We start from the raw sequence: 141,864 nt of genomic DNA on the forward strand, positions 1-141,864 counted from the left end.
ATTCCAAATTGGTTCCATCATATACTTTATTACACTTCATCCCAAAGTACCCTTCAAGTCCCCAAGAGAGACAAAAGGCAAAGCAAAAATACACAAACTCACTTGGAACCAGATAAAGCAAAGGAAAACCGAAACCAAGTGCCATTTGACACCCAACATCTGACGATGTCTATAGCTGACCAGGAGATGGATGAGGGAACTCTCATGCACTACTAGGGTATAACCTGGTCCAAACTTTTTGTAAAGCAGTTTGGCAATATCTAGTCAAATTGAAGATGTGCATATACCCTGTGACTCAGCAATTCCACTCCCAAGTTTGTATCTACAAAAGCTCTCCCACACATGCACAAGAAAATGTTTATAAGAACATTCATGCGATAAAAAAAAAAGAACATTCATGCTGTTTAAAATAGCAAAAAGTTAGAAAAAAAGACTGAAATGTGTAATAACAGGAAAATGGATAAATTGTGATATGTTCATAAACATGGTATGTCATAAAGCAGTGGAAATGAATAGACCAACACATGGCAGCGTGAATGAACCTTATTAATATGTCAGGTGAAAAAGAGCAAATTGCAGAGGAATACAAGCACTTCAATACCACTTACATAAGGCCCAACTTCTGCAGAATACCATCATATATTACTTAAGAGTAAATGCATATGCCATACAGGAATACAGAAGTGTAAGACTGTAAAAAATAACAAATTCTGATTAGTGGTTACTTCGGTGGTGGGTCATGGGGGAGAGAGATGCAATTAGGGAGGAGTATAGAAGGGGCTTCAATTATACTGGTAATATTTTACTTCTTACGCTGAGTGCTGGGGGCTTGTGTGTGTATGTGATAAAAATTCTTCAAGAGTGAATTCTTCAAGTATGAATTATTTCATACTAATTTTGTATAAATTTATATGCAGAGTACTTATAGGCAGAGTACAACATGAGCAATGCTGGGCTGGATGAAGCACAAGCTGAAATCAAGATTGCCAGGAGAAATATCAGTAACTTCAGATATGCAGATGACACCACCGTTATGGCAGAAAGCAAAGAACTAAAGAGTCTCTTGATGAAAGTGAAAGAGGAGAGTGAAAAAGTTGGCTTAAAACTCAACATTCAGAAAACTAAGATCATGGCATCTGGTCCCATCACTTCATGGCAAATAGATGGGGCAACAGTGGAAACAGTGACAGACTTTATTTTTGGGAGCTCCAAAATCACTGCAGATGGTGACTGCAGCCATGAAATTGAAAGACCCTTGCTCCTTGGAAGAAAAGTTATGGCCAACCTAGACAGCATATTAAAAAGCATAGACATTACTTTGTCAGCAAAGGTCCATCTAGTCAAAGCTTTGGTTTTTCCAATAGTCATGTATGGATGTGAGAGTTGGACTATAAAGAAAGCTGAGTGCCAAAGAATTGATGCTTTTGAACTGTGGTGTTGGAGAAGACTCTTGAGAGGCCCTTGGACTTCAAGGAGATCCACTCAGTCAATCCTAAAGGAAATCAGTCCTGAATAGTCATTGGAAGGACTGATACTGAAGCTGAAACTCCAATACTTTGGCCACGTGATGTGAAGAACTGACTCACTAGAAAAGACCCTGATGCTGGGAAGGATTGAAGGCGGGAGGAGAAGGGGACAACAGAGGATGAGATGGTTGGATAGCATCACCGACTCGATGGACACGAATCTGAGTAAGCTCCGGGAGTTGGTGATGGACAGGGAAGACTGGCGTGCTGCAGTCCATGGGGTCACAAAGAGTTGGACACGACTGAGCAACTGAACTGAACTGATCTGAATTTTGTATAAAAGATGAGACAATATAATTAGCAGCGACTTAAATTCTGCTTTTCCTGAGCCCCAGTTCAGGAAAACAAGGCCCATCTTCTCCTTCAGACTAGATTGTTTTGATGGGCTGGAAAAAACTTTGTTATTTCTATGTTGTTTTATAACAACTGAGAGGTGAGTATGGACTCCTGCATATTTTCACCTCGGAGACTGGGAGCCTGGTATGTACCCAAGGTTTGCCCCCAATTCTATGACATCAACTCTCCCTCTGAGAAAGAGTATGTAAAATAAAAAGTTAAAATCCCCCCATCAGCCCTTTATCTAATCTCATTTCCCAGAGGTACTCTCTACTGATAATCCCCTTGCAGGCATTTTTTTCTATGCATATACTAATACATAGGTACATACATAAAGTTTCTTTTAATATAATAATGGAATTATATATGGATTACATGGACAGAAGTAAAATTTTTAAACTAAAAATAAACAGAATTTTATTGGGTTGGCCAAAAAGTTTGTTTGGGTTTTTCTGTAATATCTTACAGAAAAATTTGAATGAACTTTTTGGTCAACCCAATACTATATGTGGGAGACGTGGGTTCCATCCTTGGGTTGGGAAGATCTCCTAGAGGAGGGCATGGCAACCCACTCCAGTATTCTTGCCTGGAGAATCCCCATGGACAGAGGAGCCTGGTGGGCTACAGTCCGTGGGGTCGCAGAGTCAGACATGACTGAGCGACTGAGTACAGCACAGCAATACTGTATGTATTATTCCACACTTTCCTTTTTCATTTATCAGCATCTCATGTCAACACATCAGCTCATAATCATTTGCCACCTTCTTCTACCACAGTTTGCTCCTGAAACTTCTATTTTTAATTCAACAAGAGATACATGATCACATTCAAGATGCAAAATTTTCAAACAATACAGATAGAATGATAAAATCCTTCACAAAATAGAGAAAACCTTTTACAAAATTGCCATCCCTAACACACACACCACACACACACACTCTCTTAATCTCAGGCCCCTCCCTGGAGATAAACCACTGCTGTATTTGATGTATATCCTTCCAGATTCATTCACTCCCACAAAGAAATAGGTTGTTTAGTTGCTGTGTATGTGGTTGACATGTAAGTGGTTCTAAACTGTACATAATGTTCCATAACTTACTCTTGATGATTTCTACATATTATAACTATCTCATTCTGTCATCCACTAGCTGATATTTATTATTTATTATGCTATTATTTGCACTGTTCTAGGTATAGAAGCAAATAAGATGGACAGCCTCTATCCTCATGGAGTTTACATTTTGATGGGACATTCAGACAATAAACATGTAAATGAGTAGGTGATATAATTTCAGGTAGTGCTAAGTAATATGATGAAAATAGAGTGGGCATTGGTAGTAAGTTCCCTACATATGAACCTTCAAGTTGCAAATGTTCAAAGATTCGAACATGCATGCCAGTCCCTGTATGCCAACTGTTGTATTGTACTACTGTACTTTTCAAGGAACTGTACTGGAAGATTAAAAATGTTTTCTTTTTTTTGTTTGTTTTATTTGTCTGAAAAGTATTATAAACTTATTACAGTACGGTACTATATAGCTAATTGTGTTAGTGGGTACCCAGGCTAACTTTGTTGGACTTACATGAACTCACTCTCGAAACAGAATTCATTTGTGTATAGGGGACTTACTGTATTTGCTTCCTAGAGTAAGAAATACACTTTACACTGCTGCTTAATATCCATCATAGAAACCTACATGCACAAAATCAATACACACACACATGTACAGTTGAATAAATATTTCATGAAATAATATTTACCCTGATTAAGGGTGATGCACTGAAAATTTTTATACTGTTCTATTACATTCAAAGGAAAAACCCTGCTAATCATAACCTGCCTAATTGTCTTCATTGCCCACTAATCAGAGAAGGCAAGGGCACCCCACTCCAGTACTCTTGCCTGGAAAATCCCATGGACGGAGGAGCCTGGCAGGCTGCGGTCCATGGGGTCTCAAAGAGTCGGACACGACTGAGTGACTTCACTTTCACATTTCACTTTCATGCATTGGAGAAGGAAATGGCAACCCACTCCAGTGTTCTTGCCTGGAAAATCCCAGGGATGGAGGAGCCTCGTGGGCTGCCATCTATGGGGTCGTGAAGAGTCGAACATGACTGAAGCGACTTAGCAGCAGCAGGAGCAGCAGCAACCCGCTGCTAATAGTCGCTAATAGTTTGCGACTTCATTTTGAAAAATATTACTGCAAGGAACCAGTTCTCTACCGAGAAGTAGATTATTTATAATTCTCCCCTGTTTCAAACAATGCTGTATGAAGCAGCTTTATCTTCATTTTGTGGCTATTTCTGAGAACAAGATCCCTGACTGTATAATTACTATTTATTTAAAATTCCGATAAAATGCAGTCAATATATCGGAAAACTGAATTCTAATCCTGGCTCTGTCATCACCATGATGTATACACTTTGGGTAATTCCTTACATCTCTCTGGGCCTCAGTTTCCCCACCAGAAACATGCTGATCTCAACATCCTAAAATCTGCTCTAAGTGGATGCCCCACCCCCTGACTCAGCGAGGGCAGGACTTCTCTCTGGCCCTTCTCCCCCCTTTCCGCTGACTGTTCCTCGGAAGCGGCCCAGGGAAAAGGGAAAAGGCAGGTCTGGGCTGGAGGGTGTGATGCCGGGCGGGGCGGAGGGAGGGGAAGAGGGAGGCCGGCCCCCTAGTAGGAAATGAGACAGGGTAAGAATAACACTTTAAAAGCCTGCTGCCCTCTTTCTCCTCCCAAGCCCTGGCCACCTTCCAGCCACCTCCGTCCAGCCTCCTCCCCTCCCAGACAGTCCTCATTTCTTTTTCCCCTAGGCAGCAGCCGGCCAGAGCCCCCAGTCTGCCAGAGCCAAGAGCCCAGGTGGGGCTGAGAACCTCAGCTACAGAATGTGGACAACACTGCTGCCCTTGCTGCCACTACTTCTCCTGCCCGGAGGGGCCCTCTGCAGCCAGGAAGCCTCAGATGGTGAGTCGAGGGCACATGTCCTGTCCTGGGATGGTTCCAGCGACTCTCAGCCTGTCTGGGTGCCCGGGCAAGACCAGAGGAAAGTTTATCCCCCAGGTTCCGGGCCTGCAGCCAGCTGGATCTCTCCAGAGGGCAGGCGATCCTGGGGACTGGTTTGTGTCCCAAAGCCAAGGTGAGGAAGTTACAGTTCAGCCCCTGGGAAGGGGGAGATGGGGGGGCTAGGGGGAAACAAGACTGGACAAATGGGAAAGGGGCTGGTAGAAAGGGTGAGAGAATTAGCCATGGGGAGAGGGGAGAGATGGGTGGGTGAAGTCTGGAGAAGGAGAGGTGTGAGGGTGATGGTGGATGGAGGTGAGTTTAGGGAAGACGGGAAAAGAGATGAGACGGGAGATGGAAGGAATGAGAGACACTGGGAGAAGTGATGGGAGTTTTGGGGAGAGACTAGATCTGAGAACTGTGAGGCAGAAGAGGAGACTAGAGACGATGGTGAGGGGAAATTCAGGGGAGAGACAAGCTGTAGTCAGTGGGAAAACTCAACGGGGATCAGGCTGCCGCAGTGGCTCCATTTAAGCAGAGAAGGGAGTCTCTGCCCTGCATTATATTGCACAAGGGCCTCCTCTCTCCTGTCCTGCAGTCCCGGTAGCTTCAGTCTCCCCCACTCCCTGCCCCAGAGAGAGAGCAAATAACCAGTATTCAATGAATGCTCACTACACTTAATACGTGTATTGACTTATTTAACCTCAACAAAATCTTTACAAGGTGGGTAATGCTATTATCTCCATTTTACAAAGGAGACTGGTCACCAAGCAGGTAAGAACCTTGTCTGGGGGTGACCCACACAGATATACTTATTCACATCTATAGATACAGAGCACAACTTCTCAGATGCAGACGTGGACAGAGACACACCCCCCCACACAGATTTACAATCCTGGACTCATTCCCTCCTCAAACATTCTCTGGGCACCAATTCCATGCCAGGCCCTTGGCAGGTGTAGGAGGCAGAGATAACCAGACATGATTCCAGCGCCAAGAGGGATGGAAGTCTGTGTGTTTGAAGACAGTTAAGCAGAATCTGGGATCGCTGGAATTGACCCATTGTGTATGAGAGGGTAAAGAGGAGAAGCAATAGGAAAACTTCTCCAAGAAGAGGGCAATAGAGCTGGGCCTTAAAGCATAAATAAAAGTTCGCCAAGAGGCAGAGCAACCCTGCCATGCTATTCACATGTCAGCCGAAAGGCAGCATGATGGACTCCAAGTACTGATGTACCATCTAAGCATAGGGAAGAGACCAAAAGAGCTGAGTGGGGGGGCCGGGGGAGGGAACCAGCCTTTGGGAAGCTTTGAATGTCAGGCTAAAGACTTTGGATTGATTCTATAGACATATAGCTTATGCGAAGACAGTGTAGTTGAGTGGCTAAGAGTGCTGGATTCAGACAGCCTGCATGCTAACCTTAACTCTCCTATGCCACTTGTCTGTTTTTCCATATGATGGGGTTAATGATAGTAGCTACTACATCAACTTAATGGGAGGAAGGCACAAATTAGATAATAGTGCATGTAAAGTATAGTGCCCAGGTCACTTAATAGCTATTATTGTTGTTGCTGTTGATAGAGGAGTGTGTCCCTGGAAGATTTTAAGCAGAAGGATGTAATCTTATTTCTGGGCCAGGTGGAGGTCAGATAAAAGGGGTGAGACTAAAAGATGAGTGGAGGGGACCAGGAAATCACTACTCCAGTCCAGATGAGAACGTCTAAGGCCTGAAGTAGGGCAGCGGCAGAAGAGGCAGAGAACAGGAGATGAAATTGGGTCTTCAAGTGAAAATGTGTTAGTTCCTCAGTCGTGTCCGATTCTTTGCGACCCCATGGACTATAGCCTGCCAGGCTCCTCTGTCCATGGGAATTCCCAGGCAAGAATACTGGAGTGAGTTGCCATTTCCTTCTCCAGGGGATCTTCCGGACCCAGGGATTGAGCCCAGGTCTCCCTCACTGCAGGTGTCTGAGCCACCAGGATTTAATAACCAACTGGAAATGACGGGGCGGAGCGGGGGGCGGTGGAGGGGAGGAAGGGGTGAGAGCTTGAAAGGAGGTCAGAGTGGCTCTTCCACTCGTCTGGATTATCCCGGGGCAAGTGGCTTCTGCACGTCTAGCCTCAGTTTCCTCATCTGTAAAACAAAGATAATAACCTCTTGCCCTCCTGACAGGGTTACTGACAGCGTCAAATGGGTAGAAGGGTGGGAGGGCAATTTATGTTTATAAAGGACCAAGGAGGTGGGCGGCTGACCTCTGGGTGGGGGGGTTATTATCTCGAGTTACACGCTGACCCTCCCACGCCGGCCGGGACCCGACGCTCTTACTCCCGCCCCCAGGCCCGTTGGACCTCCACATGACCCAGGTCTCCTACTTCCGCAACCCCTCTCAAGTGTGGCACCGGGGCAACGCGACGCTGGGGGGGGTCCTGACGCACGTGCTGGAAGGCCCAGGCCACAACGTCTCGATCCAACAGCTGCAGCCCTTGCAGGAGCCCGACAGCTGGGCACTCACGAAGAGTTACCTGAATCGCTACCTGGAAGAGTTCGTGGGCCTGGTGCAGGTGGTGCACCAGGAGCGGGGCGTGACCTGTGAGTGACGCACACGGGGGCGGGGCTGGCGGGGGCGGGCCCTTGAGGTGGGAGGCGTGGCCCGTGGGCGGGCCATAACGAGGGGGCGGGCTTATGGAAGAACGAGGCGGGGCCGAGTTCTGGGATGGGTGTGCCCGCCCGGCGTTGCCTTTGCTGATTGCTGGGTGGGTGCTTGAGGCTGGAGAAAAGTCGGCATCCTAGCTGACATACTGTACTGTCCGTCAGGCCCTTTTCCTGCTGGGCAAGACTTCGGGGTAATCCCTTTTGGGAGTCCCTGTCCCTGGTCCACCTTGCACCCTGAACTCCCGTTTCCCCCTCACACCTGACACCTTTTCCACACTGTCCCCTGATCCTGAATCCCCTACCTACAGTTCCTCTGATCATTCGCTGCTTCCTGGGCTGCGAGTTGCCTCCTGAGGGCTCGGAAGCCCGTGTCTTCTTCGAAGTGGCTGTGAATGGGAGCTCCTTTGTAAATTTCCAGCCAAAGACAGCCTCATGGGTGGCGGAACCTCATGCACTGTCCAGAGTGGTCACTTACACGGTTGAGCAGCTCAACAAGTACAATCGTACTCGGTACGAACTGCGGGAATTTCTACAGGACACCTGTGTGCAATACATACAGAAACACATGACCGTGAACAACTTGAAAGGTATGATGGGCTCAGGGAGGGACCTATGTGTTGGGTGGGTTCCAGGCAAATGGGTGGAACTGAAAGATGGATATCTTGAGCAACAGGAGGCCGAGGGCTGGCGATTTGGGACTGAGTACACACATATGTGAATTGGTAAACTAGCCCCTCCCCTACTTCCTTTGGGGAAGAAACCCTTTGGGGTTTGACTCAAACCAGGGACTCACTTGTTTGGGGGTATGTTCTTCAAGCTAACTCTTCCCACGTTCAGCAGGAAGCCAAACAGGCCGTTCCTACACTTCACTGGTCCTGGGCGTCCTGGTGGGCTGTTTCATCGTCACTGGAGTGGCTGTAGGCATCTTCCTGTGCACAGGTGGACGGCGGCGGTGTTGATTATCTCCAGCCCTCGCTGGAAAAAGGCTAGACTGATTCAGCTCACTGCAGAACTGTGCAGACTCTCCATCTGGGACATTATATTCCAGAAGATTTAGAGTGGCAGCTTATTCTTCTCTGAGATCTGCCCACGAAGAGTTTGGGGGAAGGAAGGGGAGGAGCCTAGGTAGACAGGGTACTAGGCTTGCCAAGAACCAAAGAATTCCCATATTTTGCTGAATTGGTCTGGGAAGTGAATGCTTATTTGTATTTGTGGAAAACAGATAATGGAGTTGGGGCAACGGAGGTGGTCTATGACCCATCTTTCAAAGAAAGATTCTGAGGCATTCAGAACACTCAACCAAGTAAAAGAAGTCATCCACAACCCAAATAACCAATATTCTGTGCTTTCAGGTATGTTAGATTTGGGGAGAGACACTGGTGCAATAGAGGTAGTGGTAACCAGAGAAATGATGGAAGTGTGACATTCAAGTAATATGGGAGCAAGGAGTTATTAAGTAATCGATAATAATAACTAATAAAATTCCTTACTTATGTATACAGCATTATTATTTCCTCTACTTTGCAAAACTTTGGGGAAAGTAGCTTATACCCCCTCCTCCCGCTTTTTTTTTTAAGAAAATATTTATTTGGCTGTGCCAGGTCTTAGTTACAATATGTGGGATCTTCAGTTGCAGCACGTGGGATCTAGTTCCCTAACCAGGGAAGTCTTTAACCTATACCCTTGCTTCTGCTTCCTCATCTCCCACTCACTATCCAACCCACTGCAATCTGACTTGTCTATAAACTACTCTTAAATCATCAATGACCTCTACATGTGAAACCTTAGTCTTCCGTGATATTTGCAACAATTCACTTTGTGGACTAGGAATTTCTTTTTACCCTAACTTCTGAGATAGCATACTTCTCACTTTTAAAAACTGTTCTGGCCACTCAGTCAGTCCTTTTGCATGTGTCAGCTTCCTCAATTCACCTTTGAAATGTTGACTTCCTTAAAATTCCTTTTTTGGCTCCTTTTGTCCCTCCTTAAACTGTACCATTTCCGGTGACCTATTAACTTCCATGACTTCAAAAAGAAAAAGGAAAAAAACTTCCATGACTTCAAATACTGTCTACATATGGTGGTTTTCGTGGGGAGACATCATGGTGTCTTTGAGAGCATGTATTTTGTCATAAGATAGACTCAAGTTTTGCCTCCTTGAGCCAGGCACTTAACTTCCTCACTTCATAAACAAAAGGTATAATAAAATATACAAAAAGGGTATAATAAAAACAATACCTACCTCATAGAGGCATTATGAGTATTAAATTATATGTGTGTGTATGTGTGTGTGTGTGTGTGTGTGTGTGTGTGTGTGTGTATATAAGATAAATGGACTTTCTGGTAGCTCAGCAGTAAAGAAACTGCCTGAAGTGCAGAAGTGGGTTCCATCCCTGGGTCAGGAAGATCCCCTGAAGGAGGAAATGACAACCCACTCCAGTTTTCTTGCTTGGGAAATCCTATAGACAGAGGAGCCTGGCGGGTTACAGTCAATGGGGGTCACAAGAGTCAGACACAACTTAGTAACTAAACCACCACCACACCACCATATAAGACAATATATGTATACTTAATAAAGTTGGCACTTGCTGCTGAGCTCCTCATCCGCCCCCATTTGCCTTGATTTTTGAAATCATCTCTACCTTAATATTTTGCAGACATTTCAGAGTCAACATGTTCAAAATGAAATTCCTTACCTTTCTCTCCAAACCTGTTCTCTCCCATCTGTGGTTTACTCCAGGTTAAACAGCATTACCGTCAAATGGTATCAATGTAGAGACCTCAGTGTTAACCTTTGTCTACCCCCTCTTCATCCCCCCCTACAAAATACAGTATCTGTAGAATCCTCTCCCTCCTTTCCACTCTATTGCTTTGTTCACGATGTCATAATTCGTCTTTTTCTCTAGTAGGCACAACAGGTGTGCCACCCAGTTCTGCCTTCAAGGAAAGATGTACTGTTAGCTATGGAGAGTATAATCAGCAGATCCCCTCTAAAGGCTTCCGTTCCTTTAGCGTCTGTCTCACTGCAGGGCACAGTCCTGCACAAGGCCATGCTCATCCTGGGACGGTTCTCACCCAGTGACTGAGCAAAGCCAGGGTACAAAGTATAAAGATTCAGCCATTCTGACCCACTGTATTTCTTTTTAAATTTTATTTGTTTGTTTATGGCTGTGCTGGGTCTTTGTTGCTGTGCTCGGGTTCTCTCTAGTTGTGGCAGGTGGGGGCTACCCTTCATTGCAGTGTATAGGTTTCTCATTGTGATGGCTTCTCTTGTTGTGGAGCACAGGCTCTAGGCACACAGGCTTCAGTAGTTGCAGCACTCAGGCTCAGTAGTTGTGATTCACAGGCTCCAGAGTGCCGGCTCAGTGGTTATGACACACGGGCTTACTTGCTCCAGGGCATGCAGAATCTTCTCCGACCAGAGATCAAACCCGTTTCCTGCTTGGCAGGCAGGTTCTTAGCCAGTGGACCACCAGGGAAGTCACTGAAATACAGTGAAACACCACTGTATTTCTAATGAGCTGTATGCACTCCAGAGCTCCCCACCAGGTTGGCTGGGTCTTTGTCAGACCCACATTATAGTTTGATTTCTTCTCTTTTCAATCCTATTTCCTGACCCTAGTTAATGTCTTGCACCTCAAATCCCGTCTTGGCATCTGCTTCCCAAAGTTCCAATCTGTGACTGACTCTCTCTGTGTCTGTTTCCAAACTGAGAAAATTTCTCAGTCTTCTGACTAGACCATGATGATAGACTCTTCCTCATTTTTGTAAAGATCTAGTTAAGGATACCGCAGCTGGAGTCACTGCTTTCATCACCACTGCATGATGCCATCTTAGAGAAATTCTACCCTGTGTCTTACACTACTTGTTCAAGATTCAAAGTCCTGGTGGAAGCATTCAAATGGCCATGCCTGGATCAAGTCACCTTTGCCATAGTTACAAGAGGGTGATGGGAGGGAAATTTTAAGTATCTTTGGTTTCTCTTGTGGGAGGTGGGACCTTATCTCTCATTAAGATCTTCACAGAGGACAGGCTTTCAGATGTTGGAAAACCAAAACAAAACCCTAAATGTTCCTATATCTCTTATTGTATTTACTCATTTATTTATCAGTGCATTCACTCATTCAGTAAATGTTTATCAGCAACTTCCACATACAAGGGTTTATGCTATGTACTTTGGAAGATACTAAATGATTAAGACATGATCCTTCTTGAGGAGCTCATTGTTTACTTGGCAAGATAAAACATACACAAATAAAAATAATACAAGACAAGGGACTTCCATGGTGGTCCAGTGGTTAAGAATCTGCCTTGCAATGCAGGGGACTTGGGTTCAAACCCTGGTTGGGGAACTAATATCCCACCTGCCATGGGGCAAGTAGGCCCATGAACTGCAACTAGTGAGCCCACATGCTCTAGACCCCATGCGCCTCGACTAGAGAAAGCCCAAGCACCACAGCAAAGACCCAGTGCAAAAAAGAAAAAAAAAATGTTGTGATATCCTAATATCTGGAAGAAACATATAAAGATGCTATGGTGTGATTTACATAGTACTTTATAGTTTGTAAGTTCTTTAACTTTCATTTATGCTTTAATACTCCATAAGATCTCTTAAGAAAGGCAGTCTCCTCATTTTAAATTAGGAAACAGGCTTAGTTAGAAGAGTATAAAAAGTAAAGTAAGTAAACATAAACTAAGTAAGTGGCAGAGTCAGAATGCAAACCCATGACTTCATGTTCTAGAATTTATGCTTTTTCAACACTTTCCAAAATAGTGCACCAGAGGAATGTGTGGAGGGAAGGGATGGGTTTTATGGAGGGTAAGATCTGACTGTGCTTAAAATATAGAACAGCTTAAATAATGGCTTAGAGTTAGGGAAAAAAACAAAACAGAGTAGATGTTAGGAAGGATAACCAGCTCAGTGGGACTAGAGAATAGAAGAGTGGAAAATGAGACTCGAGAGTAGGCTGGGGCTTTGTTGTACTGAACCCCAAAGCCTGGTGAAAGAGCATTCTCTAGGTGGTAAAAAAAAAAACCTGGAAAATTATCACATGTTGTTGGTTAGAAAACCGCTGAAGTTTTCTTTCCCCTTTCAGCTGCATTGTATTTATTTATTTATTTTGGACACACCCTGCAGCATGTGGTATCTTAGTTCCCTGACCAGAGATAGAACCCCTGTCCCCTTGCAGTGGGAGCATGGAGTCTTAACCACTGGACCACCAGAGAAGTCCTTGGCTGCAGATAGACTGAGACCCATCGACCCTAAGCTTAAGGACCTGGCATGGACACTGTCCAGATCAAGACTACACCAACCCTTCTCCCAAGTTAGGAGGCAAAGGGGAAAGGAGAATGTGGGAAGAAACCAGTCTGGAAAAGAGTGAAATCTTGGAGTGTGAGCCAGATGTACTAATGCTCTGAGATGTTACATCATCCCTTTCATCAATGCTGGAGCTGCTATAGTTCAGACTTTCACCAACTCTGTTAGAATTAGATCTAACTCTCTTTTAGTCCCCTCAAAAGGTTGCCATCAGAATGCTTTTTATAACATGCCAGTCCTCAGTTCAGAATTCTTTAGTTCTTCTGTTGTGTATAGGATAAAATTTAAATTCCTTAGTTTGGAATTCAGGACTCTCCATGAACCAGCACCAACCTATCTTTTCTATCTTTTCTCTAGCTTCATCTGCAACCCCTCTGTCTGAGTCTGTTCAGACTGGGTGGCTTAAACAAAAAAACATTTATTTCTCACAGTTCTCAAAGCTAGGAAGTTCAAGATTGAGCTGCTGGCATATTCAGTGTCTGCTGAGGGCTTACTTCTTGGTCCACAGGTGCCCATCTTAGTATTCTCATAAGGTAGAATTGGGGAGGGAGCTCTCTGGAGTCTCTTTTCTAAGGGTACTTATCCCATTCATGAATGTTCTACCCTTATGACCTAATCACCTCCCAAATGCCCCACCTCCACATATCACCGCAATGAGGATCAGGTTTCTGAATTTGGGAGGGAGGAGACACAAACATTCAGTCTATAGTACCCTCCCCCTCTCTCAACCTACCTTCTATCCCCCTTCAAGCCACCCTTGTTTTCCCCACCACTTTTCTGGTCATGCCATTTCATGCCATGTTCTTTTCTCTCCCTGGCAAATTCCTATCCAACAATAATAGTTGCAGGCTTCAGTACTCCATTTTTAATAATTCCAGAAAATCAATAATGACACAGAAGACTTGAACAACCATATAAACCAACTAGACCTAATACACATCTATAGGATTCTCCATCCTACAACAGCAGAATATATATTCTTCTCAAGTATACGTGGACCATTTTCAAGGACAGATCATGTGATAGGCCATGAAACAAGCCTCAATAATTTAAAAAGAAAATCATTAAAAGTATGTTCTTTGGGATTAAGTGGGATTAAATTAGAAATCAACAATAAAAAGAAAATTTGGAAAATTAACAGATTTGTATGTAAACAACACATTCCTAAATTTTAAAATGGGTCAAAAAATTTGTGAGGTAAACTAGAAAATAGTTTGAGGTGAGTGAAACATCTCAAAACTTATGAGATGTAACTAGATTAGTTAGAGATGGGGGAAATGTATAGGTTTAAGTGCCTGTATTAAAAAAGAAGGAATAGCTCAAATCAGTAACCTAACCTTCCATCTAAGAAGCTAGAAAAAGAGGAACAACCTAAACCTAAATCAAGTAGAAGAATGGAATTAATAAGATTTAGAGCAGATAAGTGAAATAGAGACTAAAAAATAAAACAGAAGTTGATCTTTGAAAAAATAAACAAATTTGACAAAACTTTAGCTAGACTTATCAAGAAAAAAGAGATCAAATTGCAAATATTATCACAGAAATTAAAATGATTATAAGGAATAGTACAAACAACTGTATGTCAACAAATTAGATAACATTGATGAAACTGACAAATTCCTAAAAAATATAAACGACTGACCCAGACTAAGAAGAAATCAAAAATGTAAATAGACCTTATAACAAGCAAAGATGTTGAATTAGTAATTTTTAAACTTCCCACCAAAAAATGCCAGCCCAGGCCCAGATTACTTCATTGGTGAATTCTACCACATTTAAAGAACTAACATTAATCCTTGATAAACTCTTTCAAAAAATAGGAGACGGAACACTTTCCAGGTCATCCTATCTATGAAGCCAGTGTTAGTTTGAAATCAACATCAGATAGAGAACTACAAGACAACTACAGCTATCTAATTAATATAGACACAAAAATTCTTAACAAAGTACTAACAAATTGAATCCAACAAAATATAAAAAGGATGACATACCATGATCAAGTAAGACTTATCCCAGGGGATAAATATATGGCTCAATTTATGAAAGTCAGTCTGTGTAATACACCATATCAATAAAGTAAAAGACAAAATCAACCAGTCATCTCAGGAGATGAAGAAAGAGCATTTGATAAAATCCAATACCTTGTATTCAAAAAACACTTAACAAATTAGAAACAGAAGGGAACTTGTTCAACCTTATAAACATTATCTACAGACAAGCCCATGGCTAACATCACACTTAACTTTTTCCCTAAAATCAGAAACAACAAGAATTTCTGCTCTACCTTAAAGAAAATACTGTATCAATACTTGAGGTTCTACAGTTAAGAGTAAAATCAGGCAAGATAAAATGCACCTAGATTGGAAAGGAAGAAATAAAAGTATATCTATTCAGAAATGACATGATTTTATATGTGGAAAATCTTGAAGAATCTACTAAAAACAACCATTAGAGCTAATAAACAAGTTTGGCAACATTGCAGAATACAAGATCAATATATAAAAACAAATTGTAATTCTATGCACTAGCAATAAACCATCTAATAATTAATTTAAGAAGAAAAATCCCTTTATAATAGCCTGAAAAGGAATAAAATACTTATTTTATTCTTATTTTATGCTCTTATGTAAAGAGCATAAGATCTTTACAACAAAAAGTAAAAATCTTTATTGAAAAAAATTAAAGAAGTTCTAAATAAATGAAAAACAGCCTGTATTCCTTGATCAGAGACTTAATATATTAAGGCAGTAATAGTCTACAAACTAATCTACAGATTCAATGCATTCTCTATTAAAATCTCAGCTGCCTTTTTTTTTTTTTTGTAGAAATTGGTAAAATTCACATGGAAGTGCAAGAGACCCAAAATAGCTCACAAAAGTATATTGAAAAAAAAGTTGAGGGCTCACACTTCTTGATTTAAAAACTTATTACAAAGCTACAGTGATCAACACAGTGTTTTACTGGCATAACAACAGACATATAGATCAACGGAAAAGGACTGAGACTCCAGAAATAAACCCTTATATCATGGTCGATTGATTTTCTACAATTTGCTAAAGTAATAAATGGAGAAAGAATAATTTTTTCAACAAACGGTGCTGGGATGGCTGGATATCCACATGCTAAAGAATGAAGTCAGAATTCCAACCTTACACTAAGACACAAATTAACTCAAAATGGATCAAAGTGCTAAATATAAGTCATGAAACTCTTAGAAGAAAACATAAGTGTAAATATTGGCCTAAGATTGGGTGGTGATTTCTTAGGTATAATACAAAACGTACAAGCAACAAAGGAAGAAAACAGATAAATTGCACTTCATCAAAATAAAATACTTTGGTGTTTCACAACACAGTATCAATAAAATGAAAACATATCCCACAGGATAGAAGAACATATTTGTAAATTGTATATCTAATAAGGATCTAATATTGAGAATATATAAAGAGCTCTTACAACACAGCAATAAAAAGATAATCCAACATAAAAATAGGCAAAAAATTTGAATAGGCATTTCTTAAAGAATATATGCCAGTGGTCAAAAGCACATGAAAAGATGTTCAACATCATTAGTCATTAAGGAAATGCAAATTGAGGCTATACTGAGATCCCATTTCACACCATCAAGAATGGCTAAAATTTAATGACAGACAATAAATCAGTATTGGTGAGGATGTGGAGAAAGTTGAGCCCTCAGACATTGCTGTTGGAAATATAAAATGGTACACATACTTTGGAAAACATTTGACAGTTCCCAAAGAGTTAAACGTACTTTTCAATTGACTCAGCAATTCCAGTCCTGGTATGTACTCAAGAGAATTGAAAATATGTCTACACGAATGCTTCTACATAAATGTTCATAGCAGTATTGTTCACAACAGCCAAAGGGTGGAAACAATCCAAATATCTATCAATTGATGAATGGATAAACAAAATGTGGTGTGTTTCTACAACAGAATATTGCATAGCCATAAACGTGAATGTACTGATACATGCTACAACATGGATAAGCCTTGAAAGCATTATGATAAATGAAAGAAGAAGCCAGTTACAAAGAAACACATCTTGCATGATTCCATTTACCTGAAATGTCCAGAATAGGAAATCCATAGATATAGAAAATATATTGGTGGTGCTTAGTGTTGGGAGGAGGAGGTGTTGAGAGAAAATGACTGCTAAAGGATACAGGGTTACTTTCTAGGGTAATGAAAATATTCTAAACTTAGACTGTGATGATAGTTGCACAAGATAGAGAAAACACTGAATTGCATTCTTTAAATGGATGAATTTTATGGTATGTGAGTTATATCTCAATGCAGGTGTACCTTGTTTTATTGTGTTTTGCTTTATTGCACCTCACAGATGTTGCAGGGTTGTAGGTCTGTGTTCCTTTTTTTTTTTTTTTTGGTATTCTTTTTTTTTTTAATTGGAGTATAATTGCTGTAGAGCAACATGAATCAGCCATAAGGATATATATATCCCTTCCCTCTTGAGCATCTCTCCCATCCCCCACCCCACCCCTCTAGGTCATCACAGAGCACCAGACTGGGAGTTGTTTTATACAGCAACTTCCCACTAGCTATTTTACATATTGCAGGTTTTTACAAACCGAAGGTTTGTGGCAACCCTGCCTTGAGTAAGTCTACCAGAGGCATTTTTCCAACAGCATTTGCTTACCTTCTCTCTTTATGTCACATTTTTGTTAATTCTCACAATATTTCAACTTTTTCATCATTATTACCTCTGTTGTGGTGATCTGTGATCACTGATCTTTGATGTTACTGTTGTAAACTGTTTGGGGGCTCCATGAACTCTGCTTACATAAGATGGCAAACTTATTAAACGTGTGTGTGTTCTGACTGCTCCGCCAACTCCAAGTTCCTCTGTCTCACTCCCTTTCCTTGGGCCTCTCTGTTCCCTGAGACACAACAGTATTGAAATTAGGCCAGTAATAATCCTACAATGGCTTCTAAGTGTTACATGAAAGGAAAAGTTGTACATCTCTCACATTAAATCAAAAGTTAGACATTATTAAGGTTAGTGAGAAAGGCATATTGAAAGCCAAAATAGGCTGAAAGCTAGACCTCTTGTACCAAAAAGTTAACTAAGTTGTGATTACAAAGGAAAAGTTCTTAAAGGAAATTAAAAATGCTACTTCAGTAGCTCATGAATGATAAGAAAGTGAAACAGCCTTATTGCTGATATGGAGAAAGGTTGGTCTGGAGAGAGGATCAAACCAGCCACAACATTCCCTTATGTCAAAGTTTCATCTAGAATAAGGCCCTAACTCGCTTCCCTGGTGGTTCAGCTGGTAAAGAATCTGCCTGCAATAGGGAGACCTGGGTTTGACCCCTGGGTTGGAAAGATCCCCTGGAGAAGGGAAAGACTACCCACTCAAGTACTCTGGCCTGGAGAATTCCATGGGGTCAATGGGGTCGCAAAGAGTCCGACACACTTGAGCAAATTTCACTTTCACTTTCACTCTTCAATTCTATGAAGCCTAAGAGAGGTGAGGAAGCTACAGAAGAAAAGTTTGAAGCTAGCAAATGTTAGTTCATGAGGTTGAGGAGAGAAGCCATCCCCGCAACATAAAAGTGCAAGGTAAAGCAAAAACACTGATGTAGTTGTTCAGTAGCTCTTTGTGACTCCATGGACCACAGCATGCCAGGCTTCCCTGTCCTTCACCATCTACCGGAGCTCTGTCATCCCCTTCTCCTTCTGCCTTCAATCTTTCCCAGCATCAGGGTCTTTTCTGAGTCAGCTCTCCACTTCAGATGACCAAAGTAGTAGAGCTTCAGCTTCAGCATCAGTCCTTCCAATGAATATTCAGGTAATTTTTACAGCAAATTACCCAGAAGATCTAGTGAAGATAAGTAATGAAGGCAGTCACACTAAACAAGTGGGTTTCCCTGGTGGCACTAGAGGTAAAGAATCTGCCTGTCAATGCAGAAGACACAAGAGACACTAGTTCGATCCCTGGGTCAGGAAGATCCCCTGGAGTAGGAAATGGCAACCCACTCCAATATTCCTGCCTGGAGAATTCCATAGACATAGACAAAGCAGCACACACTAAACAACAGATTTTCCATGTAAATGAAACACCCTTTTATTGGAAGATGCCATCTAGGATTTTCATAGCTAGAGAAGAGAAGTCAACACCTGGCTTTAAAGATTCAAAAGGCAGGCTGACTCTTTTGTTAGGGGTTAATGCACCTGGTAACTTTAAGTTGAAGCCAATGGTCATTTACTATCCTGAAAATCCTAGGGCCCTTAAGACTATGCTAAATCTACTTTGCCTATGCTCTATAAAGGGAACAACAAAGCTTGGATGACAGCACATCTGTTTACAACAGAGCTTACTGAATATTTTAAGCTCACTGTTGAGACCCATTTCTCTGGAATAAAGGTTAAAAAAAGATTCTTTTTATAATATTACTGCTCATTATTGCAACTTGTCACCCAAGAGCTCTGATGAAGATAGACAATGAGGTTAATGTTATTTTCATGCCTGCTGACATAACATCCATTCTGTAGTCCATGGATCAAGGAGTCATTTCAACTTCACTTTCTTTATTTAAGAAATACTTTCTGTAAGCCTATAGCTGCCATAGTAGTGATTTCTCTGATGGATCTGGGCTAAGTCAATTAATAAACTTCTAGAAAGGAGTCACCAATCTAGATGCCATTAAAGACATTTAAGACAAGGCTGGATTTTTCTGGCAGTCCAGTGGTTAAGAATCTGCACTTCCAGTGCAGGGGGTGGGGTTCAATCCCTGGTCTGGAAACTAAGATTCCACATGCCATGTGGCACATTTGAAAAAAATACATGTATATTAAGGGGTTAAATAGCAACATTAACAGAAATTTGGAAGAAGTTGATTCCAACCCTCATGGGTGACTGAAAAGTTCAAGACTTCAGCAGAGAAAGCAACTGCAGATGGTGTGGAAATAGCAAGAGAACTAGAAGTAGAAATGCAGCCTGAATATGGGACTGAGTTTCTGCAGTAAAGATAGCATGGTACTGGCACAAAAACAGAAGTATAGGCCTCTTTCTATCTGTAAGTCTTTTGGAGAAATGTCTGTTTAGGTCTTCAGCCCATTTTTTAAAAATATATTTATTTATTTATTTGACTGTTCCAGGTCTTAGTTGTGGGATCTTTAGTTGTGGCATGTGGGATGTAGTTTCCTGATCATGGATTGAACCTGAGCCCCCTGCATTGGGAGCTCAAAGTCTTAGCCACTGGACCACCAGGGAAGTCCCTTCAGCCTGTTTTTTGACTTAGTTGCTTGTTATTTTTGGCATTAAGCTGCATAAGCTATTTGTATATTTTGGAGATTAATCCCTTGTCAGTTGCTATGTTTGCAAATACATTCTCCTATTCTGAGAGTTGTCTTTTCATCTAGTTTATGGTTTATTTTGCTATACAAAAGCTTTGAAGTTTAATTAGATCCCATTTATTTATTTTTGTTTTTGCTTTCATTGCTCTAGGAGGTGGGTCAAAAAAGATCTTGCTGCAATTTATGTCAGAGTGTTCTGCCTATGTTTTCCTCTGGAAGTTTTTATAGTGTCCAGCCTTACATTTAAGTCTTTAACCCATTTTCGGTTTTTCTTATGATGTTAGGGAGTATTCTAATTTCATTCTTTACATATAGTTGTCCCGTTTTCCCAGAACTGCTTGATGAAGGGACTGTCTTTTCTCCATTATATATTCTTGTCTGCTTTGTCGTAGATTAAGTGATCATAGGTGTGTGGATTTATCTCTGAGCTTTCTGTCCTGTTCCATTGAACTATATTTTTGTTTTTGTGCCAGTATCATACCGTCTTGATTACTGTAGCTTTTTAGTATTGTCTGAAGTAAGGGAGTCTGATTCCTCCAGCTCGGTTTTTCTTTCTCAAGAGTGCTTTGGCTATTCAGGGTCTTTTGTGTTTCCATACAAATTTTAAGTTTTTTTGTTCTAAATTTCTGAAAAATGTCATTGGCAATTTGATAGGGATGGCATTGAATTTCCAGGTTGCTTTGGGTAGTATAGCCATTTTCACAATATTGATTCTTCCAATCCACCAACATAGTATACATCTCTTAATCTGCGTCATCTTTGATTTCTTTCATCAGTATCTTACAGTTTAATTTCTTTTTCTGGTTTTTTATTGCAAGTGTATCAAAATGAAATTAGTAGAAGGAAATAAATCATAAAATCAGAGCAGAAATAAATGAAACAGAAACAAAGTAGCAAAGATCAGTGAAACTAAAAACTGGTTCTATGAGAAGATAAACAAAATAGACAAACTTTTAGCCAGATTCATCAAGAAAAAAAGAGAGAGGACTCAAATCAATAAAATTAGAAATAAAATTACAACTGACACCACAGAAATACAAAGGGTCATAAGAGGCTACTACAAGCAACTACATGTCAATAAAATGGATAAGCTGGAAGAAATTGACAAATTCTTAGAAAGGTATAAGCTTCTAGGACTGAATCACAAAGAAATGGAAAATATGGACAGACCAATCACAAGTAATGAAATTGAGACTGTGATTAAAAATCTTCCAACAAACAAAAGTCCAGGACCAAATGGCTTCACAGGCAAATTCTATCAAACATTTAGAGAAGAACTAACACCCATCCTTCTCAAAATCTTCCAAAAAACTACAGAAGAAAACTCCCAAGCTCATTTTACAAGGTCACCATCACCATGATACCAAAACCAGACAATGATATCACAAAAAAAGAGAAAATTATACACCAGTATCATTGATGAACATAGAAGCAAAAATCCTCAACAAAATAATAGCAACCAGAATCTAACAATACATTAAAAAGATCATACACCATGATCAAGTGGGATTTATCCCAAGGATGCAAGGATTCTTCAGTATATGCAAATCAATCAATATGATACACCATGTTAACAAATTGAAGAATAAAAACCATACAGTCATCTCAATAGATGCAGAAAAAGCTTTTGACAAAATTCAACACCACTTATGACAAAAAGTCTCCAGAAAGTGGGCATAGGGGGATCCTACCTCAACATAATAAAGGCCATATATTGAAAATACACAGAAAATATAATTTTCAATGGTGAAAAACTGAAAGTATTTCCTCTAAGATCAGAAACAAGACAAGAATGTCCACTCTTGCCACAATTATTCAACACAGTTTTGGAAGTCCTGGTCACAGCAATCAGAGACAATAAAGAAATAAAAGGAATCCAAACTGGAAAAGAAGTAAAGCAATCACTATTTGCAAGTGGCATGATACTATACATAGAAAATCCTAAAGATGCCACCAGAAAGGGCAGTGCTAATCAGTGAATTTGGTAAAGTTCCAAGATACAAAATTAATGCACTGAAATCTCTTGCATTTCTACACCATATACTCTCATCAGGTCATATACTCTTGACCTGATGGAAAAACTGAAGCTGGGACAGACTAAGCAGCCTGTCCAAGGTTCCACAGTTATCTGGTATGAAAACTGACGCTAGAACTTAGGACTTCTGACTTTTGATCCTGAGTTAATGCTCCTTTGCCATGCTGTGAGAGGTGGCAGGAGTCATAATTGTAGAGGTAATGGGATTACTTGCAGGCTTTTTATGAAATTTCTTGTTCACATCCTGAAGAAGGAGCGGTAAAGCATCAGAAAAACAGTGGGATGAGAAACTCTGACCTTCTAGGGAGATGATATGATTCTCATTTCTAGAAAGTTCTACACAGTAAACAGTTAATAGAAGGTTCGTTGCCTATGCTTATACATGTGAATATTTGTTCATAGCTATGTGACCTTAGCTAAGTCACACTCTGCTAAAAGGGAACTTAAATTTCTGAGTTACTTTCCAGCTCTGATAACTAGAATTTTAAGTTCCTAAGTCCAGACAGCTGGCATGTGGGAACTGTAAGAGTTCTAGAGGTCCCATTCTTCTTCCTGGAACAACCACAGAATGTTTGGCTTAGGCCTACCCATCAGTAGCCAGCCTATTGAAGGCCCAATTTGAGTTTACACAATAAGTAAACAAATCTGGAATAAACTTAAATAAGTAACACCCTCGTATATTCTCAAAGCCTCCTCTGGGTAGCTTGGCTTACAGTTTTCTCCCTCCTTTTAATTTAGTTCAATATATATGGTTTTATGGATAAATGGAACAGAATAGAGAACCCAGAAATAAAGCTACTCACCTATGGTCAACAACCTTTGACAAAGGAGGCAAGTCTATCCAATGGGGAAAAGACAATTTCTTCAGTAAGTGGTGTTGGAAAAGCTGGACTGCCGCATGTAAATAATTGAGGTTAGAATACTTCCTCATGCCATACACAAAAATAAACTCGAAATGGTTTAAAGACTTAAATATAAGAAAAGACACCATAAAACTTCTGTAAGAGGACATAGGCAAAACATTCTCTGCCATAAATTGTAGCAATGTTTTCTTAGGTCAGTCTCCCAAGGCAATAGAAATAAAAGTAAAAATAAACACATGGGGCCTAATCAAGCCAGCAGGCAGGTCTGGTTCAGTTTCCTTTGGGATCAGTGCTCCTTTCCCTTGAGTCTTGGTACACGCAAGATTTTATTTGAGCCCTCCAAGACTGGAGTCTCTTTCCCCCAGTCCTGTGGAAGTCCTGTAATCAAATCCTGCTGGCCTTCAAAGTCAGATTCCCTGGGGATTCCCAGTCCCTTTGCTGGATCCCCAGGATGGAAAGGCTGACATGGGGCTCAGAACCTTCTCAACAGTGGAAGAATGTCTTTGATATTATTGTTCTCCTGTTTGTGGGTAGCTCACCTGGAGGGCATGGGATTTTATTTTATTATGATTGTGCTCCTCCTACCATCCCATTGCAGCTTCTTCTTTGTCTTTGGACATGGGATATCTTTTTCTGGCGGGTTCCAGTGTCCTCCTATCAATGGTTGTTCAGCAGCTAGTTGCAATTTTGGTGCTCTCCCAGGAGGAGATGAGCACACGTCCTTCTATGCCACCATCTTGAACCAAGTAGAGATATGCAAACTTCCAGAAAAATAATTCAGAATAATGCTAGTAAAGATGATCCAGGATCTTGGGAAAAGAATGGAGAAGATGCAAGAAATATTTACCAAAGACCTAAAAGAACTAAGGAACAAAGAGAGATGAACAATGCACTAGAAGGAATCAATAGCAGGATAACTGAGGCATAAAAACAGATTTGGGCTTCCCTTGTGGATCAGCTGGTAAAGACTCCGCCTGCAATGTGGGAGACCTGGGTTTGATCTCTGGGTTGGGAAGATCCCCTGGAGAAGGGAATAGCTACCCACTCCAGTATTCTGGCCTGGAGAATTCCATGGACTTGTACAGTCCATTGGGTCACAAAGAGTCAGACATGACTAAGCAACTTTCACTTTCACTTCCAAGAACAGATAAGTAACCTGGAAGGTAGAATGGTGGAAATCAGTGCCACAGAACAAAACAAAGAAAAAAGAATGAAATAAGAAAATGAAGAAAGCCTAAGAGGCCTCTGAGACAACAGTCCAATACATGATTGATAAATGAATAATGAGTGGATTTTGGATGGATATGATAGCATAAAGGCAAACAGGGTGAAGTAGCACCATATGTTTGGAAAATAATAAATTGTCTGATCTGGCTGCTCTAAATATAGTCTGTGTAAATGTCTTGGGACATAAAATGGGTCATTTGAGTACCAGATTAAGAGCTCCATGCTGGGGACATTCCGTGGTGGCCCATTGGTTTAAAATCTGTGCTTTCACTGCAGGGGACTTGGGTTCGATCCCTTGTCAAACGCTAGGCAGCAAAGCCAATTTAAAAAAGAAAGAAGGAAAGAATGCCATGCTAAGAAGTTATACTTAATTCTACAGGCAGTAGTTAATTAGTTCCTCCTTGAGGGAATTCAAACACGCTTGTTCATCCTTGTAGCCTTAGTAATTAGAACAGTGCCAGGAATTTAGAAGAAAGACAACAAATGGCTAGATGAATGAATAAATTGACATATTTTGAGAAATGAAGTTATGTCATCCAGTCTTCTCCTTAGTTAATAGTAATAATAATCCCTTTTGTGTACAGTTTTATCATTACAGAAACATTTTTATTCTATTATCTCTTTAAAATTTTTGTTGATCTGCCAACCAAGTTTATTAGGAAAGAAGGGCAGGTATTATCCTCATTTCCTGTTGGATGTTATTATTCTCATTTCCTGGCAGATGTTATTATTCTCACTTGCAGTGTGCAGAATCCAAAACTCTACTTCCTCTAATATCCCCTCATATAGCTGAAGGACTGGTATATGTGGACCTACATGTGATAGCCCTCTTCTGAGCAGCCTCAGCCTCGCTCCACACTCACCAGACTCAAGATTTTTGTATATTCCCTCCTCAAATAGATTCAATTCTACAGTGCAAGGATATTTTACTGATTACTTAATGGAGAGCCTGGTAAAAATGATCATCATGCCATCAGCAGACACTTAATCAAATTCTCCTGTAGATATTTCTGTCCTTTCCCCCAAGATTCCACTCCCGAGCCATCAACTCATCTCCCTTCCTTCTCTTTCCTCTCAGAAGCCCTTTCCAACAAAATAAACCAGCAACAATTCTGTGTGTGTATGTACTTCCCAGGTGGTGCTAGTGGTAAAGAACCCGCCTGCCAGCGCAAGAGACATAAGAGACGTGGGTTCTATTCCTGGGTTGGGAAGATCCCCTGGAGGAGGGCATGGCAACCCACTCCATTATTCTTGCCTGGAGAATCCCATGGACAGAGGAGCCTGGTGGGCTACAGTACATGGGTTTGCAAAGAGTCAGGCACAACTGAACAACTTAGCAAGGTTTCCTGTCTATGAAACAGAAATCATGTCACTTTTTTCCTTTCATTTTTTTAATTTCCTCAGGCATACCATTGGTCTCTCTCTCTCTCTCTCTTTCTTTCTTTCTTTTTTTTTTTGCTGCACCTTGAAGCATGTGGATTCTTAGTTCCCCAATCAGGAATTGAACCAGGGCTCTTAGCAGTGAGACCTTGCAGTCCTAACCACTGGACTTCCAGGAATTCCCTCCCTTGATATCTCATTCCATCCAGTAACAGGTGAAGAGGGAAGGATATTTGATCCGTGGAGCTCCAGAGAACAGATTTGAGAACTTCCCTGGTAGCTCAGATGGTAAAGAATCTGCCTGCAATGCAGGAGACTGAGTTTTGATCCCTGGATCGGGATGCTCCCCTGGAAAGGGAAATGACAATTCACTGCAGTATTCTTGCCTGGAGAATTCCATGGACAGAGGAGCCTGGCAGGCTATAGTCCATAGGGTTGCCAAGAGTTGAACATGACTGAGCAACTAACATGGAGAACAGATTAATGAATAAGAGGAAGCCATAGAGAAATAAATGTTACTTCAGTATAACTTTCTAGCAGAGCACTCCAATGACAGAACTGGCAGCCTCACAAAGTAGGGAGCGCGCTGTCACTAAAAGTATTCAAATGGGTGAGGTCTAAATTCTGATCTCCAAAACCACATGTGATAGTCCTGCATAGCTTCAAAGACAGTGATCCTATTCCCCCAAATTTTCTCTAAGTTAAACATCTCTGGTTCCCTCAAGGGTTTCTTACGTGATGTGGCTTTTTAGTATACTGGTATTATTTTTCTGAACTTACCACAACTTGTCAATTTATATGAATTTATTCCAAAAAGACATTGTGTGCCTACTATGTTTTAGACCCTATTTGAGGAGCTGGGATTGTAACAGAGAACAAAACCAAATCCCTGTCCTGTAGAACGTACTGTCGACTGCTAGGTAGAAAAGTAAAAGAACATAGATGCAGAGAACAAATATATGGATGCTAAGTGGGGAAAGGGGGCTGGTAGGAGGATTGGGAGATTGGGGTTGACATATATACACTACTGATATTGTATACAAAATAGGTAACTAATGAGAACATATTGTGTAGCTCAGGGAACTCTACTTAACGCACTGTGTTGACCTAAACGAGAGGAAGTCCTAAAGGGATGGGATTTACATACGCGTGTGGCTAATTCACTTCGCTGTGCAGTAGAAAGTAACACAACATTGTAAAGCAACTTTACTCCAAGAAAAATTAATTTATAAACGAAACAGGAAAGGTGGTGAGGGATGTAATAAAGGGATAAGGAGCGCCAGGGGTGATGAGTTGCTGTTTTGTATAGCACAGTCAGGACAGACCTCTCAAATCTGACTGTTGAGCCGAGATCTGAAGGAAGGAAGAGACAGAATGAACCATCACAAGGCTGTGGGAGCAACAATCTCATCTGAGTAGACAGAGCAACTGCCAAAGTCCTGAGGGCTAAGTTTCATTTATTTGAGCAATAAGGAAGTGTGTTTATCTGGGGAGCGGGGGATATTGCCAAGGAGAAAACAAGAAGCAGGATCATGAAGGGCTTTGAGGCCAATTATAACTACTTTGATTTTTTTTTTTAATGCTGAGTGAGATGGGAAGCCATTGGAGGCTTTTGAGAAGAGGAGTGATGTGATCTGACTTTGTTTGAAGAGCATCCCTGTGAATACCATGGGGAAGATAGAGCTCAAGGAGCAGAGACACACTCAGGGAGCCCCATGGACACATACACCCTTGTTACGAAGCTGCACTAATAATATGGGTGAAAAATGATGGTCGTGGTGAAACCTGGTGGTGGACCAGGGTGTGAAGAGAAGAAGTGAAAGTACTTGGATGTTGGACATACTATGAAGATAGAGGTGACAGAATTTACTGACAGATCAGATGTGACATGAGAGAAATAGAGGAATAAAAAAGTGACTCTAAGAAATGCAAACTAAAGCCACAATATGGGGCTTCCCTGGTGGTCCAGTGGTTAAGAATGCACCTGCCAGTGCAGGGGATACCAGTTCAGTCCCCGGTCCTGAAAGATCTCACAGGCAGCAGGGAAACTAACCCAAGAGCCCATGTTCCGCAACAAGAGATGCCCCTGCAAGGAGAAGCCTGCGCACCACAGCCAGAGAAAGCCCACGTGCAGCAACAAAGACCCAGCGCAGCCAAAAATAATTAATTAACTTAATTATTTCTTTATAAAAAATATCACAGAGGAGAAAACAGTTTGGGGAACTGTGGGACAATATTTAAGAAAGTTGAATTCACAGACAAAGAAAATGCCAGATCTAGATGGTTTCACTGGCAAATTCTACCAAACACTTGAGGAAGGGTTTAGTAGACAAAGTGGTAGAGTTCTACACAAACCGTCCCAGAAAATAGAAAAGGGGAGACACTGTGCAACTCATTTTATGAGGCCGGCATTATCCTGACACCAAAGTGAAAAAAACAAACAGAAAAAGACATTACAGGGAAACTACAGACCAACATTCCACATGAACATAGACCACAAGCTCTCAACAGACTGTTAGCAAATCATATCCAGAAACATATAAAAAGGATAATAATTCACTAAGAATCGGAGTTTACTCAAGGTAAATCAATGTTGATATACCATCCAAAAATAAATTAATGTAATTCACCATGGTGGCTTAGTTGCTAAGTTGTGTCCAACTCTTGCGACCCCATGGACTATAGCCAGGCTCCTCTGTCCATGGGATTCTCCTGGCAAGAATACTGGAGTGGGTTGTCATTTCCTTCTCCAGAGGATCTTCCTGACCCAGGGATCGAACCCAGGTCTCCTGCACTGCAGGCGGATTCTTTACCCACTATGGGACAGTCACTACCCACTAGTGACGGACTAAAAAGAAAAAAACACATATTAATCTCAACTGATGGAAAATGCATTAACAGAATTCAGCATCTGGGGGCGGGGGGGGATCGGGATGGGGAACACATGTAAATCCATGGCTGATCCATGTCAATGTATGGCAAAAACCACTACAATATTGTTATGTAGTAGCCTCCAACTAATAAAAATAAATGGGAAAAAAAAAGAAGAAGAAGAAAAAAAGAATTCAACATCTATTTATGATAAATTCTCATAACAAACTAGGAATAGAAGGAAACTTCCCTAACCTAAAAGAAGGACGTTCACCAAAAGGGCATCATCCTTAAAGACTGAATGACTTTTCCCTAAGACTGAGAACACAAAAGGATATTCACTCTTGCCTATTCAATATTATCCAGAAAATTCTAACTAATGCAACAAGGCAAGGAAGAAAAAGACATATGGATTGGAAAGGAAGAAATGAAACTGTCTCTATTAATAACCAACATAATTGTCTATATGGAAAATTCTATTAAATCTACAAAAAAAGTTGCTAAAACTAATTAATGAGTTTGGCAAAGTCACAGGATACGAAGTCATAATGTAAAAATCAATTATATGTTGGACTTCCCTGGTGGTCCAGTGGCTAAGACTCCGAGCTCCCAATGCATGGGCCCTAGGTTCGATCCCTGGTCAGGGAACTAGATCCCACATGCTACAGCTAAGAGTTTGTATGCCAAAACTGAACATCCTGCATTCCACAACTATTAATAAGACATAGCGCAGCCTAAACAAATAAAATTTTTAAAAATCAATTGTATGTCTATATACTGGCAATTGGAAAACTAATTTATTTTATTTCTTAAAATATTTATTTGGCTGCACCAGGTCTTAGTTGTGGCACTCCAGATCTTCAATCTTCGCTGGGGCATGTAAGATCTTCTTAGTTGTGATGTGTGGGATCTAGCTCCCTGACCAGGGATTGAACCCAGGCCCCCTGCACTGGGAGTGTGGAGCCTTAGCCACTGGACCAACAGGAAAGTCACAATAGATTTAAGTAAATAATAATTTTCATTTGCACCAAAATAGTGAAAGTCTTAAGGATAAATACAACAAAATTAATGATGGATCTTTATGCTGAAAAACACATCAGTGAAGGAAATCAAAGCAATATAACATGTTCATTGATTGGAAGCCTCAATTTTGTTAAGACGTCAATAGTTCCCCAATTGACATATGGACTCAACACAATCCCAATCAAAATCCCAGCAGGAGTTTTTATAAATATCAATAAGCTGATTTTAAAATTTATATGGAAAAGCAAATAAGCTAGAAAGCTAAAACAATTTTGGGAAAGTAGAACAATGGCAGAGAAATACCACTACATTGATAAACATGGCACAGTCTGGAAAAAGGATAGATGCATAGATCAATAGAACAGAACAGGGAGTCCAGAAATAGACTGACACAAATACGGTCAATTGATTTTTTTTTACAAAAGTGTGATGGGAAAGATTATCTTTTCAACAAATGATGCTAGAGTAACTGGACATTCCTATGTAAACATGTAAACCTGACCTGTATCTTACACATTCCATTTTTTAAATTTAGTTGCAATGAATCTTGGACCTAAATGAAAACCTGTGAGACTTTTAGAAGAAAGCAAGGGAGAAAAACCTTTGTCACCTTAGGTTAGACAATTCTTAAATGCAACGTTAAAACAAAATTCATAAAAGGAAAACTTGATAAATTGGACTACAGAGCTAGACACACCATCAGTGTGATCAGGGCTTAAGGGTAGGAGATGGTTTGGACTACAAAGGGTTAATACATGGACCCTTTTTTTAAAAAGATATTTTTATGTTATGTATTTGTTAACTGGATGCATCACAAGCTGGAATCAAGATTGCTGGGAGAAATCTCAACGACCTCAGATATTTCAGAAATCTCAACAATCTTCAATGAAGGACAGGGAAGCCTGGTGTGCTGCCTGGTGTGATCCATGGGATCACAAAGAGTTGGACATAACTGAGCGACTGAACAACAAATGTGGAATTCAGGTCTTAGTTCCCCAATCAGGGATCCAACCCGTGCCCCACTACAGTGGAAGCTTGGCGTCTTAACCACTAGACCACTAGGGTAGTCCCAATACATGGACATTTTTAGGGAATGATGAACCATTCTGTATTTTTACTGTAGTGGTTGGTTACATGACGGTGCATTTGTCAAAACTCACACAACTATACATCAAAAAGTCAACTGTACTGATAATTACAATTAAGTTGTGTATATGGATACATATACATTTATTATAAGAATGGATGGATGGATATCTTTACAATTTTTTTAAGTTTTTCTCCTCATGTTGCTATCAAGGCATATCTAGCAGATTCTGTATTTGTATAATTATTTTTCTTGAGACTAAGATTTGCTGTTCAGTTGCGCAGTTGTGTCCAACTCTGCGACCCCATGGACTGCAGAACGCCAGGCTTCCTTGTTCTTCACCACCTCCTGGAGCTTGCTCACTCATGTTCATTGAGTCAATGATGTTATCCAACCACCTTATACTCTGTAGGACTGCCTTAATCCTTGTTAACTTTCCATTTATTCTTATTCCACAGAACCTAAAGCTTCATCATTTGGAATTTATTCTTTTTTTAAAAAAATTTTGTCCGAGAAGCATGTGGGATCTTAACTCCTTGACCAGGGATCAAACCTATGCCCTGCACTGGAAACATGGAATCTTAACCACTGGACTGCCAGGGAAGTCCTTGGAATGTATTCTTTTTGAGTTGTTCTTTAATTGCTCAGTTGTGTCCAACTCTTTGCAACCACATGGACTGCAGCACTCCAGGCTTCCCTGTCCTCCACTACCTCCTGGAGTTTGTGTGAATTCATGTCCATTGAGTCGATGATGCCATCCTACCATCTCATCCTCTGTCACCCGCTTCTCCTCCTGCCCTCAATCTTTCCCAGCATCGGGGTCTTTTCGAGTAACTCAGATCTTCACATCAGGTGGCCAAAGTATTGGAGCTTCAGCTTCACCATCCATCCCTCCAATGAGTATTCAAAGTTGATTTCTTTTGGGATTGACTGGTTTGATCTCCTTGCTGTCTGAGGGACTCTCAAGAGTCTTCTCCAGCACCACAGTTCGAAAGCATCAATTCTTTGGTGCTCAGCCTTCTTTATGGCCCAACTCTCTCATCCATACATGACTCCTGGAAAAATCATAGTTTTGACTATACGGACCTTTGTCAGCAAAGTGATGTCTCTGCTTTTTGATGTCTAGGTTTGTCATAGTTTTTCTTCCAAGAAGCAAGTGTCTTTGTCAAATTCCTAAAAAATTTGTTAGTTAATTACTTTCTCTTTTTAAAAAAAGAAAGTCCAACTCCTATTACTGGGAGCAATAAAATAACACACTACCTGCCTTACCGTGTTAGCCAGGGCCCCTTATTGGGTTAACTGGCTGTCGTTGTGGATGGCGATGAGCAGGCCTCTGAGGGGCTGGGACACAGGACAGACGTGCTTTGATGAGAGGAAAGGGAAAGAATGGGCTGCAACAGCGCAGTGAGTGATAGGGCACAAGAGGGCAGAGGTGGAAGGGGCGCAGGCAGGATCAGAGAACAGAGATAGGAGCCTGCCAAGAGCGCACTGTGTTAACTTCACAGCTTTGCCTCCGGTTGGCTCTGGACTCAGGCCAGCCTCTTCCTTGAACTTTCATTCCATCTCTTCTGACTGTCCAGTCTCCGCTCTGTTCCAGAGTGTAACCAGATCCTCTTCCTCTGTCTCCGTTTATTCAACAAATATTTATCATAACCGACTCCAATAACACTCTCTTTTGTTTACACTAAAGCCCTTTTGTATCTACTTATCTCTTTTGACCTGCGGGAAGAAGAATTAGCCTTAATTTCCGAGGAAGAAAATAGAGTCTCTGAAAAGTTAAATCATTTCCTCAAAGTCACCCTTTTCAACACTGAGGACAGAGATGCATTCCATTAGCTGTACCCTGCTGCCCTCTACTGGGCACATAGCATTAGGCACTAAATTGCCAAGATAGGCATAGTTGCTACAATCTGTGTTCATATTTGTTAAATTAACAATATTAAATTTGGGCTTCCCCTGTGGCTCAGATGGTAAAGAATTCACCTGCAGTGCAGTAGAGCTGGGTTCTATCCCTGGGTTGGGAAGATCCCCTGGAGAAGGGAAAGGCTACCCACTCCAGTATTCTGGCCTGGAGAATTCCATGGACACAGGGTCGCAAAGAGTCAGACACGACTGAGAAAATTTCACTTTCATTTTGGAGAAGGGAAAGGCTACCCACTCCAGTATTCTGGCCTAGAGAATTCCACAGACTGTATAGTCCTTGGGGTCGCAAATTGTCGGACACTACTTGGTGACTTTCACTTTCACTTTCTTTCTTTCAATGAATATTTATTGAGATCCTACCATGTGTCAGAAAAAAGGCAGGCATGGTCCGCGTGCTTTCGGAGATCATGACGTAAGAGGGGAGAGACTTCCACAAATAATTATGTAGTTACAATTTGAATAAGTATTATAAAGTACAAGGTGCTATATGAGGGTATAGAATGGAGGTATGTAGCCTAGTCTGGAGGCTTAGGGGAATCTTGCATGAAGTGTAATCCATAGGAATAGAATGCTTATTGGCTATGGAGGAGGTTAAAGAGGTATCAAGGATGCCTCCCAGGCCTCTGATATGAACTAGGCAGATGGAATACTATGATTCAGTTGAGGAAGCTTAACAGAAGATGATATTCTTAATAGGACAAACATGAGTTTGGCTTTCAGGTTTTTTTAGTATGAATTCTGTGGGACCTTCAGGTATAGATGTGTAATAAGCAACAGGATTTAGGAATTTGGGAACAAGGTCTTAGGCTAGAATAAGAAATCTGGGAGTTGTTGGGATGCAGATGGTATTGAAAATTGTGGTTAATGGATGAAATCTCTTAGTAAGAAAAGAGCAAAAAGAGGAGGGGAAGTGGGTCTAGGGGCTGGATTATGGGTCTGGAGAATATCACTCAGTGCCCACTGGAGTTCCCTTAAAGTATTGCTTTCAAGGAAAAGCAACAGAGAAAGACTTGTTAACATGAATTGCTAGGAATAAAAATAACCAAAGGCAGCAAAAAACAGAAACAAAACAGAAAGAGAAGAGGGATTAAGAATTAAGATTTAATTTAATTAAGAATTAAGATTTAATCTAATTAAGATTAAAAGAGAAGTGCAAAACTGCTGAATTTAAAAGGTCAGTTGGAAGAGATGGTACTAGAAAAAGAAACTTAAAGTGAAGGGTAGAGATAGAAAGGTAAATTAGAGTATGACAGTGCAAAAGCCCCAGAAAGAATGCATTTTAAGGGGGAGGCTACCAACTTCACTGGAAATTATGAGGAAATCAAGTGAAAATTAAATAAATACATTTTTTAAAAGGGAAATCATGTAAGGACTTCCCTGGTGGTCTAGTGGTTAAGAATCCATCTGCCAATGCAGGGGACACAGGTTCAATCCCTGGTCCAGGAAGATTTCACGTGCCATGGGGCAGCTAAGTTTGTGTGCCACAACTACTGAGCCTGTGCTCTAGAGCCCAAAAGCCACAACTACTGAAGCTCAGACACCATAGAATTAGGGCTCTGCAACAAGAGAAGCCACCGCAATGAGAAGCCTGTGCAACTAGAGAGGAGTCCCCACTTGCTGCAACTAGAAAAAGCCTGCAGGCAGCAACAAAGACCCAGTGCAGCCAAAAATAAATACATTGATTAATTATTTTTTTTTAAATAAATCAAGTAAAAATTATTTACCTGACCCTCCTGCTAAAATTGAGGTTCAGTTGCAGAGGCCCAGAGGTTGAGAAGACCAGGCCAGGACCTCCTAGGGAACCCTCCAGAGGCTACCATAGTGTGTTGTTTTGAACCGGTGGTCTTCATATTATTTTTTTTCCACTTACCACTCAAAATAATTTTGATAAATGATGTGACCCATAATGAAAAGATATTTCCCTGAAAACTGTCAACAAAATGAAGACAGCCTACTGACTGGTAGAAGATAGTTGCAAACGATATATCTGGGGTTAATAACCAAAATGTACCAAGAAGTCATACAACTCAACATCAAAAAAACAAACAACCCAAGTGAAAAATGAACAGAGGACCTGAACAGATATTTTTCTGAAGAAGACATGTGGATGATCAACAGACACATGAAAAGATGCTCAACATCACTAATTATTGGGAATTGCAAATCAAAACCACAATGAGATATTACCTCCCACCTATCAGAATGGCTATCATCATCAACAAGACAACAAATAAACATTGATGAGAAAGTGGAGAAAAGGAAATCTTCATGAACTATTGGTGGGAATGCAAATTGGTCCAGCCACTACAGAAAACAAGATGGAGTTTCTTTTAAAAATTAAAGCTAAAACTACCATGTGACCTGGCAATTTCATTTCTAGGTATTTTTCTGGGAAAAAAAACCCCATAAATTAAAAAAGATATACATCCCAATGTTCATAGCAGCATTATTTACAATAGCCAAGATACGGAAGCAACCTAAATACCCAATGAACGTTTGATGAAGATGTGGTGTATATGTACAATGGAATATTACTCAGCCATCAAAAGAATGAAATCTTGCCATTTGCAACAACATGGATAGATAAACCTGCAGGGTATTATTCTAAGTGAGACGTCAGACAGAGAAAGACAAATGCCATATGATTCATTTATATATGGAATCTAAAAAACAAAACAAATGAACAAACATAACAAAACAGAAACAGACTCAGAGATACAGAGAACTAACAGGTGGTTGCTAGAGGGGAGGGAATATGGAGATGAGTGAAATGGGTGAGGAAGATTAAGTACAAACTTCCAGTTACAAAATAAATGAGTCACAGAGATGAAATGCACAGCATAAGGAACATAGTAACACTGTTATAACTTTGTATGGTGACAGATAGTACTAGACTTATTGTGGTGAAGACTTTGTAAGATAGAAATGCCAAATTGCCATATTGTGTACTGAAACTAATACAATGTTGTAGGTCATTACATTAATACTTAAAAAGAAAAGATCTTTCCCAGAAACTGATACTCAGGGAAATGCTGCCCCTTTGTCACTTTCAGGATTTTTTGTTGCCCTAGGCAATAAATGTATTTTTAATTGCTCCAGGCAATAGATATACTATAGTAAGATTCAGATTGGCCCAGGATACGCCTTTCTTATGAAGGCTAGCAGAACTACAGTTATGAAGCAAAAGCCAGCTTGAAGCCTCTAGCCCAGAACTTTCTCTGGTAGAATATATACAGAAGTGGAGGATCTGGAAATTAATTCCCTTAAAAATAATGAGTACTTGGGAACCCTATAGGAAGTCCCTATAGCATAGGGGTATCGCATACCTCCATTTGAAAGCCAGTGTTGCAAAGGATTAGAGGCCATCTGAAACTACTGCCTGGTTCCTGGAACTGACTGATGGGGTCAGTTGGACCTGATGAAATCAAACCCCTATTTTTAAATGCCTGAAGGGTATAAAAGGAGATGCAGAGATAGGGGTGGGTGACTTGGGGGGTCCTCTAAAGGCTTTCAGTTTCAAGCCTCTTCTTCCCCTTCAGGGGACTATCTGAAACTATCATGGCTCTTAGAATCAAAAGCCAGTCATCAGGGCCTGCTGACCTCAGTGAAATTAGAATCTAATCTGATTTAGCAACATAAAGGCAAAGTATAACCGTGAAACCATGTGACTGATAATTTAACACCCCCCCCCCCAACTTATCCACTCCTATTCATTCATTCCTCACCTCCCATGTCCAGGCAATGTATGAAGTTCTAGGGTTACGCAAACAAGCATAAGCCAAACCTTTGAGAAGCTTAGAGGGAGAGATTTTTAAACAAATAATCATAATACACTGTGTTAAAGAGTGAATAAAACAGGGACTTCCCTGGCTGTCCAGTAGTTAAGACTCAGCGCTTCCAATTCAGGGGGCACAGGTTCAATCACTGGCCTGGGAGCTAAGATCCCACCTGCGGCCAAAAAGGGGAAAAAAAAAAAAAAAAACGTTAATAAAACAATCTGGAAGGTTTGGAGCAGCAGTGAAGAAAAAGTGTCTTGGGTGAGAGAGTTCAAGGGAGAATTTCCCCCGTAATTTGAGTTACTTCTTGACAGGCATGACAGGCATCAGACAGTGGTAGAAGGATGGTAGAGGCAGAGGAAACTGCATGCCATTTTGGCAGCCAGTGTCTAAGCTGTCACTCCTGAAGCAAAGCCAGCTTCCTGGATGTGAAACCTCTGTGGTCACACAAGTCCTCGCACTTAAAAAGGCCCCCACTCTTGTTTTAATACTCTGCTGTCGTCATCTTGGAATTCATAATGTTTTTTAAACAAAGGGCCCTGAAATTTCATCTTGCCCTGGGCCTGCACATTATGTAGCAGGTCCTGCAAGATAAAGGCAGGGAAACCTGGCAGGACACTGTAGTCCAAACAGGCGATAATGAGAGGGAATAAATTAATCTTGTCATAACAGTCATACGGAAGCACACTGTTCCTTTCAACACCTACCCAGTGCTCCTCTGTTTAGATGTAGCAGTTTCCCCAACTGGAAAATATTTAGGTTGATTTTGATGTCTTGTGATTACAAAGAATGCTGCGATGAGTAATTTTATACATTTGTCTGAGTACATATGCAAGGATTATCCATCCAGGATAAATTCTCCAAATGAGAATTGATGAGTCAAAGGCACACTCTCATTTTCAAGGTTGAAAAGCATCACTAATTTGTGCTCCAAAGAGAACCTACCAATTTATATTCTTTCTCAAAGTACTTTCACCATGCCCTCTTTAACACTCTGTAATAGCCAGCTTTTTGGTATTTGCAGTCTCACAGGTGAGAAAGCAACAGCTCATTGTTCCAATTTGCCTTTCTCTAGTTACAAATGAAGTTGGACTTTAAAAAGAAGAGCAGAAGTCCATGTTTCTGTTTACACGAAGCCCATTTATCCTTTGCCATTTCTAAACTGGGTAATGGATCCTTTTCTTATTGGTTTCTAAAGAGCTGTCTTATGTTAAGAATATTAATAATAAATATTTTACCTTTAGTTTATTGTTTTTTTTCTTTTTATTTCCGATATATTTTTGGCCATGCAAATCAAGGCCTGAAATTTTGAAACTGACCACCTAAGTAAACTGCTTTTGCTTCTACCATATCATAATATATTTATTTTTTATTATTATTATTTTGGCTGTGCCACTGATGGCATGTCAGTTCTTGGCTCCCGCCCAGGGATCAAATCCTTGCCATCTGCCTTGGAAGGGTGGAGTCTTAACCACTGGATCTCCAGGGAAGTCCCCATATCATAATATAAATGGCCTCCTTTCAGATAATGTCCTTTAGAAACTAATACACTTAGTTTTTCAAAAGTTCAACTTAAATTTACTTATTTATCTAGATAGAAGTTAGATAGAACAGTGAGCAGGTTTGAACATTCCTAGCTTTTTTCCTTTTTTTTTAACTTTAAGTGCTCCTAACTGTGTTTGTCTGTAACTAAGTTTGCTTTTCTGCCCCCTACCTCTGCAGGAGCTACATTCCTTTGGAAGAAAGTGTTAGTGTTAGTTGCTCAGTCATATCCAACTCTTTGCAAACCCATGGACTGTAGCCTGCCAGCCTCCTCCGTCCATGGAATTCTCCAGGTGAGAATACTGGAGTGGCTTACCATGCCTTTCTCCAGGGAATCTTCCTGCTGCAGGGATCGAACCCAGGTCTCCTGTACTGCAGGCAGATTCTTTACCATCTGAGCCACCGGGGAAGCCCATTTATTTATCTACTTATTTATATTTGATGTGGACCATTTTTAAAGTCTTTATTGAATTTGTAATGATATTGATTCTGTTTTATGTTTTGACTTTTTGGCCTTGAGGCATGTGGGGTTGTAGCTCCCCAACCAGGGACTGAACCCACACCCTATGCATTGGAAGGTGAAGTCTTAACCACTGGACTGCTAGGGAAGTCACTATGTGTATATATTTTTAATAGATAATATATCTACATGGTTAAAGAGTCATAGAAGTATACAGTGAAAATCTTCCTCTCGCCATGTCCTCAAGCCACATATTTCCTCTCTAGGAAGGCAATGACTATTATCTGTGCCCTGGGTGTTTTTTCATATTTTATTGTAAACAAGGGATTGAACATACACACACACATATATCCACACACACTCTTTTTTTCCCATTATACCCAGTATTCTGCACTTTCCTTCATTTAACATCTTATATTGGAAATAATTTCCTAACATTTTATAAAGTACTTCCTCATTTTCTTAAATGACTGAGTGTGTTTTATTGAATGCACATCACTTTGAGGATGTTCCTAAGGAAAAAATCTAAGTGGAAAATAACCTGGAGTCATTTGAGGCTGGATTCTGAGACAGAGGTAAGAGATTGAACCAGGACCTCTCTACATCTTGAGCAATCAGATCCTTTCCTTCCTCCATGCCTTCATCCCCACTTTGTGCCAATTAAAACTTCACATACTCTTGTCATTGCTTATAACTTTTAAACACATGTGTGGTAATGTTCAGTGTATATTGCACATGAAACAATTAGTTTTAAACATATTACTTGGTTAGGCTCATCTCAAATGCTATTTCTGTTGGAAGCCTTGTTGAGCTCTGATTTTCCCCAGCCAGGGTGACCTCACCCCCTCTGAAATCTTAGAGGACGTTGTAACTTTTTGTGGTCTTTTGACACAGCTTGTGCTCAAGGGCTTCCCAGGTGACACTAGTGGTAAAGAACCCGCCTGCCAATGCAGGAGATGTAAGAGACCTGTGTTCCCTCCCTGGGTCGGGAAGATCCCTTGGAGGAGGGCATGGCAACCCACTCCAGTATTCTTGCCTGGAGAATCCCATGGACAATGGAGGCTGACTGGCTACAATCCATGGGGCTGCAAAGAGTTGGACAGGACTGAGCGACTTTGCACACACACATGCATGCTCAAGTCTTAACTCTGTAACCTGTAGACAGTCTCATTCACCATAACACCTTTCGGAATAGTTGCTTAGTAATGTTTATAGAATTTTTGAGGTGATTAATGAATGTACAAAGGAACAAGGCATTAAAGACACAAGCTTTAGTGTCAGACACTTGGGTTTTAGTCTTGCTTTTGCCATTTTCCAGGTGTATTATCAGGTAGATTGCTTCTCCTCTCATCTTTCCTTTGAATCTGCCTCACAGGCTAATTGTGAAGACTAAGTGACATAATGAAGATAAATTGCTTTGCACATAATAAGCCCTCATTAAATGTCAGCTGTTGAACTAGGAATTCAGAGGGAGGAGAGAAATGAGGACTTCCTGAGATGGATCATGCCCTCCAACCTCCCAGCTATACTTCCTTTCAGATTCAAAATCAGAACATCACTCTCCTCTATCCCTGTATTTTCTTTCTGTCTTTATCTTTTGTGTAAATTTGCCTCATCTCAGGCCCAGGGCCCTCCAGTACCAAGAGCAGCCCAGTGCTGCAGACTGTGGGGACCACTCCATAGTTTTCTTCTTTAGAAGAAGCAGGCATCGCTATACTGTAGTTGAGCTAACAAGTTCCTTTCTTCCTACTCAATGTTAAAGGGGAAAAATATTCAGTGACACTTGTTAAAGCACTGTAGGGAAGACTTTATTCTTGGAGGGGGACAATTGCAATAGATATAGGGTCCACTGCAATGGAATTTTGCCCTGGGGGAGAGATATTAGGCTCAACTATGAATGCAGAATGGGCAGGTGGGAATTTGTAGGCAAAGAGCAGGGAATGGAAAATTACTAGAAGATGCTGAGAAGAAACAGCAGGGGTAAGGGGATTCTGGTTAAACCAACTTAACAGGATTCCTGCTGAAGATTAGCCAGGGTGATTAGATATCACCTGAGGGATGGTGGAGGATGAGGGACCTGATGAGATATTGAGGATGATCAGATATTGAGGGGAGGGGAGGCTTCTGGTTAAACTGACTTAGCTGGGTTCCTGCTAAAATTAGACATTTATGGGACTTCCCTGGTGGGCCCAGTAGTTAAAACTCCAAAGCTTCCAAAGCAAGGGGCAAGGGTTCAATCCCTGGTAGGGGAACTAAGATCCCACATGGCACATGGCATGGCCAAAAAATAAAAATTAATGAAATAGGGATTTCCCTCGCTGTCAAGTGGTTAAGACTGTGCTTCCAATGCTGGGGGATGCAATTTCAATCCCTGGTTGGGGAACTAAGATCCCACATGCTGTAATGCAGCCAAAAGATTAAAGAAAAAATTTTTTCTAATGAAATAACAATATTAATAATAAAACAAGTTTTTTTTTTTAAAAAAAGAACTATTTTAAAAATAAAATTAGATGTTTATGAGGACATGTGCACAGATGGTCCAGGAAAGGATTTAGGAGCCTGACTCAAGTTTGGCCAAGCAAAGTATCTTTATCACCAAATGGAAGGCATTCTGATATCTACAATGATAAGCCAAGGTGATTTAGAGAAAAAAGAAAAAGTTCTATGGGAGGGAACACATAGAGCAGAGTGTCTTAAAACTTTAGGAACATTAGTGCGGTTCTCCACATTTTTACCTTTGTTCCAACAGCCTTATAATCCATCTCCCTCTTATATCACCCACTTATATCAAAGACTAGTATGAGGAGAGCATCCAGCACAATGCTGGACAAAAGCAAGTAGCCAATAAGTACAAGTTCCCCTCTACTCTCTGCCACTCTGGCACCAAGCTTACACTCCTACAAATCCTCTTCTTCCCCCTATCTGTGGATGAAGTGTCCTGGCTCATAGCCAGCTCTCCACTTGTATACTTGTATGTTGAAGGATGTGGCTTCAGCAATGCTCCCCCTCTCCTGCAGCATCAAATTTTCTCTGTCTTCTGGAGCATTCTCGGCCAGCATCTAAACATTATTTCTCCCATACTGAAAACAAACAAAAACAATTGACCCTCTTTTGACTTACTTCCTTCTCCAGCTGCCACATGTTCTCCTTCCCTTTGTAGCAAAGCTTGAAAAAGGTATATATACACACTCAACATTTTCGATTCCTCTTCTATTCTCTTGAACTTACTCCAAATCAGATTTTCATCCCTTACATGCCCCAAAATTGCTCTTCTCAAGATCACTGACTCCTCCACATCAGTTAATACAATGACCATTTTTTATTGCATATTGTTTTTCATATTCTGTTCCATTATGGCTAATTACAGGATATAGGACATAGTTCCTCATGCTATACAGTAGGTTGTTGTTTATCCATTCTGTATATAAGAGTTTGCATCTGCTAATCCCCAACTCCCAATCATCCCTCCCCTACATCCCTCCCCGCTGATAATCACAAATCTGTTCTCTCTGTCTATGAGTCTGTTTCTGCTTTGTAAAGAAGTTCATTTGTGTCCTACTTTAGATTTCACATATAAGTGATGTCATATGGTATTTGTCTTTCTCTTTTAGACTTATTTCACTTAGTATGATAATCTCTAGGTCCATCCATGTTGCTGCCAAAACCATTATTCATTCTTTTTATGGCTGAGTAGTATTCCATTCTATGTATGTACCACATCTTCTTTATCCATTCACCTACTAATGGACATTTACTTTACTTCTATGTCCAATGACTATTTCTTAAACTGCATATGATTAGATCTCTAAGCAACATGTAACACAATTGTTTATTCTCTCTTTCTTAAAATATTTTCTTCCAGAATTTCTCACTCTCCTGGGTTTCTTCTTTTTCTTCTTCCTTGTCAGTGTCTTTTGTCGATTCCCCTTCACTTTGCTGTGTTCAGTTGCTAAGTTGTGTCCAACTCTTTGTAACTCCATGGACTGCAGCTCGCCAGGCTCCCCTGTCCTTCGCTATCTCCTGGAGTTTACTCAAATTCATGTTCATTGAGTCAGTAATGCTATCTAACCATCTCATCCTCTGCCACCTCCTTCTCCTTTTGCTTTCATATTTCCCAACATCAGGAAGGACTGATGTTGAAGCTGAAACTCCAGTACTTTGGCCACCTGATGCAAAGAGCTGACTCATTTGAAAAGACCCTGATGCTGGGAAAGATTGAGGTCAGGAGGAGAAGGGGACGACAGAGGATGAGATGATTGGATGGCATCACCGACTCAATGGACATGAGTTTGGGTAGGCTCCGGGAGTTGGTGATGGACAGGGAGGCCTAGCGTGCTGCAGTTCATGGAGTCACAAGGAGTCAGAAACAACTGAGCAACTGAACTGAACTGAACTGAAGCGTCTTTTTCAATGAGCTGGCTCCTTGTAGCAGGTGGCCAAAGTATCGGAGCTTCAGCTTTAGCATCCGTCCTTTCAATGAATATTCAGGGTTGATTTCCTTTAGGATTGACTGGTTTGCTCTCCTTGCAGTCCAAGGCACTCTCACAAGTCTTCTTCAGCACCGCAGTTTGAAAGCATCACTTCTTCAGTGCTCAGCCTTCTTTATGGTCCAGCTCTCACATCTGTACATGACTACTGGAAAACATAACAGCTTTGACTAGATGGACCTTTGTTGGCAAAGTAGTATCTCTGCTTTTTAACATGCTGTCTAGGTTTGTCATATCTTTCCTTCCAAGGAGCAAGCGTCTTTTAATTTCGTGGCTGCAGTCACCGTCCGCAGTGATTTGGGGACTGAAGCGCTAGAACACTTTTCTCTCTCACCATCATTCATCTCGTGAGTAATTTCATCTGGTCCCTCAGTTTTTAAATATTATCTTTATTCTGAGAACCTCCAAATTCTTTTCCCCCTCTAGACCTCTCTCCTGAAGTCAGACCCACACTTGAAACAGCCGACCTGCCTGTCACATCCATTCAGGAGTTAACAGACACCTCCCACTTAACATGTCCAAAACCAAGCTCTTGATATTTATCTTCCAACCCATCCCTCTTGCAGCCTTATTTGTGTCAGATAATGGCAGCCCCATTCTCCTAGTTACTCCATAACCTAGTTACTCAAACTCAAAATGGTTGGCTCTTAACTTTTTTTTTTTTGCTCTTAACTTTTTATCATACCTCATATCCAATCTTCTGTACATTTGGTCAACTTTACAAAATTTCTTGAGAATCCAACTACATCCAACAACCCCACTTGGACTCTGGTTCAAACCACCATCCTCTTGTACTTGATGGATTACTGTGATAATCTCGTTTCCGGCCTTTCTGCTTATAACCTTCCACTTGTTCTCAGTAGTAACCAAAGTGCTTCTTTGGTTCTTACCTTCTTTAAAGATAAGTTAGAAGATGTTTCTTCAATTCTCAAAAGTTTTTATTGTTTTTTTTTTTTTTTCTTTCTCAGGGAGAGCACCTCTTCCCTCCCTAACCCTCACTTTCTAAAACCCTCACCCTTCTTCCACTCCAATCACACTGGTCTCCAAGATATTCCTCAAACCTTGGAGGCGTGCTCTTGACCCAGAATTTTTTCACTTACTATTTCCTCTCCTGAGTTCATTTCTCTCAGATGATGGCATGGTCCGCTGTCTTTCTGTTCCTTCAGGTTTTTACTGAAAACGCACCTTCTTACTGAGGTTTTCCCTGGCTATCCTATCCAAAATTACACACACACACACCTTTCAGCTTTCATATCCTGGTATCCTGCTTTTCTCAATAGCTATTACCAACATATAGTACTATATATATATTGATTATTTGGTTTGTGTTCTGTTACACCCGATATAACATAAGTTCCATGAAAACAGGGAATTTGATTTGATTTGCTGACTGCCCTATTCCAGCACCTAGAATTGTTGCTGTCTTAGCCACTAAGTTGTGTCCAACTCTTTTGTGGGTGACCCCATGGACTGTAGCCCACCAGGCTCCTCTGTCTATGGGATTTCCCAGGCAAGAATATTGGAGTGGGTTGTCATTTCCTTCTCCAGGGGATCTCCCTGACCCAGAATTTGAAGCCAGTTCTCCTGCACTGCAGGCAGATTCTTTACTGATAAGCCACCAGGGAAGCCCAGCACCTAGTCTAGTGCCAGGCGTATAGTAGGTGTTGAATAAATACCTGTTGAACTATTTGTTGAAATATTATCATGTCATTCTTTTATTGAAAACCCTTCAGTGATGACCTACTACCTAGAACAAGGTTCTCAAACATTTTGGTCTCAAGATTGCCTTTAGGGAGGCGGACTATACAGCCATGGCCAAGATTAAGGCTCGAGACCTTCGCGCAAGAAGAAGGAGGAGCTGCTGAAACAGCTGGAGGACCTGAAGGTGGAACTGTCCCAGCTGCGCGTGGCTAAAGTGACAGGCGGCGCGGATTCCAAACTCTCCAAGATCCGAGTGGTTCGTAAATCCATCGCCCGTGTACTGACCGTCATTAACCAGACTCAGAAAGAGAACCTCAGGAAATTCTATAAGCGCAAGAAGTACAAGCCCCTGGATCTGCGGCCCAAGAAAACACGTGCCATGCGCCGCCGGCTCAACAAGCATGAAGAGAACCTGAAGATCAAGAAGCAGCAGCGGAAGGAGCCGCTGTACCCCGTCCGGAAGTATGCAGTCAAGGCCTGAGCTTCCAGCAGTCAATAAAACACACAGACCACTGGAAAAAAAAAAAGATTGCCTTTATATTCTTCAAAATTATTGACGACTCCAAAGAGCTTTCTACATGTAGATTACATCTATTGACAATTACCACACTAGAAATCAAAGCTTTTAAAAAATATTTACAGGGAATTCCCTGGTGGTCCAGTGGTTAAGAATTTGCCTGCCAATGCAGGGGACATGGGTTCGACCCCTGGCCTGGGAAGATCCCTTATTCCATGGAGCAACCAAGCCCGTGTACCACAACTGCTAAGCCCACATGCTGCAACTACTGAAGCCCGTATACCTAGAGCCGGTGTACCTAGAGTCCGTGTATCTAGAGCCCGTGTACCACAACAAACAGTAGCCCCGGCTCCCCCAGCAACAGAGCAACAAAGACCCAATGCAACAAACTATAAATAATAAATGAATAAAATTAAAAAAAAAACAGAAATATTTACACAGTAATTCATTTAAAATAATATTATCATCTTACAGTGTTGAAAACCTGTTAAATCTGACTTAATAGAAGATAGTTGCCTTCTCATGCCTACGTGTGCAGTCTGTTGTGACATGTCAGGAGGCCTCTGGACAACCACACAGTCCACTCATAAGAAAATGAGAGCTAAAAAAAAAAAAAAAAAGAAAGAAAATGAGAGCTAAAAAGAAAAATAACATCTTACTATTATTAAGAAAATAATTCTGATCTTCCAGACCCACCCAAGGGTCAGGACCACATTTTGAAAATTACTGGTTTAGAATGTGAAGTCCCAAATCCTTAGCACACGGACTTTCCTGGTGGTCCAGTGCAGTGAGCTTCCACTGCAGGGGGCATGGGTTCAATCTCTGGTCAGGGAACTAAGATCCCACATGCTGCAGGGTGCAGTCAAAATAAATAAATAAATAAAGTTGCATTTATAATTTTTTTTTATCCTTAGCATGGCGTTCATGTATCTCTACACTTTTGTGTATACAGTTCACTTCCCACTCTACCCAGCACATCCCTGCTGGTCATTCAAGGCCCATCTCACTGCCCGTCATCTCTAGACATTTGTTCTTTCCTCTCTACTCCCCAAATATATTTCTTCTCCCTCTTATATAGCACATACTATTTTATCTTCTTGGTGTCTGTTATTTATGTATCTATCCCAAACTTACTATGTTTCTATAGGAAGCAATTATAACTTAATTTCCTTTATGTCCCCCACCCCAGCTAGCACCCAAATGATATCTCAGAAATATTTGTTGAACAAAAAATTAAGAGAGGAGGTAAAGGAGAGGGTTCCAGTTTCCTTATAGGGGCTCTAGCACTGATTAAAATAATGCCTCTTGATAAGGTTATCAACACCTAACTTTTTCCTAACATCTGCTCAATTAACTGTTTAGTTTACAAAGTGAATCCCAAGCATTTATGTGATCCTCCACATGAGTGGAGAGGGCAGGATCATTAGTTTTGCTTTATAAATGCGGAAACGAAGGCTCAAAGAGATGAAATGACTTGCCCAAAGATGCACAACAAATTAGTGACAGCCAATATTGAATCCAGGTTTCTGACTCTAAGTCCAGTGCTTTTTCCATGAAGAGGGGAAAAGAGAAGTCAGCACTCTAGTGATCGCATCTTAGAGTGTTACTCTGAAGCCTGCTAAACCTCCTCGTGGGCTGGCTTCACAAAGCTCTCTAGACCTTTCCTACTAGGGACCTACCTTAGGGTTACATTTTATAAGCATCCAGCCTCTTCCTTGTTTATCACCAATTACCTACTGCCACTCATGTCCACCACCCTTGGTAGCTGGCTCATGGACCACTTGAGCCCTACATTCTCATTTGCATTTCAATGAGCATTTGGCCTTACGAATGAAGAGATGAATAAGACAGATCTTGTCCTTAGCCTCTCAGTCCAGTCTGTTTCCTTTCACTCCTTGAATGTGCTTTTTACTCCTTCTGAAATGTACCTACTCCCAAATCTTCTAACTTTGAGCGGTCTTTCCTCAGTGTTTCCATAAGAGTTTGTTCTCATCTCTGTTGTAATTTGTCACATAACCAAGATGACTTGCTTATGTCTATCTCCCTCCTATGCTATGAGCTGTTTAAGCAAATGGTGTGGATGCAGTCTTCCAACTCTGTGATCTCCCTGACACTGCCAACACCTCTCTCTTGCTTTGAAATCCTTCTTTCCCTTCCTTGGTGGCTCAGATGGTAAAGAACTCACCTGCATTGCAGGAGACCTGGGTTTGATCGCTGGATCGGGAAGATCCCCTGGAGAAGGGAATGGCAACCCACTCCAGTATTCTTGCCTGGAGAATTCCATGGATAGAGGAGGCTAGCAGGCTACAGTCCATGGGGTTGCAAAGAGTTGGACATGACTGAGCAACTAACACATATGTATTTCACAACCCTGATTCCTCAGTCTTTTCTCTTTTCTACTCCTATCCTTCAGATTCAGCTATCATACTAACCTGGATGTTTCCAAAATATCTATTCTCCGCCCTCCTCTGAACTCATTGCTGTACCCATCTCAGGGGTCAGCTCAACCGCAGCAAGCCTAAAACCAAACTCCTTGTTGATTCCCTCAAGCCTGTTCCTCCTTATGACAAGTCTGCAAAGATATCATCACCCATCTTTCTGGGTTTGCCATTACTCCAAACTTCTGTCCTTCTCTCCTTTGTTCAGTATCTCTTAAGTTTCTTTTTTTATGGCCCCATTCTAAAAGAAAAAAAAAAAAAAGAGTTATGCAATCAGATTGCTTTGGCTCTGCCACTTATGAAACATGGTTAAAGATACAAAACATTAAAGGGCTTAACCCAGTACTTGATACGTGGTTCAGTTCACTTCAGTTCAGTCGCTCAGTCATGTCCGACTCTTTGCGACCCCATGAATCGCAGCACGCCAGGCCTCCCTGTCCATCACCAACTCCCGGAGTTTACTCAAACTCGAATACATGGTAGGCATTCAATAAGTGCTAATTCTGTCTGTTACCATCATTTCCTTGTATCTAGACAGTTCCAGTAATCTCCCAATTAATCTCTCTGCCTCCTCTGGTCATTATTTTGTACACTGGGATGGGAACTAATATGCAACACCTACTAGGTGCCAAGCACTTCATCCTTACGGCAACGTTATGCAGCAATATCAGCATCATTTTATAAAAATGGAACAGAGTCAAGATCTGAATATAGATCTGACTCCAAAGCCTGACACCTCCAAATTACAGGTAACCATAAAACACCATTTTCCACACACCATCCTGCTCAAAAAGCCTTCAATCACCACCACTCCCATTGCCCTTCAGAATATAATCCATTTCCCTAGGATTTACAGTCTTGGACTATTTCCCTACTTCCCAGCACTTTCCTATGGGAAAACCCTGTGCTTCAGGGAAACAGATCTACTGGTCCAACCACATCTTGTACACCCTCACCTTCCTGCCCAATATCCTGCCTTCTCCATTCCCCTTCCCTCGTCTAAATCTGGCCTTTCCTTCAAGGCTTAGCCAGAGTCGCCCCACCTGACCCCAATAATGCCTGTCCTGACTTCACCACCCCCCCATATAGTCCCCTTTGATCTCTGGAGCAGCCGCATGTATGCTTTTTGACATTTTGTTTGCCGCCCAGTTATGTTTTCTCACCAAACTATAAATCTCTACACTTCAGGGAATCAGCCTCTTTTTCTTTTTCTTCTAATCCCAAGTAGCCCAGAGCCCTACATATATATAGAAAGTGTTCGATAAATACGGGTGGTTTTGGATGAAAGATGTCTGGTTGGTGTCTCTCGCTCTGGGAGTGAGAGAATGAGCTTCACCTTACTGTCACCTAATGTCTCCAGGTCTACCCCTGAAAGGCTCCTCGGGTTTATTCTTTAGTCCCTCACCCTCCCTACCCTCCCTTCTCCACTGCCTCCCTCTCATCCCTCTTCTCCAGGGCTATTGCTTCAGCTCATCCCCTCCAACCTCACCACCACCCCAGGGCGCGCCTCACTCCCCTCTGCCAGACCCAGACCCCCGCCTCCAGTGTCACCCCCGCCTCACCTCAGACCCTCTCCCCCAAAACTATGCCTTTGGCTTCGGACCCCCAATCCCAGATATCCTCCCTCAGAGCCGTGGCGCGGTTGTGTTTCCAGGATTATTTATTTAGCTTCTTCCCCCTCCCACAGGGCTGCCCCTCGGGCCCCCTCCTCCAGTTCCATCTCTTTGGACCCTGCCTCCGGAGCTGTTCTTTTGGCCTCTGCGACCCGCACCCAGAGCCATTCCTCGGCTCGCGTCCCGAGGCTGGTCCGGAGCCGGCGGCCCCGCGGGTCCCGCCCGGGTGCTGCCCCCGCGCCCCTGGCCGCCCCCCGCCGGGGCGGGGCGCGCGGAGGCGGGGGCGCGCTGGCGGCCGAGGCGGCGGCGGCGGCGGAGACAGGCGGGCCGGGCGCGTGTCCGCGGCGCGGTGACTCGGCGGCTCCGCAGCGGCTGCAGCGGGAGGACCCGGCCGGAGCCGCCGCCGCCGCCGCCATCGCAGCCGGGCGGCCGGGCCCCGCCGCCGGGATGCCGAAGAGCCGGGGCAGCCGCGCCGCGCCGGGGCCGCCGCCGCCGCTGGGCCTGGCCCCGCGCTGCAGCCGCTGGCGGGCCCCGGGGCGGCTGCTGCTGCTGCTGCCCGCGCTCTGCTGCCTCCCGGGCGCCGCGCGGGCGGCGGCGGCGGCGGCGGCGGGGGCCGGGGACCGGGCGGCGCGGGCGGCCGAGGCGGAGGCGCCCTTCGCCGGGCAGGTGGGGCTGGCGCGCCGGGCCGGGCTGCGGGCTCGGGGCTTCCGGGCAGGGCGGGGGGCGGCTCCGGGGCCGGGGTCGCGGAGGTGGCGCGCCGGGGGTCGGCGCCTGGGGTCCGGGCTAGCGACCCAGGGCGGGGGCCGGGGAGGGCCGCGCAGGCCCGCGGGGCCCGGAGCCTCTTCAGCACCGCGGACAGGGGCAGCGGGCGGGGGCGGAGCGGGAAGGGTCTGGATTGTTGTGGCGGCGGTGGGGTGTGTGGCCTGCATGACTATGTGTGAGGGAAACCGTACAACGCCTGGGAGTAAATAGTAAGCGCAGCCAGTCTGTTGTGGGTTGGGAGAAGAAACCGAGGATGTTCGAGCTGGAGACGGGAAGGTTGGGGGGAGGGGGGTGGCGGGGGACCGGAGAAGGACTCGATCACTGTCTTCCTATCTGAAGGGCTGTCACGTGGAGGAAGGATAGACTTGCTCTGCGTGGCCCCACAAAACAGAACTAGGGCCCACAGGGGCGGGGGTAAGGGTTGCAAGAAGGCAGATTTCGCTCTAATACAGGAACAAGTTTGTAACAATCGGAGCTGCTCAACCAGCTTCGGAGGCGATGAGCTGCTCATCACAGACATGTGCAAGCAAAAGCTCCAGGAAGGGATTGGATGGATGCATGCATAATACCTGCATGGATACAAGCATAATAATAACAATCATGCCAGCTAGCGTTTACTGTGCTCTCACTATGTGCCAGGCCTGGTGCTAAGTTTTATAAGAATTATCTCGTTTAAACCTCGAAACTAGGAGATAATTTCATTTTACAGATGAGGATATAGACCCGGAGAACTAAGTGAATTGCCCAAGGTCACACAGCTAGTGAGTGATGAAGTTGGAATTCTAACCTAGGCAGGCTGACTCCAGCCTTCACATATTTAACCATGATATTATCCTGTGTCACACAAGTCGGGGCAGGGGCATTGAACTAGGTAATTTCTTTGGTCTCTTCAAACCTATAGCAATTCTGATAAGTGATGTTGAGACAGTGGGTTTGGGGGTGGGGTGGGGTGGGCTGTTTGTTTTTTGATGAAGAATACCAGAGTAATTGCCTCACTTATCATAAGAGATGGAGTGTGTTTGTTGAAGCAGTCTGTTCAGAAGAATCTGCCAGAACAAGGATTCGTAACTGGGCATCGGAGTCTGAAATCTTGTATAAAATTGTGTTTGCATGTGCAAATGTGTTTTTCTTGGAGAGAATCCCTAGATTTCTTCAGACTGTCAAAGGGGTATATGATTCCCCCAAATCAAAGTGTGTGGAAAGTCTCTAGTCTTGCTTGTAGTTTTCTTCCAAAGGCCTTAAAATTGCTGTTGACTTTAAGTGAAAACTTTCCTTAGCCTGTTTGTGTTTTCAGCTTTATTTCATCTCAAAGTGATGCATTTCATGAGTTTATACCCTATAAAAAGTAGAGTTCCTTTAGTCTTCCCTGGTGCACAGGGTAAGATGGAAAGACCCCAGCCTGGGATTTAGGAGGCCTGGGCTTTTAATCCTACCATGGTTTCTGTGACCTTGGCCATTTTCTTCCTGAACTTTACCACCTCTAATACAAAAAGAGAGGGGCTTCCCCGGTGGCTCAGTGGTAAGGAATCTGCCTGCAATGTAGGAGAGGTGGCAGGAGCCGAGGGTTTGATCCCTGGGTCAGGAGGATCCCCTGGAGAAGGAAATGACAACCCACTCCAGTATTCTTACCTGGAAAATCCCAAGGACAGAGGAGCCTGGTGGGCTACAGTCCATTGGGCTACAAAGAGTCAGACATGACTTAGCAACTCAACAACAACAGTACAAAGAGATGGGGTAAATGATCGCAACTTTGAAACCCTTTTATTCCTGTGATATTTCAAGCATTAAGAGCAAGCTGTTTTGTTGAAAATGTTAGGATTTGAAGAGAGAGTAGTGCTACCTACTCCTTGTTTTTATCAGTTTTATAAAGGCTTTGATTATTCCACCTCTCTTAGCCTTTGTTTTTTCATACTTAAGTTTCCCCCTTACAATAGATCACCTCTAGAATAGCCACATTCATTCTCTGAGTCATTTTAGTTGCCCTTTTCTAGCTATCCTTGAGCCATAACTTTCAATAGATGTCAACCTGACCATTGTCCCCAGATATGGAAACTTCTCATCTTATACAATAGAGAATGATTTCCTCTTTGGTTTTTAGGTCCCTTCCCACTTCTGTGCATCATTTTGTCAGCCTTCCTGACCCCAACATATTAGGACACTGCCTTTAGGAAACAATCTGCAGCAGCTCCCTGATCCCCTTCCTGGGCCAAAACTGATAGCCTGGAACACAACACCCTATCCGTGGATTATTCTTACCAGAGCACATTGTTACCTTACATTTCCCCAGGGTGACGTTTATCTGCCATTTTGCATCCCACTCAGTACCTTCCTTCAGCGCACGCTCTCTCTCTCTCTCTCCTTTGGCAGAGCATGCCCCTACCTGAAAGGGCTTAATACGATCTGCAGTCCTGAAATTTTCACTTTGCTCTACTTCTTCTGGATCACTTATAAAAAATTTAAATCAGACAAGTCCTGGCATGGTCTCTTGGGGCCCCCTGCATTTTTAATCTCCCTTCATTTAGAGATGTGACCAGCTCCATCTATTTATTTGTATCCACCTGTTTATTTCTTGCCTTCTATTCTACTGTTGTTTCTTTTCTTCTACTGTTTTCTATCTCTCTCTGAGTTCTCAGGCCTTGGTTTAAAAAAAAAATCACCCTCAATTTCACAATGACTCCATTTTCCGTTTCTAATATATCATCCAAAACTTTCTGTAAGATAATTATATCCACTGCTTCTCTGAATAATTTGGACACTATTATCCTCTCACTGAATCGGAGTGGATCACATGATTGAGACCTTATAGAAATATTGTTGCTTTTCAGCCAGCACATAACATTGATTAGTCCTCTCTCAGACTTTTAAGGTTTCTGGAGTCTGACTTCTCCCTACCTCCTCACTAGAAGCTGCCTTTCCCCCTGTTCATCCATACACATCCTTACTCCAGACAAGCTCATCTCTCCTTTATCCTAAGACAAGCTACCTGTGTTTCCCTGGACATTTACACATGTTGTTTACATCTGTACCTCCCCGCATCTGTCTGCCTCCTTTCTTAAAGTTCCAGCTTAAGTCCTGCTCTCTAGGAAACTCTCCCTGACTTCTCTAGGCATTTTCTTCTCTTTTCTCAGAGGAGCACTTTGAGGCAGCTCCAGACAGTTTGTCATTAAAAAAAAAAAAAAAAAATCTAAGCATCATTTAGGGGAAAAAAAGTTGTGTTCTTAGGCAGGACCTTCCCCAACCAAAGCATTTTATGTTTTTATTTACTTATTTTACCCCCTCACCACCACCACCCCACTTTATGTTTTTAGATTCAGCACAGTCCCCAACTCTTGATGCTCATTGTTGGTGTTTTGTTTGGTGGTTGTTTTTCAGCGTGGATCATTTTAAAAGTCTCTATTGAATTTGTTTCAATATTGCTTCTGTCTTATGTTTTGGTGTTTTGACAGCAAGGCATGTGGGATCTTAGTTCCCCAGTCAGGGGTGGAAGCTGCACCCTATGCACTAGAAGGTGAAGTCTTAGCCACTGGACCACCAGGGAAGTCCCTCAGTGCTCGTTGTTAATTACTCAGTAAGCAACCCATGATTCTGCTCTTCATCCTTTATACCAAAGAGTTACATGTATCTGAAATGGACACTCATGGGCCTGTGGTCTCAGGATGCCTTCTAAAATCTTCTTAGGGATAAGACTCATTGCCTCCCTATCCTTCCTTCAATGAAATTAGTGTTGCTCCTCTTGACAGTGGTTCTATGATGATACCCTTGAGTTCTTTCACAACTCTTTAGGGAGGCTGTCTTCTAGTGGTGGTGGCATACAATAGAGAGGAATTAAGAGGTGGCCATGACCTTAGAGATCACCAAGAAAGCACACAGCAGTACTTACCAGGTATTTCTTGAATTGCTGTAAGTTGCCCAAGGTCACTAAGCCTGAAGTAGAACTTTTCCTTGGTCTCCTGACTTCTTAGTTGAAAGCAATTTCTCTATCCTTGGCTTTTATTTCATATTTCCAATCTTTTATCACCAAAAGACAAAGCGCCCCCCCCGCCCCAAATTCATTCAATCTGTTTTCTCCTTTGCTTTCTTGAGTCTTTCTTTTATATTTTGCACTTTGGGTGGTCCCACTGATTCTCTAACTGGCTTCCTGCATTTGGTTTATTTAAAACATCTCTTTCTCTTTTTATTAGCTGAGTGTCCCACAAATAGATTTTTGGCCCTCCTAACTTCCAATTTAATTCTGAGGAGGGTTGCTATGGGCAGAAAGGGGTAAACCAATCACCACTGGCCACATGAGCACAGAAAGTGACTCCAGGTCCGAGTGGTTAATGGATTCCTGCTCTCTCAACTGGTTTTGAGAGTCTGCTCTGGGGAGATGAAGAAAGTTCTTCAATTTGCACCTGCAGTCAAGAAAAGTTAGAGCCCTGAGTGAGTCTAGGGGTGCATATGTATGTGTGCGTGCTCAGTCATGTCCGATTCTTTGTGACCACATGGGGTGTGGTCCATCAGGTTCCTCTGTCCATGGAATTTTCCAGGCAAGAATACAACAGTAGGTTGCCATTTCCTCCTCCAGGGGATTTCCACGACCCAGGGATCAAACTCATGTCTCCTGCATTTTCTATGTTCGCAGAATACCACCTAGCCACCTAGGTCTAGGGATGGGAAGCGCTAACAAATTCCGAAGCCAAAAATTTATTTCAATGTGATCATGCCCTCCAATATATCTTCATTCTTGTCTGAAAAAATAACTTGTCAGGGATTTCCCTGGTGGTCCAGTGGCCAGGACTCCATTCTTCCCCTGCAGAGGGCATGGGTTCGATCCCTGGTTGGGGAATTAAGATCCCGCTTGCCACTCAGTGCAGCCAAAAATTAAATAAATAAATAGAAAGTGTCACGCTTTCCCTAAAAGCAGCTATTCAAAAAATTTTTTTCACCATGAGGAAGTTCTTCCTTTTGCCTAACTTGAGCCTAATCTGCTGTATCTTTCATTCATTTTCTCTTATTATGACTGTGTTTTTTCCTGTCACTGTAACAGCCTCATAGCTTACAGTGCTTTGCACTTTCCAGATGCTTTCATGCATGTGGCCCCATTTGATCCTGGCAACAGCACCATGAGGTAGACAGAGACGATATCATCCTCATTCTATAGAGGGGCAAATGGAGACTCAGAGAGACGTGACTTATCCACATGTTGTCCAGGGACCCACATGGAGCTAATAAGCAATAAAGCAAGGACCCAAAACAGGGTTTTCTGTCCCAGATCTGAGTGTTTTCCCCTCTATACTAAACTGTCCTATTCTGGAATATTGTAATAACCTTTAGCCATTCCAGTCACTGAAGGAGATAGTTTTAGAGCAAATACAAGTAAATTATAGTAGTACCATAGAGGTTAATCTTAGGAAACATCTAGCTTTATGATATGGTAGAGTTTAGACTCAAAACCAGAGGAACCAATTCTTAATAAGGCTGCAGCCAATGACACCTAGCAGAGTGTCTGCCTGGCACATTCTAGATACTTGAGAAATATTTTAAAATTGATTATATTATCTGTGTCCCCCACCAACTTTTTTTTTTAATATTTGTATATTCATGGCTGCATCAGGTCTTAATTGAGGCGGGCAGGCTCAGTATTTGAGGCGTGCAGACCTAGTTGTGCTTTAGCACATGAGATCTTAGTTCCCTCACCAGGGATCAAACCTGATTCCCCTGCATTGGAAGGTGAATTCTTAACCACTGGAGTCCTCCCGACCAACTTCTTTTAATAGTGGTTGGAATGGTACAGATGAACCTATTTGCAGGGTAAGAACAGAAACGCAGACATAGAGAACGGACTTGTGTCCATAGTAGGGGAAGGAGAGGGTGGGACAAGTGGAGAAAATAGCATTGACATATATACACTACCATGTGTAAAATAAATAGCTACTGGGAAGGAGCTGGATAGCACAGGGCACTCAGCTGGGTCTCTATGATGACCTGGAAGGGTGGGAGGCTCAAGAGGGAGGGGATATATGTAACATAGAGCTGATTCACTTTGTTGTGCAGCAAAAACTAACATAGCATTGTAAAGCAATTACACTTCAATTAAAAAATAAATTTTTTAAAAAGTAAAAAAAAAAAATCGTGATTGGCATGCAAAAGTCAGTACGTTTTTTGAAGAAGGATGACTGTGTGCTAGAAGCTTAAACAAGGTCTGGTCAAGCACCAAAATGGGAGATGTGGTTGGGGAGGTCAGGGAGTGTTCTAGGAAGAAGGTTGTATCAAAGATGAAACTTTGAGGGAGGACAAGGACAAAGAATGGTGAGTGGGGCTGTCCACAGAGAGAGAAAACATGAACCAAGGCTCCACACAAGTGCGGGGCATATTTAGGAAATGGTAGAGAATTTGATGTGCCTGAGGCCGTGACTTATTGCTGTTTCCAGTGAGAGTGTTTGAGAAAAGTCTGGAAAGGGAGGCTAAGAGCAGATTGTGAAATTGGCTTTTGTCCAAAGGCTGAGGGGAGTCATAAAAGGTTTCTGAGCAGAGAAGTGACCTGCTCAGAGCCGTGTTGAGTGGGTGGAGGTACCCAGGCCAAGTTGTTCTGGGTGCTGGCCCCTGCTGGGGCTCTTTCAGCTTTCTTAGCACAACCCAGGTCTGTGTTCCTGTCCTAGTGTGTGGATAAAAGCTGTGCACCCCAGCGCTGGCCTCCCCCAACAGAGTGATTCTGGAACAAATCCTTCGGTTTCACTGGACCTCAGGATTGCTTTTGTTCAAGTTCTTCCCTGGTGTTTCTTCGTCATTACTTTATGCATTCATTTTTTAAAAATATATGTGTTTATTTATTTATCTGACTGTACTGGGTCTTAGTTGTGGCACATGGGATCTTCAATCTTCATTGGAGCATGCAGAATCTTTAGTTGCGACATGGTAGGATCTAGTTCCCTGACCAGGGATCAAACCCTGCATTGGGAGTGAGGCGTCTTAGCCACTGGACCACCAGGGAAGTCTCATGCATTCATTTTAATGGGCAATTTGTAACTAGGCTTTGATGATCTATAGGATAACACAAAGCCATGTATAAAAAAGATAATACTTCCTCAAAGATCAGACACATTGTTATAACAAACAAGGTAGAGAAAACAAGGCATGGTTATTAACAACTTTGTTAGCAATAATAATTTTAAAACACTTCCGTACCACAAACACTCACATGCACACCATTCTCTGTGCTCCAAAAGCAATGGACCAGAAACAGGTATCCTTCCCTTCATCTTCCCCTCGCCCACCTCAGGAGAACCAACAGCCAGCCTAGCACCTCCACCTCCTGGACCAATCGTCCCTGTAACTGCTTCTCTCCACCACCACTGCCTCCACTTTAAACTTCCATCCTGTCTCGTCTGGCTTCCAGAAACTTCCCACCTGATCAAGCCTCTCTTGCCTACTTCTAATCCTTCTTCCCGTGGCAGCCAGAGTGACCTTTTAAAAATAAATCTACACAGGGGCCAGTTATATCTGAAGCAAATATGGCAAAGCCAAGATTTAACAAAGCCAATAGGTGATTATCCAAGGCCTTAAAAAAAAAAAAAAAAAAAAAAGCTATTTTTATGCCTTTCTGAATGCTTGCAATATTTAATTAAAAATTTTTTAAACAAAAACATCTGATATGTGACTTCCACTTTCACTTTGCTAAAAATGGTTTTTAAGGTAAAGGCTAAACTAATATTGCTGTACTACGGCCACTTCTTTTAATTCTTATTATGGAAAAATTTCAAACACACGTTGAAAGTATAACAAACAGTATCATGAAGCCCCTTGTACCCAGCACCAGGCCTCTGAGGGCCTGCATCACCAAATCCTCCTCAGCTCTCTGCTCCATTTTATACCAGCTTCTCAGTAACCTCCCTGAGAGGTTAGGCTTCCATGGTGGCTCAGACGGTAAAGAATATGCCTGCAGTGCAGGAGACCTGGGTTCAATCCCTGGGTCTGGAAGATCCCCTGGAGAAAGAAAGGGCAACCCACTCCAGTATTCTTGCTTGGGAAATCCCATGGACAGAGGAGCCTGGCAGGCTACAGCTCATGGGGTCGCAAAGAGTTGAACACAACTGAGTGACTAACAGTCTTCAGTAACTAACCTCCAGCTATCCTGGCCTTCTTTCTCGTTTCCTAATATGCAGGCTTCTTCCCATTCAGGAATTCAATAAGATATTCTTTTCCAGGAGTGCTCATTCTTTGACCTTCACCTCTTTCGCTTATATACAGGTCTCAGCTGAGATGATACACCCTCCAGGAGGTCAAGATCTCCTGTCACATACTTACTTTTTTTTAATTTTATTTTATTTATTTGACCACGCCAGGTCTTACTTGTGGCAATGAGGGATCTTTGATCTTTGTTGCTGTATGTGGGATCTTTAGTTGTGGCATGTGGGATCTAGTTCCCTGACCAGGGATTGAACCTGGGCCCCCTGCATTGGGAGCACAGAGTCTTAGCCACTGGACCACCAGGGAAGTCCCATGTCATGGGCTTTCTTTCCCAACACCTTCTCCTTTTCCCTCATTCTACTTATCACCATTGGAATGAAGCGTTTCATCTCTGCATGTCTACCTCCCCCTCCAGTAAGCTCCATGAATAAGAGTTCAGTGGGATTGACAGGCACGGAGACCACTGTTTATGATGAACTATGAAAGACGCTGTAAGCAACGAGTGTACATGGGACCACACAGGTGGTGGTGATGGTGATCTAGTCACGAAGTCATGACTGACTCTTGGGACCCCATGGACTGTAGCCCACCAGGCTCCTCTGACCATGGGATTTCCCAGGCAAGAATACTGGAGTAGGTTGCCATTTCCCTCTCCAGGGCATCTTCCCCAAGCAGGGATCGAACCCAGGTCTCCTGCATTGCAGGCAGATTCTTTATCAACTGAGCTACCAAGGAAGCTCTGAAGCAGAGGAAATCCATTTAACCCGGGATAGTCCTCCCAGGTGAAGTGGCATTCAGGTTGCCTTTCTAAGGATACCTAATAGGTCATCAGGGGGTGACTAGTATCCATGTAGGAAAGGCCTTCTAGGGAGAGGGAGTGAAAAAAGACACAGAGGAAGGAACTTGCAGGCTGTGTTCGGGCAACACAGGTAGGTGAGTAGCTTGAGGAGGGGGCCCGTGGGGTGGGCAGTAGAAGGGTGGGGCACATAAGTCAGAGGCTAAGGCTGGAAAGGTGCACTGGCATCAGACTGTGCGGCTTGTGAGTGCTGGGCTGAGGAGCTCGGACTTTAAGACTGGCGGTGAGGAACCAGAGGATCTGCTCCATGCTCAATCTAATCAAGCTAAAGTAATAGAACTTTATATAATTACTTAGAGGTTAACTACTTCAGCCGTCTGTATTTCAGCTGAGAAACTAAGGCCTGACCACAGTCTTTGTCTACCTTCTTCCCTTGTCTAAACTCATCACTAAGTCAAGCCCAAGAGGACAGAAAACATGGCACTGGAAAGGACAGGAAGACAAGGGCCCTCGCTTCTCAAGAGTGAATGAGCGCATGGTTACACTCCGGGCCTTGGAAGGAGGCCTGCCCAGAACTGGGAAACTCAGACATCCCAGGGCTGACCCAAAACCCCAAATGTGCCACCTCCCTGGGCAGGGCGACTGTCTGGCTTGTGGTGGCCTCCTGGGAGTGGGCCAAGGACACTGTGCAGAGTGCCAGGGAATTCCCGCTAGTGCACTTACCACCCACTCAAGAGACGGTGGCAGCCAAGAGGCAATGCTGCACCATTAAGGTGTTTGTCAAGAAGCTAAGTTGGGCGTTGTGGGCGATCCTGAGAGCCCTTTTTAGACTGGCTGTAAGTGGGGGAAAAAAACAACACAGCGTTTGGAGGCAAACCAGAGCTAGTGTGGAGGGTGTAGCATGGCAGCGGGAACGCTCCTGGGAGGCAGGGCCACCAGGCTCCAATTTCAGCAACTCCACACTACTTGCTCTGTGATTTTGGATAAGTCACTTCTCCCTCAGTTGAATTTTTCTCTCCTGCAAAATGAGCATGTTAAATTAGATAATCTTTAAGTTATTTATTGATGACTGAATTTTCTAGATAAACTACGTGGTTAAGCCCTCAAGTCTGAAGTTTGAAAATATCAGTAATAACTCAGATGGGTTCTTTTCAACAGTGAGAGACTTTATTTTGGGGGGCTCCAAAATCACTGCAGATGGTGACTGCAGCCATGAAATTAAAAGACGCTTGCTCCTTGGAAGAAAAGCTATGTCCAACCTAGATAGCATATTTAAAAGCAGAGACATTACTTTGCCAACAAAGGTCCGTCTAGTCAAGGCTATGGTTTTTCCAGTAGTCATGTGTGAATGTGAGAGTTGGGCCATAAAGAAGGCTGAGCACTGAAGAATTGATACTTTTGAACTGTGGTGATGGATAAGACTCTTGAGAGTCCATTGGACAGGAAGGAGATCCAACCAGTCCATCCTAAAGGAAATCAGTCCTGAATATTCATTGGAAGGACTGATGCTGAAGCTGAAACTCCAATATTTTGGCCACCTAATGCAAAGAACTGACTCATTGGAAAAGACCCTGATGTTGGGAAAGATTGAAGGTGGGAGGAGAAGGGGCCAACAGAGAATGAGATGGTTGGATGGCATCACTGACTCTTTGGATATGAATTTGAGCAGGCTTCGGGAGTTGATGATGGACAGGGAAGCCTGGCGTGCTGCAGCGCATGGTGTCACAAAGAGTCGGACACAACTGAGCAACTAAACTGAACTGAACAGATGGGTTCGGCGGCAAGGCTGGGACCTCAGCAGTGTGGGCAGAGAAAGAAGCAGGATTTTGGTGGGACAGGAGTTGCAGTGGTCCTTTACCTACCTGCCACAGTGATGAGGCTAACCTCTGAGGAGTCACCAAAGAGACACAGTGATTCGGTCCAGCAGCAACGACCAAAGGTGATAGTCCATGTATTGCTGGAGAGGGTGGGAGCAAAAATACAGACAGTAACATTGAGAGAATGCTTCCTGTGTGCTGGGACCTGCTAAATGCTTTTTTGTTGTTCAGTCACTAAGTCATGTCCAACTCATTGCAGCCCCATGAACTGCAGCACAACAGGCTTCCCTGTCCTTCAAGAAACCTAAGATCTTGAGAAAAAGATTCAGGTCCTGGCAATCTCAGTTTAGGACCTGAGGGCCAGACAGGGAAACTGAGACCAAAACCCACTCGTAAGGACTGAGCTAACATAGCAATGAAAAGGGAAGGAAGATCTTAGGGCACGCTTGATAGCAGTCTGCAACAACTCAGTACAGTCTCAGTGTTGGGGCTGTAACTGCTGATGGACTGTTTGCAGACGTCAGGGCTGTTGGGGAGATCGGCAGGTGAAGGACCCAGGAATGTGAACAGAGTTGAGGCACAGAAGGCAGGGGCTGGCTCTTGAGCCAACTTTAATAGAAGGCTTTCCAAAATGGCAACGTGCTTCCTGTCCTAGTAGATCAGAGGTGATACTGAACATAACATGTTCATTCTTCACGGCACAAAGTCGTCACTCCCAGCCGTCCTTACTACAGTGGTTCTCAAGCTTTAGTAGGCAACAGAGTCACCTTAGGTGCTCGCTTTAAAAAAAAAAAATTATTTATTTATTTTTGGTTGTGCTGGGTCTTCTTTGCTGCGTGTAACCTTTCTCTAGTTGCCATGAGCAGGCTTCTCATTGCAGTAGTTTCTCTTGTTGTGGAGCACAAGCTTGACAGATCAGGTTCAGTAGTTGTAGCACACAGGCTTAATCTCTCTACGGCATGTGAGATCTTCCCAGACCAGGGATCGAACCCGTGTCCCCTGCGTTGGCAGGCGGATTCTTAACCATTGGACTACCAGCGTAGTCCCAGTGCTCATATTTTAAAAATGCAGGTTCCCAGTTCCCAGCTTCAGAGGATCTGATTTTATAAGTCTAAGTTTGCATTTGGTAACATGTATTTTTAACAAGCTCCTTGGATGATGCGATGCTGACAGACCATGATGTGCAAAGACTGTCCAGTGAGGGAACACAGCCTCAGTGTTTAGGGCTGCAGCGGTGGAGTGAGGGATTTGGAATTGCCACCTATCAGGAAAATAACAGCCATTATTAGTGCTATCTTTTACTGAGCACTTCATACCACGTATTAGTTATTTAATCTTCACAACCACTCCATGGGGCACATGCTAAGAACATGATGGAGATGGAGCTTGATGTGCGCAGTAAAGAGGCTGAATAATTTGCTGAAGGTCATGTAACAAGTAAACCAGAGAATTAGGATTTGACCCCAGTGCCTTGTGTCTTCAGAACGTACACCCTTAACCATAACCCTAAATGTCCTCTCCACCTGCCTCGCTCCTCACCACTCACCACACCCCACCAGAAGCCTGTTCATGTTTACCTCCTCATATAAGGAAAGCAGCTCTCCTTCTGAGTCCCATTCTAGGAGGCTGTTGACTGAATGCCTACTGCTTTCCTTAAAATGAAGAATTTAGGGTTGAAAGAAGTGGTAGAGAATATTCCAGAATATTCTATATAAGAATCCCTTTATAACAGTTCTTAACATGGACAATTTTGCCCACCCTTGAGGGAACTCTTTGGCCAATGGAGACATTTCTGCTTGTCACAGATGGTGGGGGGGGGGGGTACTCCTGCTAGCATCTCTTTGTAAAAGCTAAGGTTGCTGCTAAATGTCCTACAATGTACAGGACAGCCCCCCTACAGCAGAATTATCTGGCCCAAAATATCAATATTGCAGGAGTTGAGAAACTCTGTTCTGTAGCAAAGTCTGACCAGAGATCATTCATCCTCACCCTGAGCGCTTCAACTTGTTTTCATCCAATGCATAGGTGTCTCTGCTGGCCCCATGCTAGGTGTGGGGATACCATAGTGAAGAAGACAGATTATGGCCCCTGCCCCCGGGCACTATGTAGTCTAGGAGAGGAGACAAGCAATTCCACTGCAACACCATGTGATAAGAACTGTGATGAGGAAGATACTTGTTCCTTGGAAGAAAAGCTATGACCAACCTAGACAGCATATTAAAAAGCAGAGACATTACTTTGCTGACAAAGGTCCATGTAGTCAAAGCGATGGTTTTTCCATTAGTCATGTATGAAAGTGAGAGTTGGACCATAAAGAAGGCTGAGTACTGAAGAATTGATGCTTTTGAACTGTGGTGCTGGAGAAGACTCTTGAGAGTCCCTTGGACTGCAAGGAGATCCAACCAGTTAACCCGAAAGGAAATCATTCCTGAATATTCATTGGAAGGATGGATGCTGAAGCTTCAATACTTTGGCCACCTGATGCGAAGAGCTGACTGATTGGAAAAGACCCTAATGCTGGGAAAGATTGAAGGCAGGAGGAGAAGGGGATGACAGAGAATGAGATGGTTGGATGGTATCACTGACTCAATGGACATGAGCTTGAGTAAGCTCTGGGAGATGGTAAAGGACAGGGAGGCCTGGCGTGCTGCAGTCCATGGGGTTGCAAAGAGTCGGAAACGACTGAGCGACTGAACAACAAGAGGACTTCCAGTGGTCCAGTGGTTAAGAATCTGCCTGCCAATGCAGGAGACAGGTGTTTGATCCCCCATCCAGGAAGATGCCATATATCTTGGGGCAGCTAAGCCCGTGCACCATATGTACTAAGCCCGCACCCTAGAGCCTGTGCTCCACTACAAGGGAAGCCACCACAATGAGAGGCCTGCACACCACAACTAGAGAGTAGCCCCTGCTTGCTGCAACTAGAGAAAGCCCATGCACAGCAACAGAGACCCAGCACAGCCAACAAATAAATAACTGAATACAATTAAAGGGAAAAAAAAGAATTGTGATAAGAGGGATGAACACTGACCAGGGATGTAGGTGTAACTCCTGAGTTAAGGGTTCAAGAAAGGCTTCCCCAGAGAAAGAAGAGTGTGATCTAGATAGAAGGAACTATGTATGTCAGAATCTGGAAGAGTTAGAACACAGAGTGCTAGGTGGGGAGTGGTAAAAGAGGCTGCAGAGGTAGTCAGGAGCCATATCATGATGCCTCGATTTAAAAAAAAAAAACCACTTTATTAAGGTAAAATTGACATACAAAAAGTTGCACCTATTTAAAAAAAAAGTTGCACATATTTAATGCACACAACTTAATGAGTTTAGAGATAATTATACACCTGTGACACCATCACCACAATCTATGCCATCAACAAATCCATGACTTCCAGAAGTTTCCTCCTGCCCTCTTTATTTCTATCATCAGCATCAGCAGCATCGTCGTCGTCTGCTAAGAACTTAAGAGCTACCCTTTAGCAAATGTTGTAAGTGTATAATACTGTATTGTTAACTATAGGCACTATGCTGAACAGTAGGTCTCCAGGATCTAGTCACCTTGTGTAACTGACACTTTGTACCCTTTGACTTACACCTCCCATCTCCCCCTCCCGTGAAAGCTCCTGATGGGAAGCCTTCGAAGCTGCCTCGGGGTATTTGCACTTTCTGTTCCCTCTTCCTGGAATTCCTTTGCCTCCTGCAGGTCCCTTGCTCTCATGTGACTTCCACAGAGACGTTCCCTGACTACTCTGTAAAATAGCTGTCCCATACTCGCCATGTCGTTACCCTACTTTATTTTTCATAGCACTAACTGTGATGTGGTCCATCTGCAAGACTGTAGCTAGAAAGTAAAGAGAGTGTTTTTGTTTGATATTCTATCCCAGAGCCCAGCCCACATGCCTGGGACATGGAGGTCCTTAGTAAGTAGGTCCTCAGTAAAGACTTACTGAATCAACAGATAGATGGAAACAAATTTGATGTTTAGGAGGCAGAGCCAATAGTTCTTTGGTAAAAGACAATGTGGGCCAAGGAGAGGGAGGAAACCTGGATCATAAGAAGCTTCTGGTTTGATGCCATAGCCTGGCATAGGAACCTAGCCAAAGGGTATTGAGCATACTGTGATCTGAGATCAGGCATTGCTCTGTAGGAGTATGAGGTCCAGAAAGTCCTGGAAGGGGAACGGGATGCCTGACTAGTGATCTGATAGCATGAAATGCCTGGTTTCAGGTAAAACTGAGTTTGAATCCTGCCACTTATTAGCTTTGTGGCTCTGGATAATCATTTAACCTCTCTGAACCTGTTTCTTCATCTGCAGACTGGGGATCATAAATTCTACCTTGTGGGGTTGTTGCAGTCTAGAGTGCCTGGTACAGTGCCAGGTATATAATAAATGTTCTAATAATAGTAATTGTTGTCATTTTGGGGCTTCCCTGGTGGCTCAGGGGTAAAGAATCTGCCTGCCAATCTAGGAGACTCAGGTTTGATCCCTGAGTCTGACAGATCCCCTGGAGAAGGAAATGGCAACCCACTCCAGTATTCTTGCCTGGGAAATCTGATGGACAAAGGAGCCTGGTGGGCTACAGTCCATGGGGGGGTCACAAAAGAGTCAGACGCAACTTAGCAACTAAAACAACAACAATGTTATCATGGTTACTATAATTATAGTATGATTTATAATTCCATAAGATGTTATAGAAAAACCCAAATGAACTTTTTGGCCAACCCAATAGAACATCTCTATTAAAAAGTAGTTTATTTTCATGAGTCTGGATATATGTCCTGTGATCTCCTGTGCTGATCTTAGCTTGGCCCTCTGTGCCAACGAGAATAAATCTCCTTCATCCATAGCCATTTGACTTTTTAAAGACAGCCCTATCCCCTGCAGCCCTCCCTTCCAGTCTAAACATCCCTCATCTTTCTTCGTGGGCTACAGTTCCTATGAATGGCTGCCTCACTTTCCTGACCACTCTTCCTCAGTCATGCTCTGTCACTGTCTGCATCTACAGGGCTTCCGCAGTGGCTCAGCAGTAAAGAATCCACCTGCCAATGCAGGAGATACAGGAGACCCGGGTTCGATCCCTGGGTTGGGAAGATCCCCTAGAGGAGGGCATGGCAACCACTCCAGTATTCTTGCCTGGAGAATCCCATGGACAGAGGAGCCTGGTGGGCTACAGTCCATCAGGTTAAAAAGAGTTGGACACAAAAGCAACTTAGCATGTACGCACTGCATCTACCACCTCTAGAACTGGACTTGGACCTCCCATGCATGTTGAGGTCAATCCCTCGTTCCTGTTCCTTACATCGTCACCCTAGGTTATGACCTCAGCTGCCCCAACTCTTTGATCAGGATCTTTGATTGTTTGTCATTCCGGTCCATGCTTCCCATTTTAATAAGCTTCCTGCCTGTCCCTTCTTTGTAGACTTCGCCTCTGACCTTTTTGATATTACCTCTCACCCTCTGTGTTCCTGACCAAACACCGGATCTTAATCATTCCCCTGCTCCAGGCCTGTACAGTCTGGTTTGCCCAGCCAGGAGTGAGGCTCCTGAACACCCCCAGGAGACACCCTGTCTTGGCCTATCCATCTCTCTCCTCCCCCAGGGCCATCTCTGTTTGCCAAGAGCAAACGGCAGCGCACCGGTTGATCTGCTTCTGGCCGCCTCCTTTGACACTTCTAACCTCACCACCGCCTCTGCTGTCTGCCGCTCCCTTCCCACTCCAGGCCACTTTTTTTCCTCCTTGTTATTCTCCACTCTCTCCTTTGCCTGCCACTACCGCTCAACGTCTCCGCTTCCGCTTCTCAGCTTAGGCTTCGCCCGAACCAGAATCCCGCCTTCTGGCCAGCGGACCAATCACGCGGTGTTGCCTGTGATCACTGCATCTCCGGCTCAGCCCAGCTATTTTGGTCCCTGCTCGCACTCTGAGATCTTTCTCACTTTCCTGTGCGTTGACACCTCTTTCAGCACTTAAAGGGTGACAGACGTCGTCTTAGAGTTAGTTAACTGAGCTGTAAAGTTTAGAATTCTGACGTGGCTGGTGATGGATTAATGGATCCAGGCGTAAAAAGATGAAAGTTAGGTCATTCTGTTTAAAACTGAATGGGGCTTCTTTCCTTTAGCGAATTTTATCTTTTTTTAATTGGGACCATGGAGCCTGTTGCCTCATCAAGCAAAATCAAACCACAAAAGATGGAATTTCAGCAAATAGTTTTTTCAGCTCCGAATCAATACCATGGGTTGTTCTTAGTGCTTTCGTGTGTATTACTCATTAAACCTCCCTAGATGAAATCCCTTCGTGGGCACACAGACTGCACCTCCTAGACCAGCTGTTAATTCGTTCATTCATTCACTCACTCTGATTATTTATTATGTCAGGCACTGTGCTAAGTACTGTAGCAGATATAAAAATAAATATGGCAATCTCTGCTCCTTGGGAACCAATCTAGTGAGGAAAACATATCAACCAACAGGTGTGGTTGGTGTGATACACTGTGGTAGTCGTGTCTAGAGCAGCAGAGAAGTAAGCACTACAGGAGGGAATCGGGTTGCCCACTAGCTCTGCCAGGGAGAGTCCAGGAAGATTTTCCAAAGAAGGTGACATATCAGCTGGACTTTGAAGGATGAGTTTGCTACCATGCCTAAAGAGAATGGGCTCTGTTGGCAGCAGGAATAGCCTGGAAGGGTCAATGGGCAGAGAGTGTTCTGGATTAGGGATGACTGCAGTGTAGAAGACTTGCTTCAACATCAGGAACTTCTGCTCAGAGAAGTCAGAGGATTGTCTGGGTCACAGAGCAGGTGAATAGTAGAGACAGGGTTAAACAGCGGAAGTTGGAATTGTCTGGTCCCTAATGCACAGGATTTAGCCTTCCACCTTGTACACACACACACACACACACACACACACACACACACACACACACCCCAGGTCCAATATCAACACAGTTGGAATTGTCTGGTCCCTAATGCACACACACACACACACACACACACACACACACACACACACACACACACACACACACACACACACACACACCCCAGGTCCAATATCAATGACCCTGACTTAGAGCTGTCATTTGGCCAGCCCCTTCTGTTCCCATTTCTGCTCTTAGGCGTCTGCCCCTGAGCCCTGAGGATTGTCCCCAGTGAACCAGGAGGGAAGCAGAATCCAGAGAAAGCATATCCATTCCAGTGTTCATCCATGACCTAGACATTGGCCAAGGTCTGAGTACTTAGATCCTAACTCCTGACACTGCTGAGCTAGACTCTGTGATCTTCATAATGGATCCTGGTTGGCTTTGAGATGCTCCTTGCTTGAGTTCCCTAGTAGTTCAGATGGTAAATAATCTGCCTGCAATGCAGGAGACCCAGGGATTGAACCTGGGATCTCCAGAAGATCACCTGGAGAAGGGAATGGCTACCCAGTCCAGTATTCTTGCCTGGAGAATCCCATGGATAGAGGAGCCTGGTGGGCTACAGTCCATGAGGTTGCAAAGAGTCAGACACAACTGAGAGACTAACACTTTGCTTGAGTATCCAAAAAAGGAGCTGGGTAAACCTGGTTGCCCTTTACCAACTAGGAGCTCCTTTCAATCCCCCCAAATTTTAGAAAAGAGTTTATGCCAAAAATTCTCTGTTCCCTGTCTCCTACAATATCATAGTAATGAGGATAGGAGGGGAGAAAATTGTCAAATTCCATACTAGCTTGAAGGCGGGTGCTCAAAAAAATACTCTGTTGACCAGTTTGTTGGAAGCATCTGTCCAAAGTTCCCCAGCCAGGACTGCCACGGTGATCCAGAGTGGTTAAGAATCCTCCCTCCAATGCATGGGACGCAGGCTGAATCCCGGTCAGAGAAATAAGATCCCACATGTTGTGAGGCAACTAAGTCCGCGTGTGGCAAACCACAGAGACCATGTCTCCAAGGGAGATCTTGCGGGTCGCAACTAAGACCCAACACAGCCAAAAATAAATAAATATTTTAAAAATAAACCTTCCCCTTAGTGTTGTTTTTAATAGTTCTCTAGCTATTTCCCAGATACTGTAATTCATCCTAATTGGATTTTAAGAGAATTAACTAATGGAGTCCACAAATAAGGAGGAAATGGATTTTAGACTGGTACCACACCTCTTTTGGGAAGGGTTTGAGGCAGTTTACAGAGTGAAACAATCTTTTGAAGTAAGATTTTTAAGGATGAAACACAACTTAGTGGTCAGAAAAATGAAAAACGTAACAGCAACTTGCAAGCATCACCATGTTCAACACTTACACGATAAATTTGACCAAAAGATTCCCAGCAGAAACACCAAAAAGGAAAACCACTGAGTTACCCAATATGCATTTTCTGAAACCAGAAAGCATACAGAATCTCCTGTAGAGACACCATTTTCCTCAAGTTAAGCTTGATGGAGAGTGATTGTGTTTGGTCTCAGTAAAGCTGAGTGACAGGGCGAAGAGAGCCGTTCCAGTCAGCTGTCATCTCTCTGCACACGGTGAGGGAGGTGGTCAGCCCCACAGCTCGCCGAGAGCAAGTGGACTTGATTGTGACTGTCACACTGCCCTCCATAGCACCCGCAAGGTGGCTCTCGGTCCAGGGGGAGGGCGGGGTAACCAGATTTCAGAATGCAGAGAAGGAGTCAAAGACTGTGTTTTCCACCTTGATTTTACAAAAGGTAACAGAGACACCATCCAAGGGGATAATAAACGAGTCACTTTTGAGTGATTATGTCAGGTACATTCGATCCTTTCGTCTTAACGCCATTCTTGTAGAGGAGGGTCATTGTTTACATTTTACAGATGAGGAAAAGTGTTTGTTGCTCAGTCGTGTCCAATTCTTTGCGACCCCATGGACTGTAGCCCGCCAGGCTCCTCCAGGAATTTTCCAGGAAAGAAGACTGGAGTGGGTAGCCATGCCCTTCTCCAGGGGATCTTTCTGACGCAGGGATCGAACCCAGGTCTCCTGCATTGCAGGCAGATTCTTTACCATCTAAGTCATCAGGGAAGCCCACAAATAAGGAAACTGATACTCAATTTGCCCAAAGTCACATAGCTGGCAAGTGATGAACTGGGATTCAACCTCAAAACTTTCCCATGATAGCGCCCTGTTTATTCAATCCAACAATTCTTCAAGGAAGTTTCTGTAAAGTACATAATGTGGCATTCTGGCTGGAAGGGGTGAGTAATATAGTACAGGGATTTAATACTTTGATGACATAACTGACCTGGGAATAGAAGTTGGAGCTTGATGAATGGACAGGTAACTTGTCAGTTGCCCTGTCATGTCCATTTCCAGATGTTTTGAGCTTTTTGGCTAATCCAAGACCACGGTCAAGTCACAAGTGATTCTCTGTGATTTGTCCACTGTGTGAACAGATAATTAATAGTGTATCATCTCTCTCCACTTCCTCCATTACAATCCTCTCCACTCATCACCATACTCCTCTTCCCCAAGTTCCTACCATTTTAAATACTGCTCAGAATGTGCCATGCTCTCCAGCACCTCCAGGTAATTGCACATACTGCATCCTTCAAGACCTAGCTCAGGACTGCCCTGGTGGTCCAGTGGTTAAGAATTCACCTGTCAATGTAGGGAACATAGGTTCAATCCCTGGTCCGGGAAGATTCCACATGCCTTGGAGTGACTAAGTTCATGTGTCACAACTACTGAAGCCCACGTGCTCTAGAGCCCATGCTCTGCAACAAGAGAAGCCACTGCAGTAAGCCCTCACACCACAACTAGAGAGTAGCCCCCACTCGCTGCAACCAGAGAAAGCCCATGCACAGCAACAAAGTCCCAGCACAGCCAAAAAATAATTAATTTTAAAAAGATTGAGATAGCACCACCACCTGGAAGCCTCCCCTGAGTTCCCCCTTGCTCCCCATCCCCACCCCTCCATGTGGATAACATGTCCCCTATTTTGTTCTTCCATGGAACTCTCTACACGTCTGATTTTTAGTGCTGTATTTTCATGATGGGTTTATTTGTTGGTCGGTGAGCTCCTTATTCATCTTGGCATTCCCAGAGCCACGCACAGTGCCTACTAGGTAGTCTGTGCCCAATAATGTTCATTGAATGGACACAATGATCAGCTACTGTGTCAGGGGCTCCCTGGGCACTGGATATAGAGAGATGAGTAAAACATGGACCCTTCCCCGGAGGAGTTCAGAGTCTGATGAATACAGTAATGATTGGAACCCAATATTACAAGAACTATACTGTCTATGACAGGGGATTTAGGGAACACAGAAGAGGAGGAAAGTACCAGGCTAGGGAGGGAGGTAAGTCTTTCAGAGGGAGTAATTTATAGGCTTAACCTTAAAATAATGAAAGATTTTTGCCAAACTAAGAAGTATGCCAGGCATACAAGGGGAAAACATACAAAGGCATGACAGAGATTCAGCGTTGGGGGAAGCACAAGAAGTATTGAAATCCTGTGCCAAAATTTAGAATGAAAAACAGGTTGTAGATTTCTAATGAAAGAGTAAGGTTGTCACTCTCTTGGGGATGTTTTAAGACTTTATTATTCTGACTATTTTGTTCTTAATCAGTCAGATAGATTTCATCACAAGGCAGTGAAGATGTGACAGCCTCCTTGGTGAAATAAATAATAACTCATTTATAGTTTCTGGTCTGCCTCCTTCCCAAAATGGTTTGACTTGACTTGTCATAACAGACACAGCCACAATAAGATGTTCATATAGAAACAAAGAAACAAAATTATGAGGACTTCGCTGGTGGTCCAGTGGCTAAGACTCAGTGCTCCCAATGCAGGGGGGAGTGCAGGGGGCCCAGGTTCAATTACTGATGGAAGAATAGATCCCACATGTTGCAACTTAGAGTTCGCATGCTGCAACTAAAAAAAAAAAAAAGATTCCATATGCCACAATGAAGAGGGAGGATCCCGCATGCTACAACTAAGAACTGGTGCAGCCAAATAAATAAATAATATTTTTAAAAAGGAAACAAAACTGTAGATGGGAAGAGCATTAATACAGCTTCCTAAGGTCTTTTTTCTTCATTTGCTCACTCGGTGTTCAAGATAATCTTCTGAGGATGGCTGGCAGTTTCCATGTGACTTAGAGACCAGCGTGTACATGCACTCTCTACAGGACATGCTTGTGGGTTCCATAGATACATGGATGTTTTCTTCATTTCCAGTTAATGCCACAGATATTTCCCGGTCCTCTGATTTCTAGCTGGTCAATGAAAATACTCATCTTTACTTTTCTGACCTTCAGATTCATTGTCTGAACTTCTTCATCCAAGCTACTTTCAGATTCTCTTGCCCTTTTAAAGTTTATCTCCTTTTTTTTTTTTAATGACTCCATGCATAACATTTAGATAAGCACAGAAAAAAAAAGTCCCCCATGATATTATAACAAAGGCTAATCACATTCATTCCTTTTTTATTAAAAAAATTTTTTGACATTATTTCAGACTTTCAAAAAAGTTTTCAAGAATGGGACAAAGAATTCCTAAACACCTTTCACCCAGATTCCCCATCTCTTAACATTCTACCACATTTTTTTTCCTCTCTCTCCTCTCTCTCTTTCTCTAATTTTTTCCCTGAATCTGTTAAAGAAAATGTTGCAGACTTCATGCATTGCATCCTTATGTAAGCTGAAACACTTCAGTGTATATTTCCTAAAAGCAAAGAATTCTCTTACGTAGCTATATTATTATTTTTTATGTGTGCCCTTCTAGACTTTTTTCTATGCTCATATTTATGTAGTTATATTTAAATTAAATAATACACTGTTTTATTTTGTTTCTATTTATTAATAATAGCTTGCTTCTTTGGAGGGATTAGCAATGAAGACTGTAGATAATCTCATTATCTACAGATAATCTATTATCTACAGATAATTCTACAAAAGGCTCCTACAGCAAGCAGACTCTGTCTCTAGATACAGTGAGTGTCTGGGGGGCACAGTGTTTCATCAAGTCCCTCTGCTTCAGAGAATGGACTGTTCTGGTCCTCTTGCGTGTCTAGGCATATGTCAGTGGAAACCACTGAGCACGTGGTAAAGAGATGGGGTGCTGGAAAGGCTAGGATGCATTTTAATCTTTATTCCATAGCCAACAGAAATTCAACGGAAGCTTGATAGCAGAAGAGTAAGCCAACAAGAGCCGTGTTTTCTGGAGGTTCATTTGACAGCATCTGCAGGAGGGAGTGGAGGAGACAGAAATCAGAACATGTGTCCTTAGTCCCTTGGGTAAAACGGTCCCTAGTTTCAAGGGCAAATGAGACTTCCCCGCGTGATGCGTTCTTTTCTCTTTGCATGTTTTTCAGAACTGGTTAAAGTCCTATGGCTATCTGCTGCCCTCTGACTCACGGTCATCTGCGTTGCACTCAGGGAAGGCCTTACAGTCAGCAGTCGCCACGATGCAGCAGTTTTACGGGATCCCCGTCACCGGTGTGTTGGATCAGACAACAATCGAGTAAGATTTGCACAGGACATTGTGCCTTTGAACTTTCCAGAGTTACGTTTGGGTTCACATTTGTCATGGCCTCATCTGTATACCCCGCCCATCCTACCTTCCTATCTTCCAGTCCTGAGTGTCAGCCGGGAGGGAGTACCCCAAGGGGCCTTCTCTTAGCTGGGGATGTGTTCTGCCGTGAACTTGCTGTGTGACCTTGGACAAGACTCTTGACTCTTCTGGGCCTCAGTTTCCTTATCAACACAATAAGGGGTTTGGTTATAGGTGGCCTTAAGTCTCTTCTGATTCTAATAAGTTGTGGGTCTGTGAGTCACCCTTCTGGTATCCCTGAGATGTATGCATCTCACTAAATACAGGAAATTCTAGAATAATGATGGCAAGTCTTGTTCCACTTTCCCCATTTTATTAAACATTTGCTGAATGTCTGCATGTGCTGGGCAGTGGGCTTGGTCCTTTGATCCCTGCACTCCAGAGGCTCCCCATTTAGTGAAAAACACCATCAGCTAGCTCTGCTGGTCTAAAACTCAGAAGGAAACACTGAACCTCAGGGAGATACTTAGGAGGTAAGGACAAGTAGGCCAAACCACACGGATGGTTTTATACTCAGGGAGAAGATAAAGAGGAGGGAGAGAAGAGTGATGAGGGTGGAACCCCCAGGAAAAGAAGCCAGCTGAGAAGTGGAGGAAGCCTGGCAGGGAGGCTACGGCCATTGCGGGGGGCAGAGGGGATGGTCAGCAGGGTCAGCCTTCCGTGGAGGTCAAACAGGAGGCTGAAAGGTGTCTGCTGAGTTTGGTAACAAAGAGGGCGTTGAAACCTCCATGGAATGATGGCAGCAAAGTCAGATTGCGATAGGGAGAAGAGGAGGCGAGGAGCGGCGATGGCAAACATAGGGGCAACTTTCAAGAAGCTGAGCAGTGGGAGTTTCCTGATGGTCCAGTGGTTAGGACTCCAGGCTTTCACTGCCGTGGCCTGGGTTCAATCCCTGGTCGGGAAACTGAGATCCCATAAGCCTGCCCACCCCCTCAAAAAAAGTGCTGAACGGTGAAGGAAAGGAGGAATAGATGGTGGCTAGAGAGGGATGAATTTTTATTTAAGATGAGGGAGGGTTGAGTTTTTTTGACTCTACGGAATAGCCATGAAAGTTATTAAAGCTATTTAAATGAAAAGCCATTACTGACATGTTTACACTGCTGTGTTTAAAATGGATAACTAACGAGGACCTACTGTATAGCAGAGGGAAATCTGCTCAGTGTAAATGTGGCAGCCTGGATGGGAGGGGAGTTTGTGGGGGAGAATGGATACGTGTACATGTATTGCTGAGTCCCTTTGCTATTCACCTGAAACTATCACAACATTGCTAATCGGCTGTACCCCAATACAAAATAAAAAGATTTAAAAAAAAAAAAAAGACATAAAAAGGAAAAGAAAAGCCATTACTGCCAGGAAGGCATGGCCAAGAGCTTGGAAAGAGCTTCCTGGCGATGGGGGAGGGGGAAGGGCGGTGGGGGGTACCGGAACTCAGGTGGAAGGAGAGAGCAGGGCTTGGGGAGAATGCAGGCAAGTAGGCGGCTGGCAGAGAACAGGAAATCCAGCCAGTGGTGGATCCAGGATCAATCCACCCCTTGGGTGAGTCACTCCTTGAGGTAATCATCTCTCTAGGTCTCAGCTTGCTCATTTACTGAAGGGGTTGGGGGAGGGAGGGTAAGGGATGGAGGGGAAATGTTGGATTTTGACTCTCAGATTCTAGATTCCATTATTCTAAGCCTCAAGCTTTCAAATAAAATTTGGTGAGTCTGGGGTTTTATGATCCCATAGTCCCATACGAACATTTCCTGTGCCTCAGATCCTCTGATTGTGAGGTTGTGAACCCCTGAGACAATACACTTGACGGCTCCTGCGATGCTGTGAGTAAGTGGACGCCGTGGGCCTGCGGCCTGGGGAGCCCGGCCGCCTTTCCAAGCCGAGGTTATTTTGAGGGCTTTGCGCAGGCCTCATGGCATCGCCTCCTGCCGCGGCAGCGCTGGTGGCTCTGCTGAGGTGCCACCTGGCCCTGGGTTTCACTCCGTTCCAGAAGCCCCAGGCCCGCTGGACTGGGTTCAGGGAGTGGCAGGTGGCAGCAAGAGGAGGAGGCGGAGGGAGGGGGCTGGCATTTCCCACTTGCCGCTCTGCGCCCCCTCTTTGTAGGAAGGAGAGCGGGGTTGGGGGTGCTGTTTTGGAGGCACGGGGAGGGAGAAGGTGCTCACACTTAATCCCAGACCTGAGTGGGGAGCATGTTTGCAGGGAGAACTTGGAGACCTTCGTTTTGGCTCCAGCTCTGTGACCTCGGGTGTCGCTGCCTCTCTCTGAGCTGGTCTCCTCCCTGCCCCACCCCGGGGCCCTTCCAGGTCTAGCTCCACCTTGGCTGTAGCAAAGGTGCCTCCTGGGTCTCTTCCCAGGGACTGTCAGTGAAAGGAAGCTAGATCAGCCCCTCAAAGGATTATTTTTGAGTGTCTGCCTTGGGAAATGTCACACCTTATTCACTCCTTCATTCATTCAACAAACATAGCTCCTCTAACCCAACCAAGTGCTAAGCAGAGTGAAAAAGAAAAGAAAAACCCCAACTTTTGTTTGTTCAGGTACATTAGTTGATATTTCATTTATTCATTCAACAGAATCCCAGTCCTGCCTCACCCTTTGTTGTATTTTGCAAGTTACTGATTTTATCTGTGTATCTTTTCCCTTGTCTAAAATCGGGGTCAGTCATTTCTGATCACTTCACAGAGTTGCTTTGAGAATCAAATTTGTTTTTTTATTTGATTTTAATATTTATTTATTTGGTTGTGAGGGTCTTGGTTGCAGCACAAAGGATCTTTAGTTGGGGTATGGGGAAATTCTTAGTTACAGCATATGGGATCTAGTTCCCTGAGCAGGGAACAAAACCAGGCCACCTGCATTGGGAGCCCAGAGTCTTAGCCACTGGACCACCAGGGAGTCCCTCAAATTAATTTTTTTTAAAAAGAGAATGAACACTGAAAATTATACGCATTTATATCAATGCCTGTTACTGTCACTATTTAGTCTTTTAGTATTGATTTCTGAGTGTGGACGTTCTAGGTGAGATAGATACAAAATGAGTGGGACCTGGTTAAGTCCCTCAACGGGCTTTTAATATTTGGTTAAAATAGTCTCTGTCTCCTTTCCTCTCTATTGCCAAAGGCAACTGCTTTCAACCACTGGAAATGAGGTCAGACTGTTTTCCCCTGCAGCGATCTCAACCTCTAGTTCAGTGAGCTGGTCATTAGGGTGGCAAAGGGACATGAGATGCAACGGTGACCCTTCCAATCAGCCATGATCTTTTAAATCTCCTTCCCCGGGCCCCTAGTTCACATCTCCAAAGAAGTCCCAGGCTCACTGTCCCCTAATGCAACTTTACTGATAACAAACAGTCATCAAGATTTACTTAGCTCCTAGCACAAGGCTAGCTTCTAAAGCCAGGATGATGAATACAACTCATTCCTGTCCTCAGAAAATTTACTATTTATTCAAGGCAATAAACTAATAGATTTCAAATCACAGTACAACGTAGTTAAGTGCTGTGGATAACTACACTCTAAGCCCTACAGTTGTTCAGCCACTTTTTGAACATCTGGAGTGATATAAAATTTACTGTTTTCCAAGCTGTGCCTTTCTGCCATGGGCTAGTTCTCATTCATTCATTAAACCATCACCCTTGAACACCTCCTAAGTCAGGCATTGTGATGACAGTGGGAATACAGGCAAGGTTCCCGCCCTCACGGACCTTAGAATCAGGTAAGAAAGACAAAGGATAAACAACAAGCTAATATAAGATGTCATTTCAGGCAGTGATAAAGGCCATGAAGAAAAATTAAGCAGGATAAACAGAGGTAGGATAGTGGGGGGAAGCTATTATTTTAGATAAGGTGGCAGGGAAACCCTCTTGGAAGGGGTGACGTTTGAGCGGTGACCTTCATAAAGTAAGGGAACAAACCGTGTGATGAAGAGCATGGCAAGCAGAGGACACAGCAAATGCAAACACCCGGAACTGGAATGACCTTAGGATGTCCCAGGCACAGCAGGGAGGCCACTGGAGCTGGAACAGAGTGGATGCGAGGAAGGGGATACAGGTGCCTGGTAGACGGGGTGGTCACAGATCATGTGGGGGCCGTGAGCCAAGACGAGGAGTTTATTTTGATTGTTTGTTTTAAAATATGTAATTACTTGACTGTTCTGAGTCTTAGTTGCGGCACTCGGGATCTTTAATCTCCATGGCGGCATGCAGGATCTTTACTTGCTACATGTGAACTCTTGTAGTATGTGGGATCTAGTTCCCAGACCAGGGACCAAACCTGGGAGCGTGGAGTCTTAGCCACTGGACCACCTGGGAAGTCCCAAGGTGAGGAATTTGGATTTTATTCCAGGTGATTGGGAGTTTTAAAGCAAAGAGTGATGTGATCTGATTTCACATACAGAGCATGTCCACAGGCACTCCCTCCTTGAAGGCTCCGCACAAGCTAAGACCAGGGAGAACTGTAATTCTTGCATTGCCAATGAGGAGACTGAGGCTCACATCGATTCAGTCACTGGCCTGGACTCATGCGATTAGTGGCAGAGTTGGAACTAGCAAGCCCGTGTCTTCTGACTCCGAGTCCATCACGCAGCAGTGCTTCTTCATATTCAGTTGGGAATGAATGAACAGATGACCAGTTGATGGTGTTCCTGTTGGGGACCCCATCAGAGCCAAGGGCCCAGAGTTTAGGTTGAATGTGCACGTTGCCATCCAGCTTGGGACCAGGGATGCTGCAGTGCCTTCCTGGAGTGTCCAGTGACCACAGTGTCTATGTGGGTGTGTCCTCTCTCTGCCCAGGTGGATGAAGAAACCCCGGTGTGGTGTCCCAGATCACCCTCACTTGAGCCGAAGGCGGAGACACAAGCGCTATGCCCTGACGGGACAGAAATGGAGGCAGAAACACATCACCTACAGGTGCCTCAACGCCCTCTCCTCCTCCCTGGCTTTGGCTCCACCCTCAGTCTTTTCCTGGCCTGAGTTTCTGAAGTTCACACTGTAGGTGGGTCTGTGATCACGGCCTGGCTCTAAGAGCCTGTGACTTTGTCCTTCTTATAACAGCCAGTGATTGCTGGGTCTCCAACTTCAGGTTTGTTTGGTCCTTTAGGGGCTCATGAATTATGTTCTGTTTAGATTCCTCGCATTTTTAGTTACGGAAAGTGGGGTATGACTTGTCTGATAACTTTCACCTGGGCTAAAGAACCATGGCTGAACTCGTCCTCCCTACCACCGCTTGCCAAACCCCACTCCCTCTCATCTGGATCGCTTCCCCACTTAGCCTGATTGATGGACTTCAGCCGAGATTCCCAGCACAGAGTCCCAGTTGTTTCTTAAGGACTCTGTAAAGATCTGGGAGATGAACTGCAACAGTGTTACCCCTTGACTGTCTGGGGAAACCAGGGCAAAGCAGGAACAGGCTCCAATTCAGACCAGTGACCACAGTCAGAGATGCTGGAACCCATCACAGGAGACACAGACATCTGGATTCAGATGGGGTGGGGCCAGGGCCAGGCATAGTACAGGCTCGGCTGGGCCCTGGTTGGCACCTCTCAAGTCTCTGATTCCATCTCAGGTGGATCCCCTAGGTTCAGGAGTAGGATCTAAGACAGAGTTGAGCTAAGTGTTCTCCTGGGGCTTCTCTAGTGGCTCAGATAGTAAAGAATCTGCCTGCACTGCAGGAGACCCAGGTTCGATCCCTGGGTTAGGAGGACCCCCTGGGGAAGGGAATGGCTACCCACTTCAGTATCCTTTCCTGGAGAATTCCATGGACAGAGGAGCCTGGTGGGCTGCAGTCCATAGCGTCGCAGAGTCAGACATGACTGAGTGACTAACGCTGACTTACTAAGGGCTCTCCTGCTCACAAGCTGTAGAGGCCAGAACAGAATCTTTTCAGAAATCTGACAAGAAGGAGGAAACTTAAGAAGAATCTGGGTTAGAAACCTAGATGGACTCTTAAGAGTCTCCAGAAGAGGTAGAGTAGATGAAGAGAAAGAACTGGCTCTTAACTGAACTCTGACCTTAACTTCTATCCTGCAGCCTTTCTGGGCTTCGGTTTCCTTATCTGTAGAATGAGTGAATAGTCCTTGCCCCAGGTGTTCATGGGACAGAGCAGCCAGAAGTGGTGATGCTCCATCATGGAGACCCATGCAATATGGATACAGTAACCTTACATAGCTGAACCTATAACTGATTCAATCAGACGCTACTCTATACTAGCTTCTAGGTAGACAAATAGTAGTAGTTGGTGCCAAAGACTTAAAAAAAATTTTAATTTCAGTATAATTGCTTTACAATGCTGTGTTAGTTTCTGATGTACAACAACGTGAATCAGCTCTATGTATACATATCTGGGCTTCCCAGGTGGCTCACTGGGTAAAAAATCACCTGCGATGCAGGAGATAGAGACAGAAACAGTTTCAGTCCCTGGGTTGGGAAGATCCCCTGGAAGAAGGCATGGCAACCCACTCCAGTATTCTTGCTTGGAGAATCCCATGGACAGAGGAGCCTGGCAGGCTACAGACCATAGGGTCACAAAGAGTCGGATACAGCTGAAACAACGGAGCATGCACACACACATATATCCCCCCCTCTTGAGCCTCCCCCATCACACCCCTCTAGGTCTACACAGAGCGCCGAACTGAGCTGCCTGTGCTGTGTAGCGGCTTCCCACTAGCTGTGGTAGTGTATGTACATCGATGCTATTCCCTCTCCTTCCCCCACCCCCTTTCAAAGAAAGGGATGTTCCACTAAACCCTCTACAGTGTAAGAGTTTTTATAACTTTCATAAATGTACATATTTTATGTATGGAGAGAAAAACTTAAAAATTAGGAAATGCCATGCACCAACTTGATTTTCTTCTACAAATTCAACATAACCTTTTTCAGAGATCAAATACAAAAGCACCGAGTAAAAGGCAGGCTGAGGACCCAGAGCCTTATCTACCCCGCCTCTTCCTCAATCCCTGGGCTACCTCAGCAGAATTCTAGGCCCACATAGCTTCTCGTGTTCCTTTTAGCTCTGCTAGTCTCTAATTCCCTGTCTGTTCCTCCCTGTGGTTTCTCCCCTCTCTCACCAGCATTCACAACTACACCCCAAAGGTGGGTGAGCTAGACACTCGGAAAGCTATTCGCCAGGCTTTCGATGTGTGGCAGAAGGTGACCCCGCTGACCTTTGAAGAGGTGCCATACCACGAGATCAAAAGTGACCGGAAGGAGGCAGACATCATGATCTTCTTTGCCTCTGGTTTCCATGGCGACAGCTCCCCATTTGATGGAGAAGGGGGATTCCTGGCTCATGCCTACTTCCCTGGCCCAGGGATTGGTGGAGACACTCACTTTGACTCAGACGAGCCGTGGACGTTAGGAAATGCCAACCATGATGGTAAGGCCATGAGGGGACAGGGGATTGCTTGGCTGTCAGGAAATGAAGCCCTAAGGAGGAGCTTGGAGGATCCCATTGTTGAGTTTCCTGGTTTCCAGAGTTTCTTGTCAAACATCTGAGAACCTAAGAGAGTGGGAACTGTGGTCAACACTTGATCCATCGGAGCAGGGAGATGAGTCAGATCACTTGGTTCATGGTCTAATTGAATGGAGTCAGGAGGAAGTTTAGGCCATGACTAAGAAGATAAAGTAATGGATCAGAGGCTAGACGAAAAGGTTAAATGGGGATTAAAGCTGAAAGTGGTAGGCTCTGGCCTGACTGATGAAGGCTTCAAAGGCCACGCTGTGGGAAGACATGACTGAGTCACCCTTACGTCGACCTCACAGGTGAATAACAGGCCCTGTAATTACTCTAGCATCTTCTGTGTAGGAGTAATAACAAGACTCCTCAGGTTGCAAGAGTTCCTCATCAGTATTTACTTGTAAGTCACTTGCTTAGTAAGTAGGCAAGTGTACATCATTATGCCCATTTTAAAGATGAGTTTGAGGCTCATATAGCATAGCTAGTAGGCAGCATTGCAGGGGCTCAACTAAAGCTTAACCACCTGGCCATGTGACCTGTAGTGAATCGTTCACACTTAGTCTCCTCATTTATCAAATGAGAGGCTGGATTAGGTGACCTCTTCTGACTCTAATAGAACATGACTCATGTATTTGAACATTTAAAAAAGACACTGCCAAGGAGACTTCCCTGGCAGTCCAGTGGTTAACAAGGGGCACAGGTTCGATCCCTGGTTGGGGAACTAGGATCCCACATGCTACATGGCGTGGCCAATTAAACAAATAAATAAAAAATTTTTAATGTAAATAATAAAAATATAAAAAAGACATAGTCTCTGCCCTCTGGAAGTCCAGAGTCAAGTGGGGAAGACAGATGTGTACAGAAGTCACCCTGTCACAAGGCAGACTATATTGAAGGATGTAGTAGAAGTACCAAGAAAATCAGTAGGAATCTAGAGGTAAGAGGGACAGAGGATTCAATTTGATCCTATTTTAGATTATAATAGGTTAGAATCAGGATGTTAATATTCTAAGGTCTATATCAAGTATTTTCCACATACTATATAATATGTATGTGTTATTATTATCCCCATTTTACAGATAGGTAAACTGAGGTGTAGAGAAACAGTAAGTAACCTACTAAGGTCCCTACTAAGGGCCCACAGTTGGTGAATGGGGAAATAAGGCTTCAAACCAGGTATGTCGACTCCAGAGAACATACTCTTAGCCACCATGCTGTTTCTGTGGCTCTCCCACTGTAGGGCACACCAGAATCACCTAGAAACTTTTTTTATGAATTCCAATTCCAGGCTGCAGGCCCCTGACCTCTTGCTATTCTGATTCTCTGATTCTGGGGTCAGGAATTTGCATGTGAGAATTTGCACTTGGTCTCATAAATTCCCCAAGGATTCTGAGGTAGGTGTTCAAGAAACACCATCTTAATCTGCAGTTTCCCTAACTTGCCTGATCATAAGAATCGACCAGGGTTCTTATTATAAATGTGGATTCCCAGGCCCTTTCCCTGGAGATTCCGATTCTTAAATTTGGGAATCCTTAGTGATTTCTTTGTCCTTGGTGATGCTTCAGGCTGAGAGCAGCCTTTAAACGCCCATTTCCTCAGAGGCTGTGTCTACTACAGACCACCTCCTTGAAAGCTTTTCACATCGTTTCATAGATCAGGGACCAGGACTCTTGGCCTGCCTGAGGGTGATCCAGGGGATGGCCTGGCCAACGCTATGAAGCTGCTCATTCCTCCCTGTCCCCTCCCTCTTGTTTGGTCCTCCTTCCCATCCAGCTCCATTTCCTCTGCCCAGGCATTCCTTCCCTTGTGTTCTCAATGTGTTTCCCGGCTTTCTAAACACCTATTCTTTATCTCGTTCTTATTCTTGGATCAGTGTCAACCAGTTAGCAGTCTGTGCTCACTGATAAAATGTGCAGAGAGGAGAACTAACATTTTTGAGCCCCCGTTATGTGCCAGGCACTGCTAGCTGATAACAGTCAGAGCCCTGAGAGAGATAAATGAATGATTAAAGACATTCTTCCTCTGCCCTGCCCTTCCCAGCTCTGGGTTTACACTTCTACAATGCTTCTTGCTGGTGGAGACCTTGGGCCAGTCTCCAAATCCAGAGAACTTCTGGGGATGCGTGTGGGGAGGAGTGGATGGGCCCCATCCTGACACCCTCTTGTCGGTCCCACCCCCTCATGACCAACGATCAACAATTCGGATAGAAATTCCAAGACAGCTCATGTCTTCTTTGGATGGGAATCAGGACTTTGCTCTGGAAAACCAGGCATGAATTATCCAGAGGCAGTTCATAACCCGGGTAATAGACTGCTGGAAACCAGAATACAGCCATTGCCTAAGGACAGCCTTTGGAAGGAGACGAAAGGAAGCAAGATTGATTGAGCACCTGTGTGTTATCTCCTTTAATTTCTGCATAAACTCAGTGAGGGCACTGAATGCAGCTTCCTGGGAATTTTTTGTTTGGTGGCTTTCTTCTCTATTCTAAATTTCCATTAGGAAAACTTTCAAGCTCACAAAGTAGAAAGAATGACAATATGAGCCCCCAGGCACCAATCAGCCTAATCCAGCAATTATCAACATTACATCAGTACTGATTCATCTTCCTTCCCCCTACCTTGATTTTTTAAAATATATATTTTAAAGAAAATTTTAAATACAATGTCATCTTATCTGTAAATACGCTAGTACTGGACTGGCCAAAAATTTCATTTGGGTTTTTCTGTAAGATGTTATGGAAAAACCCATTTGAACTTTTTAGTCAACCCAATACATACCTCTAACAGACTTTTTTTTTTTCTTGTTGCTAAAAGACATTTCTTTCTACAGTAGGTCCTTGTTGATTACCTGTTTTAAATATAACACCATGTACATGTCAATCCCAAACTTCTGGTCTATCCCTCCCTCCCACCCTACCCCACTGGCAACCATAAGTTCATTCTCTAAGTTCTAAAAGTTAAAAAAAAAAGAAGTGAAAGTACTAATCACTCCATTGTGTCCAACTCTGTGACCCCACGGACTGTAACCCGCCAGGCTCCTCCGTCCATGGGATTTCCCAGGCAAGAATACTGGAGTGGGTTGCCGTTCCCTTCTCCAGGGGATCTTCCCGACCCAGGGATAGAAACTGGGTCTCCTGCATTGCAGGTGGATTCTTTACCATCTGAGCCACCAGGGGACCCCCTGAATTCTAACAGATTATTTTTAACATGACCACAAAATTATGATCAAACCCAACAACATTAATAATAATTTCTTAAAATCCAAATACCCAAAAATAAAATTAAAAAAAAATCCAATACCCAATCTGTTCATTTTCCCAAATCACCTAAAAATGGCTTTTACAATTGTTTACTTGCATCAGGATCCAAACAGCATCCACACATCATTCATGGTTGACACATCTCTTAAGGCCCTTTCCATTTACAAGTCACCTCGCTTTTCTCATCCCTGTATCTGTTGAAGAAACTGGGTCACTTGTCCTGAATATAGGCATTAGGCTCAACTAGATTCAGGTTCACTTTTTTTTTCCATTTATTTTTATTAGTTGGAGGCTAATTACTTTACAATATTGTAGTGGTTTTTGCCATACATTGACATGAATCAGCCATGGATTTACATGTGTTTCCCATCCCGATCCCCTCTCCCGCCTCCCTCCCCATCCCATCCCTCTGGGTCTTCCCAGTGCACCAGCCCTGAGCACTTGTCTCATGCACCCAACCTGGGCTGGTGGTCTGTTTCACCTTTGATAGTATACTTGTTTCAATGCTATTCTCTCAGAACATCCCACCCTCACCTTCTCCCACAGAGTCCCAAAGTCTGTTCTGTACATCTGTGCCTGTTTTTCTGTTTTGCACATAGGGTTATCGTTACCGTCTTTTAAAATTCCATATATATGCGTTAGTATACTGTATTGGTCTTTATCTTTCTGGCTTACTTCACTCTGTATAATGGGCTCCAGTTTCATCCATCTCATTAGAACTGATTCAAATGAATTCTTTTTAATGGCTGAGTAATATTCCATTCTGTATATGTACCATAGCTTCCTTATCCATTCATCTGCTGATGGGCATCTAGGTTGCTTCCATGTCCTGGCAATTATAAACAGTGCTGCGATGAACATTGGGGTGCATGTGTCTCTTTCAGATCTAGTTTCCTCGGTGTGTATACCCAGGAGTGGGAGGGTTCACTTTTTTTTATATATATAATTATTTCTTTTTTATTGGAGTATAGTTGATTTACACTGTTGTGTTAGTTTCAAGTTTCTAGCAATGTGAACTAGCTATACATATATTCACTCTTTTTTAGATTCTTTTCCCATATAGGCCATTACAGAGAATTGAGTAGAGTTCCCTGTGCTATATGGTCCTTATTAGTTATCTATTTTATATATAGTAGTGTGTACATGTCAATCCCAATCTTCCCACTCTTACCCCTTGGTAACTGTAAGTTTATTTTCTGCATCTGTAACTCTATTTCTGTTTTGCAGATAAATTCATTTGTACCTATTTCTTAAGATTCTACATATAAGCAATATCATGATACTTGTCTTTCTCTGATTTAGGTGCACTCTTACCATATCTCTCTTCCCTGTCTATCCTGAATATCAATAATTAGATGTAGGCTTCCCAGGTGGCACTAGTGGTTTAAAAAAAAAAAAAAAAAACCCCTCCCTGCCAATGCAACAGATGTGGTTTCAATTCCTTAAGATCCCCTGAAGGAGGGCAGGGCAACCCACTCCAGTATTCTTGCCTGGAGAATCCCATGGACAGAGGAGCCTGGTGGGCTACAGTCCATGGGGTCACACAGATTCGGACACGATGGAAGCGACTTAGCAGGTACACACAATAATTAGATCAACAGGCCTGGCTGGATAGACTCTACTGGAGAGAATGCTCCCCAGGTGGCACTGGTCCCCTCTGTTGCATCACATTTGGGAAGCACTTGTGATGCAGGCTGTCCCACTCCTAGTGACATGAAGGTTGAACGGTTGGTACAGGTGTGTCAGCCTGACCCAATCACTATAAAATCCACCCAGGGGACTTTATTTTTAAAAGATTGCCTAAGTCCTAACCGCTCAGTCGTGTCTGACTCTTTGCCACCCCATGGAACTCTCCAGGCCAGAATACTGGAGTGGGTAGCCTTTCCCTTCTCCAGGGGATCTTCCCAACCCAGAGATTGAAGCAGGGTCTCCCGCATTGCAGGCAGATTCTTTACCAGCTGAGCTTGCTCCTTGGAAGAAAAGTTATGACCAACCTAGACAGCATATTTAAAAGCAGAGACATTACTTTGCCAACAAAGGTCCGTCTAGTCAAAGCTATTGTTTTTCCAGTAGTCATGGATGGATGTGAGAGTTGGACTATAAAGAAAGCTGAGCGTTGAAGAACTGATGCTTTTGAACTGTGGTGTTGGAAAAGATTCTTGAGAAGTCCCTTGAACAGCAAGGAGATCCAACCAGTCCATCCTAAAGGAAATCAGTCCTGAATATTCATTGGAAGGACTAATGCTGAAGCTGAAACTCCAATACTTTGACCACCTGATGCAAAGAACTGACTCACTAGAAAAGAACCTGATGCTGGGAAGGATTGAAGGCAGGAGGAGAAGGGGACAACAGGGGATGAGATCGTTGGATGGCATCACCAGCTCGATGGACATGAGTTTGAGTAAGCTCCAGGAGTTGGTGATGGACACGGAAGCTTGGCGTGCTGCAGTCCATGGGGTCGCAAAGAGTCAGACACGACTGAGCGACTGAACTGAACTGAACTGAAGCCCTAACCACAAACTTCTTAATCAGAATCTCCTCCACCTGTGCATTTAGAAGGTGCTCTTGGAGAACCACTCCTGGAATGTGTAGATGATTCTTTTCCCCACCTCTTCGGAGCCCGTGTGAAGGGCAATCTGGCCCACCACAACTTTAGGCTAAGTTCGGGGAGTCTCCCAGCCACCCCATGTCTTCATCTCTTTCCAGTGGATCAAGCAGTGAAGTCAGCAGAGAAGAGACTGGGAGGGAGCCCAGCCCTGGGGAAGGTGACAAGACCAGAAAAGTCATAGAGCCAGCCCTTTGCAGTTACTGTAGAGACCGCTCCTCACCCCGGGAACTAGACTGGCAGGGCGGTAGGGAAAGGATCGTTCTGAGTGGTTAAGTTCACACAGGCAGTGGCAGAAGAATAGAGCAGAGAGCCAACAAACAAAAAATGCCCAGGAGGGGAACTTCCCTGGTGGTCCAGTGGCTAAGATTCCACGCTCCCAATGCAGGTTTGATCCCTGGTTGGGAAACTAGATCCCACGTGCCACAACTAAGCAACTAAGATCTGGCATAGCCAAACAAAATAAGCATATATATTTTTTAATTCCCAGAAGGCTGCACTCACGCCCTCACTGAGTTTCTGTGGAAATTAAACGAGATAACAACACAGGTGCTCAATCAATCTTGGTCCCTTTTGTCTCCTTCCAAAGGTTGTCCTCGGGCAATGGCTGCATTCCGGTTTCTAGCAGTCTATTGCTGAGGTTATGAGCTGCATCTGGAAAGTTTACGCTTGGTTTTCCAGAGCAAAGTTCTGATTCTTGTCCAAAGAAAACACGAGCTGTCTCACAACCAGGACTCTGAATTTTTAACAATCACCCCAGTTGGTTCTGCTGCAGGTGATCCAAAGACCACACCTGGAAAAATACTGACCATTCAGCATGGTTCTGTCCTGGCTGCTGTCACCTTACCTTGTTAAGCACAGAGCTTCCCCTTGAGGAGCTCACAGTCCTGGAGCAGATGATGTGATGGCTGTGATGGAGGGTGGAAAGAGGTCAGGGCCATCAAGATGGTATGGGTAAACTGCTGGGAAAGTGTAGAGAAGGAAGCACTTGCTGCCAGTTGGGGAAATCAAGGAAGGTTTCCTGGAGGATGTGGCTGAACACTGAAGGAGTATGGTTGTTCCAGGTGGAGGGGATAGCACTGGTAAAAGAATAGAGGCAAAAGGAAATGATTTCCTATTTTGGAGTTCTTCCCATGTGGCGATAGTGGTAAAGAAACCGTTTGCCAATACAAGAGGCATAAGAGATGTGGGTTCGATCCTTGGGTCGGGAAGATCTCCTGGAGGAAAGCACGGCAGGCAACCCACTCCAGTATTGCCTGGAAATCTCATGGACAGAGGAGCCTGGCAGACTATTGTCCATAGCGTCCCAAAGAGTAGGACACGACTGAAATGACTTAGCACATACCATTTTGGGGGGTGCAGGAGTCAGTGAGATGGGACTCACCAAAGATGGAGGTGCTAAGAGAAGGAAATGAAGCTGAGATCAGGTATACTGGAATGGCCAAGTAGACTGCTGGGTGCTTTGCTAGGAGGCCCAAAGGACCTGAGCGCCCAGCTCAAGGGAACTCTCCCTGTTGAAGAGAGGTCACAGCTCAACGTGACCCTGATAATTAACCATGATAGTTCTGTGCCTGGAGGCAGTGTGAGCACTTTGTGTATACCTTGCTGCTTTAATCTTCACCCCATTTTTATGACGAAGGTACCATTAGTCCCCTTGTTCTACAGAGGAAGAGATTTAAAATGTCACACTGCTAGGACAGGACAGAGCCGGGACTCCTGGCGGGTTAGGGTTAGGATTAGGGTTAGGGTTAGGGTTAGTCTGGCCCCCGAGGACGCCCTTCCGCCCACGCCATTTCTCTGCCTCCCACCCTCTTGGGTGGTGAAGTCCTGAACTGCCTCCTGCTCATTAAGCACGGGGGGTCTTCTCCATCCCTCTGCTTTCCCCCTCACAAGCTCCAGGAGTTCTCCTGCCCCTCTCCTCTCTCCTTCCATCTCCCCAAGCGTCCCCCACACTGAACAGGTCTCTCGGGTTTCTGTGGAGTAGTATGCTAGTTCCCCAGCTATCCTCTGCCATTTTGGTCCCTGGAGCAAATCTACAGGCCCCTTTCCTTCAAGACTTACTTCTGTTCTCTGCCGAGACCCAGCACAGAAGCTCACAAGGTAATAGACACAGGACCAAGGGTTAGAGGCTGGCCAGGTGCTCGGGCTCTGCTCCCTGGTTGCTAGCTGAGGACACCCTCCCACCTCCACCCGCCGAGGAAGAGCCCGGTCAAGAGACCGAGGCCCGAACAGCTTGTCCCAGGTCGTGGAACAGGCCAGGAGCAGAGCCAGGACTGGACCCCAGGAAGCAGAGCTGCCTCCCGCTGGCGCTAGCAGCCGCCTTTGTTTGGGATGGAGCTCAAAGATGAGCTCACCCTTCCCCGCTGCCAGAGGGGCCAGGACCTGAGGAAGCAACTGGGGGCGGCCTGGCCTCCTCATGCCAGCTTGCCCTGTCCCAGCAGAAGGCCAGCCCCAGGCTCTTGGCCAACCTTGCCCTGATCTTACCCATCCCCCTTCGCTGAAGGCACTGGTGGCATCAGCAGCGCGGGAGGCAGGCGCGTGTGCCCCAGAGGGCTCTTCTTTCTTCCCAAGACCTTAGCCAGGAAGGCCAGACGCAATCCCTGGCCTCCTCTGGCCCTTGGGGGACCCTCAGCCAGGTGGGCGTAGGGCAAGTTGATCAGTGACACTGGGGCCGGAGTGGGTGCAAGGACTCCTGAGCACCTCCTGGGCTCCTAGCAGCCTCCCCTGCTCTTCAAGGTGGCAGGAACAGGCTGTGACATGCCTTGAAAGTGAAAGGGTTAGTCGCTCAGCCGTGTCCACCCCTTTGTGACCCCATGGACTGTAGCCCACCAGGTGCCTCTGTCCATGGGATCTCCCAGGCAAGAATACTGGAATGGGTTGTCTTTCCCTTCTCCAGGGGAATCTTCCAAACCCAGGGATCGAACCCACGTCTCTTATTGTAGGCAGATTCTTTACCGTCTATTAGGGCTGGAGAAGGAAAGGGCAACCCACTCCAGTGTTCTTGCCTGGAGAATCCCAAAGACGGGGGAGCCTGGTGGGCTGCCGTCTATGGGGTCGCACAGAGTCGGACACAACTGAAGTGACTTAGCAGCAGGAGCAGCAGGGCTGGACAACAGAGGCAGGGCTCAAGGGACATTCAACTGCCAGAGGTCGAGGCCAGCAGGAATCTGTAACTGGACACATATGAGTCAGGACTGTTGAAATGCCAGCCTGCTCAACTTCCTGCCCCTTGGATTTCTTTCCCAAAGCCAGGGCAACTTCATCCTCACAAAGTCAGGTCCTGCCCAGTCCCAGACTTGATCAAGACACTCGGGGGAGTTGACTTTAAGAGGATCTGGTTGCTGGAACCCCAATGGCTTCATGCTTCATTTCTGGTCAGTGGGCTTGTTCCAGGGACCAAGCTTCTGTCTTCTGCATGGTGACAACTGCTGTAACATGTCTTATTCTATCCAATCCTCTCATAGCCCTGCGGGGTAGATATGATCTCCCCATTGTACAGATGAGGACACTGAGGTTCTGGAGGTAGACCTTCTGGGCAAGTTCACAAAGCTGGGTGTAGGGGGAGGGTAGAGCTGGAAATGAACAAGACCTGTCCTTTTCTGGGGCCCAGCTCATGACCACTCTGCTGTGTTGCTGCCTCAGCTTCACACTGGGGATCCCACATCCCGCTTTCAGCACCCAGACCTTGTTGTTTTCACTGGCATCTGAATCCCCGAATTGATCTTGACCTCAGGACTGACAGCGGCTGCATGACCCAAGCCCCACCTACCCCGGGTCTCTGAGGATGATGGCCAGCCTGCCGCCCCCAGGACTTCCCTCTGCCCATCCTGCTCCCTCCTCCTGGCACAGGCCCTTTCTTACTTCCAGACAGACCCCTCTGATCTCCCCGCCTCTGGTCTCATCACCCACTGATCCTTCCTCCAACTGCGGAGTGATTACATCATGCCACCTCCCCCACTCCTGCTCAAACCCCCCGCGGACCAAGAAGCCAATCCGAGTTCCTGAGTGGGCATCACAAACCCTGCCCGCCAGCCCGGCTGACCTCATCCCCCTCTGGCCCTCCCCTCCTGCTTTGTTCCGGAGCCAAGTGGAATGAAACTGCTTGTCCCTGGACCTTGTTTACAGGCATTCCCGCTGCCAGGAAGGCCACTCCCACCCCTCTTCCTCTTCTTCCCACTGAATCCATTCTCCTGACTAACTTCTTTATAGACTTACCTGAAGCTTCACCTCTGTGAAGCTCTCCCTTGAACATCTTCCTTCCAAGTGTTAATAACTTCTCCCTCCTCCTCAGAATCCTTGCGTGACCCCTGGAGACAGCTATTGAAGCCCCTGGAACACTAATGTCACTTACTTTCTTTTCTCTGCCCCTACCACTGCCACTGTATGGACAGTTCTGGAAGGCAGGGACATGTCTTGATTTTTCTCTGTATGTCCCAGTGTCCGGCTCAGGGCCTGAGACAAAGTTTATGCCGGGTGTTGCTGAAGTAATGGATTGACTGACGCTGACACCTAAGTGGGCGCCCCGGGCACCTCCCCGTCTCGCCCTCTGCAGGGAACGACCTCTTCCTGGTGGCTGTGCATGAGCTGGGCCACGCGCTGGGCCTCGAGCACTCCAACGACCCCAGCGCCATCATGGCGCCCTTCTACCAGTACATGGAGACGCACAACTTCAAGCTGCCTCAGGACGATCTCCAGGGCATCCAGAAGATCTACGGTGTGTGGAGGGGAGAGGGCCCACACTTCCTGCCCTGGAGGCTGGGCTGTCACTGCCTGGGCGGAGGGGGAGGCTGGGGAGCACTGCGGTCTCTGACCACTGTCTGACCTTTAGAGACCTGTGGTGTCTTTGCTTAACCAGAGAGGGCAAGGCTGCTCCCCACCTCCCTTCCTGAACACTTGAGAAACCGAGGGGAGGGTCCAAGCTGTCACTGGGAGGGACAAAAGTGACGAGCGGGCCACCCATTCCACCTCCTCCGCTTACCTTCCCTCCACGCACCTGCCCTTACCTTCTGCGGTTCCCTCTCAAGGGGTCCCACCTCAAGCCAAGAGATTCACATGTTCACCCAAGTAATGGTGGTACAACAGGATGAGTATTATCACCAGAGCTTTTTGCTTAAACAAGAAAAAAAGAAACTAGGCTGATTATCTTGATGAGATTTGAGGGGCCTGCTACCATGCCCCATTCCATGCTCTGTTCACACTGGTGCGGGAAGTTCTTGTTCTTGTCAAGGTGGTTGAGGCGGGAAGACCCGTTTATTAGAGCAGATGCATGTCCATATAGCACAACCCCCACAGACCCCAGGATGTGGAGCGTGGGAGGAGGGCTCCGTCTGGGGCCCTGAGGACCTCACAGAGGAGGTGGCCTCACCCAAACCCTGGAGGATGGGTAGGATCTCCATAGGTGAAGCCGACTCTGGATAGGTGGTGGGAACTGCAAGGTGTTTTGAAAATAAAATGGACCGTATTTGCTGACAGAGTAGACATGGGGGTGAGGGGATGGATTATGCCAAGGTTTCTGGCTTTTGTAATTACAGAGCAACGGGATTGACTCCCATCACTCAGAGATCTGGGCTGGGATATTGATTTGGGATCTTTGGTGTTCAATATGGTAGCCACTAGCCACATGTGGCTATTTAAATTCATATTAATTAGAATTAAAATAAAATTAAAATTTCAGTTCCTCTGCCACGCTAATAATTAGTCATTTCAAGTGCTCAACAGCCACACGTGGCTAGAGGCTGCTATACAAGACAGTGCAGATATAGAACATTTATGTCATCACAGAACATCCTATGGGACTGTCTTTACAGTCGAGAACCTAGAAGAGGTTCACGGAGGGCAGTGATTCTCAACTTGGCCTCCCATTGGAATCATCTTCGGAATTGAATTTTAAAAAATACTGTTACTCAGGCTTTGCCCCCAGAGATTTGCTTTTAATTGGTCTGGGGTGCCTTCTGAACATCAGGGTTTTCAAAGTTTTCCAGGTAATCCTAATCCTTGCAGCCCAAGTTGAGAAGCACCTAGGGACCGAAACAGAGAGATGAGAAGAGGGCCCAGGGCTATGCTGATCTGTAGAGCAGAGAATGAGGAAAGACTGCCAGCAAAGGAGGCAAAGCCGGAACAGTCTACGAAGGCAGAAGGAAAACCAAGAGAGTGCAGGCTTCTGGAAAACAGAGAAGAGTGTTTTAAGGAAAGCATTTCTATGATCTTGCTACTCAAAGTGTGGACCTCAGACCAGCAACTTTGGCCTCACCTGAGAGCTTGAAGAAATGCAGAATGGCAGCCCCACCCCACCCCCACCGCCAGATACTCTTTTGAGTCCCAGTCTGCACTTTTATCAAGACCCCTGGGTGATTCATATGGACATCAAAGTCTGAATCAAGTAACTGTCGGATTTGGCAACATGGAGGTCATGGGTGATCTTGACAGGAGTTTCCACGGGTGACGGGGCAGAGGCCGTGCTGGAGCAGGGTGAAGAAAGAGGGGAGCAGGGAGGGAGGGTAGGGGACACGGAGCCTAAGAAGGGATACCTACTCTCTCTTGTAACAGGAAAAAAGAGAAGATCCCAGCTTTGGGGGGTGGGAAGATGAGCGTTCCCATTTAATGGCCGTTTTCATCTATTTTCTGAAAGGTTGGGGCAGTAAACAATGGGGAGGGGGGACAGGATAGGAGGCGGAAGTGTGACAGGCTTGTCTCACATTGCATGGGCGACAGGGCGGCAACAGCAGTGCCCCCACCCTAAGACGCAGCCCCTCTCTCCAGGACCCCCGGCCGAGCCCCTGGAGCCCACCAGGCCCCTCCCCACGCTGCCGGTCCGCAGGATCCACTCACCCTCCGAGAGGAAGCATGAGCGCCAGCCCAGGCCCCCTCGGCCACCCCTCGGGGACCGGCCAGCCACACCGGGCGCCAAACCCAACATCTGTGACGGCAACTTCAACACGGTGGCCCTCTTCCGGGGCGAGATGTTTGTGTTTAAGGTAGGACCTCGGTGCTCCCCTCCCACCCCTTCCCCCACCGTGGGTGGGAGAGAGTGGCTGCTCTGGGATTAGGCCTGCAGGGGGGCCCAGATGGACGGGAGCAAGTCCAGCGGCCAGGACATGGGGTCTCTTCCTGGCGCTGCTGGGTCAGTGGACTATGTATGTTTTCAAGAGGGAGTGGGGAAGATGGGTGAGCCTGCCCCTTCCCAGGGGTCAACGCTGGGGAAAAAGTGCTGGAGACTGGCCTCTGGTCTGTGACTCCAGCAAGTCATATCCATTGTCTGGATCTCGATTTCTCCCCCTGAGAGCTGGGGGAGTCATTTGCTCTAACGAAGGGTGTGTGCAGATCCCCCGAGTCGTGGCTGTGACAACAGCGGCTTGGAGTAGGGGCTGGTGCAGCCATGGCTGAGTCTGTGTCCTGGTCCTGGCAGGGCTGCGAGGATGGTTCTGAGGCGCCCCTGACAGAAAGTTGGCCAGGCCACGTCCCTTGTCCTGCTCTGGTCTCTCTAGCCACGGGCTGGCAGGGTGGCGGCCTGCTTCTGTGTTGCAGTTGGGCTGTCAGGGAAGCCGACTCTGAGACAGTGTTTGGGATGCAGGGTTTTTTTGGGTTTTTTTTGTTTTTTTTTTTTATTATTTTGATGTGGACCATTTAAAAGTCTTTGTTGGATTTGTTACAATATTGCTTCTGTTATATGTTTTGGCCTTTTGGCCCTGAGGCACATGGGCTCCTAGTTCCCCAGCCAGGGATCGAAACTATGCCCTCTACAGTGCAAGGCGAAGTCTTAACCACTTCTGCCAGGGAAGTCCTGGGATGCAGGACTTTGACTAGGATGCACCTTTGGGACCCACATCTGTGGGAAGGAGAGGGAGGCCTGGCGGGGCAGGAGGAGAAGACATTACTGAGTAGCAACTAGGCCCACTAGAGGGACTTCCCTGGTGGCTCAGACAGTAAAGAATCTGCCTGCAATGCAGGACACCCGAGTTTGATCCCTGGGTCGGGGAGATCCCCCTGGAGAAGGAAATGGCAACCCACTCCAGTATTCTTGCCTGGAGAATCCCATGGACAGAGGAGCCTGGTGGGCTTTAGTCCATGGGATCGCAGAGAGTCGGACACGACTGAGCAATGAACAATACTCACGGACCCACTGCAGACCTGGCCACCCCTGTAGAGAGCTCTGGAACTAGAACGGCCTGTCAGAGTTGTCCCACTTGGGCCCCAAATGGCTGGAACTTTGTTCAGTCCCTGGACAAAGGAGGCCGTGACCTTGGGGGAGCTCGCTGGAGCCGAGGCCATCCCCAGAGAGGCTGACAGGTGAAAACTGCCTGCTGACCACACTCCCAGCCCCCAGGACGAGAAGCCTTCCACTGACAGGGATCTGGGCAGCATGTCTCCAGCACACTGGGGGATTGTGGAGGGCTGCCCCACCCCACCCATCCTTGTGGATTCTCCCCAGCAAGCTTTGAGCTCTGACCAAGAATCAGGTGACAGAGGTCCACTCCAGTCCTGCTCTGACTGTGAGGCCCAAAGGAAGTTACTAGGCCTTTCTTAAGACTCTGTCTATCCCAGATCTACTTAACAGGAGTTGTGAAAGTCAAAATAAGGTTTAAAAAGCTGGATGTGAAAGTGCTTTGTAAAACACCTAAAAAAAAAAGCAAATCTTCTCTAGCTTTTGAACCATCTTTTATGTATCATGTTCATTCTTCTGTACCCTCGGATCCTCCAGCTGAATGATTCCTAAGCAAGTCTGGGTTGTATCATTCCCATTGACACATAAGAAAACTGAGGCCCTGGGAAGTTACAGGCCTCGCCCAGAGTGCCTACCAACCAGAACTGCAGTAGGACAAGACACCAGTATGTGGAGGAGGGCTTTTTTCCACACTTGACCTGTTGAGCTACCGTTTAATCAACATCAGCTATGTGCCCCGTACTGTTCTAGGCACTTCACCTATAATCTCTCATCTTTCCCTTATTACCTGGCTCACACGGCAAAGAATCTGCCTGCAACGCAGGAGACTAGAGTTTGATCCCTGGGTTGGGAAGATCCTCTGGAGGAGGGCATGGCAACCCACTCCAGTATTTTTGCCTAGAGAATCCCATGGACAGAGGAGCCTGGTGGGCTACAGTCCACGGGGTCGCAAAGAGTCGGATACGACTGATCGACTAAGCACAGCACAGTGCAGGTGAGGCTCTTCATGTACTGAGCCCCAGGCCATGCAATTGTAAGAGGATGAACCTGAACTCACAGCCAGGGCTTGCGGGAATTTCCACAGCTTGCTTCCCATGGTCCTTGGGCTGCTTGCCAGCTGGAGCCAGCCATGAGGCGGGCCCTCTGCCCGGCATCAATGAGCGCCCTCTGCTGCCCAGCCTCGGGAAGGGCCCCGCTGATGTCAGTAACTGTCCACTGCCCTCCTGTGGTCAACCCGGGCACCGCAACATCCTTTCCAGCTCCTCCACGCTGCCTCCTCTTCCCCCTAGGTCTGTGCACCAACTCTTGTCTCATGGCCCCTTGGGCAACAAGAGCCATTGGGTGCCTTATTGAAGAGAGGTGATGAGCATCCTGGCTTCGTCATTGGGCTCTGAAATTTAGATGCAGTAAATGGACAGACTTCATGGAAGCTTGCAAGGGGGGGGACAAGGGGAAGGTGTTGGGTTGTTGGGGCCCGAGTCCCAGGGCTCAGATCACTGGGTTCAAAAGCTATGCCTCTTTCTTTCCTCATTTTAACCCCCAGGATCGCTGGTTCTGGCGCCTGCGCAATAACCGGGTGCAGGAGGGCTACCCCATGCAGATCGAGCAGTTCTGGAAGGGCCTGCCCGCCCGCATAGACGCAGCCTATGAAAGGGCAGATGGAAGATTTGTCTTCTTCAAAGGTAACATGGTCTGTGCGGAGGGGTGGGACAGTCCCTTCCCTTTTCGGGATGCCCTTTCTCTACCTTTGAAGAGGCGGGGCGGGGCGGGGGGGTGCGGGGGGTGCGGGTGGGTCTCCTGCGAAGGTCTTTCCAGCCCTAACACTGACATCTGACAGGACAGACCCCTGCAGGCAGTTAAGTCAGGGAGTGACCATTGAGGATTTCTATGTGCCAGAGTTGGTGGGGTGACAAGCCTCACCCACACGGGGTAGAGGATGGTGGACAACTGAAGGGCATCCATGCTCCACGGGAGGCCACTGCGTCAGCTCTGTGAGAGATGGAGGGAGGGGCGCACAGGCTGGATCGTCAGTGAATGCGGGAGCGGAGTTAGCTGTCCGGCTCACCCAGCAGGTGCTGGGTTGTTTCACTCCAGCTGACTTGGCCAGGCCTCAGAAGGATAAGATACAGGTAGTGAGAAGCGAGGGAAGCATTCCAAGGGGAAGGAAGAACATGGCCAAAGGGGTAGTTCAAGTCCTTTTGGAAAACCCACTGGATGGCCATGGAGTGGCACACGAGAGCCATGCCTGGAAAGGTAGTTTAGGGGAGAGTCCTGAGAGCCCTGGTTGCCCAGCCAGACTGTGGTCTCGATCCATGAGGTCAGTGCTGGCATTCACTCTTCGCCTGTGAGCAGCAGAGAGCCAGAGGGCAGGCGGCAATTGGGGCAGAGGTGAGAAGCCGTTTCTGGAGTTGAGGATGTTGCTGGAGTTGAGGAGGGCGATGTCTCTAAGGCTTGTGCCGGGAGGAGCAGTGAGGTCAGGAGATGGCAAAGGCCTTGTAAGAGGCTGAGTGCTGAGAGGAGGAGGAAAGAGAGGACCAAGGGTGATGCCACCTTCTTGGGGATGCTGCAGGGCAGAGAGGTGGTGAGGGAGGGAGCCCTCGCAGTGGAGATGAGGAACTCTGGAAGGAGACCTGGAAATTCCCAGAGGTCGGTGGGCAACCAGGGTCTTGGGCCTGGGGCCCAGGGCCACTGGGAGAGCAGCCATGGGCCACAGCCTCAGAGGTGGGTGTCACTGGTGGAAGGTGAGTACTTGTGTGTGTGAGGCCAGGAGAGGCTGAGGTCACCCAGAAAGGAGAAAGGAGTGAGTCACATGAAACAAAAAGAGGGTGGGGCACAGACCTGGGGCAGCGTGGGTCGAGTTGCCCAAGATCTGAGACTAGATTCCGGTTTCTTGCCCTCTAAGCTCTCCTGGGCCAAGGGGCCCCAGCCTCCCTCGCCATGGGGATCAAACAGGCCTAGGGCTGTTTCCCCTTGACACTGGCTTCATGAATGATTTCGGTCCCAGTAAATGATGGGCAAGTGGATCTAACTACAATCTCCGGCATTGAATGACTGAGGAAAGCTAACCCTGGGCTCTTCTTGGCCACAGGTGACAAGTACTGGGTGTTTAAGGAGGTGACGGTGGAGCCTGGATACCCCCACAGCCTGGGAGAGCTGGGCAGCTGTCTGCCCCGAGAAGGCATTGATACAGCTCTGCGCTGGGAACCTGTGGGCAAGACCTACTTTTTCAAAGGCGAGCGGTACTGGCGCTACAGCGAGGAGCGGCGGGCCACGGACCCTGGCTACCCCAAGCCCATCACCGTGTGGAAGGGCATCCCCCAGGCTCCTCAAGGGGCCTTCATCAGCAAGGAAGGATGTACGTAAGAAGCCGGCCGGGTTTGGGGGGATCTGGTTTAGCGTAGGTCTCATTGGGGTCCGCCCACGGGAGGCATACTCTCATGGTATCCAGGTTTGAGAAATATCACCTGGTGGCAAAGACAACCACCTCATATCGACCCACATTCACACAGTCACTTAATCTTCTCTTAACAGCTGCCAAGTCACAGTTTCTCATCTGTGGATATCATTCACAACTGAGAGAGGTTTTCATAGACTGACTTCATTCCCTCAGGCAGCATTTCTCAAGCAGAGGTCCTCAGGAGTACTCTAGGAGTGCCTTGAGTTATCAGATCTGAAATGATGGATGTGGAGGTTCAAAGGGCTTTTTCACAGGGCTTGAAGATAACAGAGAGAAGCCTTTAAAAAAATTTTTTTTATGTTTATTTTCTAAGCTTCTCCTGGGTGGCAGGCTGACTCAGAGCCTCTCTCACCACTAGATTAGAAGCTTGTCAAGAAGAGGGACTGAGGGAATGCCGTGGTAGTCCAGTGGTTAGGACTCTGTACTTCAATGCTGAGGGCCTGGGTTCAGTCCTTGGTTGGGGTACTGAGACCCCACAAGCTGTACAGCACAACCAAAAAGAAAAAGAAAAAAAGAGGGGCTGGGACATGCCAGGTGCCGAGCACGTATCCATGAATGTTTGAATTCATCTCCATTGATCTGGTCAAAAGCAGACTCTGGAGCCAACCTGGCTGGTTTCATATCCCTCCCCCACTATTCAGTATGAGTTTGGGCATAGCACTTAAGTTTCTTCATCTATAAAATGGGGATAATGATGGTCCCTACTTCACAGAGCTTTGTGAGGATGAAGATAAATTACGTAGAGCAGTTGGCCCATGCCATGTAAGTTTCAGCTGTTATCATTATCATCATCTTGTTGGGATGTTTTAGTTTTTATGGAATGACAGGAGGCATTCATTCACTCCACAGTAATTACTGAGAGCCAGGTTGTGTGGGAGGGCTGGAGATGGAGCTTGGAATGAGACATGCATTGCATCTCTGGCTCCGAGCCTAGAGGCAAAAAAACAAGTAAGGTGGCAACAAGGGCAGTAAGGGAAAGCACTTGGGAGAGAGTATCTGAGCAGAGGGCCTTGTGAGAGAGGGTAGTCAGGAAGGGCTCTCCATGGAGACGTCTCCGGTAAGAAAGACAGGGGCTAACAGGGGGGGAGCTGCTATTTGGTGGCTCTCCTGTGTAGCTGATGCTTTACACATGTGGCCTCACTCTTCGGGGGAGCCTCAAAGACAGGTGACATCAGGAACCTTAGCCAATGAAAGTCCCAGTCAGGGTGAGGAGCCGGCCAATGGGAGAACATTGAGTCAGTTGCTTTGCATCAGGACTGACTCTGCTGATAAGGCTGCTGCAGGGAGCCTTGTGGTGGCTGCCAAGCCCTGCTACCTCCTTTCCTTCCATCCCCTCCCCCAGCAGGGTCCCAGCGACCCTGCAATCTGTGTTGTGAAGTCATGTGTGCCAAGCCCCCAAAAAGGCACGGTAGTTACCAAGAGGTGGTGTCCACTGTCAACAAAAGAATTCTGGCTCCTTGGCTCAGGCACAGCCCTGGAGCTAGCTGTGGAGGCAGCGCTGTCCAAGCCCTGAGTGGGGGTTTCATCTGACCCATGTGGTGGTGGGGGGGCAGGAGGGGGTATAGACATAGTACAACAGGGCTGAGACCCCAGGCTGAGAAGGGTCCTTGTCTGGGAAACACAAAATGAACTCACCAGTTCTACCTAAAGCCCCTCAGTGGCTCCCCAGCACCTCTGAGATGACAGGGTGGGCTGCTCCGGGTCTGGGTGCCTCTGCAGCTGGGCAGGTCATAGTCCCTGACCAGCTACACCCTCTGTGGGGTGTGCCAGGCACTCCAGGTGTTCCAGCACGCTGCTCCCACCACCGCATGTGCCCACCCCCGCTTTCGGAGCTGCTCTGCACTCCTCCTGGGTGAGAGAGGTACCTCCTCTTCCACACTGCCACAGCCCCTGTGCCTTTTCATGCTAGCCCAGAGCAGGTGCAAGGAAGTGTCTGGGATGGTGATGCTGGGCCGTGTTTTTACAGATTACACCTACTTCTACAAGGGCCGGGACTACTGGAAGTTTGACAACCAGAAGCTGAGCGTGGAACCAGGCTACCCGCGCAACATCCTGCGGGACTGGATGGGCTGCAACCAGAAGGAGGCGGAGCGGCGCAAGGAGCGGAGGCTGCCCCAGGACGACGTGGACATCATGGTGACCATCAATGACGTGCCAGGCTCTGTCAACGCGGTGGCCGTGGTTATTCCCTGCATCCTGTCCCTCTGCATCCTGGTGCTGGTCTACACCATCTTCCAGTTCAAGAACAAGGCGGGCCCTCAGCCTGTCACCTACTATAAGCGGCCGGTCCAGGAGTGGGTATGAGCAGCCCAGAGCCCTCTTTGTCCACTCAGTCTGGCCGGCCAGGCCCTTCCTCACCAGGGTCTGAGGGGCAGCTCTGGCCACTGCCCACCGGGGCCAGCAGAGCCCTAGGCCAGGGGTCACGTAGCTGAAGTGGTGGTACATTGGCCTGGGCTGAGCATGGAGCAGGGAGTGATGGCGGCTGTGCCCCAGGGTGGGTGCCTGGCGCCCAGCTGCCAGCCTTCTGTCCTGGGTAACCGCTCCCTACTCCAGGGAACAGGCCAGGCCCTGTCAGGAGGCAGGGCCCATGCCAGGAGGAGGCCCTGAGGTCACTGCGCCCCGTGGTGTCCATGAGGCACCACGGCGCCATACCTGGCTGGACCCAGCACCTTCTGTGGGAAGCCAGCACAGCTCTCGGCCCCATCTGGGAGATGCCACCAGTCCTGGTCCCCCTTTGCCAACACCTGCTGGTCAGATGTCCCCCCACCCCACTCCCACTGTCCTCCACGGCTACAGGACCCTGCCGCCGACACAGTGGGCAACAAGCCTGGGTTTCCCCTGCTGGCCACAGCAGATCCCTCAGGAAACCTGCTCCACAAGTCAGGGTCTCCTCGGAGACCCAGAATTTAGGGTCACATGCTGCAGGCAGGGCTGTGGCCCAGCTAGGTCTGACAAGGACCCAGCTGTCACGTCGTGAATATTTTAATGTCCTGTCACTATTGTTTAAAGTCCCATTTTGCAAAGGCTGCTTGAGGCTTTAGGTGAATTAGCGGTGACTGTCTTGGCGAGGCCAGCCCTCCCCCCAGCGATAAGGACCAAGGTGCTGTTAAGGCCACTCCAGTGCCCCGACACCCCAGGAGCCGGGCCCTGCTAATGAGGCTACCGGGTGGGAGCAGGAGCTGACCCCTCTCTGGAGGCTGATCTAAGTTTGAAGCTGTCCTCTACTCTCCCGTCTCTCTCACCATCCCCCAAGTCCCTGCCCTGCTCCTGCCCTGCTCCAGCCTGTTGCCTGTGACCTGAGAGCTCAGCCTGATTGGTTAGGTGAGACAGAAACGACTCCAGGCCAACACTCTCATGACCCTGGGGGAAGGGGCCCAGGGCAGTCTTCTGAAATGCTCAGAGCCCGCACCCCTAGGTACCCTGAGACCAACTCAATTTCTCAGCCCAGAAGCAGTGTTTATACCATTAGCTTGGCCCCTGCTAACCCAGCTCTCTGGGCCCACCACCCTGCACTGCTCTTCGGAAAAGGGCACCCATAACTGCTAACAGCCCCAAGCCTAGGGGCCTGCCCTTCACTGTCTCTGGCAGGAATTCCTAGGGCTCGGCTTGCCTCACACCAATCCAAGAAGAGGCAGACCTGCTTGTCGCTAAGGAGCCAGAGGCAGGACCAATGGGCTCAATGATGTCCATGGGCTCTCTGCCAAATCCAAGAGGAGATATCAGTCTTTGGGGGTGCTGGCAGGGCCTCTGAGCCTGCACGGGCCTTGCCCCCCACCCTGTGGCCTCTGAGCTTTGGGTCTGCTTAACCTGTAGCAGACAGGGCCTCTGGGAGCCATCTTGAGCAAAATCTCTCTTGTCCCAGAGACACCTATATGAGTCCACTGTGTTCCGTCATCATCCTTCTGTTTTTTTTTTCTTCTCATTTTGGTCAAGGGCGGGCTCCCTGGGGTGGGTGGGGAACAACTGCGGAGATATTAGTGATTCATAGGTTTGTACAGTGTTTTATACTTTGCAAAGCACTTTATTAGCTCACCCCTGTCCACTCACATGTAATTCATGTAGTCCTTGGGAGGCCAAGGATAACTCTCACTGTGCCCTCAAACACAGCACAGAGAGGCTGTTACTTGCCCAGGCCATTCAGTGGGCTTGCTGGGCACTGGGTCCCCACCTGTGGACCCCTCCAGGGTCCAAGATGAGATCTGAAGTGTCTCTTTTATCCGTCTTTCCTCGGCCTCCCTCTCCCCTTCCCTGGTCCCTCTCCACTCCTCAGGTTGGTGCTCTCACTTCGCGAAAGCTCTAGGCCCCCCAGGCTCCCCACTGGCTCCTGGTACTACTGAGGTCAGCTGAAAAAGAGCAGGAGATGGAGGCAGGCAGCCCAGGCTGCAGATGTGAGGGACGCAGGGCCAGGCCCAGAGAAGGCTCAGCCTGGAGGCTTCCAGTCATGGATTCTCCTGCCTTTGGGTCATCTGTTTGTCCATCATCCCAGGACAGGGCAGACAGACAGAGGGGCAAAGCACTGGGGACCCCAGAGCCCAGCTTCCCCTCAGTCTGGGGAACATCACAGCATTTCAGTGTCAGTCACATTTTAAACTGATCAGCCTTTGTATAATGTTTTTTAAATCATTTCTAAATAAAACAAAAATACAGAGTGTGTCATTTCCCTGGACTGTTGGAACAGGGATCAGGTTCTGAGTGGCCTAAAGAAGCTTCTGGGAGACAGGATGCTTTGGGGTGTCTGGGAGCTGCCCCACACATCTCATCTGCCAGCCCCCAAAATCAGATGCCCTCTCTCTCCAAAAGGGTGGCCCTGGAGGCCCTCTGTGACTGGAGTTCCAGTGATACAACCGGATAATGCCAGGGTGGACACCCAGGATGGCGCCTCTCCCAGAAGAGGTATGGATGGGCAGGTTCACTGCAGCAAGGTCTTTTCTGAAGTCAAGACACAAGGTGCTATGACCAAGACAAAAGCAAGAGCCTAGTTCTTGGTGACAGGGAAAACTGAGGTGAGGTGAGGTCAGTAGCCTTGGGGTCTTCTTACCAAGAGTCCTGACCTGGTTCTGGAAGCCAGTGACGGGAAGCCTGCCCCAGGACCCAGACGGCCGGAGAAACTGTGGGGTGGGCAAGAACACGAAGGTCTGAGCGAGTCTGGGTGCAGGCTAAGAAGCGAACAGATCCAGGGTAGCAGGAAGGGCCGGAGGAAAGACGGCGCCCTGAGGCCAGGCTGCGGAGGCTTCCTTCCAGTCCCCCTCGGGCTCCCCGACTCTCCGCGCACCTCCAGGGTGGGCGAAGGTGGGGAAAGACAAGGGCCCGACCAGGAGAAGCGGGCCGGATGACAGGAGGCGGCGGGTGCTAACTGCGGAGGGCAGCCAGTCAGTACCAGGAGGTGCAGGCGATGAGGAAGCGCACGTCGTCCAGCGGCCCCCAGGGACTGGGCTCTGGCCGGGGCTGAGCAGGGCCCTCCGGCGCCGCAGGCTGGGGTTGGGGCTGCGGCTGGGGCTGAGGCTGGGGCTGCGGCGGCTCCGCGGCGCCCTGGCCACCGCTCAGCTGAGCGCCCATGTTCTGCAGGAGGAGAGGCCCATCAGGTGCGGGCCGGCCACACACCAACCCTGCCCCGCCCCACCCCGCTGGGGCCCGCCCCTCACCTCGCACCGCGGGTTCCGAACCTCAGGTCGGAACGGTCCCAGCGCGGGTCTCCGCTGCCCGCTCGCCCGCACAGCGGCGTCTGAAGGCACCGGCGTCCTGACGTCACGGCGCACGAACCACGCCCCCTGAGCGCCTCGGAAGGTTTCAGGACGCAGGGGCGGGGCCTAACGTACCCGACCCCACCCACCAGCAACCGGCCAAACCTGCACCCGAGTCCCGGAGCCCCGCCCCGCGAGCCACTCGGAGACGATGGAATCCGCCCCCAACTACCCACGCCTCTCCAAGGCTGGCTCCACACGCACCCAAGGCCCTAAGGCAAAGGGCGGGAGATGAGTCTGAGACTCTCCAGGGCACCTAGCAGCCAGGCCAACAACCTCCATCCACCACTGCGGGTCAAAGAGGACAAGGCTGCCCTGTGGCCAGGTGACCCAAAGCCCTTCATGATCCTCACACTGGCGTAGGGGAGAGCTGAAACAGACTCATTCTTTGAAGCCAAAAGGATGAGGCTGAAGTTGTGTGGAAAATGGGAGTATAGTGGAGGGTTTCCTTCTCTTGTCCTGGGATGAAGCTGCCCATCTAATGAAGGGGGGCAAGGCTGTAAAACTATGGGATGTGTGCATACTACTCCACCTTCCCCCTGGAACAATGATGAGGGGGCTGAGTGCAGGCTGAAATCCCCAAATAACACATTCAGAATGGCCAGAGGAAGCTGCCCTTTTAATGGGGTGGCACAGACAACAGAGCTCTCAGCCAGAAGCCACAGGACCTGCCAGCCAGCATGATGTGGCAGATTTTTGCAGTAACTATAGATTCAGGAGATGGGCACAGATGAAGAAAGGCTGGGCATACAGCCACGAGTCCAGGTGAGTTCTCTGCCACCACCCTGCCAGCATTCAGGACAGACTGGGTGGAACACTGAGAGGGAGCCAAAGTCCAAGCCAGGACCAGTATGGAAGGTGACTCAGGTGAGGCTGGAGAGAGAGGAAGGAGTGTTGTCAGTAGGTGCTTCACAGAGCACAGCTCACCCTCCATGCTCAAGGTGCTTGCCTCCACCCTCACCCCAGGACCTCTGTTCCAGCTCTGCCCTGAAGAGCCCCTTCCAGATTCCACTGCTCCCAGGAGTAACAATCCAGTCCAGAACTCTCAATGCTTAAAAAGGAAAAGTAACTCCTCCACTCAAGGGGGTGAACTCAAAATAACTTATTCAAATGGCTGATCATAATCAGAGCATCACAGGTCAAATCCAACAGACTAAATTAGACAAGGGGGGGTGCTCAGAGAGGGAAAAGAGACACGACTAGGTCACAAATCCTCTAGTGGCAGGACTGAGGCCAGAACATTCTTCCTGGAGGTGATAATCATTTGCAAGATTGTGAAAGTGAAAATACATCTTTTTTTGGCTGTACCTCACAGCTTACAGGATCTTGCTTCCCTGACCAGGGCCTGAACCCAGGCCTTCAGCAGTGAAAGCAGTGAGTCCTAATTACTGGGCTTTCAGGGAACTGCCTGAAGTACACATTTCTAATCCCTTATCTGACACCGTCCTTGTAAGTTCTCATGGGCACCTCAAACTCAACAGGTTCAAAGCCAAAGGAGTCTAATGAGTTTCGTCACTTCTTTATCAATACCCATTTTTAAAAAATACAATGCTGACGAGTGCCACTGCCTGTAGGCAGTTCTGCCTGGCAGTTTCTGAAGTTTTTCCATTAAATACAACATTGCTGTAGTTTTTTTTAGTTAGGTAACAATTATCAGGTTAAAGCTGAAACTCCAAAACTTTGGCCACCTGATGCGAAGAGCTGACTCACTGGAAAAGACCCTGATGCTGGGAAAGATTGAAGGCAGGAGGAGAAGGGGACGACAGAGGATGAGATGGTTGGATGACATCACCGACTCAATGGACATGAGTTTCAGCAAGCTCCAGGAGTTGGTGATGGACAGGGAAGCCTGGCATGTCACAGTCCATGGAGAGTCGGACACGACTGAGCGACTGAACTGACCTGACCTGAATTATTAGGTTATAGAAATTTCTTTCTGTTCTCAGTTGCTAAGAAGTTTCTGTTTTATTCTTTAATTAAATGGTTAATTGTGGAAGTACTGTTTTCTTTATGAGGGTCAATGTTCCAAAAGGGAAGGGAGGGTATATTTTATTCATCACATCATTATTGTCTGATACATAGTAGGTATTAAAAAATAAAAGTTGAAAAATAAAAAATAAAAGTTGTTAAATGACAAAACCACTGGTACCATTTTCCTGTTCAGAACTTTTCAACTGCTCTCCAGTGCTGAGAGCAGTTTGTCAGTGTGGTCTCCAAACTGCCCTCATCAGAATCACCCAGCAAAGATTACTGAAATAACTACACGTGGCTGGGTCCTACGCCAAACTGAGAGAATCAGGATTTGAAGGATGATGTCAAGAATCTACATTAATAAGCATCCCCAACACAGAACAGAGGTCAAAACACCTACTATAGTCAAAACTTCCCGACATGGGCATTCAGAGTCCTCAACCCTGGGGATAAAACCTTTCCCCTTCACACCCTCCACACTTCCCCACCCTATCTCTGCGTATTCAATTACCTACTCATTCCCTGAAGCCCAGGTTGATTGATTTGTCTTTCCTAAAACCTTCCTGGACTCCAGTTAAGTGTCTCATGGGAGCCTCCAAAGCCACAAAAGGCGCCTTTTATTTCTTCTTTGATGGAAGCTAAGTTGTATGTGGCCATTAAGTCTTCTCTCCCCAGCTACACACTGAGTCCCTCTCAGAGGCAGGATGTAGCACTAAGTTGCCTGACTATCCCACATGGAGCCTTGTTCATAGGGTTCCATGAACATCAGGTGACTGAATGAATGAAGGTGGGAAATGAAGGGAAATTTAGGCAGACACTAAGGAGGGTGTCTGCTACTAGGCCCTTACTCTACTTTCTACCCTCATAAAGACTCCTGTGCCAGCTAGGTATGGCATGCCTTGAGAAGGATCCTCAATGGGGGAGGGGGTACTAAACATCCAGCACCTGATGCTCTTCCAAAGGAGGAGATTCTAGAGCCTAACACTCTAAAATCTCCAGAGTTAGGGCTCAAGAACCCACTTTTGATTTAAACCCACCGAAGTACAGATGACGGTGATTCTGATGCACTCGCCACATCCACCCCCAAGTCCCTTAGGAACCAAAGTAGCCTTCCCTTCTTCCCTCAATAAAAAGATCTTTCCTGTCTCAGGCTACTGGCTGGGTACACCAACACACAGGCAGATTAAAAACTTAAAAGAAGGTGGTCAGTGATAAAGCAAGACAGCCTAAAGAAGGGATACATTGAGTCAACGTCCTCAAAGATGGGGATGGGCAGATACTCAGGCAATGCTTGTGGCCTGTACCCTGTGGCTAGTCAGCACTGTGTGGATGTAGCCTCACAGAGGAGAGCCTACTGGTATGAACAGTGTGGCTCCCACTATAGCCGGCATCTCCCTCCCCTCCCCTCAACAGAAGAAAGGCCCAGATACCTGTCAATGAGGGAATCCCGCATGCTGGTAGCAATGGTGCTAGGCTGGGCTTCGTTCAGCTTGAAGACACTCTCCACGACTGACAGCTCTGTGCTGGTTGTGTCCAGGCCACAGAAGGCACACCAGTCATTCACCACCATCCCAGCAGCGATGACCTCGCTGCCTCGGTTCACAGTGCCCGCCTGCCAAAGGATGGCTCAGTGTGGATCATGGCACCAACAGCCCAAGTCATGAGGACTCTCCCCAATCCCTGGTCTCTGACCCACAGCCTCAACCCCAAACTGCGACAAGTAATAAATTCCTAAATACTGGGCAAAGGGATCTACTCCAGCAGAAAACAGAGGTCAGAGAACATGACTGCTTACCACAAGGGGGACCTGAAGGAGAGAAGACAGCTCATCCTGGTCTTCAATTGAAGTCTTGGGATGTACCAGCCCTCCCTGGTTGCTGAAGACACAGTAGCTTCCTACCAGCACCTGGTCAGCCACTGTCTGTCTGAAGACTTCTACCTTTAGCACATCAGCCAGGATTTCTTCTGTTTCCTGTTAGCCAAACGTACTGTGCTCAGCACCCAGAACAAGCAGATCAAAGCACCCAGGGCCTCCACACCCAGACCCACCCAGGGCGTGACTCCCCAAGCTCATTCCTCTGCTATGCAGCTGCATATGGAAGCCTCACCCAAATAAAGGAGGGAATACAGCTTGCAGCAGAGTCAAGGCCAGCTACAAAGCCATGCATGCCCTGAAGAGCCAGAGGCTGGTCTCCACATCACCTTCTTTCCCTCTAACCCACAGGCAAGAGTTCAACTGTCAATCTTCTCTCCAGCCCTGGCTGCAAGACTGAATGAGTCAATCTCCCTGATTAATACAGGGAGGATTAATACACTCCCTAGCTTCTTTTCCCTAGCTGGTCACATCACGAAAGGCCTCTATTCACTCTTCCAACCAGTGCTTGAACTGCAGGAGTCCAGGTATAAGAGAAACCACAAGAGATACCCCAAATTCCTGCCTGATAGGCAAGAACAGTGGCTAGCCACTGACTAGGCTAATATCCTGTGACTCTTGGGCTAAACTGGGCTGCCTCACCCTGTCCAGGTCTGGGTGGACTAAGGCCACGTAGTCGTTGCAGGTGGTGACATTGCCCAGGGCTGAGAGCCGTTCCTCCACCCGCCGGATCTGCACGCTGTCTGGGAGGCAGTTGCGAATGTGCTGTAGCTCCTGGTCAGTGGTGTTGTTGGGCACCAGGAGACCATGCCTGTTCCCTGGAGAGACCCAAATTAGGGCAGGTTGTGTAAGGATGAACTGTTAATTCACAAGACACCTGCTGAGCGCTGGGGCCTGAAGATACAACCCAGTCCAGGTAGCTTCCCCAGGAAAGCTTTAGAATCCAGACCCCAGTCCTTCAAACCACTGAGCCACACAGCCCCCAGGGAACCAGGAGTCCCACTGGGCAGGCCAGAGATGGCCTAGGAGTCTGTCCCAAACATCCTGTCCAATTCGCCATCATCTACCAGGGATGACCAGGACCAAAAGGAAGGGCTCTTGGGCATTAATTGTATATTTCGCTACTTAAAAACTGAGGTAACACTTCATATGTACCAGACAGCTAAATTCTTAAAAAGAACATCAACACCAAGGGTTGGCAAAGATATATGGAGCAACCAATAGGAGTGTAAATTGGGCAACAACTTCAGATACTTATGTGACATCATCTATTACATTGGATACCCAGCCATTCCTCTCCCAGATATTATATATCCAACAGAAATACATACATTTGTTCACTAAGAAACATAGCAGCACTACTCATAATAGATCAAACTGAAAACTACCCCAAATACCCACTGTCAACAGAATGAATGAATACATTGTGGTACATTTACACAAAACTGAGTACACAGCAACATGAATGAACTATAATTATATTGTGACAACAATGACTAAACCTCTGCCTACCTCTGCAAAAACACAACTACAAACTTCTGAACTATGAGTTTCTCCCATCCTTAAAAAAAAAAAAAAAAAAAAACCCAATGGTCAGGCTAAATTCTCTCTTATTACATAAGAACTAGCTTCAAGTCCAAAGATCACCAAGTCCAGAGATAAGAGTGTTCTGCCTGAATAAGAAACACTCAAGAGTCCAAGATCATCAAGCTTACAATAAAAAATAAAGGAAAAACTCCAATTTGAGCAGAACTACAAATAAGGGGTGGCAGTAAAGGAAAATGGAGCCAGTTCAAAGGACACACCAATGGCCAGAGTCAACAGTGCTGATGGATATAGGGGTACCTGCTAAATAGAACTTAAGCTTTAAAAAGCTAACTGCACAGGATGCCCCAGAATCTTAGCTTGTCATTTTTTAGAGGTAGAAATGGACCCTCAGAAAGAGGAAGCAATCTACCAGAGTCAGTGGCCAGGGAGGGAGAGATGACAAACCAATCTTCCCTCACACTAGGTGTGGAACCAGGTGAGTCACCTGGGTTCTTTGATTTTTCAGCTTCCTCATCAATCAAATTAGGCCAGTAATTCCTACCTGCCAGGGTCTTCAGTGAAGGACTGAAACAAGTGTAAAAGTGAAAGCCCTTAACGTTTTGATTACAATGATCCAGAAACCTTTGCCAGAGGTTGTCCCTGATCTGTTGACACTTAAACCGGGTCGGCACAGAACTGAGAGATTCTGTAGTCGCTGGAGATGATGGATGAAAGCCTAGAAATCCCTGGGTCCTCCGGGTCCCTTCTAGGGGTAAGATTAAAGGCGCTGGGGGGTTCCACTCCCTCCCTCGGTGACTTTCAGCTGGCTTACCCACACACATGCGCCCGATGATGCGGCAGCCGGCGATGGACGCGTGCACTACGGGGATGGTACCAGCAAGCTCGCCCTCGAACACACTGTGGGGACACGGACTCAATGATTATGGGGCTGAGGGGCCCGAACCCTCCTTACTCTGCCGGAGCCCGACTCCAGCGACCTCTACCCGCCACCCACCCAAGCACTGCCCGCGGGCCCGGGGCTTCCACGGTACCTGTAGAAGTTCTCCGACCCTCCGATGGCCACCAGGCAGTAGGAGTTGGTAAGTTTGGCAAAGCAGCCGATCTCGCAGTTGTTCTCGAACGACGCACGGACCGCCATGAGGCCTAGGGTTTGTGGGACTGGAGTTCAGGGCCTGTGGATCCTCTCCCGGGACCGGGAGCCTCAGCCTCGACGCCGGGCCCGGGTCACCGTCCCCCGGCCTCCGCGCGTCAGCCCCACTGCAACCCCGCCCCTCAGCCCTCAGCCCTCAGGTCCCGCCCACCGCGCGCATCCAGACTCTCTGGTCCCGAATCCTCCGGCCCCCACCCCTCACGACTCAGGACGCCCCGAGCTGACCCTTCCGGTGTCCAGCCACAACCGCTCACCAGGTAAACGCAACCTCCACACGCGGCAACAGCCCTCCTCTGCGCTCGGTAGGTTTCCGTTTCCGCCTCTACCCTAGGGGATTTCCGATAGAGCGCGGCGCACGCCTCCACGCATGCGGCCACTCTAGCTCCCAGCCCCTGAGTGGACTCTATGGTTGCAAGTGATCCGGCCAGACCCCCTCCTGGCCCCGCCTCCAGCAAGCTTCTCATTCATTCTTTTATTCATTCATTCAATCGGGAGCTTTATAGGAGGAGCAACTGACAGAGACCTGTGCTGATTGGATGTGAGGTATCAGAATGGAGGAGCCAGGATGTCTCGCAAAAGATGGGTTGATGCTGGAGATACATTTATTGAAGTTAAGCCTGGGAGGAAGAGAAGGTGTAGGGGAGGTGAGGGACAGAGTAAGGTACGGGACAGATTTCCAGGCCGAATATGGAGCCCAGGGGAGACTGAAGGGCTGAGATGTGGGGCCGAAACCTGGGGTGGATGAGGTCATTCATGGAGAAGGTGTCCATTAGGGAGGAGTGAGAAGTGACAGAGGCTGGAGGAGGAGGCACAGCCAGAGAAGTAAAGGAAATCATCGTACTGAAGAAGGTATTGGAGAGAGGATGGTGGATGAAGCAGAGTGTCGGGGGGCGGGGAAGGGGGGGCGTCCAGAGTGGGCAAGGGTCTGGGGGCTGATGGCTTCCACTTGTGCCCTTTGCATAGGCTTGATCACACTCAGCAGGGCAATTTCTGCCCCCGTCCCACCCCACCCACAAATGGTGGCAGTCAAGAGACATGCTTTGGTGGACAGATGAACTTGGCCCACACTTTGAACAAAAGCCCAGGGTCTCTCAGGATGTCACTCTCAGTAAGAGCAGAGGGAAGCTTGGAGCCCCTTTCCTACCCGGCCCCCTGCCACCCCCACCCTCCTACAGCCATCCACTTTCCTCCAGGGAAAGGCCCGAATGGTGCCCTTCCCTTGTCCTCACCTGCATAGTCGTAACTCAGCCTTCTCAGGATACACCAGGCAGCCACTAAATCCAAGCTTGTCTACTTTTATTGATTTGTATCACAAATACACTCCCAAGCAGGCCACAACTCAGGAGAGGGACCCACATCTGACAGCGTATACTTCTGGCGACACTGAGCAAGATGATTGTGTGTGTGTGTGTTAGAATCTGAGCATCTGTGTCCTCTCCATCCTCCTCGGTTCATCTCAGACCCACTCCCTCAGTCCTCTCCCTGGTCTCTCTTCACCTGGTTCCCTCTCCCAGGAATTCCTGTAAATCTCACCTCCACCTATCCAAGTCCTTCCCACCTGTCAAGGTTTGGCTCAAAGGTTGCCTCCTCTAAGAAACTTTTCTCAGCACTCCATCATCACCACCACTCTCTGGCCTTCATTCTCTACCACCTTCTGTCACTGGTTAGCCTTTCATTAGAAACACCAATGATTTTTGCACTGAATCCTTATTTTCCAGGGACTGGGAGCCCTGTTGTGTGTCCAGCACAGGACTGGATACACAGCTTTAGGTACAAAAAGTTACTGGATGGTACATGCATGTCCATGAGTGTGTATGTGTGTGTGTGTGGTTATGTGCACATTTATAGTCTGTGGATCCTGAGGGGTCTACAGTGTGCACCGAATGTGTACTGGATTCATTTAGCCAAGTGACATTCATTGAGCACCTACAGCTAGAATCCTGAGTGTTGTGGTTTATCACATGGACCGTGTCTGTGGGTGTGAACCCTGTCAGTGTGTAGTGTACATTGTGCAGGTATTTGGGGCACCTCTGTGATATATGGATTTTGTGTGTATGAGGACATGGGAACTATTGATATTGTGTGTCCCATCTGTGCAAAAACAAAATCGTAAGAAATAAAGATTTGAGCCCCTGTCAGTTATTTGGACCTGATTCCAAGAAAGTCATCAAACTCGCTAGATCTCAGCTTCCATATTTATATTATAGGGAAGATGATACCTATGGTCCTAGAATTGTATACCTACCAGAATCTGTCTTGTAGGATATTGTGAGTGAGGATGAATGATGAGAAGTAACCAGTACGGAGGGCCCAGCACAGTGACAAGTGGCAGGTGCCCGGTAACTGTAAATTTCATTTTCCCGTGTGTGTGCATGTGCATATATGAACAAGAATCCCAAGCCCAGGGAATGTCTAACCTGGGCTTCTAGATCCCTCTCCCCATATAGTTCCTACCTGAGCTTCCCCCTCCCAGAGTCTGGGACCTGAACAAATCTGGTCACAGTAGGTGGAAGACAGAGATGTCCCTTTCTGGGAGCATGACTAGGTCTCAAAGCGGCTTCGGAGCAACTTGAACTTGGACTTGTTGTACTTAGTGATGAGGTCCAGTTTGCTATGACCCAGGGTCCGCCGTTTCTCATCCTCAGATAGGCCATTGCTGTTGCCATTGCGATGGCCACCCGCAGGGCCCCCAGAGAGGCCGGGCTCGGGTCCCTGCCTGGTGCCCTGCAACTGATGATACTTGGTGATGAGGTCCAGCTGGCTGTGGCCCAGCGTCCGCCGCTTCTCCTCCCCCAAGTCCACTCCAGCCTTTTGAGCAGGGCTCGGCCTAGGGAGTTCACTGGGCCCAGGCCCCTCACCCGGGAATGGACCAAACTTTGTGATGAGGTCCAGCTGGCTGTGGCCCAGGGTCTGCCGTCGTTCATCTGGACCCTGCTTGCCAGCGCTGGCTGGGGAGTTGGCTTCAGGGGGCACTCTGGAGCCCCCAGCCTGCGGGGACTGCACCAGGAGGTCCAGTTGGCCATGGCTGTGGTTTGCAGACAGCCTCTTGTCCTCTGGGGTCCAATTGCCAACCTTGGGTGAGCCTGACTCAGGGGGTCCCCTGGCAGCCTGGGCCTGGGACAGGAAATCCAGTTGGTTATATCTCTGATTTGGGGCCAACCTCCTGTCCTCTGGGGCCTGATCACCAGGCCAAAGAGAGCCTGAGTTGCGGCCCACCCCCAAATCAGGGCCTCCTGCTTCTCGTGCTCTGGGGAAGGGACCAAGGAGATCCAGCTGGCCATGGCTCTGACTCAGAGACGCCTTGTTCTCCTCCAGTGTCTCCAGGGCTGTGCTGGGTACCCAGCGGCCTCGTGAGGGGCTAGGCTCCTGGCTTCCTGGGACCCCGTTCTCTGGGAACCGGGGCAGAGCTGAGACACTCCAGGGAAAGGGGAGGAGAGGGCGAGAGCAAGCAAGCAGAGGTGAACCCCCTGCCAGGGTCACGGGGCTGGTGCTATTGTGGTTGAGGGCAGGGGAAGACTGGCACCAGGGGGATGCCCCCAGCTTGCTCAGGTTGGCCCTGTAGGGCCCTAGCAGTGGGCCATGGTTAGGGTCTGACAGCTGGCGTTGCAGGGAGGGCTGGCCATCAGCCTCACAGCGGGTAGGGCCGGGGGATGAGGACCCCACACCCATGTCAGTGCGGTTACCACCTCCTGGTAGAGCAAGGTATGAGTGGCCTATGCGAGGTGAGCGTTTGATGCTGCTGAGGCTGGTGCTGGAGGGTGATGAGGATGTGGTGCTGGGGACTCCTGGCCCAAAAGCCAAGGCCACTGGGGGAGGGCACGGTGCCCTGGGGGATGGGGGATCTTCACCTCCACAGAATCCCTCCACCGGCCGGGACTCAGCATAAAGACAGCGAAACTCCCGGTCAAAGTCTTCCACAATGCGGCCCCTCAGCTGCAGCACCATGCTCGTATGGGCCTGGCTGCAAAGCCAGGTGAAGCTGGGGGCAGAGAGTTAGGGTCAGGAGGCAAAGTGAAGGCCCTTGGGACCAGGCAGGAGTCACAACCAGGGGAGGGAGATAAAACCACTACCACCACGACCACCGCGAGGGCCCAGGTGAGGGGCAGAGCTCTGACTCCAGAGTCTGTGCTGCTTGGTTTAGTGGACTTGGACACACAGTTTCCCATTGTGGCCTCAACTTCCCCATCTGTAAAATGGACCGAGGGCTAGGTTCCCTGAAGTCCCTCCAGTTCCAAGGTGCAAGGGTTATTGGTTGACCAGAAAGTTCATTCAGGTTTTTCCATAGACTGGTATGGGAAAGCCTGAATGAACTTTTTGGCCAACACCAATATTTTCTAGGCTTCCCTGGTGGCTCAGCAGTAAAGAATCCGCTTGCCAAGACAGGAGACACGGGTTCAATCCCTGGGTCAGGAAGATTCCCCTGGAGAAGGAAATGGCAACCCACTCCAGTATTCTTGCCTGGAGAAGCCTGTGGACAGAGCAGCCTGGCGGGCTATAGTCCATGGGGTCGCAAAGAGTCGGACACAAGTTGGCAACTAAACAACAACAACAATATTTTCTGTGCCAGGGCATTAAAGTAATCCTACCACAGGGGGAGTGTCTCCAGGGCCCAGCCTGGGGCTCTCTTGCTCCCCACACTGGTCCCTGGGCCCTGCACCATGCCTGACATTAGGCGGCTGCTCAGTCCATATTGGAAAGGATGAATGAAGGAAGGGCAATTCAAAGCTGCCAGCTCCTAGGTAGCCTCACCAGCCCATGGCCCAGCCCCAGGTGCACCACCCCCCATCCCACTCACTCACCTGTAGCTGCCTGCTACCACCTGCTCACAGTCGATGATGACGAACTTCTCCAGGGCCTGCCCCGTGAAGCGGCGGCCTGCCTTGCTGCAATATGTGTCCCCACACGTGCTCCGTACACGCATGTTCTGAGCCAAGGAGGGAAGGGGGTTGGGGGTGACCTTGAGAGATCGGGGCTCAAGCCATGTCTAAATCCCATGGAGTCTCCGACCAGAAAGAGCTAAGAGAACCCAGCCCCCCTCCCATTGACTCCCAGTGCTCATGGACCACCCCACCCCATGCCCCGGCTCCTGCCCCATCCCTCGCTGACCAGCAGGTGCCCTCCGTTGAGGTCCATCTTGTAGCACATCTCCAGGAAGTGCCTCAGGTGCTCCTGAGCCAGGAGCAGGTAGACAGGGACACCACGCCGGCCCGAGGCCTCCATGAGGTCACACAGAAGCTCCATGTCGGTGAATATGTCCATCACGATAGCCACCACCTGGGGAGGGAGGGGGAGCTCAGCCCTGCCAAGGGGCAGGGGCTAGATCCCAGGAAACAGGCACTGAACTGAAAAGCAGGAGACCAGAGCCCACGAGACCATCTGAACTGGGAGCTTTTAGTGGAACTTTTAGCCCCGGCCTGGGGCTTCTTGACTTAGAAAGAGGGAGGTTTCACTGTCTTGAAGCCCAGAAGGCTGTTTGAAGGGTTTGTGGGTTTTTTTTTTTTAATTGATTTATTGGATGTTTGAAAGTTTTTGTGTGCATTTTTCTAAGGACAGTTTATCTGTTGTCAGAATCTCAAAGAGGTCCATGGATCAACTGTACCAGTCTACTCTACACAGGTGAGGACTGATGCCCAGAGAGGGAAAGAGTCAGAAGCAGAACCCAGACCCCAGTTCCCAGGCCAGCCCCTCATACTACCGCCCCCCCCACTAGCTCCAGCTGTCACTCTGTGACTCTGAGGCTCCCTTGTCATGGCTCAGAGCTGCAGGCAATGACTGGGGTCTTCGGTGCCCTTTGCCAGACCCATCTGTTCCTCTGTGAAGCTGCAGAGGTTGCTGTGACCTTTTCCACCCACACCAACTGGGACCAAGTTTTCTGCTCACTGTCCGCTGTGAGAACCTCCCCTCCCAGTCCTCCAGGTTGAGAGGCAGCAGGTGCAGAGCAGAGCACTCCAGTTCTGGAGCCAAACAGAACTGGGTTCAAACCTGCAGTCTGCTACTTCCTAGTGACACAGCCTTGAGCGAGTTCCTTCACCTCTGGGTGCCTCGACTTCCTCATCTGTTAAATGGAGATAATGATAGCTACCTCTCTGAGTTGTGGAGAATCAAACGTGGAAAGCCTCAACACACAACCAAAGCTCAATAAATGATCCTTTCCTGCTGCTTCCTTAACAAACAAGGACCTTGGGCCATGGGGATAGGAAGCACTTTGTAAGGTCACCAAGAGTCAGTGATAGCCCAGAGTGGAAGCCTGGCTCCTGGCCCAGAGGCAGAGGGTCTAGATGTGAGGAACCAAAGCACTGAGGGATGCCCTGGTCCATGGCACAGGTCTGGCCAGGAATGGTGATGGGGGCTGGCGGGGGAGGACAAGCAAGAAAGATCAAAGGGGCAGAAGTGATGACAGCAGCCTCTCACTAATAACCCCACTCCAGCTACCAATCAGGCCCTGCCCTCCCCTGCCTGGGGTGTAGGGAGACTTGCCAGGGAGGCTCTGGAGGTCCCGGTAGGTCCCAGCATGCTGGCTCCTAACATTTGCAGTGGGTTCCCTACAGGCTGCTCCCCTAGCCAGGGCATCGGGGCTAACCTGCCTCCAGCCCTGCCTGGGGTCATCTGATTCATCCCCCTGCCTCCTGAGTCAGTGGTCTGGGCTCCAGGAGTGAGGCTGTGCTAGTCTAGCTACAGTCTTCCCAGCACTAGCACCCCTACCTGCCCTCCCCCATCTCCCTTTCTCTTGAGCCCCTGCTCCCCATCCCTGAGCCCAGCAGCCTCCCCTCCTCCGTCCTTTGGGTGCAGAGCTAAAAGCCCAGACCTCAGGACCAAGTAGAGGCCCGGGCTCCAGTGCCCCTTCCCCTGATTCAGGCCAGCGGGACACGGTACACAAGGGGCGAGGCGTGGTCGGGGCCATACATCAGGGCTGTGCCTGGGTCTCGGGGGCCTGAGTCCAGACGTCTTTCCTCTCCCTGAGCCCTGGCTCCATTTCACCAACGGACTGGACCTCCCTGAATGAGCCCCATCCCCTTCCTGGCCTGAGTTTCCTCCTCTGTAAGTCAAGGGGGTGGCTCAGATGCTCACCGAGGTTGGGGCTCTTTGTCTTGGGATCATAGATCTTTCTGAGAATCTGATGGAAGCCATGGACCCTCTCCCCCAAAAGAGAGAGGATTCCTCTCTGCAATGAGCACTCCTTTGCACCTGTTTTCAGGGTGTTTGTGGTGTCTCTGAGGCCCATCCCTGTTCTAAGCTTATCCATAATGTCCCTGAATGCCAAGGGATTGTGCTATGCTGTGCTTAGTCGCTCAGCTGTGTCTGACTCTTTGCAACCCCGTGGACTGTACCCCATGAGGCTCCTCTGTCCATGGGATTTCTCAGGCAAGAATATTGGAGTGGGTTGCCTTTCCCTCCTCCAGGGGATCTTCCCAACCCAGGGATCGAACCCAGGTCTCCCGCATTGCAGGCAGATTCTTTACCATCTAAGCCACCAGGGAAGCCCGCCAAGGGATTACCAAAGTAAATAAAACCTCTAGGACCTTGTGACTTGATAGGGGACAGAGGTTCTTGTCCCAGTGCTGCCCCCAAGCTGCTGGGTGGCCTTGCGCACTGGTCCCTTTGCCTCCCTGGGCCTCAGTTTCCACATCTGTGAAATGGGTGTCTGAAGAGATGGGGCCCTTACCGTGCGGGCCTGGCTGAAGAGGAAACGCAGAAGGTCCTTGATGCTCTTGGCTTTGTCCCGCTGGAAGTGGACCACAGCCTGCGTGGGGCTGAAGCCCGTGGCATGTGGCACCTCAGGCCAACCCAGGTCCAGGTCCGGAGGGTCTATGTCGGAGGCCAGGGGGAAGTAAGTGCCCGAGGTGACTTCAGAGTGCAGGCTGAGGCGGTCAGGCCCCAAGGCCTCGGGTCCCTGGGCCTCGCCGAGCTCCGGGCCCCCATGTGTGTGGCTGGTCATGTAGTCCATGTCCAGGGCACTCAGGAAGGGCAGCTCCCGCTCCTCGGAGATGACTCGCAGGTAGGCATCCTCGCCCCGCTCCAGGAGGGCGTCGGCCGCCAGCCGGGCCACCTCGCTGTGCTGCAGCACCAGCGGGGAGCTCTGCCGCCACCAGGGTCGCTTCAGCTCGTCCACCCGGCTCCTCAGGGGCCCCGCCATGCCCTGGGCCCCCAGGCCCCGGGCCTCCGAACACGCCTGCCCACCGGCTCCTCTCACCCTCCAGCGGGCTCCATGGCCTGCACCCTGGGCTGGCCACGGCAGGAAGAAAATCCCAGCGGGCCTGCCTGCCGCCCCGCCTGCTCTGTGTGCAGGGCCCCGGGCCTGCTGTCACCCTTTGTCAGAGCCACGCTCCACCCCTTTGCCCCTGGCCTCAGGAACCTGTCGGGTCAGCCTCACCTGTCTCCCTGCTGTTGGGACTCGCCCGCCTAGGGAAAGGCAGGCCCTCAGCACACTCTCCTTCCCCACCCCCCTCAGCCCCACCCCAGCATCACCTGCTCCTTCCCCACCAGGCTCCAACAGCTTCCTCCAAACCCTGATCTTCCAGAGTCCCGGTGAAAAATGCTGTCCCACTCCGGAAAAATTCTGTTCAGATGGCTGTTTCCAACAAGCTCAACTCCGGGAAAGTTCTTGACCCAGTAGGGCCAGACCCTAACTCTAACGCGAACCCTCCTCAGGGGCTGGATATTAAATGATTATGGGCTTCTCCTGTGGCTCAGTGAATGAGAATCTGCCTGCCCATGCAGGGGACATGGGTTCAATCCCTGGTCCAGAAGATTCCACGTGCCACGGAGCAACTAAGCCCATGAGCCATTAACTACTGAGCCTGTGCTCTAGAGCCCACAAGCAGTAACTACCGAGCCTGTGGGTTGCACCTACTGAAGCCCGTGCGCTTAGAGCCATTGCTCCACAGCAGGAGCACAATGAGAAGCCGGAGCACCGCAGTTAGAGTAGCCCCCGCTCGCCTCAACTAGAGAAAGCTCATGCTAAGCAACGAAGACCCAGCACATTCAAAAATAAATAAAATTTAAAAATTTTTAATAGTTATGAGAAAGTCGTTTGAGAGGATCAGGGCACACGTTGCATGGTTCAGAGGCAAACAGTTCTGGAGGCAAGTTTCTGTTTTCTGCCACCATCAAGGGCCGAAGTCCCAGAGCCCTCAGGAGCAGGGTGAGAGGCCTTGTGCTGGAGAAAAGTAGTCAGCAGATGGCAGCTCACTGGGGAGGCAGGCCGGGCGGGAGTGGTCGCAGTGGTCACAGTGCCAGCCCGAGGCACCACCTTTCTGCGAGGGACAAGGTCCAATGAGGATGGCCAGGACAGCAGGAGACCTCAGGTCATGTCTCATGACCCTGTTTAGTGCTGGCTGCACTTGCTTCAACTGGTCTGAGGTCATGCCCAGACCAGACACAGGTTCCTCTGTGTCCACAGGGCACAGGTTTGATCCCTGGTTGCAGAACTAAGATCCTGCGTGCCATGCTGTGCGGCCAAAAAAATTAAAGGCGGCCCTTCCCTGGAGGTGGGGAGGCTGAGTGAGGGGTGGGGGTGAGTAAGCAGAGCCAGACCGTGGGAGGGTAATAAGCTGTGGGGGTAGCCAGGGTGGCGGGGCCTTCATTAGGGCCTTATCTCCAGATCTGTTGAGCGGGGAGCAGGGGCCTTATCTGGGTCAGAGAAGCACCATTGGGAGGGGAGCAGGCATATTTCAGTGTTGTTGAGTTTCTGTGGTTTATCCCTCGGTATGTATATATCTACCTGATGACACATATTTTGGGCTCTTTTTAAAAATTACTTTTAATTAACATAAAGTTTAGCATCTTAAAGGTTTTTTTTTTTTTAATTTACATTTTAAAATATATTTGACTGCACCAGGGTCTTAGTTGTGGCACATGGGATCTAGTTCCCTGACCAGGGATGAAACCCAGGGCCTCTGCATTGGGAGCCAGAGTCTTAGCCACTGAATTCCCAGAGAAGTCCTTCATCTTAACTGTTTTTAAGTATGTAGTTCAGTGGTTCACTCACACTGGTATGTAGCTATCACCACCATCCATCGCCAGAACTTTTTCCATCTTCCACAACTTAAACTCTGTCTCTATAAGAGTCTTAGTACCTTCCTCTCTCTCTTCCAGCCCCTGATAGTCATCACTCTACTTTCTTTTTTTCTCATTTTTAATTTTTTTGTCTGCACCAGGTCTTAGTTGTGGCATGTGGGATCTAGTTCCCTGACCAGGGATCGAACTCAGGCCCCGTGTATTGGGAAGGCAGCATCTTAGCCACTGGACAGGCAGGGACGTTCCCCACCACTCTACTTTCTAACTCTATGAATTTGACTACTCTAGGTATCTCATGTAAGTGGAATCATACAGTCTTTCTCTTTTTATGACTGGCGTATTTCACCTAGCATAATATCCTCAAGGTTCACTGATGTTCGACCATGTGTGACAGAATTCCTTCTGTTTTAAGGTTGAATAATATTCCATTGTGTGTACATACCACATTGTTTATCCATTCACCCACTGATAGACACTTGAATTGTTTTCGCCTTTTGGCTACTGTGAATAATGCTGCTTGAACACGGGTGTAAAAATTTGGCTCTGTATTTTTTTTATATTTCCCTCCATGCCCATGTTTGTATTAGATTCCATTTCTGTAAGTAAAAAAAACACTGAATATTGGCAATTTCACATTTCACATGGCTCAACATATACAGAAATGCCTCAGAGATATTTTGAGTTCGGACCATTTATTACAGACCACTATAATAAAGCAAATATCTCAATAAAGTGAATCACACACATTTTTTGGCTTTCCAGTGCATACAGAAGTTATGTTTACACTACATTGTAGTCCATTGTGTGCAATAATGGCATTATGTCTAAAAAAATACATATCTTAATTTTAAAATACTTTATTGCTGGGACTTCCCTGGGTGTCCAGTGGTTAAGACTCAGGGCTCCCACTACAGGCGGTGAAGTTTCGATCCCTGGTTGGGGAACTAAGATCCCACTTGCTGCAGGACACAGACAAAAAGAAAGTTTAAAAATATACTTTATTGCTAAAAAATGCTAACCATCATCCGAGAACTCAGGGTTGCTACAAAGATTCAGTTGGTAAAAAAAATGCAAAATTTGCAAAGCACAATAAAGCGAAGTGCAATAAAATGAGGTGTGCGGGTACACTGTGCCTATGCACAACTGTACCTGTGCATGTACACATATTACATGCTATCTCTCTGCAATGTTTGTGTGTCTGCTTGGCCGCCTTAGCTGCACATCAGTGTGTTTACCTACATGCGCATCTGTGTGTGTTCTCGTGTGTGTGGGTGGGCGCATATCTGGGTGTATGAGTGCCTGGCATCAGGGGTGGTCTTTGACGCTAACATTAGACCATGGGCCTAAGTGTCTGCACAAGGAAACTCAGCTGAGAGGGGCCAGGATAGGGAGACTGAGTTGAAAAGTGCTCCAAGGGATCCCTGATACCCTGATAATATTGGATTGGCCAAAATGTTCATTTGGATTTTTCCATTACATCTTATGGAAAACCCCTAACGAACTTATTGGCCAAGCCAATAAAAGCATGTAAATCAAACCAGATTCCCCAGGGCTGCAGCACCACTCACCCGCTCGATGGACTGAGTGGGTAAAGGGCAGTGGGAGGGTAGACAGGTAGATCCTAGCCTTGGGGCTGAGCCTAGGGGTGGGGACCCAGGGTGATGAGAGCCATGTGGATAGCTAAGCCCAGACCTGGCCGCAGTGTGTCGGGAACAGGCTCCTTAATAACCATTATTAACAGGAAGAAAAAGACCTTCCTGTCCAGGAGGTGTGTCAGGCGCCTGCCCGGCATCATTCTACCACCCTGGGGGCTATTTAGCCTTGTCTGTTCTCTCTTACAAGCCGAGCGGCGCCCGGGCAGGTGAATGTCCTGTCTGGGTGGTGGGAGCAGATTCTGGACTGCAGCCCTTCAGTTGCAAACGGCTCTGATGCCAACATGGCCACACGCCTCTACTGGGGCACCACTGGGTCAGAGAAGACAGGATTCCTGGAAGGAGCAGCCAGGGCTGGGAGGGGAGCCAGAGTATGCCCAAATCTCTTTTTAATTAATTAATTAATTTGGCTGTGTTGGGTCTTAGTTGCATCATGTGGACTCTTGCAGCACGCAGGCCTCTCTGGTTGCAGCGCACAGAGTCTCTAGTTGAGGTGCGTGGACTCACTAGTTGCAGGGCAAGGGCTTAGTTGCTCTGTGGCATTTGAGATCTTAGTTTCCCCACCTGGGATCAAACCCATGTCCCCTATATATATATATATATATATATTTTTTTTTTTTTTCCCCCATGTTCCCTATATTGGAAGGCAGATTCTTTACTACTGGACCACCAGGGAAGTCCCCCAGATCTCTTGACTCAAGGCAAAGCTAAGAGCTAGACACAGGGACAAGTTGTGAGGATTCCCAGAGACTGGCTCATGCTGGCAATTAGAGGATGAGAAAGATTTCAAGATGTGTGGAGTGGTGGGCTGGGCGTGCCAGGCTGGAGGACCAGAGGGGCAGGGACAGGCTTGTTGAAGGAACTGGGTGCAGTGGTGGGGGGGTCGGTGGCAGAGTGGCCCAAAGCACCAGAGTCCCAGCAACAAGCCAGATTTTGTGGTTTAGCTGCTCTAGAGCACCACGCAGGTCTCCGGAGGCCACACTGCCTCTGGCACTTAATGGGTGAGCTGAGCACTGAGTCTTGGTCTGTAGGATGGGGCCAACACCGTCTCCTTCACCAGGTTGTCGAGAGGAATAAGTGGCCTCCCTGTGTCAGGGGCCTGAGTGGGAGAGGATGAGGAGCTCAGGACATGCTGGTTTAGAGTCTTTGCAACCATGAACGGATAGGGGCTCAGGGAAGGCCTGACAACAAACGAAGCAACATCAGAGGAGCTCCTCCTGGTGAGTCTCTGGGCCCCTCCAGACCAAAGGCCAGTCCTGAAGTTGAACGTGACCCTGGGCCGTGTCAGTGGAGTGTGGTTCTGAGATTTGGCCTCTTATCCCAGCTCACGGGAGGCAAGGTCCTCTCTCCAATTCTGCATATGTGGATGCGTACCAGGCAAGCGCCATCACAAGGAATAAGGATTCTGGCATTCTGTTTTGGAAAGGTGGTTGTGTCTGAGTCTAGACTGTGGATGCTGTGATGATGGGGGTCTCAGCCTTTCCCCCACATCCTTCCCCTCCATCCCCTCTACCCATCTGTCCACGTATCCCATCCCACCTGTCCCCATTCACGTTTCCTTCAGGAAATGTTTCCCACTCCCCTCTCCTGGAGGCAAAGTGTGAGAGGGCCACTCCTGAATCCTCACCAGCTCCACCCTCCACAGAGAAGGGGAATGATTTGTCCATTTTGTGGCTGAGGGAAGGAGCTGGGCTCAGATATTTCTGGGTTTCTCTGTCTCTCTCTCTCAGTTCTGCAAAAGTAGCCTATTCTCCACTGATCTACGTGGTAAAATTCCAGAGGAGGTTCTGTCCCCACAAGGGAGAGAGGTCCACTCTCTTCGGGCGGGGGGTGTGCATGTTTAGTTTTGGGAAGATGTTAGAAAGTCCATTTGGCCAGACAGCAAAAGCTATATTCTCCAATCAGCTTTATCAGAAGTACTGGTAGGGGTCTCCCTGGTGGCTCAGTGGTAAAGAATACACCTGCCAATGCAGGAGACGTAGATTTGATCCCTGATCCAGGAAGATCCCACATGTCACAGAGGAAATAAGCCCATGTGCTACAACTCTTGAGCCTCTGCTCTGGAGCCCGTGGTCTGCAACAAGAGAAGCCACCACAATGAGAAGCCCACACACCTCAACGAAGAGTAGCCCCCACTCGCTGCAACTAGAGAAAAGCCTGTGCAGCAATGAAGACCCAGCACAGCCAAAAATAAATAAATATAAAAAAAGAAATACTGGTAAAGACACCATTTTGTCTTTGAATGAAAGACAAATCATTCCCCTTCTCTGCGGAGGGTAGAGCCAGTGAGGATTCAGCAGTGGTCTTCTCACACTTCGCCTCCAGGAGAGGGAAGTGGGAATTCTCTCCCCTAAAGGAAACATGAATGAGGATAGGTGAGATGGAATAGGTGGACAGATGATAGAGGGGGTGGAGGGAAGGACGTGGGGGAAAGACTGAGACCCCATCATCACAACATCCACAGTCTAGACCCAGACACAACCAACTTTCCTAAACAGAATGCCTCCGAATAAGAGACACCTCCACCTCTTATTTCTCAAAAAAGAAATAGTTTATTGATCTCTTAAGCCCTCAACTGTTTTTTTTTTTTTTGGCCGAACCCCACATCTTATGGGATCTTAGTTCTTAGATCAGAGATTGAAAGCAGAGAGTCCTAACCACTGGACGGCCAGGGATTCCCTGCCACCTTGCCCCAACATTATTGGTCCAGCCACCTCTCCCCAACATTATTGGTCCAGCCACCTCTCCCTCCCCAGCCCAGCCCATCCCCTCCCTCAACCTCTGCTCGTCTGGCCTACCCAACATGTATTTAATGCCTACTTTAGGCCAGCACTGTGGTCCCAAAGATGAGTAAGGCATGGTCTGTGCCCTGAAGGAACTCAGTTTGGCGAGGAAGGCAGACTCATAAGTAATTATAAGCCACGGAGTAAGCCAAGGTATGAACCCATTGCTTGGGGTTTATAGCTCATGAACCACTCTGGAAACTCAGACGAACCATGTCCTATCCTCCACCCCCAATTAAGAGTATAGCCCTGTGGCTTGCTCTTTCTCAGATGGTGACTATGAAGTGAAGGAGCTGTTTCTGGCTGCAGGGCGAGAGAAAAAGAGGGAAGAAGCAAGCCCACACAGGTCAGGGGTTCTGGTTCCTGACTGTGAAAGCTTGAGCGAGCCTCTCCAGGCCCCGGCCTCCCATCTATAGAGCAAGAGGGGGCTGAGCTGGAGGTCTCCAAGCCCCTTCTAGTGCTCACATTGTGTTCTATCACTTTTTGACATTACAGGTCAGCACTTGAAGATTCTCTTCCTGGAAATTCCCCAGCCAGGATCTCTTTTTTCCCCTCAATAGAGGTACAGAGGCCCTTGACCTGGGCAGGATCTGGGCTTGGGCTCAGCAGCGTGGCTCAAGGGAAGTCCCTTGGAAGCCACAGAAAACTTGTGAGGGGTGGTTAACACCCAGGCGGGGTGAGGGAGTAGATCATGGCTAGGGCTCATGTCACACACTAACAAGGTAATGCTCAAAATCCTTCAAACGAGGCTTCAATAGTACATGAACTGAGAACTTCCAGATGTACCAGTTGGATTTAGAAGAGGCAGAGGAATCAGAGATCAAATTGTCAATATCCATTGGATCATAGAAAAAGCCAGAGGATTAAAAAAATATCTACATCTACTTCTGCTTCATTGACTACTCTAAAACCTTTGACTGTGTGGATCACAACTGTGGAAAATTCTTAAAGAGATGGGAATACCAGACCACCTTACCTGCCTCCTGAGAAACCTGTATTCAGGAGAAGCAGAAACGGTTAGAACCAGACATGGAACCAGTGACTGGTTCAAAATTGGGAAAGGAGTATGTCAAGGCTGTATATTGTCACCCTGCTTATGTAACTTCTATGCAGAGTACAGCATGCGAAATGCCGGGCTGGATGGCTCACAAGCGGGAATCAAGACTGCCTGAAGAAACATCAACAGCCTCAGATATGTAGATGATACCACTCAAATGGCAGAAAGTAAAGAGGAACTAGAGCCTCTTGGTGAGGGTAAAAGAGAACAGCGAAAAAGCTAGCTTAAATCTCAACATTCAAAAAACGAAGATCATGGCATCCAGTCCCATCACTTCATGGCAAATAGATGGGGAAAAAGTGGAAACAGAGACAGATTTTATTTCCTTGGGCTCCAAAATCACTGTGGATGGGGACTGCAGCCATGAAATTAAAAGTGGGCAAGGCACGATGGGACGCAGTGGGAGAAGACTGAAGCAGGCAGAACCAGAGCAGCGAGCAGAGGGCTGCTCCCAAGGGAAGAGCTCAAACACTTTGGGACTGTCACGTTCTCAGCCCACAGGCCTGCCAGCTCCCTTCCCTTCCCCACCCCCGCCCCAAGGGCTGATCAACTCTGCGCTCCCTGGGCATCAGGAGCTCCTTTCCCTCTTGGCTTCTCATCACAGAAATCACTTGTCCCCCATGCGTCTTCCAATCTCTGGTCTCAGGAAAGGGCTCCCTCCTCTCCAAAGCCAGGCCCTTATTCTCAAGACCAGGCTTCCACTTTCAGAGGGATCTAACAATAATTCCTCACACTTGTGGGAAGTTTCCAACCCTACTCATTGCTTCACACTTAATCGGGCTCCTCCCCAGCCCCACGCACATCTTCAGTCCTTTCCTGTCCTGAAAACACCTGCTCTCCTAACTCCTGCCCAATTTCCCTCCATTTCTTCTCATTAAGAGCACCTCCCAAGATTTCACAACTGTTGCCATAACCTGTTCCCAGAAGTCTTGACCCTGGAATAGTATAAAGCACTTAAGCTTCACCCACTTACTCCCAGCCCCTAGGCTCTGCAACCCGCTGCCTGAAGAGGCTCCTCCTTAGGGAAGCTGCCCACCCCCAACCCCCCACAGCTCCACCTCAGGCTTCACCTGCCACGCTGGTTCCTGCTCTTCCTACCACAGCCCCCCACCCCACCCGCATCACTGTGAATGCTTTCTCCCACGCCCACCCCAGGCCCTGGGCTACCCTCATCTCATTTCTGGGAACACATCCAATTTCACAATTTCAAGTGTCCCTTCTATTCCCAAGACAAGGCCAAAGTCCTTGGCCCCGAGGCCTTAACCATCCCCACCCCGAGATCCAAGCCTCCCTAGGCCCTCGCCCTCCTGTGGCATCTTTCGCAGCCCAACTCCCCTGCTAACATTTGCACCAAAGCAGCGGGGTGGTGCTCAGAAGCCAGAGGCTGTTAGCTTCACTCTGTGATTTCTCCTCAGTAGACCTCCCTGGCCTGTCTCATAGGATAATGTAATTGGCACTTGAAAAAAAAAAAAATCCGCAACAAAGAGGATTCAAGTTCCCCTCTTCTGCCAGACACTGCCATATCCCCGCTCCCAGGAAAGCTCTGGAGTTTGAACTCCTTTAAATTTCTACCATTGCCCCCAGGCCCTCAAGCCCAGATGGCCAGAATCCTTGCTATGTCCGCCCACCCTCCACACCGCTGTGCATCCTCACTCCCCAGGTCACAGTCCTGATGCAGTTACCAGGCTTTGATTCGCGGCCCCACCTGGATCTCTGCAACCTTTTCTTTCCTTAACAACCAACTCAGCTGGTCCACTCCGCAGTCTTCACTTCCTGTTTTCCTTTCCACCTACCTAAACCTTGCCCATCCTTTACCTCCCAACCCCCTTCAGGGCTTTTCTGACTCTGGAGCCTGAACCCCACACTGACTTTTCCTGTTAATATGCCCACAGAAGCCCATTAGGCTGGAATACTGCTCTAGGTTTCCTTTCACTTTTTAATGGAGCACAACTGACCCTTTCCCCATGTCATATTCCTTTGCTAGAACTAAAAGCATTGCACTTGAGTGTCAGAACTGCCACATGCAGGATACATTTGGAGCTCCCCAAGCAGCAGTCCTCCTCAGCAGTTAAGATGAGCTTATAGGTAATACTTACCTCACAGAATTGTCACTGAGGATTAAATGAGATACTAAGTGAAAACACCAAGCAGCCTCTGGCGCAGAACAGAAACATGAAAAATACTGGCTGAGGGGTGGGCTGGGCTTTAATCACAGCTTGATGTAAGAAAGCAATACTTGCAATTTTTAACATTTTAGGCAATACTGAAAGCTTAGGGGTACTATTTGCTACACTGTTCAGGGTTTGTCATTTAAAAACCCTACATTGTTCTCTGCGATTAAGGAAAACATTTGTTTCTTCTGATGAGTAAGCGTAGGTAACTCCTTTTATGTGACAGTGGGAACTATACAACCTTCAGTAGGCCTCATTTCTGCTGTTGGCTTCTAGGGAGCCCAGAGCAAGGTTTTTTTTTCTTTTTAAATTAATTTATTTTTGGTTGTGCTTGGTCTTCATTGCTGCACGCAGACTTTCTCTGGTTGCAGTGAGTTGGCGGTACCTGGGCTTCTCACTGAGGTGGCTCCTCTTATTGCAGAACACAGACTCCAGAACACAGGCTCAGTAGTTGTGACATACAGGCTTAAGTTGCCCACCGCATGTGGGAACTTCACAGATGAGGGATCGAACCCGTGCCTCCTGCATTGGCAGGCGGATTCTTAACCACTGGACCACCAGAAGTCCCAGAGCAAGGTTTTATCCTTAACTGCAGGTTTCCTCGCTGACCTGCAGGAGGCAGTGTTGGGTGAGAAGAGAGCAAGGGCCCCAGGGCTGAAGATGAGGGCTGGGTAGCCTTCCAGGCCTCTCTGAGCCATAGTCCCCTCTCTTGCCTAAAGAGGAGAAGGACCAGGAGGAGGACAATAACTATTTAACAGGACTGCTTGAGACAACTTATAGACAACAAAAGTCATGTGATAACATGATTATTTTCCCTCCCAATACTTTGCATCTTATCTTTTAAACTCTGTTTTGCAGTTTTTACACCTGTTATCTCTTAATCTTGTTATCTTTTCTGGAAGTATGCAAAAGTGTTAAGTCACTCAGTTGTGTCTGACTCTTTATGACCCCATAGACTGTAGCCCTCCAGGCTCTTCTGTCCATGGAATTTTCCAAGCAAGAACACTGGAATTGGTTGCCATCCCCTTCTTGAAGGAATCTTCCCAACCCAGGGCTGGAAGTATACAGAATACAAATAAAAGACAAAATTATTCCTAGAGAGCAATATCCCTGATGGCAAGAAACCACATCTCTCACTTGCCCTGTGTAACAATTTGCAATAGAAAAGCATTTAGCTATAGAAAGAATGTTTGGCTTTCATTCTTATTTGAAGGCCAAGGGAGACACTTCATATTGAACTGTTACAATAAGCTGAACTGTAGTAAAGACTGAGAACAGTCCAGAAAGGGGCTCTTGTTGGGCTCGTGATTAGTGATTTAGTCATTCATTCCTTCTTTCATGTATCAAAGATCACCCTGATGCCTACTAAGGTCCAGGCATGCTGCTGGACGCTGCAGAAACAAAGGAGACTGATCCAAACACCAGCGCCCAATCTCAAGGGGCTCCTGTGCAGGGTGGAGGGCGGGTATGTAAAAAAATAGTTCCACTGGAGGATACTGCCTGGGGTGGACAGAAGAGGTGGCATCTGGGGATATGTGGGATTTCTATAGACAGAAGAGGGGAGAGGATTCCAGGCAGAGAAAACATACTGGATTGCCCCCAAGTGGTTCAGTTTGCTCAGAGAAGAAATAGGCTAGAGACTCACAAAAATAAGAAGAGCCTGGCAGCCTCCAAGATACCCATGGCCAGGAAGCGAGGGCTTTGGAAACATCACAGACGTGACATATCAACCTGACTTTTTGCAACACGGCTCTGAATTACAAGTTGCAGTGTTTAATTACTCATCTTGTGGATACAGGACTTGGCCCTGCAGGTGGAGACCATCTGCTGCTGGAGATATTCATAGATGGCCCGTATGGACACAGGCCAACAGGGATGTTGAGAAAGGGAGTCCCGTTGTGGACCAGGGCTGGACTAGATGACCACTAATGTTCCTTCCAAATCAGAGATTCCATGATTCTAAAGCAAGCCCGGTAGCTGAACCAGGGCTGTGGGCTGGGCTCTGTGGTTAGGGAGCTGCCCTGGGCAGCAAATGGGTTAAGGCTCAAATAACTTTTATATATAAATTAATGTGTAGAGTTGGGAGCCAAAATCTGTTCCATTAATTTTTCCATCCATTCCAGGAGCAGTTAGGTACACACAGTAAAGTTTATTTTGGTGCATGGTATACTTCACTCCATTAAAAATAAATTAATCAGCAAATTCCTGCCTGGCTCGGCTCTGGTTTATGTAAATAGTGCCCAGCTGTAATGAGTTACAAGGTGTTATTATCTCACACACACAGAGGAGGCTTCACTCTGGAGCTCCGCGTGCAACAAAAGCATCTTAAATAAACTCAGAGAAGGCCGTTTGATTTGTAATGTTTTCACAGAAGTGGGATATACCTCATCCATATAGAGTTTCTTTATATGACTCATTTTATAGCAAGTTAAATGAAGGAAGTTTGAAGGGGGGGAAGGGAGGGGCGATATGGTTCTCCACCCCCTTCTTCAATTTAAAGAAAATCCCCCCAAAGATGACCCACTCTCAGGGGGAGAAGACGAGTCCTCAGGGGCTCAGACCGCGGTGGCTCTGCAGCACGTGCTCCGGAAGCTAGGAAGCGGGTGGAAGGCTGAGCACGGAGCGGGGTCCTGGGGTGGTGCAATGAAGCCAGGAAGTGTTCTCTTCCCCCCAGTATCTCGTGTAAGGGGAGCCAAGGCAGGAAAGACGGCATGACTCTACCCCAGTCCAATGGGGGCGTGTGTGACAAAGGCAACTGTCCTGAGGCCTCAGGATGTGACAAGTCCCCTGGCCAGACAGGCCTCCTGGGTCCCCGAGGACGGGGTTGGCAGGAGATGCCTTGGCCACAACAGTGACATCTCTGTGAACTGGAGACAGAAGCAGCAGCAGAGACCCCACCCGAACCTCTCCTGCTCCTGTCTCTAACTGAGCTGAGCAGTGCTTCTCAACTCATGGCCTCAGCCACCTCAGGTGTGTTTCTAAAAAGACCTGGGAATAAAGAAGAGCCATGGCAGAGAGACGCCTCTGGGTCTTTTAATGGCCACTCAAGCTCACGGCTCAGAGCTGGAGGACAGCGTGTGGTCACCCAGCCTGATTCAGCGGCATTACTCACTGCTTCTAGGCCACGGTGGGTCCTTGGGGGGAGGCAGCTGTGCCCTATCGAACCGACCCCCTTTCCCTTCTGTGGTCAATCACAAGGTTTCTGGAGGGCACTTGGGGAGCGTGTGCAGGGCTCCTGCTCAGGGCTTCTCTTGAGGGAGGGGACACCTTAGAAGGGCTAAGGGTTCTCCCAGCACTGTACCCCACCCGATCAGACTCCTGGGCGTACTAAGAGGAAAATCAACACAAATGGGGCCAGGTATTTGACAGATGCTGTTCAAAGGTCCGTTCAGGCCACTTCCTGCAGGATCCTGAGCCAAACAGGCACCTCTCTTCTGGCAGTTCCTCAAAGCTAGCTGGCCAGCTGTTCAGAGGGACCAGACCATCAAAGACCCTCGTCGTTATAAGTTGGGGAATGAGGCTTCAGGATGCTCTGAGGATTCTTCTCCACTAGAGGGCGCCAGCTGACCTCCCCTGTCAGAAGCAGATCCTCACCGTTCATGGAGTCCAAGTACTGTATCTGCAACCAGATGAGAAAGTCACAAGAGCAGGACAGACGTGAGGTGGTGGAAGGAACAAGCCTCTCAAAGAAGAGGACAGGGTGGGGACAGAAGGGGCTTCTGGCTATCCCAGCTCCTAAGCCAGGGATGGGGGAGGTCTCTGATCTCCCAGATTATTTCATTTAACGGGGTTTGAAGACACAAGTCATTAAGGAAACTTTCTCAGGCCTTAGGGAATTCCCTGCTGCACTTCTGAATGGACAAATGTCTGACACACAAGCACTGACTTTCTGAACTGCAGGAACTTTCCATGGAGTGTGTGCTGGGGCAGACATGTCCTTGGTGTGTTTGTATTAATTTAAGTTCCCTTATCTGAGAAAGGGACACATAAATAGTGACTGTACCCCACAGGTCTTAATAAGCACACTGCCAGTTTGTTGTTTAGTTGCTAAGTTGTGTCCTACTCTTTCGTGACCCCATGGACTGCAGCCCGCCAGGCTCCTCTGTCCACGGGATTTCCCAGGCAAGAATACTAGAGTGGGTTGCCATTTCCTCCTCCAGAGGACCTTCTCGACCCAGGGATTGAACCCACATCTCCTGCACTGGCAGGCAGATTCTTTACTGCTGAGCCACCAGGGAAGTCAGTAACTGTTAGTTACTGGAACTTAAAAAAAAAAAGGATGTTCTACTCTCCTCTAGTAGGCTCTGACCCCAGGGTTAGTGGTCCCCAGCTTCACCCCTCTAGGATGGCTCAGGGGGGTTATCCCCCTGAACAATGTGGAGATGGGACACTGGGACAGAGAACATGTGCAGCTACAGGGAGGGGGGGTCAGGCAGTTGGCAAGAGGCAGGGGCTCTAATGAGTGGCCAGGCCTTAGGCGACAGAGGCCTCCTCTGGGAGGATTCCCAAGCTCCTGCTAGTAAGGAGAGGAGAAATGCTTTACAGGAGAAAGGCAAACTCCAGGGCAAGAGCTGGATCAGGGCAGGAGTCAGCACTGGATTCAGAAGATGAGGTTCCACTGCGGGGGTGAGAAGGCAACTGGGGGGCAAGGAGAGGTGGCAGGAGTCAGGAGGCCTCACCTTAGGCCTCAGATCCAACTCCCTATCCCCAGAAACCCTTCACTTTCACTGCTCTGTTTTTAGCTTTCGGACCCTCGTGCTCACCCCGTCTCTCACATATACCTCGGGCCTGGATCTCCACATCTCCAGCTATGCTCTGCTGTCTTCCAGGGCAAGAGATCACTGACACTGTTCTCGTCCCTAAAACCCACTCTTCTTTTCAGTTACTCCATTCCGTCCTTAATGCCACCACTGTGCCCACCTCCTGGGTAGAAACTCTCAATTTAATCTCTGACTGGGTCTCGGGCAATCTACCAGACCAACCAGCATCACGGCCAGGACCAGTCTCCTGGTCTTCCCTGATGCACTCACTCAGACTTAGTCCTTCCTTTCTTCAGCCTTCCACAGCACTCTCTTCCTGCCTGCATACATCATGGACTGACTTATTCCAGGGGAGCCTTGTGCCTGACTGGCTTCCTTGTCAAATCATGAGCTGGATCCTTGAGGGCAGGACTGGGTCTTACTAATTTTCTGCTCTCTCAACGGAGTGGCTGTCACAATAGGTGCTCAAAAGGTTTGCTGACAGAACTGGGTCCCCATCGAAGCTCACTGCTTGCCTAAGAGCTCCCTCACGGCTTTCCTATTGCCTGCCTCTCATCCGGGCACTGGGAGACTTCTCACGGGGGTGCTGGTGTGGCAGTCCCCTCCTTCAGGGCCCTCAGAGAGGTTCCAGCTGTGCCCTTGTTGTGGCCCCTGGCACAAGTCCACCGCAGCCAATGGAAAAGTTGGGCTGGTCTCTCAGAAAACATAGCATTTGCTTTGCCAATTGCTGCTTCTGTCTGAGGGCGGGTCCAGTCAACAGTGTGAGCCTCAGAGTTCTCTGTGGGTGGGGTCCTCTGGCCACAGTGCCTTCTTCCCGGTTCTGGCAGATTTGAAGAATGGTCAAACAGAAGTCCTGGCTTCTGGGGTTCTCTACCCTCTGGGTCTGAAGAGCCCTAGTATGTAGTTTTTCCAGTAATCACCCAGCTGGGCCTGCTGGCCCTGTCTTCTCCCCGGAGCCAGAGCCTGGCCTTCCCTTTCCTGGCTGTTGGAGGCTTGAAGGCCGTGGACACAGGTGAATAAGGGAATGACTGTGAGGTGAGGCCCCTTCAGGTCCAGGGGCCAGGCCCACAAAGCAAAGGTGTGACTCATGGGACAGGCTGAGCTGATGAGCTGTCTGGAGCAGCTGAGCCTCTAGTGGCTGCATGAATCACCCAGCTTGCAGCCTGACTCACTGGGCAACCCTGGAAAAGCCTGCATGTGCCTCTTCCCTGCCACCCAGCTCCCTTGTCTCTAACGTATGGATTTCTCATCAATACAGAGTTAGAGGGCAGAAAGAACAGGAGTGAATTCTCCCTGGGATCAGGGAAAAGTGTGTAGTTAAGCAGTCCTCACTTGACAGCTCTCTCTTAGAAGCTTTGGGAGCCCTGGGCAGCCAGAGCAGTGAGGGATGAAGCGGGGGAACCCTGCTTGACGACAGGTGCAGCACCCCGTGGGGAGAGGATCATGGGATGCTGCCTGGAGCCCAATCCTGCTAGAAGCCAGGGATTCAAAGTAGGTACACAGGGGAGCTGCTCTGTGCCCCGTGCTGTGACCTTACACGCGGATTGTGTGCGCCCAGGGTCCAGCACAGCACTGGGCACACGGCAGCCAGCGAGGTCTGCAGGGAATGAACGACTGCAGGTTTATGAAAGCAGCAGACCACTCTGCCCTTGTTCTTCTGTTCCTACTCCCCGCCCCCTGACCTAGCTCATACTGGATCCAAAGAAGGGGCTCTTTTTTTTTCTGGGGAGGGGGTCAGTGAAGTAGAAAAGGAGAGCTTTATTGCTTTGCCAGGCAAAGAGAGACACATCGGACTTCTGCCTCGAAAAACTCTGTGTCTCCCAGAAGGTGCTCTTTGTCTGTGCCCGCTGCTGACATGATTTGGTCAGAATTCCCTCAGACTGGAGTGTGGGAACTCAACCTCTCATGACCCTCTGAAGTCCAGCACCCAAGACCTCAAGAAGGAACTGCTGTCCGGGAGACCCTGGAGGGGAGTGGAGGGGCTGCTCACCTGTTTCCTCACATACTCTACCAACAATTCAAGTTGTCGAGGGTCTTCGCATTTCTGGTTGAAGAAGGTTCTCCAGAGGGCGGCCGCCAGCCCACGGTCATCTGAAAGGATCCCCTGAAACATATAGCACAACTAGTCTTCTGGGGCAAACAGCAGAGAGCCAGGAGATAAAAGCTGGGGATATCGCAAACATGAGAGCAACCCTAGGATCGGCTCAGAGGACATGACACAGAAATAGGGAAACTACGTGGCAGAGCTGGAAGGGGTCTCAGAGAGCATGTGGTCTGAACCCTTCATTTAATACAGAGGAAGAATGTGGGACCCAGAGGGGCCAAGTGACTGGATAAAAAGGTGGAAGCAGAGATGGGGTCGTGTCTGATAGATCCTCCTAGGCCACAGCTGCCTACAAAATTGCCCAGGCCCAGCCAACACCTGAGAGGAGAGATGGGAGCAGCAGTAGTTCTAGTGCCATCCACAAGGAATGGGCTCAGTGTATTGTGAGTGTATACTTCCTCCTAAGAACAGAGTGTTAAGTGTTCTCCTCTCCTGGTCCAACGACACACATCTGCACAGCAACTAGGTCTTTGGGGATGGGAGTCCGGCACCTTGGCCTCACTGTCACCCAGCTCTGGGTTGGCCCGGCCTCCTCCAAAGCAGAGGAACAGGCTGTCCGGCAGAACTGCCACGGGCCACAGGGGAGTGCCCAGAACCTGTGTGTGCCTACCATCAGCTGTCCTGGCACAGCAGAGAGCGTGCTGTTGGGAAGCCCATATATCAGAGGCCTGCATCATGGACTAGGGCCATGTTCTAGCTTGGAGCTCTGAGGAAGGAGAGGGGAGGGTCCTGCTTCCTGGGCAAGGGTGACTGAGGGATAGGCCCTGAGAAGTTGCTCTGTCCAGGTGCCAAGGCAGCATGTGGAACCAGAGGAAATGCTGACTGGGCCTTGGAAGTCAGTTAGAAGGCCAGATCATGTCCTGGCCCTGTCAGTCCCCAGCTCAGAGATGGTGGGCAATTTACTAAACCCAAGTCTCAACCTTCCCATCTGTTAAACAGAGACTAAAATCCCTGCCCTACTTATAGCATCTTTGAATTATAAGAGAGAACATAAAGGTGTTTTGTGAAGTGTGATGCGAAGATTAGGCTTTGGCATGCAGCTGTGAATAGAACTGAAACAACAGTGGGATCTGGGGATCGGACAGCCTGAATTCAAACGGCAGCTCCGTCACTTGGCAGCTGTGTGCCCTTTGGAAAGCCACTAGCCCTTCCTGAGCCCTGGTTTCTCATAACCTGAATGAGCAAAATAACACCTGTGCCACAGAGTTGTGAGAATTAAGAGATAATGGTCATGAAAGTCTCTGTAAGTGGTAAGGACATTACACAAAGAGCCAGGATCACTTATTCGATGTCCTGCTGTGGTCAGGCCCCTGGGGCACTGTGGTACCTGAGGTTTGGTACCTGAGGTCTGCTGCCAGGAAGGGCCATGTCCAGTAGGGGGTACAGACAGTTTGAAGGAAAAACTGTTCACCTGTCTCAAATGCCCCCTACTAAACCCCCAACAATTCCACAGCTTAAGAGACTGTCCTGGCACAATGGCTGAGTCGGGAAAACCAACTTCTTCGGCAGATGGGGACAGGAGCCAAGAACAAGCTCGGGCACATCACCGTTCTCCAAGCTATTTGCTAACACAACAGCCTGCCTGTGTCTGAAGCGCCCTGGGCACATGCCGGAGTGCTGCTGGCAGCAACTCATATGTGCTACATGAGAGGGAACAGGAGTGGGAGTGAGTATTATGAGGACTTAGAAAATGAGCCCAGAGCACAGGACAGCAAAAGCCCCGGGAACCAGGGCCTGCCACAGACAGGCAGCCTCGGCGATGGGTGAGATGGCTGGGAAGGGGCAAGTCTATAATCAACTAGGAGGAAAAGGATGACTCAGAACTCAGATTAACAATGATAGCAACGTGACTGTTCCAGACTGTCAGAGTTTCTTCCCACACCTGCCTCTGATGACCAGGTGGAAACTGTATGCCAGGAAGAAACTGTTACCCTGGCTGGGAAGATAAGTATGCTCAGAGGTTCTTGAGTGAAGTGGTGGTTGATGTGAGGTCACGGGATGGCGTTGACCAGCTCGAGTCAGGACGTGGGAGCTGGTACAGAGCAGGAGCACGATACAAATGGCTGAATAAATCAGTGATCCCCACTTCAGCCCTCTTCCCACCACAGTGCTAACAAGTTGAAGACAAATGGGAGACTGGTCTGAGGGAGGAAGCAGGAAAAAAAAATGGGTGCCTAGAAGGCAAAAATTAGTTTGCATAACAATTTTCCCACAGTCTACTGGGATATCGACTTGTTTCTCCTCACAACACAAAAAAAGCATCCTTCCAGAAATTGAGATGCCTGGGTCTAGAGGAACTGAGAGGAAGCCAATGAACTCTGGCCCTGGAGGACTCTGGAAGTAGACTAGTGGCCCGGGGCTGGGAGGAGCAGAGAATAGGAGAATAGTATTTACTATTTACTAGGCACAGCGTTTCAATTTGGGAAGATCAGAGAAAGTCCTGGAGATGGCTGGTGGTCATGGCTGCTCAACAACGTGAATGTACTCAATGCCACTCAAATGTACACTTTAAAATGGTAAACTTTATGTTATGTAAATTTTGCAATAAAAAATGAGACAGAGCTAAATGTCGTTAGGTAGGACATCCAAGGTATATTGCTCAGTTAAAAAAAACAAGTTGCAGAATGGTGAGCATAGTATAACTTTCATTTGCATAAAGAAAACAAATCCATAGGTGCTTGTGTATGCACAGGTAACATCTGTAAGGACACCCAATAAACTATTAACAAGGTTTTCCTCTGGGGCAGGCAAGAAAAGGGGCCTTCTATTTTCTATTTCAACCACTTAGGTAGAGTTTCATGAATTTTTAAATGAGTGTGTATTGCTTTTATAATCAAAGCCCCCAAAAGTGTGTGCCTTGTCTGGCAGACCGTGCTGCTGATGTGGGCGTGCCTTTCTCTCTCTGGAGCATCTGGGGCTGAGATACTGACCAATCTGCCTGTGTCCCTCCATCCAGCACCCCACAGGCACTCAAGAGATGCCGGCTAGTTGAATGATCTGACCATACTATGTAGTGCTTTCTTTCTCAAGTACTAGGCAAACTGCTGGGCACTCTCATTCTGGTTGCTGAGTCAATGAAGGTGAGGAAATAGTAAAATACTAAGTAAAATAGTAAAATAATGGCAGGCAGTGACGACGGCCCCTGAAGCTTCTTTCAGAAGCTCTCATCAACAGCCTTTGTGGGGGAGGTCACTGTTCTGTCTAAGGCTTGGTAAACCATCTTACCTCATCATATCCTAAGATTGCGGCATAGAAATTATTTGTCATAAGCATCATGTTCTTCTTCAGGATATAGGAATTAACCTACAGAAACAAAATGGCAAAAACAAAAGTATAAAAGAAAGGAAAAAAACCATAAAGTATGATTTTTGACTCCTGACACGGACAGCAGAACAGAGAAAGAGGGCCCCTAACAGGTCAAACTCCTGCCCCATCCTCCTATTTTCCTGGTCTGTCCGGATTCTCCCCAATTTGACAACTTCTTTTAGACTTTAGTCCCGACTTATACAAAGCAGTACTCAGTTTTATGAACTAAGCCCCAACTACGTGCAGGCTCTGTGCTGGATCCTATGAACACAAAGAAAAAGAAACGGCTTCTTGACTGGAGAAGCACATTGTCTAGTAAAAACAGATCTGTATTAATAAAAAAAATAATCACACTGCAACATGTTACCTCAAATTCTATCCCCAAAGTGGAGAGTGATAAGTAAATTTTAGTATAAATGGTCTCTGCTTGAGGCGGGGGGGTGGTGCTGCTGGGAAGTTCTCTAAGGAGGCAATGTTTAACTGGACCTCAGAGGAAGAAGAGTCTGACAAGAGAGAGCTGGGGGGTAGGAAAGAGGACATTCTAGACACAGGGAATAAGCTGTACAAGGTGCAGGGGCAGGAAAGAAAATGAGGGAGGGTGAATGGGCAGAAACAGAAAAGAGTCTGCTGCAGTGACAGCACAAACCAAGTGGTCAGAGGTGGGAAGAGGAGGAAGAGAGGCCGGGCTGTGAGTGAGATGCTGAGAGAAAGGTGAGCCCCTGAGGCTGTGAAGAGGAGGGGAGAACAGGATGCGCTGAACTAGTGAGATTGCTAATGTGAATGGACTGTTCCAGAAACGCAATGTCAGTGAGACTGTGGAGCCTCAGGTAGAACTCCTCTCAGAGAACAGCCAGGTGAGCCTGCGGAACCTAGAATGCAGTTCACGAAACCTCTTCAACAGGGTGAAACTCTGACTCAGGGAATCTGACCTCCAGGAATATGCTTAAGGAAAGGGGTCCATGTTTCATTCCTCTCTGGCATCCCAGCAGACAACCTGGTGTCAAACGTAATACACAGAAAGGACTCGTTGACTATTTAAACTGACAAGTTTCAGAAACAACCCAGAGTCATTTGGAACTTTATATGGAGAATAAAGTTTGTGCTTAACAACCATGACCGTTGCCCACCATCATCATCTCCATTTACTGAGCACCTGTTATGGGCCATGTGCTTTATGGACATCATCTCTTCAGTCACTGGAGCTCAGAGAGGTAGATACGCTATAATCATGCGTTTACAGACACAGAAAACTGAGACTCAGGTAGGTGAGGTGAGGTGAGGTGACGTGACGTGCTCTACGTCCCACAGCGAAGGAGTGATGAAGTATCCAGGTCAGTCTGGATCCCAAGTCCATGTGCCTGACATTCCATCAGGTTCCTGCCTCCGGGAAGATGATTTTACTTTGGGTCATAAATCAAATACTGGATGATTTCATCCTGTGGTTCATCACTGGTCTCTGAAGAAGGGCAGAAAGGAGTACTGAAAGGATCTGGATTTAGTCAGAAAACCTGGGTTTAAGTCATAATTCTGCTGTATACCTAGGATGCGATCTTGGGCAAGTCAAGTAACCTATCTAAGTCTATGTCCTTGTCTTTGAAATGCCCTACACAGAGGACTGGTTTGTAGAGCAAATGAATTAGCATGTACTTCATTCATCTATTCACTCATTCATTTATGCCACAACGTATGCTGAAAGCCTTGGTAAGCTGCAAAGTGCTCTGCAAATGCAAGGAATTATGAGTAATACCTTCTGGTTTGTTTATATAAAACTAAAACCAGCTCCAATACTTTATAGTCATGGACAATTTTCAAAAAGAGAGAGAGAGAATTGTGAGACTCAAGACTGGAAAATGTGAGACTGGATGCAGCCAGTGGTGCAATCCATGACCTTTCCCACCCCACTTTCACCCCAGGTCAAAACAGCCATCCGTCCTTTGTGTTCCCAGAGCTCTCTGTCCACACTTCTCCTGGGGACACGACACCTGTCCCCTAAGGCATGAACCTATCCCACTGGTTTGCAAGCAGCTCGAAGGCCATGAGGAACTCCATCTGATGAATCTCAGCACCCCTGACACCTAGGCTAGTGCCTGACCAGAGCAGGGTTCAGGGCTGGCATGCTGAGGACTGAATCCTCACAAGGCCTGAGTGCCACACAGAGTGTGTTCTATCCAGTCACATCCTTCTGTCTACTTCCGTTTACTGCTCCTGAGTACCTTCTGTGTTTCAGAAATTTCAGAACTGCCAGACTTCTTACTGTGCCATCTTCTAGTATGGGCTAAGGTAGAGTCAAGAAACAGGCCAGAGTTTGAGTTACTTCCTTTTGCAAGGAGACGGTGGGACTACCACCCATCCTCCTGCTGAGGGGCTCCTCTCCCTCTTCCAGTATGAGTCGTTCTCCTAACTGTACAAGAAGAACCGGAGTGGGACATCCCTGAAGGTCCAGTGGTTAATACTTCACCTTCCAATGCAGGGGGTGCGGGTTTGATCCCTGATTGGGGAGCTAAGATCCCACAAGCTTCGCAGCCAGAAACCAAAATATAAAACAGAAGCCAATGTTGTAACAAAGTCAATTAAGACTTTAAAAACGGTCCATATCAAAAAAAATCTTTAAAAAAAAAAATCAAGGCCACAAAGGGATGATGTCAGAGATGTCACGCACAAACACAGCAACTGTCCAAGGTAAACATTCACTGAACCGGCTCAGCAGAGCTGGCTTGTGTGCTACGTCAAACCAGTCAGCTTTAGAGCTGGAAGGGCCCTCAGATGTCACCTTGCTCATCCCTTTGAGGAAATGGTGACCTGAGACCCCCAAAGGGAAAGGGACTTTGCCCCCCAAGTCCCACATCAACTTAGTCTCAGAGCCAAGATTAGAACTGATTTCTGGATGGATACTTTCCCTATTTCACCATGTGCAGGGCATTTCCAGAGATCACCAACACATTAACCTGCAAATTTCAATTCCTCCTTTCCAATAAGGCTCATTTACATACAGACATCTTTTCTCCTCTTGGGATGCACCTGAGTTCTGGCCCACTATTGCCCAGAAGGAATGGAGAGGAGGAGTCCAATTCCTTATGAGCAAGGATCCTCTACCTCCTGGTTCTCTATTATAACTCTGGTGACCTATAAGCTGCCTCTCCCCTCACCTCCAGCTGAGAGGTGGCAAGCTGCCACAGCTAGGAATGGTTTTTAGATATCATCACTGAAGCAGGATTAGATCATGAAAAGGGCCCTTCCTGGAAGAGGGTGGAAGCTCCATCAATGCAGACACATGATCTGCAGGCAACAGGTGAGGGTAAGTGACAGCAGCTTCCTGAACTACTGGATTCGTCCTGCAGGGCCCTTCTAACCAGCCCAGCAGCCCAAGGGGGCTGGATATTCCCTCTGGTGAACCTCTGTTGAGGCTTCCCAGGTGGCTCAGCAGTGAAGAATCCACCTGCCGAGGCAGGAGATGTGGGTTCAATCCCTGGGTCGGGAAGATTCCCTGCAGAAGGAAATAGCAACCCACTCCAGTATTCTTGCCTGGAGAATTCCATGGAGAGAGGAGCCTGGCGGGCTTCAGGTCATGGGGTCACAGAGAGTCAGACGTGACTGAGAGACTGAGCGCAGACAATACACAGAAGCTCTGCTGGGATC

The 141,864-nt window shown here is 46.9% G+C and overlaps 6 protein-coding genes, 1 non-coding gene and 1 pseudogene across 9 annotated transcripts in view; 3 read left to right on the plus strand and 5 right to left on the minus strand.

The window, feature by feature from the left end:
- Positions 1-4,557: 4,557 nt before the first annotated feature.
- PROCR (protein C receptor) lies at positions 4,558-9,012 on the plus strand. 2 transcript variants are annotated; one of them, XM_043480150.1, is made up of 4 exons: positions 4,558-4,831; positions 7,201-7,452; positions 7,824-8,102; positions 8,353-9,012. In XM_043480150.1, exons 1-4 carry the CDS (start codon positions 4,753-4,755, stop codon positions 8,472-8,474), a joined length of 732 nt encoding a protein of 243 aa, XP_043336085.1. In that variant the 5' UTR covers positions 4,558-4,752; the 3' UTR covers positions 8,475-9,012. The 2 variants fall into 2 exon arrangements, with proteins under 2 accessions (XP_043336085.1, XP_043336086.1); XM_043480151.1 differs by having other exon boundaries at positions 8,356-9,012.
- Positions 9,013-44,655: 35,643 nt separating this feature from the next.
- Positions 44,656-45,742, plus strand: LOC122448240 (annotated as a pseudogene).
- A 3,710-nt stretch (positions 45,743-49,452) lies between these two features.
- MMP24 (matrix metallopeptidase 24) lies at positions 49,453-102,746 on the plus strand. Its single transcript, XM_043479411.1, has 9 exons — positions 49,453-49,779; positions 72,939-73,087; positions 77,952-78,068; positions 80,228-80,532; positions 91,030-91,191; positions 93,237-93,451; positions 96,182-96,320; positions 97,727-97,993; positions 100,062-102,746. The coding sequence occupies exons 1-9, from the start codon at positions 49,561-49,563 to the stop codon at positions 100,397-100,399; spliced, it is 1,911 nt and encodes a 636-aa protein (XP_043335346.1). The 5' UTR covers positions 49,453-49,560; the 3' UTR covers positions 100,400-102,746.
- Positions 58,275-58,347, minus strand: TRNAG-CCC. Its single transcript has one exon. It is a non-coding gene; the product is annotated as a tRNA-Gly (tRNA).
- MMP24OS (MMP24 opposite strand) lies at positions 102,692-104,287 on the minus strand. The gene is made up of 2 exons (XM_043479415.1): positions 103,738-104,287; positions 102,692-103,654 (listed from the first exon to the last, which is right to left on the minus strand). Exon 2 carries the CDS (start codon positions 103,649-103,651, stop codon positions 103,466-103,468), a length of 186 nt encoding a protein of 61 aa, XP_043335350.1. The 5' UTR covers positions 103,652-103,654; positions 103,738-104,287; the 3' UTR covers positions 102,692-103,465.
- A 149-nt stretch (positions 104,288-104,436) lies between these two features.
- On the minus strand, positions 104,437-110,789 carry EIF6 (eukaryotic translation initiation factor 6). Of its 2 annotated transcripts, none has more exons than XM_043479412.1 (7): positions 110,633-110,789; positions 110,260-110,371; positions 110,040-110,125; positions 108,323-108,498; positions 107,603-107,779; positions 107,238-107,419; positions 104,437-104,709 (listed from the first exon to the last, which is right to left on the minus strand). In XM_043479412.1, exons 2-7 carry the CDS (start codon positions 110,364-110,366, stop codon positions 104,700-104,702), a joined length of 738 nt encoding a protein of 245 aa, XP_043335347.1. In that variant the 5' UTR covers positions 110,367-110,371; positions 110,633-110,789; the 3' UTR covers positions 104,437-104,699. The 2 variants fall into 2 exon arrangements, with proteins under 2 accessions (XP_043335347.1, XP_043335348.1); XM_043479413.1 differs by having other exon boundaries at positions 110,604-110,707.
- An 868-nt stretch (positions 110,790-111,657) lies between these two features.
- On the minus strand, positions 111,658-118,706 carry FAM83C (family with sequence similarity 83 member C). Its single transcript, XM_043479503.1, has 4 exons — positions 118,042-118,706; positions 115,485-115,652; positions 115,178-115,302; positions 111,658-114,357 (listed from the first exon to the last, which is right to left on the minus strand). Exons 1-4 carry the CDS (start codon positions 118,510-118,512, stop codon positions 112,920-112,922), a joined length of 2,202 nt encoding a protein of 733 aa, XP_043335438.1. The 5' UTR covers positions 118,513-118,706; the 3' UTR covers positions 111,658-112,919.
- Positions 118,707-130,187: 11,481 nt separating this feature from the next.
- LOC122447966 (ubiquinol-cytochrome-c reductase complex assembly factor 1) overlaps positions 130,188-141,864 on the minus strand; it is a 92,698-nt gene continuing 81,021 nt past the window's right edge. Inside the window, exons 8-10 of the mRNA XM_043478763.1 lie at positions 138,148-138,225; positions 134,809-134,922; positions 130,188-131,677 (exon numbers count right to left, since the gene is read on the minus strand). Of these exons, the coding sequence (XP_043334698.1) occupies positions 131,543-131,677; positions 134,809-134,922; positions 138,148-138,225 (327 nt within the window). The 3' untranslated portion in view covers positions 130,188-131,542. The remainder of the gene's footprint in view (positions 131,678-134,808; positions 134,923-138,147; positions 138,226-141,864) is intronic.

Source organism: Cervus canadensis, chromosome 10, assembly GCF_019320065.1.
Source record: "Cervus canadensis isolate Bull #8, Minnesota chromosome 10, ASM1932006v1, whole genome shotgun sequence".
Taxonomy (NCBI): domain Eukaryota; kingdom Metazoa; phylum Chordata; class Mammalia; order Artiodactyla; family Cervidae; genus Cervus; species Cervus canadensis.

Bases quoted from the DNA above. Each gene is read 5' to 3' on its own strand.
- PROCR (XM_043480150.1), top strand. From the start codon at position 4,753: ATGTGGACAACACTGCTGCCCTTGCTGCCACTACTTCTCCTGCCCGGA. The intron at 7,453-7,823 runs GTGAGTGACGCA...CCCTACCTACAG, and splicing joins CCAGGAGCGGGGCGTGACCT to TTCCTCTGATCATTCGCTGC. The intron at 8,103-8,352 runs GTATGATGGGCT...TCCCACGTTCAG, and splicing joins GACCGTGAACAACTTGAAAG to CAGGAAGCCAAACAGGCCGT.
- MMP24 (XM_043479411.1), top strand. From the start codon at position 49,561: ATGCCGAAGAGCCGGGGCAGCCGCGCCGCGCCGGGGCCGCCGCCGCCG. The intron at 49,780-72,938 runs GTGGGGCTGGCG...CATGTTTTTCAG, and splicing joins AGGCGCCCTTCGCCGGGCAG to AACTGGTTAAAGTCCTATGG. The intron at 97,994-100,061 runs GTACGTAAGAAG...GTGTTTTTACAG, and splicing joins CTTCATCAGCAAGGAAGGAT to ATTACACCTACTTCTACAAG.
- MMP24OS (XM_043479415.1), bottom strand. From the start codon at position 103,651: ATGGGCGCTCAGCTGAGCGGTGGCCAGGGCGCCGCGGAGCCGCCGCAG.
- EIF6 (XM_043479412.1), bottom strand. From the start codon at position 110,366: ATGGCGGTCCGTGCGTCGTTCGAGAACAACTGCGAGATCGGCTGCTTT. The intron at 110,126-110,259 runs GTACCGTGGAAG...GTGTCCCCACAG, and splicing joins GGGTCGGAGAACTTCTACAG to TGTGTTCGAGGGCGAGCTTG. The intron at 107,780-108,322 runs GTGAGGCAGCCC...TTTGGCTAACAG, and splicing joins TCCACCCAGACCTGGACAGG to GAAACAGAAGAAATCCTGGC.
- FAM83C (XM_043479503.1), bottom strand. From the start codon at position 118,512: ATGGCGGGGCCCCTGAGGAGCCGGGTGGACGAGCTGAAGCGACCCTGG. The intron at 115,653-118,041 runs GTAAGGGCCCCA...CTCCCTCCCCAG, and splicing joins TCTTCAGCCAGGCCCGCACG to GTGGTGGCTATCGTGATGGA. The intron at 115,303-115,484 runs GTCAGCGAGGGA...TCCTTGGCTCAG, and splicing joins TCAACGGAGGGCACCTGCTG to AACATGCGTGTACGGAGCAC.